The sequence below is a fragment of the Colossoma macropomum genome, unplaced genomic scaffold (genome assembly GCF_904425465.1).
Source record: "Colossoma macropomum unplaced genomic scaffold, Colossoma_macropomum, whole genome shotgun sequence".
In the NCBI taxonomy this organism is placed as follows: Eukaryota; Metazoa; Chordata; class Actinopteri; order Characiformes; family Serrasalmidae; genus Colossoma; species Colossoma macropomum.
In genome coordinates, this window is record NW_023494789.1 from 50,836,912 (window position 1) to 50,965,683 (window position 128,772).

The window sequence follows — 128,772 nt, forward strand, 5'->3', positions numbered from 1 at the left end:
AATAACATCACGGCTGTGATTTTCACAGCCGGCAAGCTTTTCAGTCGGCAGCTGTGACAGAAATAAACCAATACCATTCGCCAAACGTGTAGTCTGATCTTCAGAGTCTGACCAAATCAGACTGAGCCATAAAACTGCCGCAATATCAAGTTTAGCTCAGTGTTGTCAGTTTTTGCCAGATCAGTATTAATGTTGTTTTGTTCCAGCCAGTCTGTAAAGCATCTTATAGCCCATTTAGTTTGGCGAATGGTGTTGGGTTCATTTCTGGCTGATTCCAGGTTGTTCAGCTGTTCTTCTGTCACAGCTGCCGACTGAAAAGCTGCTCAGTGGTGATGACAGTTTGGGAATTTAGTGTCGTCTCATCTTCAGAGTCTGACCAAATCGGCTGTCGGTCAAACGTGATCTTAAAAGTGTCCGTTTTCTGTTTGTGGCAAAGTAAGAAGTAAAAACGTTCAAATGTCTTGAGCGTCTCCTACAGCTGTCAAAGTCGTTGCTTAGCAACAGCTTGTCAGCGGAGTGATACAGTGTTTGTGAAAAACTGTGATGTTATGGTGAAATAAAAGCACAGTTAGAATGCTGCTCAACCAATCAGCTCGCATGGCCGGAACTAACTGTTGTATCAGGATACATAAGGCGCTGTCAGAACACTTTATTTGTGCAGATGGTCTCCGGAGACCTGCGTGCCACTGATGCTGAGATGAAGAAGCCTTTTTCTCTTTCCACAAACTCAGCGTCTGAAGACTCTTAAGAACTTAGACTTAAAATGGTTATTAGTGTTTAGTCAGAATTGCAAGATTTCTTTTGAATAATATTATGTTGGAGGCCTGGGGTTGAAGGGGATAACCTTTGGTCCCAACACTAGGACTTTATCTGTAAAACCACATTTGAAATATTGTTCACAATATTCACAATCCATTCGATAGGCTACCTCCTCTGGCTTTATGTGATTAAAATGATCGAACATTTAAATTCATGATTTTGACTTAGTGTTTCATAAATATAATTTACTTTCTTTTAATTATGACTTAGTATCTCATAATTCTAAATTATTGTTTCATAATTAAGATTTAGCTTTTCATAATTATGACTTAGTATCTTATAATCATGACTTACTTTCTTATGATTATGACTTAATAACTCAATTATTACTTAGTATCTTATATTTATAACTTATTTTTTTCATAATGATTTAGAGTTTCATAATAATGACATGATATCTCATAATTACAACTTAGTATCTCATTATTACGACTTAATGTCTCATAATTATAACATAATGTCTCAAGTATAACTTAATGTCTTATGATTATGACTTAATAACTCATTGTAACTTGTTTTATGATTTAGAGTTTCATAATTATGACTCGATATCTCATAATTACAACTTAGTGTCTCATTGTTATGACTTAATGTCTCATAATTATAACTTAATATCTTATGATTATGACTTAAATAACTCATGATTATGACTTAATATCTCATAATTGTAACTTATTTTTATGATTTAGAGTTTCATAATTATGACGTGATATCTCATAATTACAACTTAGTATCTCATTATTATGACTTATTGTCTCATAATTAGAACTTATTTACTTATGATTATGACTTAATAACTCAATTATGACTTGATATGTCATGATTACAACTTAGTATCTCATTATTACGACTTAATGTCTCAATCATAACTTACTTTGTTACATAATAAGAAAGTTACAATTATGAGATCATTAATATAAGTTACTTAGTATGTCATCTCATAAGAACATTTTATTATTATGAGGTGTTAGGTAATAATTATGAGCTGTTCAGTAATAATGATAAGAAACGGCCTTATTGTTATTGTTATTGTTATTATTTATGTCGTTTCCCTATCGGATGTCTCTGAGGACTGTGATTTACAGTCAGGCGTCGTGAGGACAGCCGCGCGGTCCTGACTGTGGGCTAGATGTACGCAGTCGGAGGAGCGAGGTGGGCTAGCGGAGTCGGTGTCGCCGTGTTTGTGAGAGAGAAGCGGGTCTGAATCTGGAGAATGACAGGTCTGCTGTTCCTCTCTGACTCTACCGTGTGGGTGGTTTTGTCCTGCCGGGCTTTTAGACCAGCTGTCTGCCTTATTAGCTGCTCCCGTCGCAGCAGTTTAACGTTAGCTAGGTTAGCTGTGAGCTAAGCTAAGTTAGCCGTGTGGCTAACCGAGTGTTTTTCCGATGACTGTCCAGAACTGCAGCGACCAGCTGAGGCCAGCGCCGATCTCATCTGACGAGCACGGTCAGAGTTTAATCTCGAAGCCCTGTCTGGATTCTTCAGCTCTGGGATCTGTTAAGGCTGCTAACATCAGCTCGTCTTTTCCGAATTGTCCGATCCACCTTAAATGGCGCGCTGGTGCTATACTGACTCCGGAGGCGCCGTCTCAGCGCTGCGCTGTTTAAGGTGGAACGGAAATTCGACAGTGAAGCTAACTTCACCTGACGAAACTGGCGAAGTCGGGCCTTTGAGTCGTGTTTGCTCGGATCTGTGTTGGTATTTCGAGATGTGTTTGGTCGATTATACGTTTTTCGACCAAAACCAAGCTCAGTTTCTCAGTCAGCTGATTAAAAAAACGAGGTTACGCGTTTGTTTAGTTAGCCTTACTGCGAGGCCAAGGGCTAAAAATAACTTGACACTCTGCACAAACTTAAAATACGCAGTGTGTCTGCTGCTGTACAGCTGCTCCGGCTGTCAGATCATCACCAGGGAAATAAATAACTACACTTGCACGTACACCATAACATTAACACCACCTCCTTGTATCTGCACTCCTTATCCATTTTATCAGCTCCACTTACTATATAGGTGCACTTTGTAGTTCTACAGTTACAGACTGTAGTCCATCTGTTTCTCTGATACTTTGTTACCCTGTTCTTCAGTGGTCAGGACCCCCATGGACCCTCACAGAGCAGGTACTATTTGGGTGGTGGATCATTCTCAGCACTGCAGTAACACTGACATGGTTGGGGTGTGTTAGTGTGTGTTGCACTGGTACGAGTGGATCAGACACAGCAGTGCTGCTGGAGTTTTTAAACACCTCAGTGTCCACTCTATTAGACACTCCTACCTTTTCAGTCCACCAAGTCAGAGACGATAGCACATCTGCTGCTGCACAGTTTGTGTTGGTCATCCTCTAGTCCTTCATTGGTGGTCACAGGACGCTGTCGGCTGGATATTTTTGGTTGGTGGACTGTTCTCAGTCCAGCAGCGACACTGAGGTGTTTAAAAACTCCAGCAGCACTGCTGTGTCTGATCCACTCAGACCAGCACAACACACACTAACACACCACCACCACGTCAGTGTTACTGCAGTGCTGAGAATGATCCACCACCCAAATAGTACCTGCTCTGTGAGGGTCCATGGGGGTCCTGACCACTGAAGAACAGGGTAAAAGGGGGCTAACAAAGTATCAGAGAAACAGATGGACTACAGTCTGTAACTGTAGAACTACAAAGTGCACCTATATAGTAAGTGGAGCTGATAAAATGGACAATGAGTGTAGAAACAGACACAGCAGTGCTGCTGGAGTTTTTAAACACTGTGTCCACTCACTGTCCACTCTATTAGACACTCCTACCTTGTTAGTCCACCAAGTCAGAGATGATAGCTCAACTGCTGCTGCACAGTTTGTGTTGGTCATTCTCTAGTCCTTCATCAGTGGTCACTAGGGCTGAACGATTTAAGAAAAATATCTAATTGTGATTTTTTTTTTTCTGATCAAATTTTGACTGATTTAAATTGTGATTATTTTCTGTAAACTGAAGTCCAGTCCTGTTTTTTTGGCCAAGAAACCACAACATCCACTTTTTCTGGTTTAGGCTAAAACACTGAATATGCCAGACTGCCAGTTAGTTGTGGTTGTGATGTCACAGCATATGGGTGTTTGGTTGCTTCTGATTGGTCTAACTCATCTACATGCAGTTCAAAAGCGCTGATGTAAAGTTAATGTTCGTAACTAAGGCAGTGCTGTTGATAATGTAGGTTATAATTAAAATTGCAGCTCTTGTGATTTGAAAATTGAACTCTTTCAAATTGCGATTTTCATATAAAAATGATTGTAAAAGTGATTTATCTTTCAGCCCTAGTGGTCACAGGATGCTGATGGCTGGTTGTTTTTGGTTCGCAGTCCTGCAGCGACACTGAGGTGTTTAAAAACTCCAGCAGCACTGCTGTGTCTGATCCACTCGCACCAGCACAACACACCCTGTCAGTGTCACTGCAGTGCTCCACCACTTGACTTTAAAATTTAGTATGTCCAAACAAATCATACAAAGCTATTTGGTCCGAAATCTCAAAGCGTTACTAAACGAGTGTTATCTAATAGCCAACAAAAAGTTCTTCTCTCCTTTCTTCTCCCACTCTAACATGTCTTCTCTCCTTCTCTTCAAGGTCTGACTTGATATTTGGACGCCCTGTCTGATCCCACAGAGCTCCACCAGCGCTTGGTGTCTCACCATCCCGTCGTTTTGGATATCTGATCCGATACCTGGCAACCTCCATCCCCTGCAGAGACAATGTACTGCCTCCAGTGGTTACTTCCGGTCCTCCTGATCCCCAAACCGTTGAACCCAGCCCTGTGGTTCAACCACTCGATGTTCATGGGCTTCTACTTGCTCAGCTTCCTTCTGGAGAGGAAGCCGTGTACCATTTGTGCCTTAGTGTTCCTGGCGGCGCTGTTTCTCATCTGCTACAGCTGCTGGGGGAACTGCTTTCTGTACCACTGCCATGATTCTCCACTGCCAGACTCAGCACACGACCCCAACATTGTGGGCACCTAGACTCAGTTGCCAGATCCTCCAAAAAAAAAAAAACCCTACCTGATGATTCTCACGCATACCCTGGACAATCTCTGTCTAGACTGTGAATAAGCAAAAATCCCACCAGAAATGGTGGGAAAACGTACCCAGCTGCAGTCCTGCTATAATTTATCACAAATTGCCCTTTCACTCTGACCTTATTCTCCATTCTGCGGGTCAAAGGTGTCCTCACTTCGGGTTATGGGATCTGAAACTTGCATGGGTTGCTTCTAGGGTTGCTCTCTGTTGTGTTCATCCTGCACAACCTTAATTTTAATTTTCTGGATGCTGAAAGATTCCAAAGGGTAGATGATAATGTGTGAGCGTCTGTACGAGTTTGTATCGATGGAACTCCTGTTTCTGTTCATGTGTTGACGATCAGTATGATTCTAGAGCTCTGAGGTGTTTTCGTTGATGGTGAATGTCCACATTGAGCGCACTGGAGGTCGAGTGGGTGTGAGTTACCTGGCTCAATTTGTTCCAATGCTGTTGCAACTTTTAATTCAATAAAGTTCACACTGAGCAAAATCACGTTACACAGTAAAATCAAGTTCTGACTCAGCCTGACTCAATAGCCCCAGTGTTGACGCAAGGAGTGGCTACTTCTACTGAAATCTACGTCTGTTTCTACAGTAGTTGTGTCAGTGCTAATAGCACGAGATGACCAGATCTTTTTTTAAACCACCTCAATGATTTTGAATATGGTTGCCAGATTGGATGTTTTACGTGATCTCCATTTTTACATGTATTCACTGAAATTTTGGGTTAAAATCAAAGGTGAATTCCACTGATTTTTCATATATAAACAGTCATTCAGAGTGGTTTGGTGTGAAATACTCGCTTCACAGAAAGTTATTACATGAAATGGTTATGAATGACGTCGGAGAAATTGTTTTATGATAGTTTTGAGGTTATTTTGGCCTAAAACATATGTTTAAAATCCATTCATGGTGGAGGGATACATGCAAGATGTGAGGCAAAATAGTCCCCAAAGAAAACCTTTCAGATTTTCACTAGTCATTAACATTGCATATAAACTCAGAAGACGTGTGTAGGTTCATTGGTGGTTTTGGATAGTAAATAAAATGCCCATATGTGTTTTAAAAACTTGAAAAAGATGATTCTTCAAGGGTTCTATAGTTAAGAAAAAGGTTCAGTATAGAACCGTGAACTCTCAGAAAACCCTTTGCATGATTAAATGATTCTTGGCATCATTGAAGCATTCAGATCGATGGACAAATGTGCTGTAGATGGTTCTTTAGGGAAATGGTTCTATATAGCACCCCAAAGGGTTCTACTGTTGTTACGGTGTCAAGCTCGTAACAATAGAAGAACACTTTTAAAAAAGGTTTCATATAGAACCGTCTATATCATGCACATTCTCCGTCAATCCGAAGAACTTTTATGATGCAAAGGGTTCTTTGAGTGTTCATTTTCTTTACTAAAAATCCTTGAAGAATCATCTTTTTAAAGAGTGTACTCAGGGCAACCCCTGGTTCCTATCACCACCACTGTAAAGAAATCTGAGCCATTTCACACCAAACCACTCTGAATGACTCTGTTTACATCTCACACACTGAATTGTACACAAATTTGAGAAATGAGTGGAGTTCCCCTTTGGGTGATCTGAACAGACCATGTAAAATTCTTTCACTGCACCTTATACTGATCCATATGTTGCTTTGCTTCTGCTTTTTAAAGAAACAGATTTGAAAATCAATGAATGTATGTTTTTTGTGTGTAACTTCTTGTTTTTGCTGTCTAAAGAAATTAGACGGGTTTCGTGTAGCGTTGACCTCTTATGGGTTTTTTTTCTGTTTTCAATTAAACACGTCATCTGTGGGCCACATTTAAATGCCTGTAAGCTTTAGGGTGCTTTTCAAGGCAAATCCAGACACTTAGGCAACGTCTTAATCTTGATAAAGCATTTAAACTTGCGCAATAATTCCAGACTGTGCTATTATTTAAAAGGGTAATTCCACTGATCTTCTCAAAATTTAGTTAGGATGGAAAAACAGTCGTTCAGAGTGGTTTGGTGTGAAACGCTCCAAACTTACCGAGTCAGAACTGTTCACAGTGGTGGTGATAGGAACCAGACGTCCACCTCTGAAAGCTCCCTCACAGAAAGTTCCTACATGAAATGGTTATGAATTCACTGCCTGATCATATTGTTTTACGATAGTTTTTCAGAAGATTTTGGTCTTAGGTTTATTTTTGAAATCCATTTATAATTAAGGGACATATGCAAGGTATTGTGAGGCCAAATAGTCCCCAAAACAACTAATTTTTCAAAATTTATCACTATTTTACCATCATCAACATTCCATATAAACTCAGAAGACTCGTGTAGGTTCACTGGTGGTTCTGGATAGTAAATAAAATGTCTATATTTGTGTTGTAGTCATGGCGACCCCTGGTTTCTATCACCACCACTGTAAAGACATCTGAACCATTTCACACCAAACCACTCTGAATCTCTGTTTACATATCAGCGATTGAGTTATGCAGAAATTGTGAAAGATTAGTGGAATTTCCCTTTAATATGCAACCCTTGTGATAAGTGTAGCCCTGTGGGTAGCACTCACATAAACACAGGTTAAAGGTTGTGTTTACTATAGTATAAGCTTTCAGTCTTCACACGTTCATCACATGTTCTTGTGCTTGCTCCAGCCCTCTCAACTCGGGACAGAACAAATATGTTGCGCTGTCACAACACTGTTATACACTATCTATGCAAAAATATCCAGACGGTACTTCTATTGAGTGAATTCAGCTACTTTAAGGTCTTAAAGCAGCTTGTCTAATCTCATAGAAAAGCACTGACCAGTAGAATGGTCCTAAGGTCACCATGTCCAATGCCAAGCGTGGGCTAGAGGGGTATAAAGCCCCCCAGCATTGGGCTGTGGAGAAGTGGAACTGTGTTCTCTGGAGTGATGGAGCTCCATCCAATACCTTTGGGATGATTATTGATCCAGAACTGACCATCCAACATCAGTACCTGACCTCACTAATGCTCAATCAAATCCTCACAGCAATGTTCAACACCTAGAAGCCTTTCCAGAAGAGTAGAGGCTGTTACTGCAGCAGTCTCTATTAATTAGTCCTGAGTCTGGGAAACTGGCCCAGTGTCTGTGTGAATAACTCCTCTCACATGAATACAGGTTAAAGGCCGTGTTTGCCACAATATCAGTTTTCAGCCTTTCACACATTCCTCTCCATGTTAGACTCTCCACACTGCAAAAAATAGTGTCTTGTGAAGTAAAATGATCTTAAATCTGGGCAACAAATCTAATATTTCCCCTGTTGAGATTGTTGTAAGCTTATTTTAAGATTATTTACCTTATTTCTGAACATTATTTACTTGTTTTAAGTGAGTTTATTAAATTTATCTCACCATACTGGTAGATAATTTTGCTTGTTTTAAGAAATGTGCTTAAAACCAGCAAGATTATCTACCAATATAGTGAGATAAATTGATAAAATGACCTAAAACAAGTAAAAATGTCTAGAAATAATATAGATCATCTAATAATAAGTGCACAACCATCTCAAAATGAGAAGTATTAGATATATTGACTAAATTTAGGATCATTTCACCTGACAAGATTTTTTACAGTGCAGTTGTTCATGATGGTCGGCTCCAGAACCCTTAAGTGGCCCATAAAGTACCTTTTTTTTGCATTTTTATTTTTCCTGCGTTGAGGTCCACTTATAACGTTTGTGTGGTTTTATGTACCAAAAACATTTTTACATGCCCATTTTCCAGCCTCACTTCATCCCACGCTTTTTTGTTACTGTGCCTTTAAGTCTGACATATGTAAATGAGCTCTCTTCTGATTGGCAGCCCTGCATTGTGCCTCTTTCAAAAAGCAGTCCAGGCTCAAACATCCTCAGTCAGCTTGAGTGGGTGGGGCTAAACTGCTGTAGCCTGAATAGGTGGATATACACCGATCGGGCATAACATTCTGACCAGCTCCTTGTTTCTACGCTCATTGTCCATTTTATCAGCTCCACTTACTATATAGGTGCACTTTGTAGTTCTACAGTTACAGACTGTAGTCCATCTGTTTCTCTGATACTTTGTTAGCCCCCTTTTACCCTGTTCTTCAGTGGTCAGGACCCCCATGGACCCTCACAGAGCAGGTACTATTTGGGTGGTGGATCATTCTCAGCACTGCAGTAACACTGACGTGGTGGTGGTGTGTTAGTGTGTGTTGCGCTGGTCTGAGTGGATCAGACACAGCAGTGCTGCTGGAGTTTTTAAACACCTCAGTGTCACTGCTGGACTGAGAATAGTCCACCAACCAAAAATATCAAGCCAACAGCGTCCTGTGGGCAGCGTCCTGTGACCACTGATGAAGGACTAGAGGATGACCAACACAAACTGTGCAGCAGCAGATGAGCTATCGTCTCTGACTTTACATCTACAAGGTGGACTGACAAGGTAGGAGTGTCTAATAGAGTGGACAGTGAGTGGACACAGTGTTTAAAAACTCCAGCAGCACTGCTGTGTCTGATCCACTCGTACCAGCACAACGCACACTAACACACCACCACCACTTCAGTGTTACTGCAGTGCTGAGAATGACCCACCACCCAAATAGTACCTGCTCTGTGAGGGTCCATGGGGGTCCTGACCACTGAAGAACAGGGTAAAAGGGGGCTAACAAAGTATCAGAGAAACAGATGGACTACAGTCTGTAACTGTAGAACTACAAAGTGCACCTATATAGTAAGTGGAGCTGATAAAATGGACAATGAGTGTAGAAACAAGGAGGTGGTCAGAATGTTGTGCCTGATCGGTGTGTGTTTATCTCCAATTGTATTAGGAAAAATAACCTATCATTGTCATAGAAGGCCCTTTACTGCAAAGCAACTTTTAACACATTGCACACAGGGATTCTCCTTTTTTTGGCACATTATTTACATTTATTGGCAATATATTCCATGTTTACACTTTGTTTTTTTTTGTATAGATGAAATATAGAATACAATTTTTATAAATATTACACTCCAAAAGGGTTTTATACAAAAACATTGAGTTTCATACTGCATAGGATGTGACCAGACTGCCACAAGCACTGTCCTCCTGTATGACCTCTGATAAGCATCATAGGCTGTTCTGCGCAACTGAACTGTTGAAATTTCTGCATCTAAGTGAAATCTTTAGTGGAGCTTTATGCCTCTTCCATTCTTCTCATTAGAAATTCATGACTGGCCCAGGCCTATCTTCTGATTAGGGGTTAAAAACCTAGCTGAGGTCTCTAGAAGATGGTGATTTCTGTGTCCAGGTTCTTGTAAATCTCCTCCTGTAACTCACTGCAGATCCGGTCCATTCGCTGGAAGGCTGCGTGTCCTTTTTTACCTGTGGGAAAGGAGACAGTACAGACGCGGTTAAAAGCCACAACTCAGACTACGACACCGAGATGTTCACAAGCCGATTCATGCGAGTCCAAGTCGAGTCTCGGAGCTTCAGCAGGCCTGGATCAAATTGGTTTTATAGGCGTGCACCCAGGTGACCGAGCCACTGGTCTAGCTGCCAGTGTGGGTTGCCAGGTGTTAAGTTTTGAACCCTTGGGTCTAACTATAACATACTCAATAGCACATCAAATTAGTACTGTTACTACTCTGAACATGCCGTTTAGTACAGTAGCATTAGTGGATTGAGAAAGTTTTGGCATGTTTTGGGATAAAACCAAAATAAAACCATTATTTCTTAATCACAGCTACTTTCAAATAGTAATTAAATATGTAAAATTATGTTTTAAGGAACAGTTGGCCTACTGAAGGCTACCACAGTGTCTCGGTCTCCTCTGTCCCTGACTTCCCGTGTGACTCAATTCAGGGGCTGCGTCCTTCGGAGGCTGCATTTGGAGGTCGATTGAGTCACAGCGGCGGGACTAGACTGTCTCATTTCGAAGCCTCCTTCATACGCGGCCGAGAAATGTGTCCTCCTTTTCCATGGCAATGAAGGATCCAATGGGTGGATCCTTCGCCAGCTAACATACCCCAAGGTTCATCGTGTGTCGGCGAGGATTCGAGAACGTGGGCATCAATAGAGGAGTGAACGGTGGCTGAAGAGTTCACTCTTAAATATAAGTTAAATATAAGTATTGGGTTTAAACTGAGGCGAATGGCTAACGATACAAATGAAAAACAAAAAACAAACAAACAAACAAACTCATCAGTAGCTGACTGTAAAGCATCTCCAGCTCTAATAAATGAAAAAAAAAAACAAAAAAAACTAAAATTAAAGTTTTTTTCCATCTTTAAAGAACTTTAAAAGAACTGGACAGGAACAGCGTTTCGTGGCGCAGCGGTGAGGGCGGGAACAGTGGTGAGGGCGGGAACAGCGGTGAGGGCGGGAACAGCGGTGCTGTGACGCAAACAGAAAATCCACCGTAGGACAGACTGTCTCGGTTCAGCCTTCGTGGATCTAAGCAGCCTTCGAAGGACACGCCTTCATAGACCACGCCTTTCAAAGGACGCAGCCCCTGAATTGGGACACACTGTTCATCTGTTTTCTTGCCCTGTGCTGTAGCCTATGCTCTGTAGCCATGTGCTAAAGATGGTTCATGTGCTCCGCCCTTTCCCTGCCTTCCCTATTAGTATCCTCACCTGTCTGTAGTCTGTGTGTAGTGAGCAAGGAGGCTGGATGTACTTGCGAGCACACTTTAATGAACGAAACAGACTCGTAGACACATAAAACACAAAATAACAAACTACTACGCTTAACAAAGAAACACTGAGCAAACCAAACATCAGGCAGTCACACAGCAACCACACATAACAAAGTGATGAATAGACCAGACCAACACTGACTGAAACAAAGGGCTTCATAAAGGCTAGAACAAACGGGGAACACCTGGGAGAGGGAGGAGTCAGACTACAGACAGGTGAGGATACTAATAGGGAAGGCGGAGGAAAGGGCGGAGCACAAGGCTAAAAGAGCACATGGCTACAACACAGGGCAAGAAACAGATGAAGGCAGGGACAGAGGAGACTGTGGCACACAGGTTGTTGTGCTTTTCGCTGTTGTCGGAACAAAACCTCGTATCTCCAAAATGGCAACTTTACAGGAGAAGGAAAAAACCTACTTTACTTTTAATGTAAGTCAATGGAACCAGACATCTTTCCAAGTCATTTTGAGCCATTTCTTTTGGTCCATTCATCATGAAATTTACACACAATGTAAAGAGCAACAGGCATTTTCAGAATATGTAAAAAATTAAAAAACGGAGAATACAAGGTTTTCTTCCGACAACAGTGTTTTGTTTGTTTTACATGATACCAGAACAAACAGTGGACTGGAAAATGTATTTGAATTATACAGTTCATTATAGAAAAACTAATCATAAACTATGAACAACAGTGTAAAACAAACCAAACAATTACTGAACAGTTTAAATAGAGGACACTTTGTATGCCTTGCTTGACTTCACCGCAATAAACTCAATAAACGCAGCACATTTAAGGTGGAATGGCAAAATTTGAATAAGGAGCCAATGTCAGCCTGTGCTGTCTGAAGTATTTTGGGTGCATATCGTCACTGTCTAATGAAAAACATCTCCATTTTTTCGCGATTTTTGCTTTTCTGCATAATTTGAGCTCAACAGCCGTCCGTTACATTGTGTGATGATTGGACCAACAGAAATGCCCCAAAATTGCTTAGAATAAAATCGTATTTTCTTTAACTTACATTGACAGTAAAGAGCGTTTTTGCCCTCTCCTGTAAAGTTACTATTTTGGAGATGCTTGTTTTTCTTAGGACAGCGACGACATGTGGCACCAGGTTCAAAGGTTGACTGAAAGGTGTCCATGGTTACCAAATGAAAGCACGGTCTCTCTGGCAGCGTTCCTCAAATCTTCGTCCGCGGAGCGCCACAGCTCAGCAACCTGCTCCACGCTCTCCGTCGCCTAGGAGACAGATTACACCCCTTAATCTCAGCTCATCCACCCCGTATCAGCCCTAATCTGGGGTAATCTATAGATAATCCAGATGTGAAGAGACTGAGCCATCTGGTGCTCATTCCTTGTAGATGATTCATCTATATTACACAGAATAAGTTAACCACACACTAGAAGTCTTGGTTAAAGGCTAAATCTGTAGCATCAACTTGATCCTCACATGACATATACAATCACTCTGTAGTTCTACAGTTACAGACTGTAGTCCATCTGTTTCTCTGATACTTTGTTAGCCCCCTTTTACCCTGTTCTTCAGTGGTCAGGACCCCCATGGACCCTCACAGAGCAGAGATTTGGGTGGTGGGTCATTCTCAGCACTGCAGTAACACTGATGTGGTTGTGGTGTGTTAGTGTGTGTTGCGCTGGTGCGAGTGGATCAGTTTTTAAACACTGTGTCCACTCACTGTCCACTCTATTAGACACTCCTACCTTGTCAGTCCAACTTCTAGATGTAAGGTCAGAGACGATACCTCAACTGCTGCTGCACAGTTTGTGTTGGTCATCCTCTAGTCCTTCATCAGTGGTCACAGGACGCTGCCCACAGGACGCCGTTGGCTGGATATTTTTGGTTGGTGGACGATTCTCAGTCCAGCAGTGACACTGAGATGTTTAAAAACTCCAGCAGCACTGCTGTGTCTGATCCACTCGTACCAGCACAACACACACTAACACACCACCACCATGTCAGCTTTGTAAGTTACCTTATAACTGGGATTACTTTGATGGCCAGAAGCAGAAAATGATCAACCAGCTTCTAAGACTGAACTTTGGAGGTGTGTCTGCAGATTCTTTGAGAAACTGAAAGTGAGTCTCCTGAAAAGAATGGAAGCTGGAATAAAGGGAGAGAGTGACTCACTGAACACTCAGACAGCTGAGATTAGGTTTAGCTGTTGAGGCCTCTGTGTGTTTTCATGACACTGAAAAATAAATAATGGTGGATCTACCTGGAAATGAAATAAATGAAAGCGTGGTGTGACTTCGGCACAGTACTGTAGATCATTATACGGCAATATCTCCACAGGGAGTCACTAGCTGATGAAAAGGCGTCACAACTTTGTGAAAGCTGCTGAAGGGGGTGAGAGATTATGGACAAAGTTGCAATATTCGTTTTCTGTTATTAACACATTGTGACACCAAGCAACAGGAAACTATTTCCAACTGTAAATTATTCATAGCAAATCAACACTGGCTATAAATAAAATACCACACACAGACAGGACTGTGTTTGCTTGGAATACATGGAGATATAACAGGAAAAGTTACATCTGGAAAGGTTTCCAGTTTAATTATGTTGCACAATCTGTTGCAAAACCCATATAATACTAGTCTTAGGATAGCGACGACATGTGGCACCAGGTTCAAAGGTTGACTGAAAGGTGTCCATGGTTACCAAATGAAAGCACGGTCTCTCTGGCAGAGTTCCTCTAAAAGACGTCACTAATGTGCTTACATTGCTGTTCAAAAGTTTGGAATCACTGTTTATATTAACATAAAACTATTTTTTTTTTTAGATAAATATAAAATGATTGTAATTTGATTGTAATGATTGTAACAGGTTTCAGAAACTCAGTAGGACAGTAAATAAAAATGAAGAGATGTCAGATAAGTCCAGAATGATGAACAGAGCTGTAGAAGATTGTATAAGGACTGAAAAAGCTGAAGCTGAACATCAAAAATGAAGTTCTAATAAAATTAACATCCAGATTTCAAAGAAGAGAACTAACCTTGAGGCAGAAAACAAACAAAAGTAAGTAAATAATTACAGTATATTTTTGTTATTTAATAACTTCATGTTCACAGAATTTGAATACTGGATAAATCATCTAAAAATTGTCTGTAATGTTTAAATCTGCATCATATATGTTATTATTGTACATAAAATAATGAAAATTGTTGATATGGCAGGTGATTCAATTCATCATATCATCTACAAGGCTAAACTCTAGTTTTCCTGTAACCTTCCATCTGATTTTTGATGTCACCGTGCATCCAGTGGGCGGGGCAAAATATTAACCGATAATAACATTTCACCACCCCCCATCCCCCCACCTGTCTTTGCTCAGCTAGCTCAGAGATCCCCCTGATGAGTTTCATTCACAAATACGTCACGATACAGAAAGAAATGCTGCATAGTTTTCATTTATTATTAGCAATGTTAATATGAGGGATTAGGGAGAGTCATGAAAGTTTACAACACTCAATAGTAAATTCGGATTTTTGGTTATTTTTAAGAAAGTTATTTTCTCTCTAACGTTATATGTTATCATATTCAAGAACAATAATTATGTCTGTACTCCACCAGAGGGCAGTGTAGAGCCTGTGTCTTACGGTTTGGTCAGAGATTCTAATACGCTTACTCCAAAAAAGGAAACATAGAAAGACTACTGCAGCCGACTGAAGGCTACAAGAGCTGGTTTATGAGGAGTTTGACCACTTCCTATTTCCCCCATTATATCAAAAACAAGACTGCTAAACAGCAGAGGGCGCCCATGAGGGAGTCCTCAATGAATGGGAGTAAAGGAGCTAAACAGCTAAAAACTAAAAGTTGAAATAGTTTCTAATCACTCGCCACTTTCCTTTAATTTTAGAAAGTATAAGGATGTATTTCACTAAAAAAACGAAGAAAACTTACTTGTATATTTACGTTTTTCTACAGCAAACAGGTTTTGGGCAGCAGGACGCTAACATTAATGCTACTGAGTGCTGATTGGTTGGCGAGCGGAGCAGCTCATTGGCTGTTCGCGCTCACAGACGTCATGAACGTACATGAGGCGCCGTTTTAAACTCCTATAACTCGAGTTTAAAAGCTCTTAAAAATATAACAGCAGTGTTGAAATGTTTTATGCTGTTCTGGGTTGGAAATGAGATTTATCAACTATGATCTGCTCAAATGCTCCATATCAACCTGTTCATTTTGGACTCACTCGGGAGCGCCCTCTAGCGTCTGAGAAACCCGGAAGACGTTGCAGAGTGTAAAGTTCTCTGAGGCTCCCACACTTTTAACCATATTAGAACCTCTGACCAAAACATAAGCTGCAGACTCTACACTGCCCCCGGTGGAGCATAGAATTCAGGCATATTCACAGCTTTTACAGAGCTCAATAGAAATAAAATGTTCTACATCATGTAGTACATTTATCACATTTTGTATCAGCTAATTAACTCTTTACCAACTTGCTGTTTTCCAGTGAAAAGGTACTCAGTGAAATATGATATGAATTACAGGTAACAGATGATTAGCATGTGTCACTTTATCTTAAAGACTTTTCATTCATTTCATTTTCATATCTTAAATCTAGTCAATATACCTAATATTCCTCTTTTTGAGGTTGTTGTAAAGACTATTTAACTAATTTCAACACATTTTTTACTTAAATTTAAAGTGATTTTAGTCAGTTGAGTTATCTCACCTTGAATTATTTGGATTGTTTCAAGCATATTTCCTAAGCTATCTTGCAATATAATGAGATAATCTGACTTACTGAAGTCACCTAAAATAAGTAAAAACATCTACACATAAGTGAAAATCTTATATTAAGCTTTCAACAATCTTAACATGATGAATATTAGATATTTCAATTAGATTTAAGATTATTTGCCAAGATGCCGTTTTTTGTACGGTGGCCCCACTTTTTGGATGCTGCATGTCTTCCGCCTGAGGCATCCAGTAGCCTGTAGCATTAAAAGTCTGTTTTAAATGTATGTTTTGGGTGTGGGTGCTTTTCAAATGCCCATGACTAATTATGATATACATATTAGCAATTTTAAAAAGTTACCTTTAGACATTTCAGTGCCAAACACGCCTGCTGCTGCCGTTGGGTGTCGTTGTCTCTCAACAGCCATGTGTAGTGTACCAAAGCCTGTAAAGGTCAATACACCAGTGGTCAGTGTACTAAAGCCTGCAGAGGTCGAATTCAATGTCTGTTCATAGTGCAAATTCAAAATGCCAGTTAGACTATGCCAGGGGCCGGCTACATGGGGCTACATACTGCCCTCTTGCGTCTCCACAGCTGAATTAGATTAGTAGGTAAAAATAAAATAATCCTCCTTTACAGTAAAATAAAGCTCTGCTGATCGTTCAACACAGTTTAATAATAAATGGTCTTAAACTCTGGAGTTAATGTAGAACTGCTAATTCACCCTTTAACCCTGAAGATCAGCGAAGACTGCTGGTCACCATAGCAACACAGACAACAATCTCACCTAGCTAGTAGCTAACGAAACGGCAAAGAGAGAGATTTAAGACGGAACATCTATGATTTGCAGAAGAATGGACTTATCTGCATTTATAATCACTCCAGCTGGTTTCCTGATACGTTTAATCTGCAGCGAAAAACTGTCAAACACTAAAAAGTCTCGAAGCTGATTTCAACTTCTCATTCTCCAGCTTCTTGTTTGAATTTTCCCGTTCCACCTTAAATGGTGCCTGAGGTGCCAGAATGTGGCTGCTGCACCATTTAAGGTGGAACGGGAAAATTCGAACAAGAAGCTGGCGAATGAGAAGCGACTTCAGCCTCGTAAAACAGTCGAACGTTGAGAGACATTTTACAAAAAACTGTTCGACTTTTGCAGAAAGGTTTCCTGCTGGAGATGCGAGAAAAGAGGCTACAGCTGAGCTAAAGCTTAAAGCAGAGCAATGTAAGTCTGTGTTTTTGTTTATATTATATTTTTAGCCTAAACTAGTACATCAGCACATACTGAGACATATTTACAGCCAAGACGGTAGAATGGATATAAAATGTTGTGGCCCCCAAGGTTGTCTGATTTTTGTTGAAAGGACAAAATGGCTCTTCTTAACATTCGGGTTGCGACCCCTGGACTAGACTTCTATTTTGCAGCGAAATGATTAGGCTTCTTCTCTGAGCTGTGAGAAGTTGTGGTGGGCTGTTTATCCACTACCTTAGACCTGAAGGACCTGAAGCCTGAGGCTCGGCAGAGACAGGAGGTGGCGGTCGCTGCAACCTTGTGATTGGCGTCTGTCAGTAGCTTGGCCAGGAGCTGCAGGGTTCTCCCCATTGGCTGCAGCTCTGAGATCCTCCTCCCTTTCAGCTTCTTCAGAGCCCGCCTCCTCTTAGGGCTCTCCAGACAGGACACTAAGTAGACTGCAAGAGAAGCACACGTCAAAGAAAGGTGTTCTGACTTTAATTTCAGAAGTATTTTTAAGGGATATCTCTAACTGAAACCACTGCCTCTCGGCTTTAGTTGTAAATGTGTTATTTGACTCAATAGACTTTCAGTTCCTTTTTAAAGTGCAATGTATCAACATTATTATCTGTGGTAATAGATTTCACTATATGGATGCAGTACAGACTGTTTTTGATACATAAACCCAAACAATCATATGTGGACGAACATCTGCTGCAAAAAAATTATATCTTAGCAAGTAAGCACATCTTTAAGGTAGTCAGTATATCAGTGTATAAGATTGTTGTTAGGGTATTATATGATAATTTAACTCATTTTTAGACATTTTTACTTGTTTCTAAGTAATTTTATCTTATGAAAGTGTCTTTTTCCGTTGGCAGATCATTTCACTTTTTTTAAGCATCATTTCTTGAAATAAGCCAAATAATCTTAATCATTTCTAAAAGATGAAATGATCTGTCAAAGGAATAAGACACTTTCACTAGATAAAATTACTTAAAACAAGGCCCATTATTTACTTATTACAAGAAGTAGGCCTTAATTATAAGAAATAATTTATTACATCATTTTTTTTCCTAAGCCGCTTATCCTTCTGGGTCACGGGGGGAGCTGGAGCCTATCTGAGCAGTCGTTGGGCAGAAGGTATTATATGATGTTGTGTAATATTATTTATCATTATTTACAGTAATGATGAATAATAATATTGTTATCGTGAAATAACATCACGGCTGTGATTTGGTCTCTAACACACAACCTCTGTTGTTCTATTGCTTTAATACAACAGTTAAATAAATAAAGTAATAAATTAATAAACTGGGCCGTGAACGCGGCGTTTAATATGTTTTAATGTTCGCAGTTCCTTCACCAAATTATAGTTCCTTAACGAGCAGCTTGTTGCTACGTCAGAGTAACGAGCTCCGCCCACTCGCTGCACAGTCTGCTGTAAGCCTCGCCTTTTGAAGTACAGACTGAGCCATAAAACTGCCGCAATATCAAGTTCAGCTCAGTTTTGTCAGTTTTTGCCAGATCAGTATTAATGTTGTTTTGTTCCAGCCAGTCTGTAAAGCATCTTACAGCCCGTTTAGTTTGGTGAACGGCGTTGGGTTCATTTCTGGCTGATTCCAGGTTGTTTAGCTGTTCTTCTGTCTCAGCTGCCGACTGAAAAGCTGCTCAGTGGTGATGACAGTTTGGGAATTTAGCGTCGTCTCATCTTCAGAGTCTGACCAAATCGGCTGTCGGTCAAATGTGATCTTAAAAGTGTCCATTTTCTGTTTGTGGCAAAGTAAGAAGTAAAAACATTCAAATGTCTTGAGCGTCTCCTACAGCTGTCAAAGTCGTTGCTTAGCAACGGTGTCTCAGCGGAGTGATACAGTGTTTGTGAAAAAACCGTGATGTTATGGTGAAATAACAGCACAGTTAGAACGGTTCTCAACCAATCAGCTTGTGTGGGCAGAACTAACTGTTGTATAATATCTTAAATTACGTTTTCAAAAATCTCTATACTGTTTTCAGCCTTATATTAAGGGCTCTTCTGTGTTTTTCTGAAAAAGAGAACAGGCATATATTAAAAAAAAATCTACAGAAAATGAATTTTTACCTCCAGCACACGTTAATTTGAATGAGGAGCTGGTAACACTTATACTTATGGCTCCATAAGTGTATGTTTTTATGTCCACTGACGACACGCACTACTCACTGTAACCTCTATTTTGTTCATAAAAACAAAACTGCTTATAAAAAAAATTCCACTTATGCTGTTTTTGGTCTCCTGTTGTTCTGCTGTAATAATACTCAGAGTAATTCTCATCCCTGGACAACAAACTTTAGAGTGTCAGCTTTCAAAAGAGACCAAGACTACAGTTGTAGTTCAAAGTGTTCAAGAAAAACAACAACTTTAATAAACTGTGTCATTTCAGGGTTTGTTATTTTGTGTTTAATAAGAAACAGAGGTGCTGGACAAGAGTTAAACAAGCCACTGCCTAACACAGCTTGTATGATGCCTTTTCAAAAGCCTTCGAAAGTCAGCAAATGATTTGAGCCAGGAGTAACTCACTCGCAAAGCATTTAAGTTCAAATGTGCTATAAGCAGTGACAGGCGCTTGGAAGAGGCTGTATTTGTGCCACTTTAAATGATCGTGTTCTTCCGTAACGCCACAGTGAGGCACTGTGTAGACTTACCTTCTCTGGAGAGGTGAGAGATGTGCTCTCCGAAGTCCGTGAGCTTCCAGCGGCTGAGGTAGACCTGCAGCTGAAACATGCTCACTCGGTCTGTCAGACACAGCGCTAAAGGCACCATCCTGCAGCTGGACTGGACCTGCTGTAACAGCTGACCGAAGACTGTAGGAGGAAACAGAGACGTACTGTATTAGACTCAAAGAAACACCTCGAGAAAGAGAGAACACTGAAGAATTTCACATCAAAAGACCACTTATAAAAGTGCATTAACTAAACTGGTAACACTTTACTGTAGGGTACAGTTCACAGGGCTACATAATACCTACATAAGCTTGTCAAGACAACTGACATAGACCTACATAAATGTTTATAAATGCTTATTCCAGTAGGCGTCGTTCGCTATAAAAGTTACATTTGCCAATTTTGATCAGTTAGTTAAAGTAGCCTGTATGACAGATGACACCTATTGGAATAAGCATTTCTAAACAATTATGTAGGGTTATGTAAGTTGTCATGACAACTTTATATGGGTTTCATGTAGCCTTATGAACTGTATCCTACAGTAAAGTGTTACCACTAAAATTAGGACAAGACATAAATATACATGAGTTTAATTCCAAAACACTGTATATCTGTTTGTAACCATTTTGAACACAGTGAGTTTTTAAAAGAGTGACAATTAATGTTAATGGAAAAACACACCAGCCACTTCATTAAGTCCACCTCCGTGTTTCTACACTCACTGTCCATTTTATCAGCTCCACTGACCGTATAGGTGCACTTTGTAGTTCTACAGTTACAGACTGTAGTCCATCTGTTTCTCTGATACTTTGTTACCCTGTTCTTCAGTGCTCAGGACCCCCATGGACCCTCACAGAGCAGGTACTATTTGGGTGGTGGATCATTCTCAGCACTGCAGTAACACTGACGTGGTGGTGGTGTGTTAGTGTGTGTTGCGCTGGTGCGAGTGGATCAGACACAGCAGTGCTGCTGGAGTTTTTAAGCACCTGTTGGGGTCCTGACCATTGAAGAACAGGCTAACAAAGTATGCAGATGGACTACAGTCTGTAACTGTAACGAAGTGCTCCTATATGGTCAGTGGAGCTGATAAAATGGACAATGCGTGTAAAAACAAGGAGGTGAACTTAATAAAGTGGCTGGTTGGTGTATATCTCAAAAAAACAAATGGTCTATAATGCTTTATAATCCAGTAAATGAACTGGAGTTTTCACATTACACATCATCAGTGGTGACTGTTCTGTGAGTGTGAGGAAGTCCAGTATTCACAGTTACCACCTAATACCTAGTTTATTTAGGTTATTTAATCAGTCCTTCATTATATTAAATCAGGTGCTGCCGAAGGAATCAAAGAAATTCATGCGATGACTGGAAAACAGCGTGAGGTCAGGAACCAAACTGTGCTCTTCTAACTGGATTTATATGAGCAGTAAGTGTGTTTTAGAATAAACAAACGTAAAACTTAACAAGAATGAAAAAGGAGTGAGTTGGGTGCTTCACAGGCTTACAGAACAGAATAGAACAGAGCAGAACAGACCTGTATCAGCCTGGCCTGGCAGCTTCGCTTTCACTTTGTGGATGAAGCGCTTGCGCAGGGTCCTGAGAAACGAGTCAGCCGAGCAGCAGAAAGACGAGTCACTCTCGCAGCACTCCTCCCAAAACATCTGAACGTTCTTCAGCTTCGGCACTTCACACAGCACTGCGAGAAAATCAGGTCACAACATGATGAGCCTGGGGTACCTACACTTTATCAGCTCAGACAGACATGAATTCTCATCTCTGGGAAAAATGAACACTAGATATTCTATCATAACACACACACACACACACACACACACACACATCTTCTAAGCCGCTTATCCTTCTGGGTCACAGTGGGAGCTGGAGCCCATCCCAGCAGTCATTGGGAAGAAGGCAGGACACACCCTGGACAGGTTACCAGTCCATTGTAGGGCAGACAGACAGACAAATTCACACACACACACACACCTAGGGGTAATCTATCTATCAATCAATCTATCTATCAATCAACTGGCCTGACTGCGTGACTTTGGACTGTGGGAGGAAACCGGAGTACCCAGAAGAAACCCGTGCAGACATGGAGAGAACATGCAAACTCCACAGAAAAGGGACCCTGGTCCCCCGGCTGGGGAATCGAACCCAGGCCCTCCTTGCTGTGGGGTGACAGTGCTACCCACTGCATCACCATGCCACTCTTATAATCATGAAGGTCATGACCTTCAATCATCTGGAAGGTAGTAGAAGGTCATAACAGATCCTCACAAACAGCCATGATCATTATCTAATAGTTTGTTAATGACTTTAAATTATAATCTAATAAATGTGCTTTAATTAATGGTACCAGTTGAGTTATCAGCCATTTATGTAGAGACATAAAGATTTAATGAATATTTTGAATTGTCAAACATACTATTTGATAATAATTTGTTAGTTATGATTTAGTGACTCATAATAACTCATAATATTAAGCATTTGCTTGGTTTGTTGTAACTGCTCTGACTACCTTTGCTGTCTTGCAACTTTGAGAAGCATAAATGTTTCCAATCGTTGTTAAGTGGTTAAAATATAATTCTTAACCTTAATAATCATTAATCAGACCCCTGTCATAAGATTGTGAAATTATAATGTGTTTTAAATGATCTCATATTATGGACAACAGTTAAATATAATATGTACTGCAAAAAAAATACATCTATAACAAGATAAATCATCTTAAATTGAGAGAAAATATCTATTATTTCTCATTTTTAGATGGTTGTATGAATATTTTAAGATTATAAAACATTTCTTGATGTTTTTACTTGAGTTACTTTGAGTTCTCACTGTACTGGCAGATCATTTTGCTGGTTTCAAGCACATTTCTCAAAATAAGCAATATTATCTGCCACTGTAGTGAGATAACTTGAAAAAATCACTTAAAACAAGTAAAAATGTCTAGAAATGAATTAAATCTTATAAGCTTACAACAATCTTAAAATGAGGAATATTAGATATATCGACTTGTTTCATAACAATTTTACTTGCAATAAACATTAACTTGTATTAGCAAACTATTAGAGAACCTGTTATCACAGTAAGTTATACTGGGTAAATTGCATTTCCATCCAGACTGATCTCCATATGATTCCTCCTTCCTCTGTGGAGTCATCAGTTACAGAACCCAGAATAGTCTCCCAAACTGATACTCCACACCAGGTGAAATATAATAGCTCATCTGAGATTTTCTGACAGCTTTATGTTTCCCTGTTTATTCACATTAAGTCTATTTTTAACCGTATTCCCTCAACATGACTGTAGATACTGTGGACTTTCAGCCAGCGGCTCTGAGCAAAGTGCAAAAAATAGTATCTCATCAAGTGAAATGAGCTTAAATCTAGTCGAGTTATCGAATATTTCCCATTTTGAGATGGTTGTGCACTCATTATATGATTTTATAGCTTATTTCAAGACATTTTTACTTGTTTTAAGTAATTTTATCAAGTAAAAAAAACTCCATCAGCACTGCTGTGTCTGATCCACTCAGACCAGCACAACACACACTAACACACCACCACCACGTCAGTGTTACTGCAGTGCTGAGAATGATCCACCACCCAAATAGTACCTGCTCTGTGAGGGTCCATGGGGGTCCTGACCACTGAAGAACAGGGTAAAAGGGGGCTAACAAAGTATCAGAGAAACAGATGGACTACAGTCTGTAACTGTAGAACTACAAAGTGCACCTATATAGTAAGTGGAGCTGATAAAATGGACAATGAGTGTAGAAACAAGGAGGTGGTCAGAATGTTGTTCCTGATTGGTGTATTTGTTTCATACATTTTTCTTAAAAAACAAAACAAAACAGTCAATACAGTGATGGAAATTTACTTAAAACAAGTAAAAACGTTTGGAAATAAGTTAAATAATCTTAAATTAAGCTCACAACAATCTCAACAGAAGAAATATTAGATTTAGAAGACTGTGCAGTGTTGTGACTATTTTGAGCACCTTATGATGAACAGATTAAGCAGGTTTGTTTGGGGTTTGTTCAGCCAGCTGTCGTGTATTTCTGCACAGTCTGCTGCAGTTGTTGCCCTGGGAGATGGGGGTAGGGGGCGAGGGGGGTGGCGGGGGATGAAGTGAAGGCTTTAACCTGTGTGTCTTGGTTTACCTCATATGGGTGATTCTACTGAACTGGGTCAAAGTCAGAGCTGAAAGCACATTTGGGACTTTTAACTGATCTTGAACTTTAGACTAAAATCCTTTTGCTCTGAGTGACTCTAAACCTTAATTATGTTTATTTTATACAACAGTTAGTTCCGGCCACACCAGCTAAATGGTTAAGAAGCGTTCTAGCACAAACACCGTATCACTCCGCTGAGATGCCGTTGCTAAGCAACAACTTAGACAGCTTTAGGAGACGCTCAAGACATTTGAACGTTTTTACTTCTTACTTTGCCACAAACAGAAAATGGACACTTTTAAGATCACATTTGACCAACAGACAATTTGGTCAGACTCTGAAGATGAGACGACGCTAAATTCCCAAATGGCATTAGCCAGAATTAGCCAGAAATGAACCCAACACCATTCGCCAAACTAAACGGGCTGTAAGATGCTTTACAGACTGGCTGGAACAAAACAACATTAATACTGATCTGGCAAAAACTGACAAAACTGAGCTAAACTTGATATTGCGGCAGTTTTATGGCTCAGTCTGATTTGGTCAGACTCTGAAGATCAGACTACATGTTTGGCGAATGGTATTCAGTTATATAAAGCTTATATAACAATCTCAACGAGTGTAATATTAGATTTATTGACTTGATTTAAGATCATTTTACTTGACAAGACATTATTTTTTAGAAGTAAAACGTATTTAGAAAGAAGTCGATCACATCATACGCTTACAACCGTCTCAACATGAGGAATACTAGATGTATTGATTAGATTTAAGATAATTTCACTTGCCAAGATGCCATTTTTTGCAGTGCACTGTGAGAGATGTGCTGCTACTTCAGGCTGTGTGAAAAAGAATAAATGGCAGAGACGACAATTCTGTCAAATTCAGATGCGTCAGTCACTCACGCTCTGCTGCTGAGACGTCGTCGGTCTTCTTATGTGTCAAAGCGTCGATTTTTTCAAGCACCTCAGTTTGACGTGACAGCTCTTCCAGAATGTCCTGCCGGACGTGATCTGCATCAGACAGCCTCAGCGCCTGAACAGTGATACAACAAGACGGATATCATGTAACAGAGACTCAACAACAAACTCACTACAGCAGGTTTCATCTCCTCTGACCCTCCACACGGACACTAGCGCTCGAGAGTTTGGGGTCACTGATTTCAATAAATGCAAAACCAATTTTTTTGAAGATTAAACGATTCTACAATGAAACTAATTTCTTACGAGATTCAATCAGTTTGTAGGAAGCTGAAAAAATGAAGATGTTTGGACGATAAATGGAGCTGTACGTGATTTTATGATAATTAATAAATCTGTACAGCATTGAGAATGAACTGATAAAGAAACTGACACCCACAGTGCCTCATATTTGAAAATCATAACCAAATCTCACTAATTAAACAGCTGTTCATAGTGTGTTTGTGATATTAAACATAAATTATCGCTCATTTTTTTAATATGTCCAAATTTTATGTTGTTCCCAAAATACTGTAAACTGTGAATAAATATTTAAGTTTACAGCATTTCAATCTAAACTGCATTACTGAATAACAATTACTGTTATTATGACAAGTGACCCCAAACTTTTGAGCATTTGTGTAAAAAGATGATATGAAGAAACGTCCCACAGAAACCTGCACACTTAAAAAGGATGGTTCTTCAAGGCTTCTTTAGTAAATGGTTCTATATAGAACCAAAAACATTCAAAGAACACTTTTCATGATTAAAGGGTTCTTTGCATGGTGAAATGGTTCTTCAGATTGATGGAGAATGTGCTGCAGGTGGTTCTATACCACCTTGCTGCGTGAGGTCATTTCATGACTTTTTTAAACTTTTTGTCATATAACAATGAACATATGATATCACAGCACTGTTTAATGCAAAAATATTCACTTTATAAGAACTTTTGGTCACCAAATTACCATCGCGAGTCTTATTTAGCACCAATCCAGCACATAGTGCACTACGTAGGAGTTTAAATACTGGATCCTGCAGCCCAACAGAGCCAAATACAGCTAAGAAACAGTCATTTGGGACTCAGACTCATCCACACTCGATACATGATGCACTGTTTGGCTGTAGAGGCTAAAATGTCTGAACTTTCATAGCTAGAACACTATTTAGGGAGTACGGAGCCGTTTGGGATTTAGTCTGGGTTTGATGTGATTTCGACTGAAACAAGAACATTTGAAGTGTGTAAAACATTCAAGTGAGATTTCTTAGACTTTTATACTGCAGTTTTACAGTAAATCATACCGTAGTACTTTAATTCAAGCCTGTGATTTTAATGATGGAGCTGTTTAAGCTTTTTACTCTCTTTTAGCCTGTTGGCTTGCTGACCAGCCCAGTTCTAGTTAAGAAAATAAGTTGTAAGTTAAGCCCCTCAATGTAAACAAAAGTGGGTCCTTATCTCCAAATGGTATCTCGTATCTCCAAAATGGTAACTTTACAGGAGAAGGAAAAAACATACTTTACTTTTAATGTAAGTCAATGGAACCAGACATTTTTCCAAGTATATTTTGGTCATTTCTTTTAGTCCATTCATCATGAAATTTACACACAATATAAAAGGCAACAGGTACTTTCAAATTATGTCAAAAACTGAAAAGCGACAAAAATGGAGATTCGAGGTTTTCTTCCGAGAGCAGAGATATAATAAAAGATATGGTGATGTTTCTCACCCTCAGTAGTGCAGTGCAGATGTTGAGGTGGACCTCCAGGGCTTGGTCCAGAGTATACTCCCCCGTGCTGAGTGGGCTCCTGTCCTCACTCTCCGCTCTTTGTGGGCCCTGTCCGGTTTCCTGGCCCTCTGAGGACAGAGCAGTGTCCTGAGCCAGCACCCCTCGGCTTTTCACAGTGTTCTCCTTCAACGAACCCGTCCTGAAACAACAAACGTTATAATTATTGTGGATGAACATTTGCAGAGACCTTGAAAGTTTGGAGATGGAGTTTAATTTGGGGTATTAATAGGCCGTTTGTCCCCCCTTTACTGCGGTAATATTTAACAGCACTTCCTTTTTGGTCCAGAAGAGGGCGCCTTAGTACTGCACTTCAATGCACAGTGACACAGCAAGTCAAACCCTTTACTGCATGCAGATAGACCAAACAGGAGTGGCCCTGTTTATATCCTATGACTTTCAACAATGAGAAATAACTTTTATTTGCCTTTGGGACGAAGTGATTTTAAACATGAAAGACCTACCCTGCTGAAAAAGAACCATTATAAACCATTACGATTCAAACCTAATGATTTTGTTTTTTAATGGAAATTGGTTTAATGGTTTTCAATAGAGACCTGACTAGATTCCTCTAGAACACCTTTAGATCCCATTCGGAAACAACACTGTCTTAAATCTGGTCTAAATATCTAATATTCCTCATTTTCACATTGTATAATGTATAATGATCTCACTGTATTGGCAGATAATTGTTTATTTTAAGAAACATGCTTGAATCCAGCAAAATGATCTGCCAATATAGCGAGATAATTTCACTTGATAAAATTATTTTAAATAAGTAAACAACATTTAGAAATAAGTTTTATAATTTTATATTCATGCAACCATCTAAAAATGAGATGTTAAATATTTGGACTAGATTTAAGATCATTTCTCCTGTTAAGATATCATTTTTTGCAGTGCATCAAATTCATTTAGAATCAGCCACTGGTCGCCTGTTAAACCATTAAGATCCTTTACACTATGATATCAACCCATCAAAAAAGCCAAATTACACATTAGAAAACCATCAAGAACCAACAGAAACACTTAATTGTTTCTATGTTTTTTTTTCTTCAGCAGGGTAGAGAAGGTAAAGAGTCCATTTCTGTCCATCACATGAGTAGATGAACTGAAATACACTTCACGGAGACAAAAAGTCTACATGTACACATGTGAACATGCAGACCTCATATTCTAATTCAAATCCTCCCGACGAACTCAAAACAAACTGTTTACCAAAGCAACACACATCGGAGGCGTCACTGGACAGTCACTGGACAGAGGCGTCACTGGATCAGTTTTTAAATATTATTTAGTTCCCCAAAATGAATGGACATAGTAGGATTTCAGCTGCTCATCAGTTCGGGGGCTGATTTGTCATATTTTTCATTCCATAACCCTCCAAATGTTATCAGTGGTGACAGGTCTGGACTGTAGGCAGGTCAGTTTAGCACCTGGAGACTTTTAATACGGAGCAATGCTGTTGTAATACATGCAGAATGTGGTTTGACACTGTCTTGCTGAAATAATCAAGGCCTTCCCTGAAAAAGACGTCGTCTGGATGGCAGCATATGTTGCCAAAACACACACACATATATATATATATATATATATATATATATATATATATATATATATATAGATATATATATATATATATACACACCGATCGGGCATAACATTCTGACCACCTCCTTGTTTCTACGCTCATTGTCCATTTTATCAGCTCCACTTACTATATAGGTGCACTTTGTAGTTCTACAGTTACAGACTGTAGTCCATCTGTTTCTCTGATACTTTGTTAGCCCCCTTTTACCCTGTTCTTCAGTGGTCAGGACCCCCATGGACCCTCACAGAGCAGGTACTATTTGTGGTGGATCATTCTCAGCACTGCAGTAACACTGATGTGGTGGTGGTGTGTTCGTGTGTGTTGCGCTGGTCTGAGTGGATCAGACACAGCAGTGCTGCTGGAGTTTTTAAACACCTCAGTGTCACTGCTGGACTGAGAATAGTCCATCAACCAAAAACATCCAGCCAACAGCGTCCTGTGGGCAGCGTCCTGTGACCACTGATGAAGGACTAGAGGATGACCAACACAAACTGTGCAGCAGCAGATGAGCTATCGTCTCTGACTTTACACCTACAAGGTGGACCGACAAGGTAGGAGCGTCTAATAGAGTGGACAGTGAGATCGACTCGTGGAGAAACAAGGTGGTCATAATGTTATGCCTGATCGGTGTATAATGTCCAGTTGGTGCTCAGTGTACAATAATGTCCCAGCACAGTGACGAGATGTTGTACTTTGTGATCGCTGTTGGTACAAACATTTTGGTGCTATATACACACTTAAAAAAGATGGTTCTTCAAGGGTTCTTTACTAAGAAAAAGGTTTTATATAGAACCATGAACACTCAAAGAACCCTTTGCATGATTAAAGGGTTCTTTGCAACTTGAAAGTGTTCTTGAGATTGACGGTGAACGTGCTGTAGATGGTTCTATATAGAATGTTTTTGAAAAGGGTTCTGTAATTGTTACGATACGAGCTTGTAATGATAGCAGAACCTATTTTGGTGCCATCTAATAACATTTTCCAGTTGCAAAGAACACTATAATCATTCACAGGGTTCTTTGAGAGTTCATGGTTCTATATAGAACAGTTTTCTTTAGTAGAACCCTTGAAGAGCCGTCTTTGTAAGAGTGTCACTAGTATACAAATATTTCACATTTACAGCATTTAGCAGACACTCTTATCCAGAGCGACTTACAATGTGATCATTGTACACAGGTAGGTGAAGGGAGTGTTAGGAGTCTTGCCCAAGGACTCTTATTGGTATAGTGTAGAGTGTTTACCCAGGCAGGGACTGAACCCCAGTCTACAGCGTAGAAGGTAGTGGTGTTACCCACCACACTACACCAACCACTAGTTTCCATTCCTGCCCAAGAAATGAAGTGTACCTCTCTTTTCTCTACAGACCTACTTACACATTTGTAGCTTAGCTTAAATTAGGTAGCAAGATGTGCTGCAGAACCAGTGACCTACAAAACTGGAGGCACTTTGTGAGCACTGAGGTTTCCATTCTGTGTGTCCAAGTTTCTTCTCCAGCTTTAAACTATTAAGCTGAATGGGAAATAGGAAATCTCTGCACTGCTGATGTTCTCCAGGACCAGCCCAGTGTGTTTATTTAGAGCACAAACTGCTTCTAAAGCTGGTGGTCATGCTTTGATGCTGCCTCCCGTGAGACCCCAGAGGCACAAGAGGTTGTGGCTGGGGTGGTCTTAAACCCTTCAGGGTTCTACGGTAAGCTTTTTGCCACCACTGGTGCTCCTGATTTGAAATCAACACAGAAATATCTACGAGTACAAACTTATTCCCTCTTTTTAAGTCAGAATCACAATCAGAGTCACTTTATTTCACCAAATGTGTTACACATACAAGTAATCAGTCTTGGTGAGTCACACATGTATGGCATTAACACACTGAACAGACCAGACAAACAGACTGATAACAAGCATTTAACTAAGAGACAAATCAAATAAAACTACAATAATAGAATAAAGAATAATAAAGAGCTGATGGGAGAGGAGCTAAAGAATTGTGTGAATATCTCTACCTGTGTACACTCTTAAATGGTTCTTCAAGGGTTCTTTAGTAAAGAAAATGGTTCTATATAGAACCATGAACACTCAAAGGACCCTTTGCATAATTAAAGGGTTCTTTGCATCATAAATAGGTTCTTCAGATTGATGGAAATGAGCTATATAAAATTGCTATTATAATAATGTAAATTTATTTTAATCTACTAATTTGGAATGCAAAATACTGTGAATGCTACCTAACGAAGAGCCATTTTGGAGCTGAAAGTGTCAGTTTTTATTGGTGAGCTGACTCAGTGAAAAGAGTTGGAACGTCCATCACTAGTCGTGCACGAGTTCAGCTGCTTTGCTTTTATTTTAATGTAAAACAGGCCCTGCCTACCGGCTATACCAAACACATTTCCCCTCAGTTCTAACTTCTCAATTAAATTAAATGCTCTATTTGGGAGTTTTTTCTGTTTATATGAAAGGACCATTTAGCTGCTGGATGTTTTGCCTACCATTAGATTTAGTAGCCTGTTTAAGCGCCAGGGCTTTGGTTTAAATGATGACAGAGCCGAATTGGTTAATAATGCTGGGCAGCGCATTGGAAACATGTCGCTGAGCCTGATATTGGCTGTTTCTGTGAAGCCACTGAGCAGCGAAACAAACTTTTTACCCACTGAGATTTACATTCACTGCGATAAGACCACAGCAAAGGCAGTAACCCACAGTTCTTAACTGAACCAGGAACTTAACAGCTATGCAGGTCAGTTATTTAGCAGGTTGGTTAGGCGTCTACTGACATGCATGATGAGCCACTGGGCTAATTTTCTCATTGTGCCCTGTAAATATTATTTTATTCATGCTTAAGTATCTCAGGTCTTGTTGGTGAGTGATGGGAAGCGGGATGGTGAGGTCGGCCGCAGGCTGGGACAGGCGGCAGCAGTAATGCGGTCACTGTACTGGACTGTAGTGGTGAAGATGGGAGCTGAGCCATGAGGCAGAGCTCTGTGTTTACCAGTCAGTCCACATCCCCGACCCTCACCTGTGGTCATGAGCTTTGAGTAATGAGCGAAAGAATGAGATCGAGGATACAAGCAGTAGAAATGAGCTTTCTTCACAGGGTGGTGGGCTACACTCTACTTGATAGGGTGAGGAGCTCGGTCATCCAGGAGGAGCTCGGAGTAGAGCCGCTAGTCCTCCACACTGAGAGGAGCCAGTTGAGGTGGTTCAGGCATCTGATCAAGATGCCCCCTGGACGCCTCCCGTTGTTCCAGGCATGGCTTACTGGGACGAGACCCCGGGGTCTTCCTGGGACCTGCTGGAGGGATTATATCTCCAAGTTGGCCTGGGGAGCGGCTTGGGGTCCCCTGGAATGAGCTGGAGGAAGTTGCGGGGGACAGAGCTGTCTGGGATTCTCTGCTCTCCCAACTGCTACCTGTTACGGGACGGCAGGGAGGCGGACCCAAGTGCAGAGAAGAAAACCCGTGAGAACAGGTATTAAATTAATGTATTGAGGTGATGGAGTGTGACCTTGGTGATTGTGCACGTTGGAGTTGAATGCACTGAGTGGCAGTCCGAGGAGTTACTGCTGTGCCACCAGGAAGCACGGGTGAAAACGGGAAAAACATCTCAACGAATGGAAAATAAAAAGGCGGGAAAAAGGCAAACAAAGGGGACGCTGAAAGCAGCGCTCAAACAAAGACTGAGATAGAAAAGTGAAATAAAAGATAATCAGAAAACAAAAAGCACTTCCTCTGTGATTCTGAGAGGAAGGTTCACTTTGTTTCACCTGTTTGCCTTTTGCAGAGTAAACACCTTTTGTATGGCTTGGAGTCATTTCTTGCTCAAGCCTTCTTTTGGTTTTTACGTAGTTTTGGAGCAATTTCCCTCTTTTGTTTTTCAAGCCCTCTTTTCTTTTTTTTCTTTTTCCTTTCCTTTTTGTTTAAATACCCACCTGGGCTAAGTACCGTACCGGTCACCCCTCTACAAAGGTGTGACAAAGGGCTGCTGTTTGCCACAGCCTTAAGTAGAGGAGTCCACAGGTGTGCCAGGTTGTGCCTAATCAGCCCGAGGGCTTCTGGGAATTGGAGTTTCCTGAACATATGTCAACTTAGGGTGCAGGCTGGGCCCTTACACTACCACAACCTATCTAACCTAAGCGGTTAAAGATGATGAATGAATGAATGAATGAATGAATGAATGAATGCTTAATGAAACGCATAATGAAGTGAGTCAAAATCCGTTCTCACACCGGCGCTCCTAAATCAAACTTTTAGTTGCATTAAAAAGAGAAGGAGCAAATGTGAGAACTAAACCCTGCTACTATAAAAACAAATCATCATCTCAGCACCAGACAAGTCATCTGATCAAAAATGCAAGAAATATTTTGATTTTTTTGTGTTGCCATCCCAACCATTTATACAGTCTTCTGCTGAACATCTCTACTGGACGAGCTACGGAAAGCAACCCCACAACACTCAAACTAAAGTACTTTTCCATTTCAACTTCACAGGCCAACCATGTGGCTCTGTTTATTTTCTTCTAGTGCTGAGAGATCTAGCATTAGCATACACAAGCTAATTTCTCCCTGAGTTTAGTGCACAAGCAGCCTGGATCTTTAGCGCTCCTGGCACTCACTGAAATGCAGCTAAATGAAAACAGATCCGATAATCTTTAGTTTGGGAGTTGCTTTATTAACCTGTGAGGGTCAAGCACTCTGAAAAACAGTGAAGAAATCACAGCAATAATGTCACGTTTAGCTTTAGCAAATGCGCTACACAAAACAAGACATCCTGAGAGGATGGTCTTCTTGACTGGACTCACAAACCAGTGAACCTGTACGTGTCTTCTGTGTTTTATATGGAATGACGATGATGGTAAAATAGTGATAATTAAGAAGAAATTAAACGTTTTCTTTGGGGACTATTTTGCCTCACAATGCAAAGCATGCATCACTCCACCATGAATGGGTTTCATCAATAATGTTTTGGACAAAATAAATGCATTTTCATAAACATTTCATGTAATAACTTTTAGTTAGGCTTTTATAGGTGGACGTCTGGTTCCTATCACCACCACTGTGAACAATTCTGACTCTTTATGTTTCTCTAGAACAAAGCGTTTCACACCAAACCACTCTGAGTGACTTTTGAAGAATTCTTGAGAATGTTTAAGAAAAGTGTGAGAAATGAGGAACAGTCACTCTTTACACCAAACTCTTGATAAACAGGGCAAGTTTTCTAGGAATCCAGGCGTAAGTAAAGACAAATACCAAGCTAACGGTGGTGTACATTACCTTTCCCACATTGGGTAAAACACTGATGGCAGCTCTAGTTTAAACTCTGACATTTGAAGCCTGTAATGTGCTTTACTGTGAATGTTTTAGTGTTTCAGTAAATCCTTCAGTAAATTCTTCAAGTTGAAGCCTCACTCTGAACACTGGGGGAGGCTTTAGTACAGTACGCTTCACTTTACTTAGAGCGGACAAATACGACTTATGAGCTCTTATAATTTGTTATGATCAGTACTTATAATGTATTATGTTAACAATTCATAATGCACAATAAACATGGCTATAACGTATAATGCATTTTTATTAATATTTATAGCTATGTTTATAATGTCTTATGAATGCATTATAACATGTTATTAATGTGTTTATAGATGCTTACAAAGGTGACATTCATAGAAAGTGTTACCCAATCATCTTCACTGAATCTGGATTTGAGTGTCTATTTTTTTCCTGACGGAAAGCATAACTTCACACTAAGTTTATTTTCAAGGACCCTCCAGAACAAGAGGTACAAGAGGTTAGTACAAGAGGTTAGTTAGGGGGTTCCAGACTTCTCAGGACCCCCTGTATTTCACCCCTTTGTTTCTAAGTGTGTATTTCTACGTTAAGATCTGTCCTGAAAAACCCTTCAGTCAGTAGATATTGTGGTTATAGTTGTAATTTCTCCACTGTGATCTGTGATTAATGAAAGAAAGACAAACTCTTGGTGTAGTAAATGACCCCTGACCTACCCAGTGTCCCTGAGCCTGACGCTTCCCATGCAGTCAATGTCGTCTGTGCTGAAGTCGGTGGACAGGAAGTCGAAACTGCCCAGCACTTCTTCTTCCTCTACAGCTAGAGTCTCGCTGGAGGAGGTCTGGAGAGGGAAGATGTCCCTCTGAGACCGAGGGTATAAAAATTAGAAACAAATAAGAGATCAATAATTTAACAGAGCAAAAACGAATGTTCTTATATGGACCATTCTCCCGAATTAGCTCAACAGTCTAAAAACTATTTAAAACAATGAAGTATTCAGACCTTGGATATTTATAAGGATTATGTTCTGATCTATTTAAACCCAATACATTAACAGAGACAGCAATAATCTAAATATATGCAAAATCATCATTTATAGGGTACTTTCTATTGGGAGATGTCTGTTCCAAACCTCTTAATCCATTCCTAAGTTTTAGTTGGAAATAAAAGGGTGAAAATCTTGAATTGGAAAATGATCCAATCAGGATTGTTCTTTCTGTGGTATCTAGGTAGATACAGCCAGGTGAGCACTCCCATTGGTTAGGACTTCAGGAGCTGGACTGAAGGCCTTACACGTTAGATTACCAACATGCCAATCACTTTTTGATTTACAGTGGGACCAATTTCATCAGAAAAAGTCACTCTAGTCCTTCTGAAAGTTCTAGATACATCACTGACTGTGAGTCGAGTCTAAGCAGGTTCCGGGTAGTTGTTAGGAATGTTAAACAGCAGCAGCAGCTCTATGACAGAACTCTTTACTGAAAGAGCCACTGTAACACTGAAACACACAAACTCAGATATATGATAATGTATATTACAAAGCTAACATACTATTAGAAACCCCATAGGGTGCTCGCAGAAATACACTTTAACATAGAGGTGTTTATTCATTCATTTGGCTTAGTTTTGACAGTTATGGCCCAAACTGAAGGCCTACACTCTTAAAAAGAAGGTGCTTCAAGGGTTCTTTAGTAAAGAAAATGGTTCTACATGGAACCATGAACACTCAAAGAACCCTTTGCATGATTAAAGGGTTCTTTACATCATGAAATGTTCTTCGGATTGATGGAAAATGTGCATGGATGTGCTATAGACGGTTCTATATAGAACCCTTTTGAAAAGGGTTCTATATAGCACCCAGAAGGGTTCTTCTGTTGTTACAAGCTTGACATCATATCAATAGAAGAACCCTTTTGGATGCCTTATAGAATCATTTTCAAATTGTTTTTATATAGAACCATCTACAGAACATTCTCCATCAATCTGAAGAACCATTTCGTGAAGCAGATAACCCTTTATAGAACCATTTTCTTTACTAAAGAACCCTTGAAGCACCTTTTTTAGAAGTGTGGCTCTAATAGCCACAGTTCACCACTGAATTTACTTGACTAAATGTGTGCATTATTTCCACATAAAAAAATATATCATAATATATCAAATATATTAAGATTTGGCAATAATTTTGTTGGAAAATGTGCACATTACTCAGTGGCTCACTCTTCAGAGGCTGCTGATGATCTCACCTTCAGGTCCTGATAGAACTGCCGCGTTTGTAGATCCAGTCGTTTTAACTCTTCCTCAGTGCAGCTCATTTCCTGCAGCGTAGCATCCAGCTCTGCTAGCGCCAAGCTAACTTTCACAGCCACTGCTTTCCTTTGGGAATTCCCAACAACTCCTGCCCGAACCTTGGGCTTCTCCTTCACCTCCTGCTCTGCTGAGGCCTCCTCCACCCTGACCTCTTCTGCTGCTGTACTTTGCTCTGCTTCCACCTCCTGATTGGTGGCCACCTCCCCATTTTGCCGGAGGATATCAGGAGTACTGTAGCGCTGGAAGAGGAATATAGAGTCTCGCTTGCTGCCTCGTGGGCTCGGAGAGCTGGTCTCAGGCTCTGAAGGCCATTCTCCACTCTCGTCCCCCTGGAAGGAATATAAAGTTATTCTGGCTGACTTAGCAATACAGTTAGTTACAATAAAGCAGGTGATAGGAACCAGGGGTCGCCATGACTACACACAACACAAATATAGACATTTTATTTACTATCCAGAACCACCAGTGAACCTACACGAGTCTTCTGAGTTTATATGGAATGTTGATGATGGAAAATAGTGATACATTTTCTTTGGGTCTATTTTGCCTCACAACACCCTGCATGTATCCCTTCACCATGAGATATGACTTAGACCAAAATTTCCTCAAAACTATGGTAAAACAGTGTCTCAGACATCAGGCAGTGAATTCATAACCATTTCATGTAGTAACTTTCTGTGAGGGAGCTTTTAGAGGTGGACGTCTGGTTCCTATCACCACCACTGTGAACAGTTCTGACTCTGTAAGTTTCTCTAGAACAGAGCGTTTCACACCAAACCACTCTGAATGACTCTGATTACATCTTAACCATTTAAATGTGCAAAAAATGTGAAAAAAAATTACCCTTTAAATATGTCAATGTTTTCTGCAAAGTCCTGCACAATTTCTATTTATTTGCTGAGTTTAACATATTAGAAAAAAAATACAATATGTGCTGTTACTTTTGCACACGCCACATGTTATGTTTTATTTTCTTTCCCCAACATGTTCAATTTAACAAATAAACAATAATTGCATATTTAAATGTGCAGAAGTGCGTCTCTGTAGAGGATGTGTTCACTTATTTTTACTCAGAAAATCAACAAAACATAAAAAATTTGACCAGGGGTGCCCAAACTTTTGCATACAACTGTAGATAGATTTATTTTATTTGTTAAAACAATTAGAATGAGTGCAAATAAACAAATGAACAACCCATTGTGATTTGTGAGTTTTCTTAACCATTTCCAAATTTCTCCTGGAGGAAGTTCAGTATTTACAGTGATCATCCAGCACCTGCTTCATCTAATCAATACTTCATCAAACTAAATCAGGTGATGGAATTGAAAAAGTCCATGTGATGGCTGGAGCGCAGCGAGAAGTCACGAACCAACCCTGCATATTCACAACTTTACCGAAAACAACACTTTTTACTTTTTCACTGTATTTATGTTTATTTGTATTAATTCTAAAGTTATGTAGTGTTTTTACTGGCAAAATCACACTTACTAACTGACGGCTTCTACATCCGTTTCTACATTTCTATCATCATTATGTACATTTTTGTAAATGGGTCATTCTCCACTTGGAGTGGGAAACCATGTCAGAAAGATTTCAGGGCTTAGAAAGATGCTTAAAATATCAGGCTCAGCTCCAAAAGTTGGTATGTATTATTATATTACACACTTGACCTAAGATTGAATAACACTTTCCCCTTATGATTCTCTGACTTTCTTTTTCATAGTCGCTCAGCACCTGTAAAACTGCTCATCACAAACCCAATTTTCAACAATTTTTAATAAAAGACAATATTTTTAAGAGGTTTAACTTAGAAATTTATTTAAACAGATTCATGTTTACGTTTTATATCATTAACTTTATACTACATTTAAAAAATATGTATTTTATTTAAACAATTCATTTGTGACAGAGATTGTGGTCACTGGTGTTATCAGGACTCTTATTCTACATTTGAACAGTATTTTCAGCTCTATTAAACTGCTTCTTTGGGTCGAGGCTCATCAGAGAGGAAACGTTCCCAAGGCCTGAGAAGGCGAGTCACACTCGCTCACTATATTTAATTCATTTATTAATAATTTTTGTTTAGCAGGCAGCTCAGAACTTCTATGTGTCAGATGTATTGTGTGCTTTAATGACTGGGTAATTAAAATTTTGTCAAAATAATGACAAATTATCATTTTTATTATTGATTTTAAATAGTTGCAGAAGGTCACCTGACCACCAATGAGTCGGCCAGTTTACAAAATCCTCAGAATGTCACTGGAGTCACCGTCACTGGTGCTACACCACATTCATACAACACCAATGACTGTAGAATATGTCTGGAATTAAGCTCTCCTTTCTGCATTTATGATAACAGGAGATGTTAATTGACACATTAAGATTATTTAGTTTTGGGTTGAAAGAAATGTATCCATCTGAATTCCCACTCCAAATGGAGAATGACCCAAATTCTGTAGTTGTACTAATCCCACCTCTCCCAGGGGGGTCTTTAGAAGATCATCATCCACCGACTGAGTGTCCGCTGATGGCTCAGGGGTGACCGGAAGACGACCGGCTCTCTCATAGGCCGGCGGAGTGAGCGCCTGGGCGGAGTCAGACAGGTAGCTGAGCAGAGACACGCCCCGGGATTCGCGGGAGCCAATAGAGAACGAGCCATCTGGATCTTGGAGCTGACGCATCATAGACTGCAGCACAGAGGAGACGGAGGAGATGAGGTTGGTGTGAGAAAGCTTGGAGAACATGTTCCTTCCAAACTGCTGCTGTCGGAACAAAACCTTGCATCTCCGCTTTTTGTTTTTTTCATTTTTGATATCATTTGAAAATGCCTGTTGCTCTTTACATTGTGTTTATAATGAATGGAAGCAAAACAAATGGATCAAAATTACTTGGAAAAAAGTCTGGTTCCATTGACTTACATTTAAAGTAAAGCAGGTTTTTTCCTTCTCCTGTAAAGTTACGAGGTTTTGTTCCAACAGCAGCGATTTGTTCTGAAATCAAGATTCAACCATTTCTACATCTGTTGTAAACAGAGCTAAAGTTACTGCTACAAAGCTGAATATCTCAGCCGTATATCTGTAGTAACTGTGATCAAATCATCATTACAGTTGAGAGAATTGATCACTCAAACCACAGAAATTACTCACCAGATGAGACAGACAACAAGCTAAAAGCTAAAGTTAGCAAACCAGCTATCTAGATTTCTCTGAGTGAAAGGGTAAAAACTTGTCTCTAGCAAACACTTGCTGCTGAATAAATGGGTCATTCTACAGAAACGTCCACTTTCCTATCTCTCCATAGGAGTCACTGGTGTTACTGATCCTCATTGGTGTTACACATAATAAAGGAACACCAGAGACATTTTAATGAAAAATGCATTTTACAAAATAACTGCTACAGAGCATCAAACCACATGTTGTCAATCATGGAATATCCACTAAAATATGAAATTTAATCCATTTGTGTTCTATTTTTTCATAGTTACCTCAGAATAAAGTCGGTCACACCAGTGACTTCAGCTAAAAGCTTCATATGAAATCATGAGCTAAATGAGAAAATCTCTGATAACTGAAAGACACAGTGGACTCACCATGTGCTTTTCTTCATAGATCCTCAGAAAACAGGTAAAAGGAAGTCGAGTGATGTCATCAGTGTGACTTTTATTTCAAAATAAGAGATTTTTTTGTTACACAGTAACACCAGTGACACGACTCCTGGGGAACTTTCATTATATATTTTATAATATTTATTTGGCTTTTGTTTTCTTTATGTCATCATATATTTCATAGTCATGTATAGATTATTGTAGTTAAAATTGCAGAAAAATGTGTTTTTTTTTCTTCAAAATATGGCCTCAGCCTTCACACATGACTGTGGGGACGAGCTCTTCTGTGGTGCTTGGAATTCTAGATAATTGATTTAAAAACCAATATTGCTAAATTTATGGCTGATGAAGGTATAATTGTTAAAATAATGTATTGTTTTATTTTAAAAATATTAATTAATTGTAAACATAAAAATAAATATAAACGTTTTTTAAGTGTTATATATCTGTAAACGCTAAGGACACAAAAATGGCCGTTTCTGTAGAATGACCCAAATGTAGAATTGCTGTTTTCTTTATGCTCTTGTTTGATGACTGGGGTAAAAATTACATTAATGCCAGTTTGATTGTATTTATTAGCCTATAGATCAGTGGCTGGCAGTCCTTATTGTGTGTGTGATGTATTTGGGTAATGCATGCTGGGAATACCGATGAAAGAAAACAGGGAAATAGTATAAAATTGTGAATTCTGTCAGACTGATAAAACGTGTCAGCAGTGGGTTCTGCTTAAAGTAGCTTAATGGGCCTTTTTTGCATTTCCGAGCACCAGAACGTAACTGCAGCACCACCTAAAATGGAACAGAATATTTATTAACTTCATAGGAAGTTTACAGTCGTAAAGCAGTTTACTGATACTGCAGAAGCAGCCTGACCTAACAGAGCACTGCAGCCACAGATTTGAGCTCATTAGTTGGTCAATGCTGGTAGCTCGCATCGTTGATTAGCTGACTCTCTCTGCGCTGCTAGCTTAACTGGGTCAAACATTACTTTGTGATGGTTGTCATTTCTCCTCAGTGTCTGTGTTTACATGCAAAGATTTTTGCCAATCCGATTAAATACATTCCGATTACAGATTAAGACTGATATGTTTATATTCTCACTCTACCCAACAATCTGATGGAAAATCTCAGTTTACATGCTCACTACAAGTAATCGATCCAAAATTACCACTTAAAAGAACCACTTAGTGTAGACTGTTACCATGACAACGAGCATCACGGGAGTCCAGTCAGAGTGAGACGAGCAGCAGTGAGCAGTGTTTGTGTTTTTAATCACTTTAAAATGATATCAGTCTCAGGAAAACGTCCTTCACATGTCCTTATTAAAGAAGGCCGAGAGGAAGACGTCGTGTTCTGAGACACATAAGCTGGACGTCCGTCCCACCGCCGTCTTTTAAAGATCAGAGCATAAACTTCGTCTCCTCTGCAGACCAGTTTCTGCTCCGCCATGTTGAACGGTATAAACTCTCACTATGCAGAACATACTTAAACTTTCCGATAGGGAATGTAATCAGATACAGGCGTTTACACAGATATTATTCTTCTATTTAACGGATTATTTACAGGATTACCCACCTCGTTTAATCAGACAGAAATATTATTCCGAATGGCCTCAATCAGTCTAGTCTATTATTCTATTCCTATTGAGCTATTAGCCAGATTATTAACAGATTATTAGGCTGCATGTAAACGTGGCTAGTGATCTGTACGATCTGACCCTCACTATCACCTCCTCATTCACAATATTTGAAATTGCATGTACACATAAAAACATTAACAATTTAAATATATGTAAATATGAAAACCAGCCAAAAATTTGCAGTCATGTTAACTAAGTTGGCTGACTGTGTTAAAGTAACTTGAAACTGCCTGTATCCTTTATTCTTGGTGTGTGTTGTCTGTGTGTGTCATCTTTTATAAATCGGTCCACATCACTGCCTGAGATATGAAGAAGGTCCTCAAGACAACTTGCTAAGTGTCCTACTGCCGTTTTTTTATATGACCGGCAGGCTAATCGGATGTGTTGCTACGTGCTTTGTCGCTACATCCTCTTAACAGCACTGGAGTGTGAAAAGGGCCTAGTCACTATTAGAAGGGCTGTCTGGCTACTTTTGGACAGATAGTGTATGTGTCTCACTAACACTCACTAAAAAGTACTTCTCGGTGAAGCTGGGGGTGTTTGGAGGCGTCCAGCTGTACATGGATCCCTTCCTGCTGTGGACAGACTGTCGGCTGGCAGACGACACGATGGGCTTCACCTCGCCGCTGTCAAAAGGACTACAGAAAAAGAAACAGAGAGAGAGAAAGAGATGGAGTGGTCAGTAGAGCTGGTCAATATGACGATAAGGTATGTTGATTAGACAGCACCATCTGATTGTTTGAGAAGCGTTCTACCCATGTTGTTATTTGTGATAACAGAATGTATGAAAGCTCACAATAACTGTCTCGTTCCGCTGAGAACCAGCTGCTAATTAACACACCATTAAGGATTGCAATGACAGAACGGACACATGTATTGCTAAATTGACACAATTTGATTGGCAGGACACATCGTTAGAAGCTCAACAGGTGCTTTTGGAGTGTGAGTTCCTTAACATTCAGCTACATGGCAAACTACAAAACAGCCACCTGCGCAGATCAATAACTACTCCATCCTAAACTACAAGCCTGTAAACATGCTGTTTTGATGACTTTTCTCACCCGTAGTGTTGTTTGTGAAATGCATGAAGCAGTAATGGCTACTGTCACAACAAACCTGCATCACCATATGGAACATTTCTGGAATTAAACATATATTTATTTGGTTATGATCACTACAGTGCAAAAAAATAAAATAAATACCTTATAGTGGATACTGAATAATTCATAGTTGACACTAAATAACTCACAGTACATACTGAATAACTCACAGTACATACTGAATAACTCACAGTAGATACTGAATAATTCATAGTAGATACTGAATAACTCACAGTACATACTGAATAACTCACAGTAGATACTGAATAATTCATAGTAGATACTGAATAACTCACAGCAGATACTGAATAACTCACAGTAGATACTGAATAATTCATAGTAGATACTGAATAATTCATAGTAGATACTGAATAATTCATAGTAGATACTGAATAACTCACAGTAGATACTGAATAATTCATAGTAGATACTGAATAACTCACAGTACATACTGAATAACTCACACTAGATACTGAATAATTCATAGTAGATACTGAATAACTCACAGTAGATACTGAATAATTCATAGTAGATACTGAATAACTCACAGTACATACTGAATAACTCACACTAGATACTGAATAATTCATAGTAGATACTGAATAATTCATAGTAGATACTGAATAACTCACAGTAGATACTGAATAACTCACAGTAGATACTGAATAATTCATAGTAGATACTGAATAACTCACAGTACATACTGAATAACTCACAGTACATACTGAATAACTCACACTAGATACTGAATAATTCATAGTAGATACTGAATAACTCACAGTAGATACTGAATAATTCATAGTAGATACTGAATAACTCACAGTACATACTGAATAACTCACAGTAGATACTGAATAATTCATAGTAGATACTGAATAACTCAGTACATACTGAATAATTCACAGTAGATACTGAATAATTCATAGTAGATACTGAATAATTCATAGTAGATACTGAATAATTCACAGTAGATACTGAATAATTCATAGTAGATACTGAATAATTCATAGTAGATACTGAATAACTCATAGTAGATACTGAATAATTCATAGTAGACACTGAATAATTCATAGTAGATACTGAATAATTCATAGTAGATACTGAATAATTCACAGTAGATACTGAATAAATCATAGTGAATACTGAATAACTCATAGTAGATACTGAATAATTCACAGTAGATACTGAATAATTCATAGTAGATACTGAATAATTCATAGTAGATACTGAATAACTCATAGTAGATACTGAATAATTCACAGTAGATACTGAATAAATCATAGTAGATACTGAATAACTCATAGTAGATACTGAATAACTCACAGTAGATACTGAATAATTCATAGTAGATACTGAATAACTCATAGTAGATACTGAATAATTCATAGTAGACACTGAATAATTCATTGTAGATACTGAATAATTCATAGTAGATACTGAATAATTCATAGTAGATACTGAATAACTCATAGTAGATACTGAATAATTCATAGTAGACACTGAATAATTCATTGTAGATACTGAATAACTCAGTGGATACAGATTAATTCACAGTAATAAAATTTTGTCATATGTTATATTGTTGCTGTATCACCCACCCGTATTGGTTAATGTAAGATTCAGGAGCACCTAAACTCAGAGTCAGCACTCTAATGAACCTGAGGTGGATCAAAACCAGACTGAGCTTAATAACAGCAGCTTCAGGCTGCATTCTTAGGTAAACCACTCTCAAGATTCAAAACAGAACATTAAATGTGTAAAAGCAGAAAACTCATGCTTTGAAATGAGGGTGCATTGCGTGTGTACGAGTGGTTGAGGTTAAACTGGGAGAACTGCTGTGGTCTGGAACTTTTTAATTTGTGAAAGTCACTGTAGCTACACAAATGTCAAGGTTAATCTGGACCTGGATTGTTTTCAGGCTTGTTTTTCTTTCAGTGTACAAGCACACTGAGGTACAGTGAGAAAACAATGGACAGATCCTGGGTCACTTGACACAGAGCTGTCTGTTGGAGCGCCAACACTCAAACTACACTCTTTAACTTAAACACTGGTTTAGTAGCTACTGAATAAATCATAGAGGACACTGAATAATTTATAGCAGATACTAAATAATTCATAGTGGATACTGAATATTTCATAGCAGATACTGAATAATTCATAGCAGATACTGAATAATTCATAGTGGATACTGAATAATTCATAGCAGATACTGAATAATTCATAGTGGATACTGAATAATTCATAGCAGATACTGAATAATTCATAGCAGATACTGAATAATTCATAGTGGACACTGAACAATTCATAGTGGATACTGAATAATTCATAGTGGATACTAAATAATTCATAATACATACTGAGTAATTCATAGTGGATAATAAATAATTCATAGTGGATACTGAATAATTAATAGTAGATACTGAATAATTCATGAATGAACAGTTTTTAAAATATTTAATCAATGTAATTAATTCCCACTTGCTTTTTGCACACATTATTATTGCTGGCTCCACCCCTGATTGTTTATTTGGAAAATATTGTGAATTTTAATTTTGCAATAGCGTCCAGTACTGTGTCTTAAGATTAATAAGCGTGTAGTTTATGAGAATATATAGTTTACAGTTATAGTTTATATAGTGGTCATTGTCTAAGTTAAAGTCTGACTGATATCTGATCCTGAAGAAAAGCGTCTGCATGACAGATATTAAATAAACTGTTATATAAATATTTATACACAGTGAAGGGCAGAGACTTTACAGGCTGTAAGATGTGTTTAATTTAGTGAAGCTGTAAAAAAGGGGCCATGAAAAGCCCCTCAACCTGACCTGAGGACAAAAACAGTGAAAACTGATATGAGTGAGAGAGAGAGAGAGAGAGAGAGAGAGAGAGAGAGAGAGAGAGCAAGATAAACAAACACATATAGAGAAGATACAGAGACAGAAAGCATAGAAAGAAAAAGAAAGGGGGAGAGAGAGAGAAGATGGGGTAGAATAGAAAAAGAGAGAGAGAGAGAGAGAGAGAGAGAGAGAGCAAGATAAAGACAGAGAAAAAGTAAGTAGTGAGTGGAACGTAGAGAAAAAGAAAGGGGAAAAAAGAAGATAGAGAGAGCAGAGATGAATAGAGAAAGAGAGGAGAGAGAGCAGAGTAAGAGCAAGAGAGAGAGACAGAAGAGGGAGTAGAGAGAGAGAAAGTGAGATAGACAGAAGGGAGAGTAGAAATAGAGAGAGAGCAGAGTGAGAGTGAGAGATAGACAGAAGGGAGAACAGAAAGAGAGAAGGGAGAGTAAAGAAAGAAATAGAAAGGAGAGAGAAAGAGAAAGAGAGAAGATAGAAAGTAGAGACAGAGCAGAAAGAACAGAGAAAGAGAGAGGAATGGAGAGCAAGAGAGAGAGAGAGAAGAGGGAGTAGAGAGAGAAAGAGACTTGACTTGACTTTTGATGGTCCTTTATTGAACCAGCATTTTTTTTAAAACAGTCATCCGTCACAAAGTGTCATCTTAGGCTATATTGAAATAAATTAATTGATTAAATAAAAATAAGACAAACACTTTATAAATAGATAAAAACAGGAAAACAAATAAAACCCAGTCCGGCTCATCTGAGCTCAGGAGCGAAGCAGAGCTCATCCTCGCATACTGAGCACACGGCCCCACCACAGCACCACATCGCCTCAAAGGCCTCCACATCACACATGCTTTTATAATAATTAAAATCAATTAAAATCCTTGATCTGACCAGCCTAGAGAGAATCCTTGTGGCCTCACAGTCAGTACCATGCGCCACCTTGTTCTTACGACTGATATATATCGCCATTTTCGCCGTCCCAAGAATGAAGTTGATCAGTTGGCATTTGGATTTCTCTCTTCTGACGTACTTAAAACCAAGGATAAAAGTCTGGAGTGTAAAAGTCACATTAAGAGACCTAAAAACATTCTTTAAAACTTCAAACAAAGAGCAAAGCCTAAAACAGTGCATAAAAGCATGAAACACAGTTTCTCTCTGGGGACAAAAAGGACACTGTGGTAAAATCTCAGGATTTAAAACAGAAATAAAAGCGTTGACTGAGACAATACCATGTAAAATCCTCCACTGCAGGTCAGCTACTTTTTTAGTCAATGGTGGTTTATACAGTGCTCTCCACTCCGGCTTCACATCATCACTCAGATTAAAAACATCACGCCATGGTGTGTCGGTTCTACTGTGCAGTCTTTTCTTATTCAGTACCTTCACACAGGCTCTGTACAGCAGCTTACCAGACACTGTCCCCAAGTTCATTCTGGACTCCCCCTCACACTCCAGAAGGGGGCCTTCACAGTCCTGTAGGTCCGGCGTGATAGTGATGTCCGGGAATGGGTCATGCTCCGTAGGACTGACCACCCCTGCACTGTAGGCCCTCACCTGCTCGCGTTCCTCAGGAGAGAGAGCTGTCCTCCAGCCCTCGAGCAGCTGAGCCACAACTCGCAGAGATCTCATCCCCAGCCTCGCAGCCACGTCCTCCACCCGAGTGAGATCTGGTCCGGCGACGTCCACCAGCCGGCGTAGGGTTGTGACTCCTGATGACAACAAGACTCTAGTCAGTGCAGGGGTGATCGTGCCCGCCAAGTCCAGTCGTGTGCCGTTGAAAAGAGGCTCCTCCAACAGCCAGTGCAAAGCGGAGCCAGCCTGTTTATTCACATTAAAAAAGTTCCAGATTTTAAAAAGTCCTCGATAAAAAACAGGCAACCCAGCAATGTCCAGTGTTTTGGTGCTCATTAAAAACAATGCTCTGTCCAACCCCAGACCACCTACTGTGTGTAATATTTTGCATGATACCGCCCTCCAAACCAGCTCACTGGGACCAGCAAGAAGTCTCTGGATGAACTGGAGTCGGAAGGCAGCGGCCCTGCTAGCCAAGTGGACGAGTCCTTGCCCCCCTTCCTCTTTTGGCAGATGTAGAAGTCCCTGCGGAATCCAGTGCAGTCGATCCCAGAAGAAGTCCACTAGCACGGCTTGCAGGTTCGCCAGCAGATTCGGTGGGGGGTCCACGCAGGCCAGTTTATGCCAGAGCGATGATGCAGCGAGGTTGTTGATAACAAGCACCCTTCCCCGATAGGACATCTGGGGGACTAACCATTTCCACTTACTGAGGCGTCCTTTAATCTTTTCAACCATGCCATCCCAGTTCTGTGCACTACAGATACTGTCCCCCAGATACACCCCCAGATATTTAAAACCACCCCTTCTCCACATCAACCCATCTGGAAGCGCGGGTTCCCCACCATCCCAGTCACCAACTAAAACTGCTTCACTCTTGGTCCAGTTTACTTTTGCAGACGATAAAACCCTAAAATCATTTAAAATTCTATCTAAAACATCCACATCAGTCTGGGTACTTGCTATCACAACAAGGTCGTCTGCATACGCTGAGACACACAGTGGAGTAGAACAGCCAGGTATAAACAAACCGGAGATGCAGTCTCTCAGTTTGCACAACAGAGGTTCAATAGCTAGAGAGTACAACATGCCAGACAGAGCACAGCCCTGCCTAATACCTCTGTGCACTTTAAAAGGAGCACATAAACCACCATTAACTTTGAGTACACTCTCAATGTCACTGTACAAAACCTTGATCATGGCTATAAATCCCGGGTTGAAACCAAAGTTCTCCAGAACTTTCCACAGATAGCCATGTTCAACCCGGTCAAATGCCTTTTCCTGATCCAAAAAAATAAGACCAGTCTTTAAGCCCAATAGTCTGGAGACTTCCAAAACATCACGAATTAGATATACATTGTCAAAAATTGACCTTCCAGGCACACAGTACGTCTGGTCAAGGTGAACCACCTGCTCCATCACCTTCCCCAGTCTCGAGGCTAACGTTTTTGAGAGCAGCTTGCAGTCAGTGCACAATAGAGAGACAGGGCGCCAGTTCTTCAGTTCAGCTAGGTCCCCCTTCTTGGGTAGCAGGGTTAGAACGGCCCTCCGACAGCTCAGCGGAAGCTTCCCTTCCCTTATGCTGTTCTGGAGGACATCCAGCACATCCTGCCCCAACACTGACCAAAACGCTTTGTAAAATTCAACAGGGAGACCATCAATACCTGGCGCCCGACCATTCTCCATGCCTTGAAGAGCCTCATACAGCTCCCCCAGAGAGATATCAGCATCCAGCACTGCAGCAGACTCTCGCGTGAGCTGGCTGAGGTCACAGAAGAATCCCTCCTCCACCTCTCGTGCCTCTGCCCACTCGCTCTCGTACAGCTTTGAGAAAAAGCTGATTGTCTGCTGCCGAATTTCAGAAGGCTCAGATAAGAGATCCCCTGATTCTGTACGCACAGCATGCATAAACCTTTTCTGTCCATTTCTGCGCTCGAGACCGAAGAAGAACTTTGAAGGAGCATCCATTTCCGACACGCGCTGGAAACGTGAGCGGACCAGCGCCCCCTGTGCTGTTATGCCTAAAAGGTCAGCCAATGCAGTCTTTTTTGTTTTCAGAGCTTCAATATGCCCCCGATTTCCTGTGGCCTCTGCTAAACCCTGGAGCGCCACTATTTCAGTCTCCAGAGCTTTGAGAGATCTGGCTATGTCCCTTGTGACATTGAGAGTGTACTGCTGACAGAATACTTTAATTTGTATTTTAGCTATGTCCCACCACTGCAGCAGAGAGCTAAAAGATGTTTTCATTGAGCTAAAAACATCCCAAAAAAAAGTAAAAGACTCTCTAAAATTGGCATCCTCTAAAAGCGCAGTGTTAAAATGCCAGTATGCACTCTGTGGCTTAACGTTACGTTTCCTTATTGTGCACTGGACCATACAATGGTCTGAAAAACCAACTGGGGAGATAAGACAGCGTGTAAAAGCAGAAAGTTGATACCTAAAACCATAAAATCGATCCAGCCTTGCCAATGAGAGTGTGTTATCTCTTGAATGTGCCCAGGTATACTGTCTCTGCCCTCCATGGAAGTTCCTCCAGACATCACACAAGTCATGGGCCTCCAGCATCTCACACAATCTCTTACGGGACGCAGCATGCGGTTCCATGTGGTTCCTGTCCATGCTGTCTGCTGTACAGTTAAAATCCCCACCCAGTATTAAAAACTCATCAGAACCACAACCTGCAATTACGGTGTCCAGAGTGTCCAAAAAGGACATCCTGTCCATCCCCCCAGTTGGGGCATAAACACAAATAAAAACAAAAACAGTGTTCTCAAAACACGCTGTCACTTTTAAAAGTCTGCCATTTAAAATTTCATCCACTGAATAAGAACAAGGAGTAAAACTCTGTGATAAAAGAACAGCCACCCCACCACTGGAAGAAGAGTTATGACTTAAAAAGGCAAGCCCCTCCCACTCTTTAGCCCAGTCTGCCACGTTACTGACATCACTATGCGTTTCCTGTACAAATATTACATCAAGTCTCTTCTGCTTCACCAACTCATATAGCTTTGCTCTTTTTCCACAGTCTCTCGCCCCATTAATGTTCAGACTCGCCACTCTGACATCACCCATTAAAAAATAAAATAGATAAAAAACACTAAAAACAGAGGCCATTCTGAACCAGGGAGGGCAGGAAGTGTCAGATCTCATCCTCAGTGCTCACTTTATTAAGTCTGGTCAGGATCTTCTTCAGCCTGTAGACTTCTAAAGCGGTGAAGGACCCTTCCCTCCTAAAATGCCTGACGTCATGGATAAACTGTGAACTATTTGGGAAGTGCTCTTCAACACGGACGCCCTTTTGGCCTTTAGTGACCCGCAAGAACTTTCTTATATCGTCAACTTTATAGAGCACAGCCATGTTCTCTTCCTGCGAGCACACCGACCAGCCCGAGTCAGACAGAGAGCCTTCGCTCTCAGACTCCACTTCATTCACCGCACTGCTGTCTGTTTTGGCCTGTTTAGTGCCCTTCCCTCGGTTCCGCTTCTTTCTTTTATTAGGAACTTTAAAAACAGTCTCCACTTCCATTTCCACCTCCACTGCTGTACCAGCTAGACTGATCTCAGTACCGCTGTCCCTTACCTGGTTATCTTGCTCCCCCGGGTCAGGAATCCCCCGCTCCTGCTCCTCACCACCAGGCTCGTCCACAGCGGGCTCCTCCGCGGTTAGCGCCGCCGGGAAAGGCTCGTCCGCGGCCGGCGCAACCCCAGCAGACATTTCCGAGGCCGGCACGGCCGCAGCCGGCTCTTCCCCCGCAGGCGCCGCAGCCGCCGGGTCCCGCGCAGCCGGCCGAGCAGCAGCCGCAGGGGGGACGGCCACCGCGGGCTCAGCCGCGGCAGGCCCCGGCCGCTCCGCGCTCCCGGCATCATTAGCGTTAGCGCTGAGCTTTTCAGGGCAGGCTCGGACGAGATGTCCGGTCAGGCCGCACCTGAAGCACTTCATGTTGGTGTCAGACGACACAAACACCGTGTACTCAAACCCCTCGACTCTGAACTTCAGCACCAGGTCCAGCTCGTCCTCACCATCTCTCAGCACCATGAACACCAACCTCCTGAACGACACCAGGTGCTTCACCAGGGGCGATTTACAGCCGAGGGGGATCTTTTTAATGGGGGAGACAAGTTTTCCAAACCGGGACAGCTCCTGAGCGATCAGCTCGTCAGAGATAAACGGGGGGACGTTTGACAGAATAATCTTTTTGGACGGAGTACTGAGGGGCAGAACAGACACGAACTGATCATTAATCATGAGTCCACTCTGCACCAGTTCATTAGCTTTGTCCACAGTGGACAGGAACATCACCACAGCGCTGTTCATGCGCGAAGCAGACACAACATTATTGTACCCGACGACGCTCCCCGCCGCCAAACAGCACTCCTCCACACTCGCGCGGCACTCCACCTTTACACCATGCCGGCGAGACAGGCTTTCATACAGCCTAGGGCTTTGGGACGCCATGCTCCCAGCAAAACGCCGGTAACTGACGCCCCGCACACACCCCACCACACCTCACTCACACACACACACACACTCACACACAAACTCACTCAAACAAACTACAGATACAGACTGACAACGACGTAACAACAGAGAAAAAAAGTTTGGCAAAACGCCAACCACTCGCACTCACGCTCACCGCGCTCCGCTCACTCTACCGCTCACACCCGCGCATGCGCAGAGAGAGAGAGAGAGAGAGAGGGGGGGATGGAGAGAGAGACAGAAGAGGGAGTAGAGAGAGAGAGTGAGAGAGCGAGAGAGAGAGATAGAGAGAGAGAGAGAGAGAGAGTGAGAGAGAGGAATGGAGAGAGAGAGACAGAAGAGGGAGCAGAGAGAGAGAGAGAGAGAGAGTGAGAGAGAGGAATGGAGAGAGAGAGAGACAGAAGAGGGAGTAGAGAGAGAGAGAGAGCAAGAGAGAGAGAGAGTGAGAGAGGGGAATGGAGAGAGCGAGAGAGAGAGAGAGTGAGAGAGGGGAATGGAGAGAGCGAGAGAGAGAGAGACAGAGGGGATGAAGAGAGTTTGGGTGTGTCCTGTTCTCTGTGATCAGCTGCTCCTCCACAGCTGGCCTGCGTTAGTGCTGAAGTGCTTCACTGAGGGGTTTGTGTGATGCTGGGAATTTTCTCTGCATGTTTCTGCTCAATTACAGAATAACGGCTCTGAAATCTGCCTCCGACAGCATTCCTCAGCGCGATGATGGCCTTCCCCAGCTGCAAGACGTTCCTGCACATTCCATACTCTAGCACAGCACCGAGAACATCAAACGTTCTCAAGAAATCGAGTCTCATGAGCTCAAATTAAATCTTGAAATGCATAAATCACACATTCAGAAACTCCTGTTACTGAAATGCTATAGAACAAAAATAAGCAGTTTTCTCTCTTCTTTCATCTTAAAAACACTGTTCACAATTTACAGAGGTTTAAACTGTACTACGCTCTTAAAAGACTGTCCTTCAGTGGTTCTTCAGTAAAGACAGTGGTTCTACATAGAACCATGAACACTCAAAAAACCATGTGCATGATTAAATGATTCTTTGCATGGCAAAACAGATTGATGGAGAACGTGTTGTATATGGTTCTACATAGAACCTTTTTGAAAATGGTTCTTTATAGCACCAAAAAGGGTTCTTCTGTTGTTACCAGCTTGACATCATCCCATTGTTTTGAAGTAAATGAGTCCCAAAGTCTGAAAATCAGTGTGGAACATTAAGAATCGTCATATTTTCTGCAGTTCAGCACTTTTTAGTGGTTTAATGTAAAATATGACGATTTTCTGTGTGAACAGCTGTTCAAAGCTGTGTTTGCTGATCATGTTCTGGTGATTTTTTGAGTTCTGCGTAAAGTTTGGGTCAAGGGTCGGCAACATGCGGCTCATACTGCCCTGTTGAGGCTCCACAGCAGAATTAGATTTGTAGGTAAAAATAAAATAATCCTCCTTTACAGTAAAATAAAGCTCTGCTGATCGTTCAACACAGTTTAACAATAAATGGTCTTAAACTCTGGAGTTAATGTAGAACTGCTAATTCACCCTTTAACCCTGAAGATCAGCGCAGACTGCTGGTCACCATAGCAACACAGACAATCTCGCCTAGCTAGTAGCTAACGAAACGCCAAAGAGAGAGATTTAAGACGAACATCAATAATTTGGAGATAAATGGACTCATTTGCGTTTATAATCACTCCAGCTGGTTTCCTGATACGTTTAATCTGCAGTGAGAAACTCAAACACTGAAAAGTCATGAGGCTGAAGTCGCTTCTCATTCGGCAGCTTCTTGCTCGAATTTTCCCATTCCACCTTAAATGCTGCAGCAGTTACATTCTGGCGTCTCAGGCACCATTTAAGGTGGAACGGGAAAATTCGAACAAGAAGCTGTCGAATGAGAAGCGACTTCAGCCTCATAAAAAGTCAAACGTTGAGAGACATTTTACAAGAAATTAGTCTATTTTTGCAGAAAAGTTTCCTGCTGGAGATGCGAGAAAAGTGGCTGTAGCTGAGCTAAAGCTTAAAGCAGAGCACAGTAAGTCTGAGTTTTCATTTTTATTATATTTTTAGTCTATACTAGTACATCAGCGCATACTGAGACATATTTACAGCCAAGATGTTAAAACGGACATAAAATGTTGTGGCTCCTGAGGTGGTTTGTTTTTTTTATTTTTGAAAAGACAAAATGGCTCTTGTTAACGTTTGGGTTGCCGACCTCTAGACTGGGTAGTGTTATGATTGTTTTGGTAATGACAAAATGAAATTTAGTCTAAAGTCCAGATCAGTTAAAAGTGTTGTACTGTGTTAATTGAATTGGTCAACAATGCAACACTCTCACCTTTTTCATTACAGGGTTTATAATGTGCCGAACTGCACTGTGTAGGCTGTGACTTTTAAATAACTGTAGAATATTCCTGTATGTATCTGTAAAGTGTGTAATTTCTCTTATTGAAGCTGTTTAGGCCATTTCAACTGTGAGATATTGTCACAGAATAAATAACAGTATCTAAACGAACACTGATTTATTAGCCTGAGTGGTCCAAGCTGAAGAAACGTCTCGTGCCTTTCTTGTAAACACATCTTATATGTGTGGCAGATGAGTTATATCATGCAGGTATGCGGCCCCACTTACTTCCAGACCACCTCCAGCTGTAGTTTGATGGTTCCCAGTTCCGTAATGTCAACAACCATCAGCTGTGGACGAGCCATGAAGAAGTCTGCGCTCTTACACGTTACCATGCCGACCAGGATGGAGCTCAAGCCCTTCACTTCCGTTACCTACAAGAGGTCACAAGATGTTTTCATTTGCAAATGTGTGACCAAACAGTAAATGAAACTCACGTGTCCGAATTCTGCGCAAGGAACGTTTGATCTAAATGGGAACCACTGCTAACTAATGATAACTGCTGTGTCAAATGTGGGGATGATAATCAGACACAAGTATAAATTCAGCCCTGATACACTTTCCCAAAGCAGAGGAAACCATGCGTTCACCCAACATTTCACCCCATAGCACACCAGGACACTCTATTAACATCTAGATAAATATAAGAAAGGAAAATGCTGTTGACTAACCCACAACTAGAAACATAAGTCTTGAATCAAATGGCAGAACTTGCACAAAATTCAAAATTCAGTTTTCATTGTTCAAACTGGGCCTTGGGCAGCAATGTAATCCATCTGTTATACAAGACTGTTGACACAACCAGGTTTCACCATGACATCCAGGTCAGTCAGACACTAGAGGGCGCTCCTGAAAGAGTCCAAGCTGGATCTGGATTTCTTTATACAGAAAAATCTGCTCATTTTCTCAACACAGGACAGCATAAAATACTTAAACACTGCTGTTTTAACGCTTTTCAATCAGCACTCAGCAGCAGCAGTGCCAACCAATCAGGACTCAGTAGCAATAATGCTAACCAATCAGCGCTCAGTAACAGTAATGCTAACCAATCAGCTCTCAGTAGCAGTAATGCTAACCAGTCAGCGCTCAGTAGCAGTAATGCTAACCAATCAGCGCTCAGTAGCAGTAATGCTAACCAGTCAGCACTCAGTAGCAGTAATGCTAACCAATCAGCACTCAGTAACAGTAATGCTAACCAATCAGCTCTCAGTAGCAGTAATGCTAACCAATCAGCGCTCAGTAGCAGTAATGCTAACCAATCAGCGCTCAGTAGCAGTAATGCTAACCAATCAGCACTCAGTAACAGTAATGCTAAACAATCAGCTCTCAGTAGCAGTAATGCTAACCAATCAGCACTCAGTAACAGTAATGCTAAACAATCAGCTCTCAGTAGCAGTAATGCTAACCAATCAGCGCTCAGTAGCAGTAATGCTAATCAATCAGCACTCAGTAGCAGTAATGCTAACCGATCAGCACTCAGTAGCAGTAATGCTAACCGATCAGCACTCAGTAGCAGTACTGGTTAGTTTTTTCTCATCGTAGGTTTTTCTCGTTACTTTCTCTCTCTTTGTTGGGCTTTCTTTTTCCTCTTCTTTTTTTCTTTCTTTCTTTTTTTTCTTTCTTTCTTTCTTTCTTTTTTTACTACTTTCTTACTTTCTTTTCTTTAACTACTTTTCTCTTTTTCTTTCTCTCGTCTCTTTTCATTCTTTCCTTTCTCCTATTCTTTCATTCATCCCTAAACTCCTGCACTGTTATGGTCAGCCACAGTGAGCTGCAGGAATGCTTTGGTCAGTAATGCTGTGAGCAGCAGCAGCAGTGAATGTAAATGAATGACTGTAGTTCACAGTAACTGCTGCCTTTAATTCACTTTTAGTCTGAGTAGCATTTTTGAGTGAAACACTCCATTAAAACCTCCTTCAAACACTGTGTTTATTTCTGTTTCTGCTCTGATTTGTAGACTGATATCTTTTGGCTTCACTTTTGGGATTTGCTTCGTCCGGCTTCTCCAAAAGCAATTCATTGTTAAGAACAGCTTAAAGGGTTCTTTTAATTTCTTCAACCTGAGATCCACTTTAGCTGAGAAACCATGTTTGTATGTTTTTATGTAGAAAAAACATTCTTTTTTACATGATCACCTTCCAACCTCCACCTTCGCAGTGACGTTATAAGGAGTGTTTCAGTCCACATTGCTGATAAAATGAGGCACAAGCTAATCAGAACAGAGCTCATTTACATACATCAGTCTTAAAGGCATAGTAACACAAATTATTAAGGCATACAGAGACAACAGAAAATGGTCCCGTGTCAGATATATGCTCTTTAAGGCTAATATATGTAAATGAGCTTTATCGTGATTGGCTGCCCTCTACTGTGTCACATAAAGCAGTCTGGGCTGAAACACTCTTAATAACTTCACTGTGAGTGGGCGGGGCTAAACTGCTGTTGGCCAAATAAGTGGATATATGGGTGTTGGTTTTTGTGACATCACAAAAACAATGACAGGCTGTTGTGCAGCTTAGTTTCCTCCGGTCTGTATAGACTGGAGAGCAAACGGTACATTTAGAAACTCTCTTTTTTTCACAATATGAGCCCTTTAACCCTCTGGGGTCCACAAACTCACCTGCACATCAAATTCTGCATCTCTATATCTGTGTTTGTATCTTTGTGATGATCCAGCTCAGAAATCCAGTTCAAACACTTCCTGAATCTGTAGAGTCGCCCTTTCCATTCCATCTTATCACGAGATCATACGAGACTCACATCCGGAGTTATGAGCCTATGAAGAGGGGCTGAGATACACATCATCTGCCTCTCACCGTGTGGAACTGGTGGATTCGTGTGTCCGTCTACATTCTGTGTGAAACTGACCAACGGACACTCAGGAAATCACTAAGGACTGACCATCACGCCGGAAACCCTTCATTCTTCATTCAGTCCACATCGGAGACTCGTGTGAAACGGCGTGCAGAGAGTTTACAGCTGCTGAAGCTGCTGCAGCGGTTTTGGAAAGTAGTGACGAAGATAACGGAGCATTTAGATATGAAACATATGAGGATCATGTTATATGAAGAGCCTTTAAAGGAGAGTTTAAGAAGAGATGAACAAATCAAAGAAATGATCTCAGACCACAGAGGGTTAACTGTTCAGACTGATATGTGGTTTACTGCTTTCAGGATAAAGAACTATAACCAGCCACCCAAAATAGAAGCTGAGGCCCATGCGTCCTACGAAGGACACTCCGAATGTTTTAATAAGTGTGTTGCCAAACTCTATAAAAACGAAGCAGACTGTAACTGTTCCCCAGAGCATGATGGCAGACAATCGCACATATTCATGATTTAGAATCATGTATGACTGCAAAAAAATTGCTGACTCATGTTTCATTACAGAGCCAGAAAAAGAGGAGATAAATGTATAATGTTCACTTTCCATCTGCAGTTCCAGGAATGGAATCTATACTAAACAGGAAATCCCTTCATAATGTGTCGCAGCATTTGCCAGAGAGGGTTGCCAGATCTCTCACTCAGGACTCGTATGAAACCTGACGCTGCCATGAACAAAAGGGACCTTTCTGTCATCGTGTCCCCACAGACGGCCTTCAGAGGCCGCGCTGTTTGAACAGGTGTCTGTGTGAATGTGTCGCTCACCTTGATCTCAAAGTTCTCGTGGATATGAGGGAGGAAGACCATCTCCTCTTCGTCCCACAGCTGTCTGTCGTCGGTCTGGATCCGCCCCCTGATTCTCCACCGCTGGCGGCCCAACCGGATCAACACCTACACAGAGGTCCAGCTCGGTTTGAGTGCGCATGTGTACTGTATGCACAGTAAGGTCTCACACTGTTTGCACTTAAAGCGTTTCAGTTTATGCTGCTGCTACAATGAGGCACAAGCCAATCAGAACAGAGCTCATTTACATATATGTCTTAAAGGCACAGTAACAAAAATTATAAGGAACAACGAGACAAGAGAGTTCCTTGTAGGATATACACATGATATATATAAATATATGTAGGACTGATATATGTAAATGAGCTTTGTTGTGATTGGGTGCCCTCTACTGTGTCTCAAAAATCAGTCTGGGATAAACCAGAGCTGGTTTATGAGAAGTCTGGCCACATCCTATTTCCAGCGTTATATCAAAAACATGACGGCAAAACGCCAGAGGGCGCCTGCGAGTGAGTCCTCTATGAATGGGAGTGAATGGAGCCCAAAAAGTTAAAATAGTTTCTAATCACTCGCCCAGAACTCACCTTTAATTTTAGAAAGTAGAAGGATGGATTTCACTAAAAAAGTTTTTCTGCAGCAAACGGGTTTTGGGCAGCAGGACGCTCACAATACTGCTACTGAGTGCTGATTGGCTGGCGAGCGGAGCTCACAAACATCATGAACATACATTAGGCGCTGCTTTAAACTCCTATAACTCAAGTTTAAAAGCTCTTAAAAATATAACAGCAGTGTTAAAATGTGTTATGCTGCTCTGTCTTCAGGAAATGAATTAATTATTTTACATTAAAGATGTTTAAACATTTATAAACTATGATTTTGCTCAAATTCTCCATCTTAACCCATTCATTTTGGACTTGCTCGGGAGCGCCCTCTAGCGTTTGAGAAAACCGGGCAGACATTACAGAGTGGATATTCTCCTCTCTACAAGTCCTCTGATAAATCACCCCTTATAGCTTCAGTGTGAGTGGGCGGGTCTAAATAGTTGTTGGCTGAATAGGCGGATATATGAAACTGTGTTAGTTTTTGTTTTTGTTAAGTTTCTTTAGAACGAAGCGTTTCACACCAAATCACTCTGAACGACTCTGTTTACATCTTAACCACTTCATTATCTAGGATTTGTGAAAATTCAGTGGAGGAAACTGAACTGTATGTCGTCTACGCTGACTGGCTGACTGGCTGACTGGTCCTGCAACCTCATTCCACTTTACAGGGGACGGTGAGGTCACTGGAAACCTGGCCTACAGCATATAATCCAAATAGTTCATGAAATAGGGAGTTTCTATGATTCGTCTTGGCATCAGAGAGTCCCAACTGCATTCTCCTCCTCATTTACCTGAAGCTCAGAGCTGCAGCGCTGCTGCAGATTAAGATTTCCATCAGTCTGAGTTTTAGAAAACTGAGGACTAAAAACTAAAAGTGACCCAGAAACAGAACTCCTACACAAAACTGCTGAGAGCATTCACTGACCTCATACTGATCCCCCGGGCACAGACGAGCGAAGCCTATCAGCCCTGCCAGAGAGAGAGAGAGAGAGAGAGAGAGAGAGAGAAAGAGAGAGGGAAGGAGAGAGAGAGAGAAAGAGAGTAGAGAGCAAGAGAGAGAGAAATAGAGAAGGAGAGAGAGTAGAGAGAAAGACAGAGAGAGAGAGACATAGAGAGAGGAGGAGAGAGAGGAGAAACAGTTTTGTGTATTAAACAGGAAAAGCTCAGAAATGCAGTCTGTAGGAGAGAAAGTGATCTGTACCTTTCATTTTGATCTGCAGTTCACCCAGAAGGATCTCCAGCTCTCCCTCCATCGCACACATATCCTGCAAACACAAACACTGCTGAGCTTCGACCACCTGGCGGCACATAGCAGCACCATATTCACAGCCAGTAATTCAAATTACACAACTGGTATCATTGTTATTTATTATCAGGAACTCACAATAATTAACAGTAATTTTTCAGTCCAAAATGCTGTATTCATTATTTTATTGTGAAATCAATTTACTTAATTACATCTTCTGTAATAACACAGTAATTTACTGTAAACATAAATTTACAATAAATTACTGGTTGCTGAGTTGCTTTACTTTTACAGTCGTGTAAAAATGCATCCAGTCCAGCTGAAAGTGGAGTCACAGTCTGCAGTTTTCTGTGGTTATTTACTGTAATGGAACTACAGTAATTTACTGTAATTTTACAGTGATTTTTTTTACAATAGCCTATTTTAGTCCATATTTAATTACATCCTATTTTCTTACAGTAACTCAAGGTCAATATAAATATATATGAAATGAAAAAAAATGTCTGTATCTGTATTCAGTCCAGGTTTTTACATTTTTAGGAGCTTTTAGAGTACTTACACCCTAAGATAAAAAAACACACATAATCTTTAAAAGGAACACAGTAGATGATTCATTATTTACAATTTTTAAAATCGGCGCACAACGTGTAGCAAACATGCTTATTAGACAAGCTCTAAAGTGGACCTCAATTAACAGCTTCTTTACAAACCCCGAAGTTCCTACTAAAGCCTGAGTAGACTGATAAATCAATATGATCAGTTATTAATCTCAGTGTTACTGAGCTCTGCTAAAGCCTGAGTAGACTGATAAATCAATGTGATCGGTTATTAATCTCAGTGTTACTGAGCTCTGCTAAAGCCTGAGTAGACTGATAAATCAACGTGATTGGTTATTAATCTCAGCGTTACTGAGCTCTGCTAAAGCCTGAGTAGACTGATAAATCAATGTGATCAGTTATTAATCTCAGCGTTACTGAGCTCTGCTGAAAGCCTGAGTAGACTAATAAATCAACGTGATCAGTTATTAATCTCAGCGTTACTGAGCTCTGCTAAAGGACCCTGTATTCAGTATTCAGCCATCTCCATTTTGCCCAACCCTTCATATCTATAATAGTGTTCTTCTCTGTTATGAAATACATCTCAGACAGTTTAGACTGGAGTTTCTCCACACAGGTAACTCTACCAGGTCACTGAGGCTGATGCTCAACCTGGCTAACACGTGTCTGACTGTGTATACAAGCCGCTGTGTGTTTTTCTTTTCATGAGTGTTTAAATGAATGACTTTGCCCTCAAATGACCTGAATCCTAAACGGCAGCTCCAGCAGTGCTGCGTAACCTCTGCCTCCACAATGTGTCTGATGTGTTAACTTTAAACATCATTTGCAGAAACAGACTCTGAAACTTTTTACGGCAACACTTTATTTGGATGGTCCACTGTAGATGCTTTGTAAATGCTCAGTCTGTCTTTAAGTAACATTCAACTACATATCTGTTAAATAAACAACTGAACTTCAAGTTAGTATGAAAGATTTTATTAAATCTAACCCTAAGCTTAACCTTAACCTCAAGGCAAAACCTACACCTACTCCTAACCCTGACCATAACCACAATGTTGTTGATAATTAACTGAACATCACCAGAAAGTTCGTTAGTGATTTAGGTATCTGTAGAGCATCTATAGGGGACCATCCGAATAAAGTGTGCCCCTTTATACCTCCTTTTGATACTAGCCTAGCTCTGTAGAGTGATCTTCATTCATAGTGAACTGGGAAAATCTGCCTTTAGTTCCAGAGCACCAGCAACCTGGAACTCACAGGAAACACTACAGCTCAGCTCACTGGGTCACTCAGTCAGTTTAAACTATGACTCTCTAACCACCTCCACTCTGCCTGCTTTTACTTGATTGTCACTATTAACATCTTATTATTTTAGTTATTTTATTTATTTTTTATTTATTTACTTGTGTATTTATTATTATTATTTGTATTCTTATTCTTGTTTTAACTATTTTATTATTATTTCAGTCATTTTAATTAATTTTAGTTTCCTTTTTTGATCTTATCCTCCTTTTGTTTTATTTATCTTCTTTTGATTTTATTAACTTTCACCTTTTAGTTACATTTTAATTAATGTTTTATATTTTCTACTGTTTTTATGTATTTTTATTTTTAATGTTACATTTTTTTATACTTACCTGATTTGAGTCATTTTTATTACTACATTACTACTTTTATTATTTGATGTGTTCTTACACATCATCAATCCTCTTTTCCTGTATCAACTCGGCATCATTGTAAATGAGGGTCACCCTCAATGTTCTCTGAGGTTTAAAGGTTTATTTATGTAGCGCTTTTTATAACAGGCATTGTCACAAAGCAGCTTCACTGGAAAATCCGAGTCTGAGTCCCCATGAGCTAAAAGCCTTCTTCTACAGTCCAGTAGGAAATGGTACAGCATTAGAGATGGGACAGTTACCAGTTTTAATTCTATATCACTATATAAAACTCCAATTGTTTCTAATTTTAAAGGGCCCATATCCTCCAATTTTCTCTTTTAGGTAAGTATTTTAAGTCCACTTATGATGTTATGTGTATTTTTTGTACCAAAAACAGTCACATGACCATTTTGCATCCTCTCTTTATCCCTGGGAATTAAAGATGCTGATTTTGTTACTGTGCTAATATATGTAAATGGCTCTCTTCTGATTGGCTGTCTTGTGTCATGCAAGTAGATCAGGCTGAAACACTCCCTATTATATGAGTGGGTGAGTCTAAACTGCTGTCGGCTGTTTAGTATACATAAATGTGTTTTTTGTGTATAAAACATTGCCTGTCTACAAATATGAATTTTGATGAAATAGTTTATTAAAACTAAAATGTGTTGTGCTTTACTCCCCCTATAATACCTGTGGTGAAATGTTTACTAGTGCTTCTTAAACATTTTGGAATAATCTAAGAAAGCTGTGATTCTGAAAAACATTATAATCTTAGTTTCTGATATTATGGTAGAAAGTTTAATAACGTTCCATTGCTGTAGAGCATATCTGACCCTCTCGTATCGGCAGGGATTTGGTTTCATATGGCAGAGAAAATAAACTGCTAGATAGGTTTCATTGTTCCTTTAAACATGCTATATTATATGTATGTGCTGTATGTATGTGTGTATGTGTACCTCCAGGCTGTGTCTGTGGTTGCGGCTGAGCTCCAGCAGACTCTCTCTGGACGCTCGTGAGGACGGAGAGAGGGAGAACGCTCGCTTCATGTTCACTGCTCCCTGACACAGTCGCCATTGGATACAATACGTCTCATACAGCTCTTCCACCTGTATCCAGCCACAACAAACATATACATTTCCATTCCGTATGATCATGTCCAAGGATACAATATATCTGGGAACATATGTTTGAATCTCTTTCAAAGGGTTATGTAATAAACAGTGAGTCAGATCCTCATATAGGCATTCTGGGAGCAACAAAGTACTTCAGTGATAAATATTAAATGCACATAATATTGCTTTGAATGAGCTACAATGTATATATTGTATAGATTTCTTTTGATGTGAAGCTGAAAGATTTAGATTTAACATGAGTTTAATTTTTAAATAAAAAAACATTGTTCAAAAATTTTCAGTTTCATGTCACTAAATGACACAAAACACAGAGTTTTAGTCATATAATCGTGAGAATCATCATATTTTCTGCAGTTCAGCACTTTTTAGTGTTTTAATCATAAATATGATGATTTTCTGTGTGAACAGCTGTTCAAAGCTGTGTTTGCTGGTCATGTACTGGCTGAGTTTCTGAGCTAAAGGTGTCACTGAAACAGTCACTACTGAAACATTTGGTAAAGTTTGGTAGAGTTATGATTGTTTTGGTAGCAACAAAATGGAAAGTTCAATCATAAGTTTTAATAAAATAGGTTTAGAGTCACTCAGGGCAAAAGGACTAAAGTCCAAGATCAGTTAAAAGTCCCAAATGTTACTGCCTTTGAGCCAGTTGGGTAGAATCATCCACACAGAACATTGTCCAACAACCAATCAGATTTTAGAACCTGAATCGTGTGTATAATTTAACAACTAGCTATAATTAATGACTGTAATCAAAGCCCAAATGCTGAATAGGAGTTCAAATTAGACAGCATTACCTTACTAATTTGGAACTCCAGCCGGCGTATGTATCTTTCCAGGGCTCTGATCTCCTGTTGTCAGAAAAACAGAAATGTATTTATTCATTGGATTTGACACCCAGCTTTGCCAAACTGGGGGACAAAACTTTGAGAGATCTCTAACATGTGTGCGTTACAGAACCAAAGTCAGTCTCACCTTCTCCAAGTCATAGAAAAAAGCCTAGAAGACAAAGAAGAAAATATATTACTTTACATGTTTAAAATAGTGGAAATTGATTATTCTACAGGGGGCAGTAGAGAGCGCCCTGACCAGTTGTCTCACTGTCTGGCACGGAAACTGCAGTGTCTCCAAACCTACGACCCTATAGGATGGCTGAGAAGACCATTGAGGTGTCTTTACACACCATCTATGCCTCCTACCACAAGCGCTGCATCCGCAAGGCTGCCAGCATTGTGGACGACCCCTCTCTGATGGGCTCTTCACTCTCCTGACATCTGGCAGAGCATCCATTTCACCAACACCAGACTGCTTCTTTACTGAGATGGTCAGATTACTGAATGCACTGTACTGACATACACCTGGACTAATCTAGACCCTCTCCAACATCCAGCTGAACTGAATGAGTGCCTCTCCAACATCTGCCTGGACTAATCTAGACCCTCTCCAATGTCCACCTGGACTAATCTAGACCCTCTCCAACATCCACCTGGACAAATCTAGACTGTCTCCAACATCCACCTAAACTGATCTAGACTGTCTCCAACATCCACCTAAACTGATCTAGACCCTCTCCAACATCCACCTGGACTGATCTAGACCCTCTCCAATATCCACCTAAACTGATCTAGACCTTTCCAACATCCACCTAAACTGATCTAGACCCTCTCCAATATCCACCTAAACTGATCTAGACCTTTCCAACATCCACCTAAACTGATCTAAATCCTCTCCAACATCCACCTGGACTGATTTAGTCCCTCTTCAACATCCACCTAAACTGATCTAGACTCTCTCCAACACCATCTGGACTGATTTAGTCCCTCTCCAACATCCACCTAAACTGATCTAGACCTTTCCAACATCCACCTAAACTGATCTAAATCCTCTCCAACATCCACCTGGACTGATTTAGTCCCTCTTCAACATCCACCTAAACTGATCTAGACTCTCTCCAACACCATCTGGACTGATTTAGTCCCTCTCCAACATCCACCTAAACTGATCTAGACTCTCTCCAACATCCACCTAAACTGATCTAGATCCTCTCCAACATCCGCCTGGACTGATTTAGTCCCTCTTCAACATCCACCTAAACTGATCTAGACTCTCTCCAACATTCACCTAAACTGATCTAGATCCTCTCCAACATCCGCCTGGACTGATTTAGTCCCTCTCCAACATCCACCTAAACTGATCTAGACTCTCTCCAACATCCACTGGGACTAATCTAGACCCTCTACAGCATCCACCTAAACTGATCTAGACTCTCTCCAACATCCACCTAAACTGATCTAGATCCTCTCCAACATCCGCCTGGACTGATTTAGTCCCTCTTCAACATCCACCTAAACTGATCTAGACTCTCTCCAACATCCACCTAAACTGATCTAGACTCTCTACAACATCCACTGGGACTAATCTAGACCCTCTACAGCATCCACCTAAACTGATCTAGGCCTTCTCCAACATCCACCTGGACTGATCTAGACCCTCTCCAACATCCAGCTAGACTAATCTAGACCCTCTCCAACACCACCTGGACTGATTTAGACCCTCTCCAACATCCAGCTAGACTAATCTAGATTCTCTCCAACATCTGCCTGGACTGATCTAGACCCTCTCCATATATATGCATGTGTGTATGTACATATATGTGACGCCGAGCTGCAAATACTGTTTTGTTGTCCTGTCTAGTATTTATTGTCCTGTGTATTTATTGTCCTGTGTATTTATTGTCCTGTGTATTTATTGTCCTGTGTGTTCACTGTCTGGTATATTTATTGTCCTGTGTATTTATCGTCCTGTGTATTTATTGTCCTGTGTGTTCACTGTCTGGTGTATTCATTGTATATTCTGCACTCCTCTGCACTCTGTAGTTCTGTGTAATGTGCTGCTGCTGTGTGTTTGTGTATATGTTTCCTTCCAATGTATACGAGTTACATTGAGGAGTGACAAACAGTGTCTGGACTGTACAGATGACCGTGATCTGATGATGCTAACCTGCCACAATCAAAGACTAAAAAGAGCATGTGCCTAGAGAGAGATGACGGTTCTAATGTGAGAGCTGTAACTCCTAATACTGCTGATAGATTAATAAAGCTCACAAAAAGAACAGAGGATAAAAATTAGTCAGGACAATTTGCTGGAGCACTCAAATAAAGTCTGCCTCACCAGTCTGGAGTTCCTTTTAGTGTCTCTCTGCTGGGATGAGAGGAAGTCCAGCTCCATCTGATGTCCTTCCAGATACTCCCTAAGAGCAAACAGTTAATATAATCTGTTAATGTCATCTAATACACCTGCAAATAGAACTCAACACAGCCTCTACCTTCGGAGAAGCACAGACTGATGAATTAAACATCCCACATCTGCTTGTTGTCCCTACTTACAGCTCTGTCTGTGGACCATTTTTAGACTTTACAGTTTGGTTAAGAGTTTTCACTGCACAGGTTCAAGATCTTATTAACCCCTTTATGCAGAAAGAAGAAAATAATTTATTCTGCTTTTGATTTTACTCTTCTTATTAAGTAATACAATCTCTAAATGCTGTTATCACTCCCATACATCTGTATACAAACAAACACACCTTGGTAAATTACATGTTTTGCTGATTTTCTGAGTGAAGATAAATAAACACATTGGCTACAGAGAAACACAGTTAAATATGGCATTTCTCTGAAAATATTTACTCACAATTTCTATTTTTCTTGCTGAGTTTAACATATTGAAAAAAAAACATAAAATAAAAAATATAAAATGTGCTATAACTTTTGCACATCCCACATTTTATACTTCGTTTTTCACCCAGTATATCAAATTCAGCTAATAAACAGTAATTGTGTATTAAATTATGTATGGAAAATTAACAAAACTTGGAGTTTGATCAGTGGTGCCCAAATTTTGTATACAGCTGTATCTACATTAAAATAAAATGATCTAACAGAGCCAAAATTTCATTGTCTATGACCATTTAGAGCAACAAAACATAGGAATACACCCCAGAATTCTTCTACTGATACTCTGACTGAACACATGTTTACAATATCAAAAATAGACTATTATTGATTTGAATTTTGGTCTGAATGTATGTTTGTATGTTACGCCAGAGCTGGTTTATGAGGAGGCTGGCCACATCCTTTTTCCCCCATTATATCAAAAACAGGACGGCAAAACAGCAGAGGGCGCCGTGAGGGAGTCCTAAATGACTAGGGGTGAATGGAGCGAAACGGCTAAAAACAAAAAGTTAAAATAGTTTCTAATCACTCGCCCAAAACTTTCCTTTAATCTTAGAAAGCAGAAGGATTTATTTTACTAAAAAAGCAAAGAAATATCACCTGTATGTTTCCTTTATTCTACAGGGTTTTGGGTAGCAGGACGCTAAGATTAATGCTACTGAGTGCTGATTGGTTGGCGAGCGGAGCAGCTCATTGGCTGTTTGCACTCACTGACATCGTGAACATACATGAGGGGCTGTTTTAAACTCCTATAACTCGAGTTTAAAAGCTCTTAAAAATATAAGAGCGGTGTTAAAATGTTTTATGCTGCTCTGTGTTCAGGAAATTATTGCATTCTTTTACATTAAAAATGTTTAATCATTTATAAACTATGATTTTACACAAATGCTCCATCTTAACCCATTCATTTTGGACTCGCTCGGGAGCGCCCTCTAGTGTTTGAGAAACCCTGAAGACATAGCAGAGTGGAAATTCTCCTCTCTACAAGTTCCCTGATCATGCATCTCTCAAGCTCCGACTCACCCAAAGACTCCATTTCCCAGGATCCTCTGTGAGATCATGTGACTGTAGAACCTCCGCAATCCACCCATCACCGTTCACAATCACCTGAATTTTGATCTGTTCCACCTGCTTTGTGTGTCATGTGACTAGCCTTAGTTTAGTTTATAAGCCTGGGCTTTAGACTAGATTCTTTGCGAAGTATTGCTTCTACTACACTCTCAGAAAAAAGGTCCTAAACTGTCTCTGGGGCAGTCCCCCTCTTGTCACTGGGGTGGGACCCTCAAGGCTCCATCTCAGTACCTTTAGTCAGGGAACATAACTGAACCATAATCCACTGAAATGATATGTTCTAAGCTGTACTGACTCCACACACCCCGTCTCGTCTCCAGGCTTTTATTTTACTGTTCTGTTTAAAACATTCGGTTATGAAAAGATACAAATACGAACTTTTCACCTGGAAAAACTTATTTAAGGTTCACAATCAGACCTTAAAACCACTGTTGTACCTTTGAGGGAACGTCTACACTGTTTGTACCTTGCTGAACGAGAAATGTACCTGAACAGAACCTTTATTTCTAACAGTGTAGTGAAGCTACTAAGCATTTCCTGCGTGCTATTTCGTTCTATTGTGTTCTGCCTGTGCTTCTGGATTTTCTGATTTTTTGCCTTATTTGCCTTTGCCCTTTTTTTGGATCCGGTCGCCTGATCACTTCCTTGAAATGTTTGTTCTTTTCTGTCTTTGGTCTTTTTTGGATTTGACCTACACCTGTTCACCGACTACACTTCTTGTCAAACCCTTTACAAGTAAAGCCTCGTTCCTCGTTTTTTACTGCGAACGTCTGGCTGGTTCTGTCATGTTAGATTGTACAGAATTGCTGCTCTGCTTCTAATAACTATATCAGTATTATCTCTGCTTCTTCCAGAGACCATGTGTGAACAGGATACAAACTAACTCTACTTTGCCTTTTACTGTACTGCATTAACACTTCATACATGTTTTTCCTTTCAGTCTCATCAGTTTCTTAATGAGTTTAACTAGAACCAAAACACAGAGGAAATAAAAGGGACCATATTTAAATCTAAGGCATCAAAAGAGATAGTATTAAGCCAAAAATGTACAAAGTCATCATTTATAGAGTCCTTTTTTATTGGGATTTCCATTCGTTTTTTACATTCTTATTTAAGTGGTCTTTTTGATTTCTTTTAAAGTTGAAAGATTTAGATTTATCAGGACTTTAATTTTTGAATACAAAAATGCTGCCCCACATTTTCATGTCGCTACCAAAACACAGAGGGTTTTAGTCTGTGGGCGGAGCCTTATTTTAGCCACACCCCTGTATTTTAGAGCAGGAAGTGAGGCTGCATCCCTGTCCCTCATGGCCACATGGTGAGCAGTTAGATCCCATTGTTTTGAAGTAAATGTGTCCCAAACTCTGAAAATCGGTGTGGAACATTAAGAATTGTCAGTACTGAAACACATATTTTGTGCTATTAAGTAAACTTTTTAGTGTTTTAATTAAAAATATGATGACTTTATGTGTGAACAGCTGTTCAATGCTTTTTTTTTTTCATCTCAAAATGAGCTAAAATTGTCGCTGAAACAGTCACAGCTGACACATTTGGTACAGTTTGGTAGAGTTATGATTGTTTTGGCAGTGACAAAATGGAACATTCATTAATTTTATTAAAATAATCATAATTAGGGTGTAGGGTCACTCAGTCCAGTAAATGTGACTTTGAACCAGTTTGTAAAAATAATCCGTTTATTTGAAGATAATGATTGGTACATACTTGAGCCCCTTCCGTAAGGCCTGGAAGATTCTGTCCACCTGCTCAGGCTGCTGACCCCAAATACCGCCAACCATCCGAGCAGAAGAGGGGATTCTGGGAGATTTCCCTGCCTGAGCTTTGGTTCGTAGAGAACCACGGGTTGAAGACAGCCTTTAAACAGAGAAGAGAAGAGAAGAGAAGAGAAGAGAAGAGAAGAGAAGAGAAGAGAAGAAAGGGAAAGAGAAGAGAAGAGAAGAGAGGGAAAGAGAAGAGAAGAGAGGGAAAGAGAAGAGAAGAAAGGGGAAGAGAAGAGAAGAGAAGAGAGGGAAAGAGAAGAGAAGAGAAGAGAAGAAAGGAGAAGAGAAGAAAGGGAAAGAGAAGAGAAGAGAAGAAAGGAGAAGAGAAGAGAAGAGAAGAAAGGAGAACAGAAGAGAAGAGAGGGAAAGAGAAGAAGAGAGAAGAGAAGAGAAGAGAAGAGAAGAGAAGAGAAGAGAAGAGAAGAGAAGAGAAGACAGAAGAGAAGAGAAGAGAGGGAAAGAGAAGAGAAGAGAAGAAAGGAGAGGAAAAGAGAAGAGAAGAAGAGAGAAGAGAAGAGAAGAGAAGAAGAGAGAAGAGAAGAGAAGAGAAGAAAAAGAAAGAGAAGAGAAGAGAAGAAAGGAGAGGAGAAGAGAAAAAAGAAGAGAGAAGAGAAGAGAAGAAAGGAGAGGAAAAGAGAAGAGAAGAAGAGGGAAGAGAAGAGAAGAAGAGAAAAGAGAAGAGAAGAAAGGAGAGGAGAAGAGAAAAAAAGAAGAGAGAAGAGAGAGAGAGAAGAGAAGAGAAGAGAAGAGAATTGTATGTTATAACATCAGAATATGTTTGTGTGTCAGGAATTAAAGCTCCATCTGCAGCGAAATCCCCAAACTCCTCTAAATCTCTCTGGACTAGCGTGGCCTGTCAGAAGATGCGAGCGCTGAGTGAAGAACTCAGTGACTCCACAGCATAAATAAACTCCTCTCTGCAGGAAATGCATTCCTGCGCGCGGCTCAGGGGGTCAGTAGATGACACCAGCTCTTGCATTCAGAGCAGGATTTACATTCCGCCTCTCAGTGATGTAGATGTTATTGATGTGCTGTAACGCAGGGCCCCCTCAGTGAAACACGACAGACACGCAAAAACTTCCAAAACATGTTCGGATATCATGCAGGTCACATGGGAAAATATGAAAACATTCTTTGCAGATGCTTCTGTTATCTTGCATAATTAGAACGGCACATATAAAAACACTGCAACTGCAACAATCCAAACATTTTAGCACTTAAACGGTTTCTTTAGGTGGAGATGGGGACACGAGTCAGTGACTCAGACTCTAATCACTTTAACTGACTTGTGATGCAACCTTAAATGACTTGCAGCCCAGATTAAAGACTTGAATTTCAACCTGAGAAAAATACACAAATAAAACTGATTAAAAGACACACTTAAAAAAGAAGGTTCTTTAAGAGTTCTTTAGTAAAGGCAATGGTTCTTCTTAGAACCATGAGTTCTATATAAAACCGTTTCATGCTTAAATGGTTCTTTGCATGGTGAAATGGTTCTTCAGATTGCTGGACAATGTGTTGTATACGGTTCTACATAGAACCTTTTTGAAAATGCGTCGACACTCTTAAGAATGATAGTTCTTCAAGGACTCTGTAGTAAAGAAAATGGTTCTATACAGAACCACGAACACTCTAACAACCCTTTGCATGATTAAAGGGTTCTTTGCACCATTTAACGGTTCTTCTGATTGATGGAGACTGTGTTGTATATGGTTCTATATAGGTGTCAAGCCTGTAACAATAGAAGAACCATTTTTGATGCTTTATAAAACCATATAAAACACATTCTCCATCAATCTGAAGAACGCTTTCATGATGCAGAGAACACTTTAATCATGCAAAGGGTTCTCTAAGTGTTCATGGTTCTACATAGCATCATTTTCTTTACTAAAGAACCCATAAAGAAGCTTTTTTAATTTGTGTTTATTGGCAGCCAAAATAGGTTCTTGTATTGTTAAAAACATGACATCATAACAATCGTAGAACCCTCTTTGGTGCCTTATGGAACCGTTTTGAGCAGCACACTTCTTTTCATAGTTTTCTATATAGAAACACACAGTGCAGTTGTAAAGCACTGCTCTCGCCTGGTGCTCTGCCATTTTTTAACCAATGAGGTTTAAGATAAAAAAAAAATCAACAACTTTTTTGTTAAGCACTCACAAAAGTGTGCCGTATGTCCTCCACAGCTGACCAATCAATATCTAGGATGCTTTCTCTCTAGGCACTTATTCAACATGGAGTAGGGGAGTGTGGGGAGCAACCTAACACAAGGCACAGTTTAACCAACTTTTAATGTTGTTATAGAGGGTCAAGCAGCATGAGCTTCTGACCACATTACCACATTTCCCAGCCGCAGTCTCCCACCAAAATTCAGAGCGATTGGTCAGCGTTGTAAAGAAATCTGAGCCAAAGAGTGTTTTGAGGGCATGTAAGTCATTTTTTGGTTACTGAGCTGTTTGTGTGAATCACAAAATCCAGCCTCATATCACTTTAATCTCCACCTTGTTTCCTACAGCGCAGCACCGTTTAGAAGCAGCTGACGAGCTCACAGCAAGTGCAGCTGGGCTTCAGTCCAGCCTCCGCACTGTGGGGTTAGTTCTTACACAGCCTTACAGCTCAGACACCTTCAGTACACAAAGACCAATAAAGGACATTCAGTCTTTTTGTTTAATAAGTATATGAATGAAATTGACATAATGAGCTGGTAAAGCTGTAGTTATTCAGAAACAATGTTCATATTTTACTGATATTTGATGTTTTTATTTACTGGACAAAAATAAATCTGTCATTGTTTGACACACAGTCTCATGTCAGTGTTCATATATAACGACTGATCCGTCTGTCTGTCTTATAGATGATAATATGTAGTGCAGTACGGCTGGAAAATATATTTGTTTCTTACAACATAGAATTCTATTGAATTAACTCTGTTTGCACTGATTGATCAGACTTTTCTAGCAGACTTTTCTAGACTTTTCTGACCCTCTGTCTGTTACAGTGAACCCACCCATGGGCTAAACTGGAACACTGCACCTCCCATCATTTTGGGTGGAATTGTACATGAACGTTAGGAGCTGGAAACAAAGTTTCAGTGTTTTTTTGTAGCAGAGATGTATGAAGACATGATCATTCCAACTAAAACTGAAGTTTTTTAACGTATTGTGCCAAAAAACGAAATATGTTAGGTTGTGCCCCTCTCCCCCCCTAAAACTAGTCTGGGCTTTTTTCTAACACCTCGACAGCTGACAAAACACGGCCACACTCTGAACATGAAAAGAGCTTTCCAGTTATTGTTCTAGCCATTATTTTTGTGATGTCACAAAAACCAACACATTTACATATATCCACTTACTCAGCCTACAGCAGTTTAGCCCCGCCCACTCACACTGAAGTTATAAGGAGTGTTTCACTTCAGACTGCTCTTTAAACAATGCACAGTACAGGGCATCCAATCAGAATAAAGCTCATTTACATATAGCAATCTTATAGGCACAGGAACAAAAGCAACCCGTTTCACCCTGAGGGACAAAGAGAAGCTGGAAGAGACTGTTTTTCACACAAATGGACCAATAGCAGAGGAAATTAGGCTATGTTTTTTTTTTAAATGTGCTGTAGTCACTGGATAATATGTACCAAAACAATAATTCCTGGTTGGAGGGGTTAATTGCATACTAATATGAAAGCATGGAGAGACACTTTGAGAGAGTTTCAATATCATAACACACAAACTCACAGGAGCAGCTGCATGTTATGTAAGCGGTCAGTGGTCAGTGCAGACCCGAAGGAGTTCAACCTCAACATCATCTCGAGACTCTCTTCTACAAATAACTGTGCTCATTGTGTAACAACACTGACATTTCTGTCCTTGAAAGGAATACATTTCTTATTAGAATACAACCACAAACCGAGCTAAGTGACCGCTCCACGCTACGTCCACAAACAAGTTCTATCATAACTACTGTTGTGAGGATGGACAAGCTTTACAGGACACTGGTAAAAATCCCATTAAACCTAATGAATCTAGATTAAAGGTTAGGTTTGCTAAATATTGTTGAGTTTCCAGTTTAAATGATCCACCACCAATTGCAATTTTGTTGCGATTTGAAATTTGTTTAAACTTTAGCCTAATTTGGGGTTTATAGGTCTCTCTAAAGCAGCGGAGCTTAGTATGTACGAGTGGAAGTAACCACCTTAAGGAGTTGCTAAAATAGACGTCAAATTGCCAGAACTTCCTATAAAGATTAGATTGAATATGATTTTTACCAGCGTTCTGTAAAGCATGTCTAACCTCACACACAGCAGCTACAAAGGTACTCCTGTACTAATTATTCATTTCTGTACTTTTCAGACTTTTTTCTCAAAGAATCTGCAGACACACCTCCAAAGTTCAGTCTTAGAAGCTGGTTGATCATTTTCTGAAGTAATCAAACACATTCAGTGGTGTTGAGGTCTGGACTCTGGGGTGGTCAGTCCATCGTTCAGCTTTTGTTTGATGTGTCCGTCTCCTTTTCTCAGTGAGGTTCTTCTTGACAGCTACACATCCTTTCAGACCCACAGCGCTGAGTCGTCTTCTCACAGTGGAAGGATGGACAGAAACACCTGTGGATGTTTTCAGATCTGAAGCAGCTTGATTTTCTCCTCTCTCTCAGAGATGAAAGCTTTAAGTGCTGTTTATCTGATGGGGGCAGTTTTGGTGTCTACCAGGTCTTCCAGGTGGTTGTTAGGATAGGAGACACATTTTCTCTGTAGCTTCTAATCAGTTTTGGAAACCTCTGTTTTTCACTTTTTTACTTTGTCTTTCTCCTTTATTATGCAAGTGGATTATCTTATATCTAATCTCACAGATATCTCCTGTAAAAATGAAGAACTGGTGCTGGACTGGCTTTGACTTTCACACTGGACTGTAGATGAATTGTGAAGTGTGTTAGCATGATGATATTTCTGTGAACAGTTGTGGGGGATGGGTATTATTTTCCGTATTCCAGTGACCACGCATGCACATATGCTGTACAGAGGAAGACGGGCTGATGTCAAACCCAGCTGCGGTCTCTCAGCGCATCTTCATTTACCAACACACACACACACACACACTGACCTGCGCCGGCCACTGAGCGTATTGACTCCAGTGAAGGAGCGACTCCTCTGCACCATCCCACCTTCAGCTGGACAATCGAATCGCAGCTTCACCGACATCCCCTCTCCACCTGAAACACAAACACAGGGCAAACAGTCACAAACTGACCTTGTCTGGTCATCACCGGCTCTGATACTTCAGGGAAAACTGAGGCAGTTTGGCTTTTTGTTCTCTGCTGTAGTTGTTTGTGCAGTCAAGCAGACACAGCAGGGGTGCAGCTACAGGAAGTGTCACTTGAAAGAACATTTAAAAAGCTTAATTTAAGATTGTTTAACTTATTTCCAAATATTTTTTACTTATTTTGAGTATTTTTATTTATTAAAATTATTTCACTATATTTTCAGATAATTTTGCTTGTTTTAAAAATAAAATTTACTTGATAAAATTACCCAAAACAAGTAAACAACGTCTAAAAATGAGCTAGAAAATCCTGTAATAAGTGCACAAAATGGGAAATATTAGATATATCGACTAGATTTCAGATCACTTCACTTGTCAAGATACCATATTTTGCAGTGCATGGCTGGATCTACCATCAGGGTGAATAGGGTGAGCCCCCTGTGTGCTGAAAGACTTTTGGTATAAACAAGAAAAAAACAATTCATTCATTAATCATTAATTCGTTCGTTTATTCTATCTAAGCCGCTTATCCTCCAGGGGTTGTTTCAGATCTGAAGCAGCTTGATTTTCTCCTCTCTCTCAGAGATGAAAGCTTTAAGTGCTGTTTATCTGATGGGGCAGTTTTGGTGTCGACCAGGTCTTCCAAGTGATTGTTAGGGGGGTGCTGGAGCCTCTCACAGTGCTTATTGGGCAGAAGGCAGGAAACACCCTGGACAGCTCGCTCGTCCATCACAGGGCACATACCAACTCAGTTCTATTGAAAAACTTACTAAATCGAATACCCCCCCACACCCCCCTCACTGACGTGGTGGTGGTGTGTTAGTGTGTGCTGTGCTGGTCTGAGTGGATCAGACACAGCAGTGCTGCTGGAGTTTTTAAACATCTCAGTGTCACTGCTGGACTGAGAACAGTCCACCAACCAAAAACATCCAGCCAACAGCAACCTGTGGGCAGCGTCCTGTGACCACTGATGAAGGACTAGAGGATGACCAACACAAACTGTGCGGCAGCAGATGGCGGACTACAAGGCGGACTGACAAGGTAGGAGTGCCTAATAGAGTGGACAGTGAGTGGACACAGTGTTTAAAAATGCCAGCAGCACTGCTGTGTCTGATCCACTCAGACCAGCACAACGCACACTAACACACCACCACCACGTCAGTGTTACTGCAGTGCTGAGAATGATCCACCACCCAAATAGTACCTGCTCTGTGAGGGTCCATGGGGGTCCTGACCACTGAAGAACAGGGTAAAAGGGGGCTAACAAAGTATCAGAGAAACAGATGGACTACAGTCTGTAACTGTAGAACTACAAAGTGCACCTATATAGTAAGTGGAGCTGATAAAATGGAGCGTAGGAACAAGGAGGTGGTCATAATGCTATGCCTGATCAGTGTTGGTCAGTATAGTGTGGTGGGTAACACCTCTGCCTTCTACACTGTAGACTGGGGTTCAGTCCCCTGCCTGGGTAAACACTCTACACTATACCAATAAGAGTCCTTGGGCAAGACTCCTAACACTCCCTTCACCTACCTGTGTAAAATCATCAAATTGTAAGTCGCTCTGGATTAGACCGTCTGCCAAAAAGCTGCAAACATAAATGTTATTTAATTCTGAAAAGGCACAGCAGAGATGCTCAGACGTTCCACCTCTTTTCTCTCAAGGCAGGTCTGGATCCAATCTTTAACCTCCTACACACAGTCATTCTTTGTCATGTGTGCACACATGACTCACACACACACAAACACATGCACACATTCCTGAGGGTCATCATGTCCACTTCCCCCGATCTTTAACAGTGGTCGCGTAATGCCAGCCTCAACTATAATTCCTCTCTCTTTTGTCTTCCTACCTCCATTTCAGAACATCTCATTGCGTCTCCTGCTCCACTCATAATCTTTCTTTAAAGCAGTTCTTTGATGAAGAAATTTACTCCCCTCCCTTAGCTGCAAAGTTAGCATGGTGCTAACTCATCAGTATCATCATCATTCAGTAATCTCTAACACTGACACTGTATGACCACTGGTGACTCACTGTTTCTTCTCAGACTGATTAAAATTTATCGCTGTTGTTGGTAGAAAACCTCCAACATGGTAACTTTACAGGGGAAGGAAAAAACCTACTTTACTTTTAATGTAAGTCAATGGAACCAGAATTCTTTCTGAGTCATTTTGTGCCGTTTCTTTTGGTCCGTTCATCATGAAATTTACACACAATGTACAGAGCAACAGGGATTTTCAAATTATGTAAAAAACTGAAAAACATCAAAAAATGTAGATATAAGGTTTTCTTCCGACAACAGCGTTATAATGATGTAAGCACATTTGAATATTCGTAATCGGCGTCTACATCGGTACCGTCAGATGTACACGGAAAACATCAGATATCGGCATCGGCCTGGAATCCCTGTATCGGTGCATCTTTAGCTGCTACTACTGTTTTTTGTTATGTGACATATTTATGTGTCAATTTTTTATCGATAACGTATTGTGTCGTCAGCGTAGAAGGCTAGAAGAGGCCGTTATTTCTGCTGCGAAAAGTGTTTTTTTATTTACACCAGCAAAAAAAAAAGTGCACCTTAAAAATGGTCGAGCTCCTAGCCATAGAACTTTCCCACTCAACCCAGTTTAACTAAACCCACAGCCTGACACAGTAAAGCGCACTCAACTAAAATAATGAACAACAACAACAGCAACTATAACAACAACTGCCATTTTCAGTAAAGGGTGGGGGGTGCAGTGCAGCTTTGCATACCACACCCCTAAAGCCCCTTCTGAAACGCCGCAATATGATATAGTGTCAGAAAGTCCAATTGCCTCATGGCTCCAATCCAAACCTCAGACACCAAACATGTCTCGGAGGATTGATTCCATTTAGGGTGAAGTGATGACTGTAAATTTGATTTTTGGTCCTTCTATCACTTTAACACTCATCACACAGGTCACTGAACAACCAAGCACCCAGTCAAATCACATTTTCTAACTGTAAAGGTTTAGCTTTCCAGTGGTTTCACTTTTCCAGTGTTTTATTATCCTGTGATGGTACAACTTCAATGCTACATAAATGAAGACTATTTTTATCATTGTTATTAGTAGTAATATTATTGTTGTCGTTGTCATTATAAGAGCCTGTGCATTGCACAGATGTTATGCACAGGCCCTGAATATGTCTTTAACACTTGCTGGAGCCTGTGGAGGCACACAGGATAGAGAGAGAGAGGCAGAGAGGGACAGAGGAAGAGGAAAACAGGACGGATGAGAGGAGGAGAGGGAGAGAGAATGGGCATACAGGTTTTAATGGAGAACGCAGAAGCGTCTCTCTCTCTCTCTCCAGAGCAATAACTCAACTTCTGTTTCCTACAGGAGGAAGAACAGCAACGTGCGGGGTGCTCTGAGTTCTTCAGCAGGGGGACAGTGTTGGGGGACAGTGTCGGGGCGATAGTGTCGGGGGGGGGAGTTTTGGGGAGGACAGTCATATGACAACAGCTATCAGCACTCAGAGTAAAACCACCAGCATTAAACGACTCCTAGAGTTGATCTGGGCCCGGCCTGCATCCAAACAGGGACGCACTGAGTCACTTTCAGCTGCAAATTTGAGCATTTTGCTCACGTGTTCTGTACTAAACTGGCGTGCAAGCCCAAGCTCACAGTTTATGAGCAGTGTGCATGGAAAAACACAACATGCGCTTCTCTCTCATGCAAAATGTTGGAGAACTGCAAAAAATAGTACAGCGAGATTCACTCGAAAGAGGCCCAGAATATTCTGTAATAACTCTTGCTAGGACAAAGCAATCTGAACGTGCAGTGTGCTCCTCAGTATACGGAGTCAAGTCAAGTCAAAGTTTATGTATATAGCGCTTTCTACAACAGGTGTTGTCACAAAGCAGCTTTACATAAAAATCTGGGTTCGAGCCCCCATGAGCGTCGCCAATGGAGACAGCAGCAAGGAAAAACTCCCGAAGAGTAAGAGGAAGAAACACTGAGAGGAACCAAGACTCAAAAGGGGAACCCATCCTCCTCTGTCGACACCGGATAGCAAACAGCATTAATATAAAATATTAGAATACAAAACGGGGAAAAACAGGCGGAGCAATGGTTAATTAGATTAGTTTTAGATTATGCAGCAGCAGCAGGAGGGTCAGTTCATGAACTGATCCATAATCAAAAAATCGGTGTATGCTGTGCCGTGTCTCAGTTGCGCATCATAGGGCCCATTTTCTTTGACACCAGGACATTTTAACAGTACGTGAATCAACTGGATGATCATGAGTTAACGTAAGGTTAGTTGTACCAAGAAGGAGCAACGTGTCACACATCGGCAAGGAGCATGGAAGAAATTGAGTCCTTCTTCGGCAACAGGGTCATTTGAAAGGGCTTTGGCCACCACGGTCGCCGGACCTGACACTACCATACTTCTTCCTTTGGGGTACGCTATGATCAGAACAAACCTCGCACTGTGGAAGATTTGAAGGAAAACATCCAACATGAAATTGCTGCCCCCCCTGATATGCTTGCCGATAGTTCAGGAATGTGGAGCACCGCATTGAAATGTGTCTGGCAGAAAATGGAGATCACTTCCAGCATTGCATGCAATGTAATCGATTACACATACGTCGAGGTATGTAGCGGATTTTTTTGATACATGTTGCTTCATCCTAATGGGAGTTACAACAGAATATTCAGGGCCTCTTTCGAGTGAATCTCCCTGTTTCTTGTCAAGTAAAATTATCTTAAATCTAGTCGATATATCCAAGATTTCTCCTGTTGAGAATGTTGTAAGCTTATTTTAAGATAGTTTACCTTATTTTTATTAAGTAAACTTTACCTTACCTTGATTTTATTAAGTCAAATTATCTCACTATACTGGCAGATAATTTTACTTGTTGTAAGAAATGAGCAAAGTTAAAATTTTACTTAATAAAATTATGTAAAACAAGTAAAAATGTCTAGAAATAATCTAGAAAATCCTATAATAAGTGCATATCCAACTAAAATAAAGAAACATTAGATATATTGACTAGAATTAAGATAATTTCACTTGACAAGATACTGTTTTTCGCAGTAAGGTCATGCAGAGAGAGGGTGGAGATATTACACGTGCAGCTGATTACATATTCCACTCAGTTTGCTGAAGTTTCAGGCACACGTTTAAAACCACAACTTTTAAAACCAGGCATAAATTTCATGTGACGTCCTTTAAACAAACGCAGCGGCTAGACAAAGACACTCAAACCTGAGCTGAGAGAATATTTAACATCAGAATAACACTGTTCAAACCAGCAGCATCCAGCCCTGATCCTGGAGAGCTACCTTCCAGCAGATGCTATAGTTCCAACCACAATTTGCCACATCTTCTCCAGCTAACCAAGTCCCTGATTGGCTAGATCAGATGCATTAGAGTTCAGTGAGGGTAGGGGCAGCTTATTGGAAATAGGTGGGAACTAAACTTTTCAGGAAGGCAGCTCTCCAGGACCAGGGTTGGAGACCTCTGGTTTAAACTCTCTGGATCAGATGTTCATGTGTGAGAAGATGAGGAGATGTGGCCCAGGGCTGCATGATTAATCGTATTTGTATTGTTATTGTGATATAAGTTGCAATGAACACATCATTAAGGGCTCTAATAGCAGAATTTATCAAATTACCTCACACAGGCAGCGCAAAAGTGGCATGATTGGTGGGAATGTAGCGTTAGAAGCCTAACAAGCACTTCCCTGCACTAAGCTTAAATGCTGCTCTCCAATATCAAGAGTAACTCAAACATTTGGTTAAATTACAGAATACAAAAATCACACATTCCCAGCTCAAACTCTACCCTGTCCTGAACCTCTAGTCCGTAAAAAAGCTTAAAACATGAGGACTGCTCTCACTCCCAGTGCTGTGTGTAAAATGCATAGACTGTATGGTAAAATGTATGAAGCAGTAAAGGCAGCTGTCACAACAAACGTGCATCATCATAAGAGCTTTTTAATGTCTTAAATGGCCAGGGCCCACCTGCAGGCCCAAAGTTTTATTACACACTTCTATAACCTAAGAATAGCTCAGTCAGTTTGTGCTGACGTCTCTGTAGTTACTGAATAATAAGACAGTGTGTAATAAGCCTGAGATTTTAAGGGGTTAAGGAACTAAACATATATTTAGTCATACACATATAAATATATATGTATATATATATATATATATATATATATATACGTATTACGATTCAAGGCCTATATTGAAAATAAAACCAAGTATAACCAAGCATTTTTAAAAATTTACTGAAGGTCACCAAGAGAGGGCAGTCTTTTTGCACTGGGCTCTGTAGTTAAATCACTGGTCTCCATATAAAAGCACTGACCAATAGAACAGAACACTAGAGCAGCTACACATGAGCCTAAGGTCTCCATGTCCAATGCCCAGCGTGGGCTAGAGGGGTATAAAGCCCCCCAGCATTGGGCTGTGGAGCAGTGGAACTGTGTTCTCTGGAGTGATGGAGCTCCATCCAAAACCTTTGGGATGATTATTGATCCAGAACTGACCATCCAATATCAGCACCTGACCCCACTAATGCTCAGTCAAATCCTCACGGCAATGTTCCAACATCTAGTGTAAAGCCTTCCCAGAAAGGGGGGCAAACTCACTATTAATTCCCCTAATTTCAGAAGAAATGCTGCTGTTTACAAACTTTTGGTAATATCCCACTTTCTGACATTTTACTCTGATGATGTCATGAGCACTGCTGGACACGATCACACTCAACGCTGAGGAGACAATGTTTGTACGTTGTACCACACAGAGACAAAAACGCAGACTGGTATCTGACTCTCGTTAGTCTGAAATGTAAGGGTTTACCTCAAATCACTCAAAAGATCTGAGAGAATGAAGCCACATGCAAACCAAACGTTCACACAAGACACGGCCCGAGTCTCCACTCCAGCCACGGCATTATGATTTACTGTAGATCGACTCAGAGCAGCTATTACGTCTAACCAGCTGTGTTTAAGGAGGTCTGGAAAGTCCTCCCATATTTAGCTGCACTAAAACAAAGCCCACATTACTAAAGCAACAAGCTGAGTGCTAATGTCAGTAATTCATTGCGGGCCTGGAGATGTAAACACAAAGATCATAACACGGCCTGCGTGTCGGGGCAGAAGAACGAGCTACATGTTTTATTTAACCTACTTACGAAGTAATATGAGCTCGAGAGGACATTACAGCAGCTTTACACTTCTGATATAATGTTAGTAAGTTCCTTACGGAGCCCCGCTGGTGACATCCTCTATAAATAAAAATTATGCGTGGCCACGACTGAGTAAGGTGTGGGAATTAGATCATGGCTTACTAAGTCGTGGCCACGCATTATTTTTATTTATACAGGATGTCACCAGCAGCGCTCTGTAATTCCTTACCCAAGTACTCTGATAGAAGTTGAAGAATGGTTTACATTTCTTTACTTAAGTTAAAGTATAAAAAATACACAAAATGTAAAAGTATTCTATTTCTAATTCAATGTGTTCAATATATGTACGCAATTATGACATTAAGTGTATATAATCCTTTATGCCAGACCTGCACAAGATAATGTTTCGTTTTTGAACCTATCAGGTCAGGAATACTTGCAAGTCAGGACATGGATGGGAATTTTTCCCAGGATATAAGCACTTTCCAGAAAATGCACTGTATTTGTTTCACTATATTTCCAGAACATTTGGCTAAATTGAGGAAATATGCTTGAAACAAGCAATATTATCTGCAAAGGAGTTAACTTGGATAAGTTCACTTACTAAAATTTCTTAAAGCAAGTAAAAACATCTAGAAAAAAGTTAACCCCTCTGTGGTCTGAGGGCATTTTCCTGATTTGTGTATATCTTCTTAAACTCTCCTTTAAAGGCTCTTCATCTAACATGATGCTCATATGTTTCATATCTAAATGCTCCGTTATCTTCATCACTACTTTCCAAAACCGCTGCAGCAGCTTCAGCAGCTGTAAACTCTCTGCACGCCATTTCACATGAGTCTCCGATGTGGACTGAATGAAGAATGAAGGGTTTCTGGCGTGATGGTCAGTCCTTAGTGATTTCCTGAGTATCCATTGGTCAGTTTCACGCAGAATGTAGACAGACACACGAATCCACCAGTTCCACATGGTGAGAGGCAGATGCCGTGTATCTCAGCCCCTCTTCATAGGCTCATAACTCCGGATGTGAGTCTCATATGATCTCGTGATAAGATGGAGTGGAAAGGGCGACTCTACAGATTCAGGAAGTGTTTGAACTGGATTTCTGAGCTGGATCATCACAAAGATACAGACACAGATTTCAGTCCACACTGTTCTTTTTGGTGCTATGTAGAACCATATACAACCCATTCTCCATCAATCTGAAAAAAAAAAACATTTCACCATACAAACAACCATTTAAGCATGAAATAGTGCTTGTAGAACACCTGGTTTTAAATAGAACCGTTACCTTCATTAAACTCTTCATTGAACTCTTGCAGAACCATCTTTTTACAGATTGCACTGTGGATATACATCAAGCTAGCATACACAGCGCTACATATGGGGGACATTTTCAGACAACAACATCAGGAACCCCTTAAGTGTCCAATCTGTGATCAAAACCTTGCATATTAAATTCACTAAACATGAGAGGAGTGGAAGGAGAAAGAGATGCCTGTACAGAACACAAGTAAACAGACTTAAATTACATCTTTCTGCTGTGGCTGTTGACACGGAAAAGGCCGTGCACATGGCGTGCATGGCTAGCAATTTAGACCTGCATCGCACACATTGTCTTAATAAACATATCCTCGTGTTTCTTCACTCACTCTATCTCGAGGACCTCGTCACAGGCCTTAGCGCGTGTGTATTTGGACTTGGCTGCTGTACATGTGTGCATATTGTGTGAAAGACGCTATGTAAACAACATCTGATGGACTAAAGATAACCTAAATCTGGATGTGATGCTAGCGTCCACTCCAGGAGCGTAACCCTCTCCACGGGATGCGGCAATAAGACTTAAGAGGGGCAGCCAACCGAAATATTAGCACAGGGATCATGTCCAGCATGAGAGGCCGCTGTAAAAAAATGTTTTTCCCCCCATGTTTTCTGGCAGGGAGCAGAAAAACAGAAGAGGGGAGGATTTCACTGATTTGTTAGCTGTGATTTTGAGCCATGTGTTTGCTATGAAATGCAGCAAAGGAGGGGAAGCTGGCACATTCCTCGCATTTCAACCTCGTGGCATAATCAGATGTGGTGTGAGTGTTGACAATTACTGATAACATGACCGTTAAAAAGGCCGAATATTCCTGGGAAGAACAAGGCTGCCATTAATCATTTTCACAGGGGGCTAATGGGAAAGATCCCACAGGGTACGGACCACCGGGCCAGAAGAGACAAAACTCTGGATGAGGAAAAATGCTCAGTAATGTTGACGCTGCAAAAGGGTTCATACTGACCGTGAGTGTGTGTTGGAATCAAACTGATTTCCTGTGTTGAATTAAAGCAATGGCTCAGCAACACCTTAGCAACCACCTGGGATTCCATAGCAATGGCCTAGCAACCCCTTAGCAAACACTTGGGATTGCATAGCAATGACCCAGCAACACCTTAGTAACCACTTGGGATTCCATAGCAATAACCTAGCAACACCTTCGCAAACACTTGGGATTCCATAGCAATAACCTAGCAACACCTTCGCAAACACTTGGGATTCCATAGCAATGACCCTAGCAACACCTTAGTAACCACTTGGGAATTCCATAGCAATGACCCAGCAACACCTTAGTAACCACTTGGAATTCCATAGCAATGACCTAGCAACACCTTCGCAAACACTTGGGATTCCATAGCAATGACCTAGCAAAACCTTAGTAACCACTTGGGATTCCATAGTGATAGACTAGCAACACCTTAGTAACCATTTGGGATTCCATAGCAATGACCTAGTAACACCTTAGGAACCATGTGGAATTCCATAGCAATGGCCCAGCAACACCTTATTAACCACTTGGGATATCATAGCAACAGCCTGGCAACACCTTAACAACCACTTGGGATTCCATAGCAATGACCTAGCAACTCCTTAGCAACCACTTGGGATTCCATAGCAATGACCTAGTAACACCTTAGGAACCATGTGGAATTCCATAGCAATGGCCTAGCAACACCTTATTAACCACTTGGGATATCATAGCAACAGCCTGGCAACACCTTAACAACCACTTGGGATTCCATAGCAATGACCTAGCAACACCTTAGCAACCACTTGGGATTCCATAGCAATGACCTAGTAACACCTTAGGAACCATGTGGAATTCTGTAGCAATGGCCTAGCAACACCTTAGCAACCACTTGGGATATAATAGCAACAGCCTAGCAACAACTTAACAACCACTTGGGATTCCATAGCAATGGCCTAGCAACATCTTAGGAACCACCTGGGATTCCATAGCAATGGCTAAGCAACACCTTAGCAACTACCTAGGAAACCATAGCAACAGCATAGCAATGCTTTAGCAATCACCTATGATACTATAGCAACCAAGCCAACTTTAAGTTTCCTCATGAACGTTCAGTACTTTTTTTATTTTTCAGTTATTTCTACAGATTAACTCACACTACACTACCAGAGCCGTTCCACATACCTAAAGAAGTTGTCTGTGTGATACAGCACTACTCTTACAGCTAACAGGCTGTCTAAGTGCACAAATTCCAAGTGCAAAAATTCAAACTTGGCGATCATTTGATGGAAATTTAACTCTGCAAATGACTGAATATAAATTGTACTGCAAAATGACAACAGTAATTCAAGACCAGGATTAAATACTTTACTGCACTAAACTTTCTGACTACTTAGCTCGCCCTGTTCAGTCCCTGAGCTTTTCAACCACAAGTATTTCTGTGTTTGAAAGTAATTATTTAAGGCCAGATGTGTTACGAGCTCCATAACAGACTCTCTTTCTCATCTCCTCATGATTGATAATGTTCTCCTTGGTTTACTGCTCACTAGAGGAATGGCAGTCTGAGCCGGGAGAGGGTGTAGCGGAGAGTTAGTCATGAATGAGCTCTGCCTTCCTTAAAGTCCATCTCTGAGGACATATCTCTCGCCCTCTCACTCTCTCCCTCTTTCTCCCACTCTCACATTAAAGGAGAATTCCACTGGAATTTAAAAAAAATTCTACACAGATAAATGGTTTGGTGTGAAACGCTCCATTCCACACTCTTTAAAAAGATGGGTCTTCAGACTTCAAGAGTTCTTTAGTAAAGACAATGACTTTCTATAGAACCATGAACGCTCAAAGAATGGTTCTTCAGGTTGATGGAGAATGTGTTGTATATGGTTCTGTGTAGTGCTGAAAAGGGCTCCTGGCTCTGGTGGAACCACTAGGGATTCCATAGCAACAGCCTAGCAACACCTTAGCAACCACATGGGATACCACAGCAATGGCCTACAAACACCTTAGCAACCACCTGGGATTCCATAACAAAAACCTAGCAACACCTTAGCAACCCCCTGGGATTCCATAGCAATAGCCTAGCAACACCTTCGCGACCACTTGGAATGCCATTGCAATGGCCTAGCAACACCTTAACCGCCACTTGGGATTCCATAGGAACAGCCTAGCAATACTTTAGCAACCACTTAGGATACCATAGCAACAACCTAGCAACACTTTAGCAACCACCTGGGATTCCACAGCAATGGCCTTTTCACCATGCAAAGAACCTTTTAAGCAGGCAAATAGTTATATGGAACCGTTGTCTTTACTAAAGAACTCTTGAAGAACCATCTTTGAAACACTGTAGAGAAACACATAGTCAGAACTGTTCACAGTGGTGGTCATAGGAACCAGACGGCTCCTATGGCTGTATTTGTGTTGTAGTCGTGGTGACCCCTGGTTCCTATCACCACCACTGTAAAGACATCTGAGTCTCTACAATAACCCAATGTGTACATCTCAACGGCGGAGTTATGTGCAAATTTTGGAATGTTGGAGTTCCCCTTTCACTCACATCAATGCACACGGAGGTTAATGTGGTGATGTAATATTAGCCAGTACGAATCATTAGAGCTCCAGAACGGGGCACGCAGTCAATCTGGTGGAACTGGCTGAGATCGTTTGTGTGGCATTAGCACACGGGAGGGTGATAGAAACGGGTTATGTTGTTTATCTTTGACTGCGTTTATGTGCTGCTGCAGTCGTAATGGGACGGTAGCAAGTGCTGAAGAAACGCACAGCCTCTGCGAGTTTAGAGGGCTTTAAAAAGAGATTAAGAGAGGAGTCGGGAGGGAGGAGAGTACGCATTAATCTTGCGCGTGTGCAAACTGCACTTGGCTGGCCTGCGCTGGCCAGGCTAGATGACAGAAACGTTTTTCAAAGCAAAGCACTGGAAAGGCCTGTAGTAGTGAGTGAGTCAGTGAGAGAGAGAGAGAGAGAGAGAGAGAGAGGTAGAAGTTTACCTTGGGGGAAAAAGGAATTTGACAAGGTGAGAAGCTCTAATGAGCCAAAATCAGATGTTTTTTTTTTAAACAACCATCAGGGACTAAACCATCACATGAAGCTGATGGTGATATCTTTCCCATATTTTCTCTCTCTATACCATTAAAAGGGAAAGTCCACCAATTTTTTCAAAAAATGCAAATAATGTTATCTCCGCAGGTGAAATGGTCTCAAATCTACCCAATGTATGTAATATTTTCTTCAATATAAGAATATTTATCTCGTATTCCGACGTGTTTACTTATTTGAAGTAATTTTAGTAAATTGATCGCACTATATTTGCACAGAGTTTTGCTTGTTGTCAGAAATATGCTTGAATAAAGCAAAATTATCTGCCATTGTGGTAAGACAGTTTTACTTGATAAATTTACTTAAAATAAGTAAAAAAATGTCTTGTAAGGAGAAAATCCAATGATAAGCTTACAATAATCTGAACTTGAGAAATATTACATATTTCAGCTCATTTCACAAAGATAACACTAAGACACTATTTTAACAGTGGTGGTGATAGGAGCCAGGGGTCACCATGTAAACATCACAAATATAACATATATATACAAATATAATTTTATTTACTATCTAAAAGTGAAAAACCACAGTGAACCTACATGTTTCTGAGTTTTTATTTGGAATGTTGATTCTGTCTATATATGGGTCATTATACAGAAATGTCCACTTTTTTAATGAAAAATGCATTTTACCAAACGGCTGCTGTAGAGCATCAAACCACATGTTGTCAATCATGGAATATCCACTAAAATATGTAATTTAATCCATTTGTATTATATTTTTTCACAGTTACCTCAGAATAAATTCGGTCACACCAGTGACTTCAGCTAAAAGCTTCATATGAAATCATGAGCTGAATGAGAAAATCTCTGATAACTGAAAGACACAGTGGACTCACCATGAGCATTTCTTCATAGATCCTCAGAAAACAGGTAAAAGGAAGTCAAGTGATGTCATCAGTGTGACTTTTATTTCAAAATAATTTGTTACACGGTAACACCAGTGACACGACTCCTGGGGAACTTTCATTATATGTTTTATAATATTTATTTGGCATTTGTTTTCTTTATGTCATCATATATTTCATCGTCATGTATAGATTATTGTAGTTAAAATTGCAGAAAAACATGTTTTTTACCTCAAAACGAGCTCTTCTGTGGTGCTTGGAATTCTAGATAATTGATTTCAAAACCAATATTGCTAAATTGAGGCTCAAGAAGGTGTAATTGTTAAAATAACTTACTGTTTTATTTTAAAATATAAATAAATTGTAACCCTAACATGGTTTGTTATGTGTAATGTGTCTGTAAACGCTAAGGACGCCAAAATGAACATTTCTGTAGAATGACCCATACAGCCCTCTAACTTGTATGAATGGATTTTAAAAATATGTTTTAGTGACAAAAGCTAACAGAGCTGGCGGTTAGTGTTCTCCTCCAAGCGCGTTCAGCTGTGCAATGATGTTGATTTGATGGCAGTTCGAAAAGATGCAGTGACACTTCACATGAGGAAGCTTGTCTTTGCCTTCACCCTTCTAGCGTTGGTGGTATCGAGTGAGGAGAATCCTAACTAGTGGATGACTAAATTAGGAATTTGAATGTATTATTATAATAATGTTACAGTAGCCATACGACCACTGTTTCACAGGGCAAAGCAACCTGCACATTTCTAGTGTGACTTAAGAGAACAAAGCCTGGACTGAGCGATGTGAAAAAGTAATAGTCTCCCTCTTGTTCCTGTGCAGAGAAAGCCACTGATGTTAAATACAGTGGAGGGTCTATAGCAGCGTGAGCAGCCGTCTCCTGGGAGTCTTTATGCGATGATTGCCCTGCGAGGTCGTATAATAGCCAGAGGAATATGAGGCCATTTTATGCACCAGGTGCACCCAACAGTGCAAGACGTGTTACCTCATGGTGTTCCCAAACTTCTACATGGTAATGACCTGTACTCTAGATGGTGTGTGGTGGATTTATGATCACAGGGGATTTTTAAGAAGTGCTTTACAACCTTAAGAAAAAATAATAAAATCTTAACTAGAGAAATCATCTTAAATATAGTTTAAATATCTAATATTTCTCATTTTGAGATTGTTTTAAGCTTATTATAAGATTAATTACTTTAAGATGCTTTTTAACTTGCTTAGCATGTTATTTTATTAAATAAAGTGATTTCACTATATTGGCAGATATTTTTGCTAATTTTGAGGAAAATGCTTGAAATAAGCACAGTTACCAAATCATTTTACTTCAAAATATTTTCAATAATCTTGTAATATTTCTGCAAGCACTGTAAGAACCAGGTTCTCATGTAGGGTATGTTAAATGCAGTTCCAAGCTGTTTAGATTATACACACACTGATGCCTGGTTCCACCTATTAGTACATCTCACCAGTTCCAGCTCTACCTAATAAGCAACATAAGCAGCTACATGGGGCCCAACGGCCACCAGGGAGCCCTCTAGCACATTCTGGGTTTTTACTGTACCGTCATGCTGTCTAAGATGCTTGAGTGAGGGAGGGGAAAGCAACTGGTTAATCAAGTCTCCAAAAAGGACGTACACATCTAGAGTTTAAAGCATATTGTAGCTTCTTCAAAGAGGAAGATGTGGAACACAGTGCTTTGAACAAATGCTCTTTAATTAGACACGGCAGCAGTGGAGAAACGCCGCCCAGCGCTGGCTGAAACAGCCGAGATTAATCCAGGTTTAAATACTTGAGTTGTGATTAATCCAAGTTTAGAAACTCAGACTGTGATAAATCCACGTTTAGCTACTCAGACTTGAATTAATCCAGGTTTAAATACTTAGGCTGCAATTAATCCAGGTTTAGATACTGAGCCTGTGATTAATCCTGGTTTAAATACTCATGTTGTGATTATTACAGGTTTAGATACTCAGGCTGTGATTAATCCAGGTTTAGATATGCAAACTGTGATTAACCCAGGTTTACATACTCGTGCTGCTATTAATCCAGGTTTCAATACACAGTCTGTGATTAATCCAGGTTTAGAAACTCAGTCTGTGATTAATCCAGACTTACATACCTGTGCTGCTATTAAACCAGGTTTAGATACTCAGACTGTAATTAATCAAGGTTTAGATACTCAGGTCCAGGTTTAAATACTCAGGTTGTGATTAATCCAGGTTTAGATACTTAGACTGTGATTAATCCAGGTTTAGATACTTAGACTGTGATTAATCCAGGTTTAAATACTCATAATGCGATTAATCCAGGTTTAAATACTCAGACTGTAATTAATCAAGGTTTAGATACTCAGGCTGTGATTAATCCAGGTTTAGATACTGAGCCTGTGATTAATCTAGGTTTAGATACTCAAGATGTGATTAATCCTGGTTTAAATACTCAGACTGTGAATAATCCAGGTTTAGAAACTCAGTCTGTGATTAATCCAGATTTACATACCTGTGCTGCAATTAATCCAGGTTTAAATACTCAGGCTGTGATTAATCCAGGTTTAGATACTTAGACTGTGATTAATCCAGGTTTAAATACTCAGACTGTGGTTAATCCAGGTTTAAATTCTCATAATGCGATTAATCCAGGTTTAGATACTCAGACTGTAATTAATCAAGGTTTAGATACTCAGGCTGTGATTAATCCAGGTTTAGATACTGAGCCTGTGACTAATCTAGGTTTAGATACTCAAGCTGTGATTAATCCTGGTTTAAATACTCAGACTGTGGTTAATCCAGGTTTAAATACTCATAATGCGATTAATCCTGGTTTAGATACTCAGACTATAATTAATCAAGGTTTAGATACTCAAGCTGTGATTAATCCAGGTTTAAATACTGAGCCTGTGATTAATCCAGGTTTCAATACTCAGGCTGTGAGTACTCGGGCTCTGCCCCCTTCCCTGAGTGGATGAATTTGACAATTGAAGGAGAATTCAAAGAGAACTCAGTCTAAACTTGGTGAAGGAGCGTCTTCTGAGGATGTGAGCAAATTATCTACTATTGTCATCATATTTGAGATCATTTGAGCCGGACCTTATTTTTGAGTCTGTGTGTGACATTAATATGTAAAGACGCACGACGTGGTGTGAAAAACTCGACGCCTCTGACTTTTAAATGATATTGCAGGCTTTACAGGGCGACTTCACAGCAGCGCACACTCAGCATATTCTAGCCTGTTTTCACATCCATCATCTAAACCGCTTATCTGGGTCGCGGTGGGTGCTGGAGCCTATCCCAGCTGTCATTGGGCGGAAGGCAGGATACACCCTGGACAGGTCGCCAGTCCATCGCAAGGACATACACATTCACACACACCTAGGGGCAATTTAGCGTGTCCAATTAGCTTAACTGCATGTCTTTGGACTGTGGGAGGAAACCCACGCAGAGAACAGGCAAACTCCACACAGAAATGACCCTGGTCACCCAGCCGGGAATCGAACCCAGGCCTGTGAGGCGACAGCGCTACCCTCTGGGCCACCATGCCGCCTTAGCCTGTTTTCACTCTCTTCATTACTAAGACTTCATTCAGTTTTAACTAAGAAAAAACTCAATAATGCAGCTCTATAATGTTTCTGTATTCAGTGAAGTCGGCTGTGAAAGCATTACCAACCTCTGCTACTGTAAATGGAGGACTGTATATGTTTTTTTTTCCTCCTTCTTTACGAGAGGGAATCATTCTGAAGACTATAAACATGCCATGAGTGCGGTGGTGTAGGACTCCGCTGGGGACCATCGTGAAGGAGGGGGAAGGGATGGTTTTAACAATTACTCCTGACCTTAAGGTGATTTATGTGGCTTTTCTGACTCTCTCTCTCTCTCTCTGTCTCCCTCTCTCTCTCTGTCTCCCTCTCTCCCTCTGTCTCTCCTCTCTCTCACTCTAATATGTATCATACCCAGTATTGTACAGATTACCAGACAGCAGGAGGGCCAAAGGTCTCTTGGCTAATACTTACAAAGCCACGTGTGCTGAACACAAGGAAATGATTTGGAGACATTTTCCTTTCCTTGTGTTCATTTGCTTAATGCCTTCATGATGTGGTTAAGTTTGTCTAAAATAATCTGCATACAGTCACCAGATCTGTTCAGTCTGTGTGCAGAACAGATAATGAGAGAAGCAGAAGTGAAGGAAGACGATGGAGGATTCAGAATTAGTGGAAGAGCTATCAAAAACCTCTGATATGCAGATGATACAGCACTCACAGCGGAAAACCTGGAAGACCTGAAGGTCCTTACAAAGAAGGTTAAAGAACAGAGTGAAAAGATGGAACTCCAGCTCAATATGAAGATAAATAAGGTTATGACAACAAGAAAGACCACTAACTTGACCACTGATGGTGTAGATGTGGAGATGGTGGGCAGCTTTTGCCGACTCAGATCAATTATTAACAAAAGAGGATCCAGAAATACGACACAGATCAGCACTCAGCAGAACAAGGATGAAGGAGCTTCAAATGTGATGATTTGTCTCTACAAGCAAAGATCAGAACTGTCCAGGCTGTGGTCTTCTCTGAGGTGCTTTATGGATGTGAAAGCTGGACAAATAACAAACGAGACAAGAAAAATATAGATGCTTTTGAACTTTGTAGTATTAAGGTAACATTTTATATGGAGTGGTTCTTTATAGATGATTAATAAACTCTTAACAGGATATCAGTAACACATCAACAACATATCAGTGAAGTAGCAGTAGTGAAGCATCTGAATACACTGAAGTAAATATGTTGTGGATGTTCTGTTGATACATTACTTACATTAAGTAGATGTAACGTTAATATGTTTCTTCATTATGCAAAACCTAACCTTACCAACCTTACCCAAAACCTAACCCTCACCCCGGCCCTAATCCTAACCCTTACCTTAACCTCAACCCAAAACCTAATCCTGACCCTCACCCTGGCCCTAATTCTAATCCAACCCTTATGTTTTTGACATGTTACTGAGAGTCTGCTGAGTGTTTGTTTAATCTAAAAAGGACTCAAAGTGTCACCTTATTATTATTATTATTATTATTATTATTATTATTATTATTATTACACCCTGTCATCTAGAGATCATGAATTCACAGCAAAAAATAAAAAAATTATATATATATATATATATATATATATATATATATATATATATATATACATATACATATTGACAAGTGACATTATCTAAAATCTAGTCTGTATTTCTAATATTACAGAACAATACAACCAAAACTCTGGAATGAAGCTCAGTAGCTCTACAAGAGAAGCAACATTGGTGGTCCTTGCATTGGTGGTTCAGTGGCGAATTCTCGCCAGGGAGACCAGGGTCCGATTCCCGGTCCCCAATGCGACCGCACAGTGGTTTGGGGGCAGTCGTGGGCTGGAGGTAAGGGAACCAACCTCATGACTGGAAGGTTGCTGGTTTGATCCCCTGAGCCGACAGTACGTGACTGAAGTGCCCTTGAGCAAGACACCTAACCCCCAACTGCTCTCCGGGTTCCATAGATAGGGCGGCTCACCGCTCCAGGCAAGTGTGCTCCTAGTGTGAGTGTTCACTAGTGTGTGCATTGGTGGTTCAGTGGCAGAATTCTCCCCTGCCATGCGGGAGACCAGGGTCCGATTCCCGATTCCCACATACTAGTGTGTATGTGGTGTTTCACTGCATGGCTGGGTCAAAATGCAGAGCTGAATTTTCCCCGTTGTGGGATTAATAAGGGTCTCTTAATCTTAACACCTCACACTGATCCAAGCTAAAGCCCTGGCTTTTATACTAACTAACACAGGTCACATGATACAGGAAACAGGTGAGGGAAATCAGTAGTCAGGTGAGGTGGATGGCTCTGACGTTATTGTCATGTTAAGTCTTCCAGAGGGTTCTGGGAATTGGAGACCACCAGAGAGTCAGGGCTGGAGGGATGCGTGTCAACACCAATCTCAAAATGAGAAATATTTCATATATTGATTAGATTATTGGTGATATTTTCACTGATATTGGTAAAAACATTAGATGCCAATATTGGCTGATAATATTGGCCAAGCAATATATCGGTTTTGCCCTACTTTAGAGCTTTATCCTCACTAATAGTGTCTTTAAAATGTTCTTTTTCTGTGCAGCCTTAAGAGTAGAATTCAAACTATGTGGGTTAGTCAAATATAACAAACAACACCTACACATCATTTTTTGATGGATATAAAGCCTGAAACCTGCAAAATGCACTAAATAAAGTCCTGATCCATGCAGGATTGTGTTGCCTGTTCATTCTCGCTACACTGAATTCGGTAAACGAAGGATCCGCGATGACAGATTTCTCTTTACCCAAGTCATCACAAGTCACGGTTGTAAACCACAAGGCATAAACAGACCAAATATAGTCTTTATTTTCATCCTTTCTGCTGTCTAATGTAACCGACCAGCACACAAATCATTTTGGTTTTCTTTTATTTACTCTGACATTTTTCTGTGAACATGTTTTTCCCCAAAAAAGTCTCAGAAATGCATCTAACAAAAATCCAAACAACAGAACAGTGAGCTTGGGGCAGTGAATGAACCTGGTACAATGTAAATAGGATCTTAAGGTTCCCCAATATGAAAATGGCTTGAATAATAAGTGAATGGTGGTGAGTTAGTGTGTGTTGCGCTGGTGCGAGTGGATCAGACACAGCGGTGCTGCTGGAGTTTTTAAACACCTCAATGTTGCTGCTGGACTGAGAACCAAAAACATCCAGCCGACAGCGTCCTGTGGCCTCTGATGAAGGACTAGAGGATGACCAACACAAACTGTGCAGCACCAGATGAGCTATCGTCTCTGACTCTACATCTACAAGGTGGACCGACAAGGTAGGAGTGTCTAATAGAGTGGACAGTGAGTGGACACAGTGTTTAAAGCCTATAAAGTGTGCAGCAAAACAGATGGACCACAGTCTGTAACTGTAGAACTACAAAGTGAAACTATATGGTCAGTGGAACTGATAAAATGGACAGTGAGGGGAGAAACAAGGAGGTGGACTTAATGAAGTGGCCAGTCAGTGTATATCTGCATATTTCTACAGGTCACCAGTGATTGGCTGCTTCCACAGCTACCAAGAAGAACACTTTTCTATCACACATAAGTAATGGAATCCTAAAAGGTGATAGCCAGTGCATTTTCTGGAAGGTCCTAATACGCTGGAAAATAATTCCCATCCATGTCCCGACTTACAAGAACTATCTGACCTGTTTGGCTCAAGAAACAAAAAAAATATATTAACAGATATTTAAATTGTCGTTTTCGAAGATGATCATGCCGTGATAATGTCATAGTTACGCACGTCTATTTAACACTCAGTAAAGAACAGTTTTACTGCTTTTTGAACAAATACTTTTACTTTTTTACTTCAAGTACATCTAGGAATGTGTACTTTTATACTTTAACTTAAGTAACTTCTGATCCACTCGCACCAGTGCAACACACACTAACACACCAAAACCACGTCAGTGTTACTGCAGTGCTGAGAATGACCCACCACCCAAATAGTACCTGCTCTGTGGGGGTCCATGGGGGTCCTGACCACTGAAGAACAGGGTAACAAAGTACCAGAGAAACAGATGGACTACAGTCTGTAACTGTAGAACTACAAAGTGAAACTATGTAAACAAGGAGGTGGTTTTAATGTTATGGCTTCTGGGTGTATATATTCCATGCTCACATGCAACTGTGATCCCATGTGACATGTAAAATTAGACTGTTTTCCTCACTCCAGTGGAATGAATTTATAAAACCCAACCATTCTTGTAGAAACACTCATCAGACACCGTCATCAAACACAGGAAAACAACTTGGCGTGATTTGAGCTTCATTCCTTGTGTGTAAACAAAACGAGAGCAGGGCTGCTTCTAAGTGAGGGCTTTTCATCTCTGTGGTGAACCCACGGTCTTAAATATGCCAGAGGGGCTTCAGCACCCAGAGGAAAGGTCCATGAAACGTCCAATTAAGGATTATTTAAAGTTATTTTTGCTATAGTTGTGGCTTTTTTCTGCTGCATTCTGCTTGTTTGATTTAATGGGTTCCAGATCTTTGGGAGGCCACTGTCCCACTCAGATCTTTATTAGATATGATGTGACGTTTCTGTAGCAATGTTTTCATTTCTGTCACGAGGAACACAACAAATGAAACACATGTGAATGTTTGTAACTGAGAGGATAATTTGACACAAGGTCTCCCATATTTCCAAAAGAAAAAGTTCCAGTTGGGATGGTATTTAAAATGCTGATAAAAACATAAAGCAGTGATTAATAAATTCTGTTTGCCCTGCTTTAAATTGCAAAAACAAAATATTAGATGATTTACATTATGAACTTCATACGCTCATTTCAAATTTGATGCCTGCAACACATTCCTAAAAGTTTGGACGGGAGCATATTTACCACCGTGTCACATCACCTTTTCTTTTAGCAGCACTTACAAATCATACGGGGAATGAAAACATCAGTTGATCCAGGTTGGAAATTTATACAGATCTTCAACAGGGCAACTGTATATTTTGCACTTCATAATGAGCCACAGTTCAATTGAACATTCCACCGTTAAAGGTGCGGTGTGTAAGATTTAGTGACATCTAGTGGTGAGGTTACGGATTGCAATCAACTGAACCCCCTCCCTCACGCTTCCCTTTCCAAGCATGTAGTAGAACCTACGGTGGCCGTCAGTCCCGATTTTGTTTTGCTTCTTCATGTTTTCTCTTCTTCGACGATGAAGATTCACCCTCATTCACTTTTTCTTGTGCTAAATAATAGTCTGATCCTCCATTTGTCATAATTTGGGTTCTCAAACTTCTCACAGCACTAAATGGTCAGTCAGCACCGGCAGCAACCACTGATTCTTCTTCTTTCTACGTCTTCCAACCGGAACTACAGCGCCACCAAATTCAAGCTGCCGCTTCAGTGTATAAATGTAAAAGGCGCCCTCTAGAGGCAGTGTTTGGTTTGTCCACTCTGGGCTACTGTAGAAACATGGCGGTGAAACATAGCGGCCTCTGTTGGAAGAGGATCCGCTTGCTATGTAGATTTGAAGGGCTCATTCTAAACTAGTGAAAAATATTTGTAGTTACAGGTGATTATACACTCATGAAAACATGGTTTTGCTTACTGATAATAGCCCCCCCCAAATCTTACACACTGCACCTTTAAGGTGGAACTGAAAATTCGAATATGAAGCCAACTTTAGCCTCGCTAGAAAGTGTTCACGCGAATCGCTGTTTGCTTAGCGCTATCAAACAACCAGAAACACATAAGGATGCTAGCAGAAGTTAGCATTATCGTTGAGATGGTTTTTTCACTATGTTTTGAGTGAGTTTTGACATTTTTGGCCCAAATTGAAGGCCTAGCTCTGATAGTCACGGTTCACCAATGGATTTCAGCATTCGAATCCTGACACCTGGAATGGTTACCCAAGTACCCGAGTACCCGAGCTGCACATCTCTAACAAAAACATGTCCTTTCCTGACAGTGAACGACAGCGAGCTCTCCCAGACATGCAAAGCCAACAGTTTACTTACTTGCCTTTGCAACAGCTGTGACTTATTTGGTAGAACTCTTGCAGCGATCGTTGCTGCCTGCATTAACTCTTCAGCAGAGCTGAGTCAGCCTAGAACCACAATTTGAGCACCGACTAAACTGTTAAAGTGGCTGCTATTCAAAACCGCTCCTTTCAGGCTGTAGTTCCTGTTTAATTAGTAGGAATATTAATAGAAATGTTCTGTTTCGAATCAGTGTTTGTTTTCAGAAAGGGCTATCTTCCTCTCCTCTATCTTCTGGCCTGCGTCCACCTTCCTTCCAGCGCGATTGTTCTTTTGGCTCCATGTTTGATGTGCAAATCCCTCCTTTCTTCCACACTTCCTGCACTTCTCTCCTTTGTTTTGTTTGCGTAAATGAATAAAGCGGGGCAGTGGTGGAGGGGGAGGGGGGTGTGAGTTCACTGGGGATGAGAGTATATTGGATATGTGGGTATCTCAGCAGGGTGACCACCACTGAAGTCACCGAGTAGATGTTACACAAACACCCCCTCGCTTCTCTTCCTCTCTTTCCGTCGTCCAGAAATTCATGCCATACCTTTCAGAGTAATACCATCTCTGACCCGCGTCCACCTTCTCCGAACATAAATAATGTAAAAACAAAGTGGAAACTGGACCTCAGATCTGATTCAAACGCAGGAAGAGGAAGAACACTTTGCTCCGCAATGATTAGCTCTCACATTTTGGTGCTCATCCTGTTGATAGAGTGATGACCCTCAGGGCTGGACGATCAATACTCGACGATTTTTTTCTACATTTATTACAGACAGTATTTAATTTAGTATTAATAAAGTTAATAAGTTGGCATTATTAAAGTTAATGAATTCATGGTTTCATAAAGTTTATGAGTTGGCATTTTTAAACTTAATACCTTAACATTAATAAAGTTAATGTAAGTATTAATAAAGTTAAAACATTAGCATTAAAGTTAATAGTTAATATTAACTTCATTTAACATTAATATTAACAAAGTTAATAGTATTAATACAGTTTACAAGTTGGCATTATTAAAGTTAATGAATCCATGGTTTCATAAAGTTTATAAGTAGGCATTTTAAACTTAAAGTATTGATAAAGTATGAAGTATTAATGTAAGTATTGATAAAGTTAAAACATTAGCATTAATAAAGTTTATACGTTATCATTAATAATAACGTTAATAGCAATAATAAAGTTAATAAAGCCATGCTTTGAAAAAGTTACAAAGTTAGCATTAGTAAAATTGATATGTGAGCAATTAAGTTAATCTTACTATTTATAATAGTTTAATAAAACTAATAGCATTAAAAAATTATAATATTTACATGAGTAATGTTAATGAACCCATGCTTAAAAATAAAGTTAAGGAACTTTTCCTTTCAAGAAGTTAGTAAGTAAGCATTAAGTAAATTAGCATTAATAAAGTTAATACTTTAGCATTAAAGTTAATATTTAATACATTTAACAAAGTTGATATTATTATTCAAGTTTACAAATTAGCCCTAACAAAGTTAATGTTAGCATTAATTCTTTCAGTGTTGGCTTTAATGAAGTGAATTTAGTGTGAATAAGTTTAATAAACTCATGCATTAATAAAGCATTAATAAAGTGAATTATGTATCATGAATAAGATTAATGAGCAGTTAATTAATGAGCAGTTTTGCTCTGTTTTCTCCTCTTAAAATGACACCAAAGAGAATCGTTTACAGTTTTGTACTGTAAATAAACGGAAAACACATTTACAGAAAGCAAACTTACTGTTTGGTTACTTTTATGGATTTGAAAGTTTGGAATCTTTTGTCATATTAGTAATTGTTATTCAGTAATAACTTATACAGAGTAGATTTCAAAGTTATAGACTGGAGACCAACATGTAAACCGGCTACTTATTCACAATTTTAGAAATTTGGGGAACAATAGTGATTAAAATAATTAACAGCATAAATAAACTGTAATTACCTGTTTATAGCAAATGTCAGCGGTGTGGACTCAAGTCATATGACTTGGACTCGAGTCCGACTCGAGTCACGAATTTGATGACTCGACTTGAGAAAATCAAGAAGGATTCGGGACTTGACCTTGATTTCAACACCAGTGACTCGGACTCTGACTCGGACTTACGCGTCATGACTGGGAAACACTCATGTTGTTTTTTTGGAATTTATTGTTCTACCTTAAATGGTGCAGCAGTGAGGCACCGGAACATAACTGTTGCACCATTTAAAGTGGAACGGAAAATTCACATATAAGAAGCTGAGCTGGGATTTTGCTCTCTTTTCTGTAAACTTTGTTCAGTTCAGTTGTTTTGTTTTCTGTTGTCATCTAAATTCAATTCAAACTAGCGATTGGTTTTAGTTGGCTGAACTAGGTTTAGTGCTGAGTTTGTTTTTATGTTTATCCTGTGCACCCAGTGTTCCCAAAAATCATCAAAACTTACCTTCAAATATATCTTATCTTATTTTTAAATTAAGTTCAGAAGTACTTTTTTTTATTCTTTTCATGTGTAAATTTCATGTTTTACATGTAGTTGCACTACTCTGTGTATACAGTTTGCCTGGCATGGTTATCTGTATAACATTGATTTTGTATTTTAGTTGGAAGGGAAAAAAATATCAATAATAAAAAATAATAAACAGCCAAACACTGCTAACGTGCTGTCTTTTAAAGGCTGTAGTACTTTACCATTATTCAGCGTTGCGGCCTTAAATTAGCTGAAGAATGCAGACTGACTTGTTTAGGACTCAAAGATTAGGACTATTGACTTGGGACTCAACCTGAGACTCACCTGTACTGACTCGGGACTTTAAACACGACTTGACTATCTCGGGACTTGAGTGTGAAGACTTAAGACTTACTTGTTACTTGCAACTTAGTGACCTGTCCCCACCTCTGTCTTTTATTGCGTGTTATGAAAAGCTATTTAACAAGTAAGATTTGCTCATCGCTTCTCAAATATGAGGCAATCTGGATATTAATTTTATTATAAGTTAATGTTGCTGTGCTGTACAGCTGTCTCAGTTGTTTTAGAATCATCTACAGTAGTGCAGTGCAGGGGTTCCCAGCTTTTTGCAACATGGAACTGACCACAACTGATCACAAACATTTCTGCGGCCCACAAGAAGATTTAACCAGTCCGAACATTTCAAATGCCAGCAAACATAACATAATAATCAGAGTAGCATATAAAATTTCACCAGACTGTATAATCTCTCAACATCAAAGAAGTCCAATATGTTTCTGTTTGGGGAATTTTGTCTACGATGTATGAATTCGGTCAAAAAGAGAAACGTTTCACATTGGTTTGATCTGAAAATATAAACTTTTTGACTCACCAATCACTACTGGGCTCGACTTTAGCTACTTTTTGATGTTTCATATTTGCAAATAATTATAGCAACACTAACATTTGTTATATTTGTCGTATTTGTCAAACTTAAAATGACCGGTTTTGGTTAAATGTCTTTATATTGTAATGATGAAAATAAATTAATAAATAAATAATTTTTAAAAAAAGACCACCAACAGCCCCCTAGCTCCACCACTCCGGCCCACAGGTGGAAAACACTGATGTCGTGTATGTTGGGCGCTAAAAATGAAAGCAGTGCTAGAGTCTGGCAACATCACACTATACTGGTACAGACGGTGCATCGCCCAGTACTACTGACCCCACTGCCACACTGACACCCCCCAATCCCATAAATGAACCCTACTTTCTCTCCTTTGACGCGACTACAAAGGGCCATATGCTGCTGGATCTCACAAAAGCGTGACCATATTTTGGAATTCCATGACCGTGACCATTTTTCTTCTCTCTGGCTGTAAACTCTGACAGCACATGTCTGACCTGCTGACTCCAGACTGCAGAAGGAATGCCTTCAGCCAATCCGCTTCTCAACGTCTTTCCTAAAGAGTATCTGAGCTTTAGGCCTGGAGAAATGACAGACAGCCAAGGTCTGCTTTATCAGATCAACAAGCTCCTTTAATCTCTTGTGATCCATTCATTAACACTTTTACATTTACAGCATTTGGCAGACACTCTTACCCAGAGCGACTTACAATGTGATCATTTTACACAGGTAGGTGAAGGGAGTGTTAGGAGTCTTGCCCAAGGACTCTTATTGGTATAGTGTAGAGTGTTTACCCAGGCAGGGGACTGAACCCCAGTCTACAGTGTAGAAGGCTGAGGTGTTACCCACTACACTACACCACAAACACCAACATTAATAGTAGCTGGTGAGAGTGAGTAAATCTGTTCTGCTGTTCAGCCCACGTTTACTCTTCAGTTCAGTTTTACACATTTTTTGATTGGTTACCTCATTAAAAATGACACATGACGAGCGGAGCTTTTTATTTGAAGTTGAACAAACTTAATCGAGTGGAAACTCAGGAAAATTATTGGTGAATTTAGGAACACAGTAATGATTTCAGGCAGCATCAGCCATTATTACAGCGTGACCAGAAACCATTTAACGCTACTATTTCGCTGCTGTTGGACAAAAACCTTGTATCTCCATTTTTGTTGTTTTTCAGTTTTTGACATATTCTGAAAATGCCTGTTGTCCTTTACATTGTAAGTAAATTTCATGAAGAATGGAGCAAAAGAAATGACCCAAAATGACTTCGAAAAAAGTCTGGTTCCATTGACTTACATTAAAAGTAAAGTAGGTTTTTTCCTTCTCCTGTAAAGTTACCATTTTTGAGATACAAGGCTTCCTTCCGACAACAACCATTTACTCTTCCACATTAACGAACATGGAAGTGTGAAAATGGTCTATTGCCAGGAGGCTGTGACTTGGATCCCTAGTGATGCCACAGTCATCCGTGAGTCCAAGACATTGTAATGGTCCTCTCTCTTGCTGGGTGAGCAAGATAGCCCTCCTTCTACCCCATTTCTCAGCACAAGACAAGCCAGTGTGGGCGTCTGTTAGCTGACACAACAGAATTAGCAGTTAGTGTTCTCCTCCAAGCGTGTTGAGCTCCAATGATGTTGCATTAGCAGCAGTTTAAAAAGATGCGCTGAAGCTTCATGTCTCTCGGAGGCCCTTGGAAGCTCTTGCTGCCGTCTTATTATTAAGCCAATTGGTTTTTTTGCTCGTTTGTATGAAAAGGTGACATTGCAGAGTGGCACAACAATCTAAGTGTTGGCCGTGTCAGCAGGAGATCGCGAGTTCAATCCCTGGTGATGCTACAGCCGTCCGTGGCCAAGTCCAAGAGAGCACTATTGTCCTCGCTCTCTGGGTGGGTAGGATGGCCCCCCTTCTCCCCCCATCACTCAGCATGATACTAGTCAGTGTAGGCTTCTGTTAGCTGACGTAACAGAACTGGCGGTTAGCATCTCCTCCGAGCGCGTTCAGCTGTCCGATGACGTTGCGTTAGCAGCAGTTTGAAAAGATTCGGTGGTGCTTTGCAGGTCTCGGAGGAAGCCTGTGCTAGCCTTCGCCCTTCTAGTGCTGGTGGTATCGTGTGATTGGGGGAGTCTTAACTAGTGGAATTGGACACGACTAAATTGGGCAGAAAATTGGGGAAAAATAAAAAAAAAGTGCAAGTCACCACTAACCCACTATGGACCATGGGCTTCGCAGCTCACCCAGTGGTTGAGAAATCCTGAGATAGAGGGAGACCTACATCATCAAAGGAATTGGACTTATTGGGGATAAAAAATGGGGAAATGTGCCCCCCCCCCAGAGAAGCCGCCCCCCCGCGCCAAATTTGCACGAGAGCTTGAGTACCTCAAAGTTGCAAAAGCCCTACAGAGCCTGGCATGAACCTCTTTTAAGTCTCAAAAACAGAAGCTTCATGCAGCCTTTATTGATGGATGCACTGCAGTAATTTCTGAGCAAGGCTGCACAAACATTCAGAATGCAAATCACGTTGCTATGGAAATGACTATTATTGATTCTTTAGTCAGAATAACAGTAAAAGCAGTGTGAAATATATTCTTATTGAAGGGTAGTTTGCAGAAAATAAATACAAATCTGTATAAAAGTAGCTTTACTACATCATGTTCTTTAAATATGAAGTTAAATGCGACGTCGTTACGAAATTGCAATATTAAAGGAGAAAAGAAGATCAAACAGCAGAAATAGACGCTTGTTTGTGTTGATCTTTAAGTGCTAACTGGTTAAAAGGGTGTGTGTGTTCTAATTGGTGTGTTTGTGCTGGGCTGTGCTATCAGTTTCACAGCACAAGCTCAGTGTGGAGGGTTTGACTGAGTGTGCAGGAGGTAGATAACGTCTCTCTCTCTCTCTCTCTCTCTGGATATCAGTGTGTCTGAGACTCTAACTGAGTTGGAAGGTGAAAATTTACCTCAAGGCCTCACTCTGTGATCTATCAGGGGTATCGACTATTACTTTGTAGTTTGTTGTCAACACTAAAATTAGTCTTTCAAAAAACCCATATGAGTTTAAATGTGATTAAATACTTAAAATGTTAATAGTCTTTTTAAGATGCGCTCCAGTGGCACATATTTGAATGATGTTATTCTACAAACACGGCAAAAATGATATCTTAGCGAATAAGAGCATCTTAAATGTAGTTCATATATCTAATATTTCTCATTATGAGACTGTTGTAAGAATGTTGTAAGATTATTCCACCTGTTTTTATATATTTTTACTTGTTTTAAGTCATTTTATCTCACAAAAGTGTCTTATTTCAGTGTACTTGTTTCGGGAAATAATAAAGATCATTTTGCTTATTTCAAGAAATAATACTTAAAACAAATAAAATGATCTGCCAATGGAACAAGACTTTTTAGATAAAATAGATAAATAAGTTAAATAATTTTGCAATATTCTTACAACAATCTCATAATGAGAATTATTAGAAATGTTAAATACATTTAAGAAGTTTAGACATGCTAAGATATTATTCAAAGAGGGTTTATTGAGAAGGGTTCCATACAGACCCAACAGAGGAACAGTCCATACAGTCCAAATATGGGAACAAAGCTGGAAAAACAGCCTGTTTCAATTTTAACTGTTTTTTGATGTCACAATGTGCGTTTACACATATTCAGCCTACAGCAGTTTAGCCCCGCCCACTCGTGCTGAAGTTAGAAGGAGTGTTTCAGTTCAAACTACTTTATGAATCAAGCACAGTACAGGGCAGCCAATCAGAACAGAGCTAATTTGCATATATCAGTCTTAAAAGCACAGTAACAAAAACAGCCTGTCATATTCTAAGGGATAAAGACAGGTTTACTCTGAAATTTGATGCCTGCAAGGCATTTAAAAAAACTGGACTATAAACATTGTGAAATGTTCAAAAAACAACAGGTGATGTAATCATGTTTGGATGTAAAAGGAGCATCTCTTTAAGAGCGAGGATGGTTTATAAGCGAGGGTGGGTTTTTGAGCGAGGGTGGGTTTTTGAGCGAGGGTGGTTTATGAGCGAGGGTGGGTTTTTGAGCGAGGGTGGTCGAGACTCACCACTTTGCAAATATGCATCAGCAAAAAATCCAACAGTTAAAAAATAACATTCCTCCATCAGGATTTTAAGTATTTTATCCTCTACAGTGCATAATATCATCAAAAGATTCAGGAAATCTGGAGAATCTCTGTGCGTGAAGTAAAAGACCAAAAACCACAACAGAATAGCCTTTAACCTCTCAGACTACACTGCAATAAAAACCAGCAACACTGATAAACTCACAAAAATCCACAATTGTAAGTTCAGACTGTACTCTGCACACTAGAACAACAACATCCACCTTTGTTGGCATGCAATAAATTCCACTTTCAAAACTGCATCAATCACCATCTTCAGCCCCCAGAGCACAATCAGTGTGCTCTGATTGGTCAGCTCGCCCATTCTATTCTGACTGGTCAACCACCACAGCAGTTCCGCCCTACGCGTTCTGCCCCTGTCCTGCAGTCTGCAGACAGACCCTGTCTGACAACTGTTTGAGGATATTATCAAAGTGCATAACAAGATAGTCATCAAAAAAGAAGATATCTATGTAAATTCACAGTTATTACATACAGTCGTATGCAAATTCTTGGTCAAATTGCATGTTTTGTTGATTTTCTAGGTGAAAATAAGTTGGCACAGCCTCTACACTCTCAGAAATACAGGTAGTAAACTGTCCCTCAAGGGTCCATCTCAGTACCTTTAGTCAGGGAACATAACTGAACCATAATCTACTGAAATGATATGTTCTAAGCTGTACTGACTCCACACACCCCGTCTCGTCTCCAGGCTTTTATTTTACTGTTCTGTTTTAAAACATTCGGTTATGAAAAGGTACAAATGCGAACTTTTCACCTGGAAACACTTATTTAAGGTTCACAATCAGACCTTAAAACCACTGTTGGAGCTTTGAGGGAACATTTACACTGTTGTACCTCGATGAACGAGAAACGCACCTGAACAGAACCTTTATTACTAACAGTACAGACAACACACTTATACTTATACTTAACGTGAAGGCTCTATAGCAATGTAAGGGCTCTTATAATGGTTGTTATTTGAAAGCAACAATCCTAAAACTGGCTTTTGTGTTGCACTGAGCTCTGATTAGGCCTTTATAAACAAAAATCACATCCTGATTTCCATGCTTTGATTAGGAGGACATGTGAGAATGTATTTGTATGTGTGTCTCCCAGGTAATGCGCGGACTTATCGCTGATTTATTGCTGATTTATCATGAGGAAAGTCCCACCAGCTCACCCACATTCTTAGCAATCAGTTATGCAGAGTATGAATCCCAGCAGGATTGTGTTTTAAACACTCCCAGACACAACCAATCAATTGGAGCAAATTAGATTACAGCTGAAATGTAGGCTGTTCTCAGGCAAAAATGAAGAATGAGTCACCCATCCAACATTCTTCTAAAGCATATGCTGGTCAGTATGGATATGCAAAGGTCAAATTTCCATATAAGGTAATCTTTAACCTAGTTTATGTTCCTCTGTTTTGGCTTAAAAGCCGTTGTCTTCTATTTTAGAAGTGGATATAAATGCAAGAGTGCAGGTATACACTGTAGAACCAGTAGGAAACTATTAAGATTAACATGTCGCTGCTGTTGGAACAAAACCTCGTGTCTCCAAAATGGTAACTTTACAGGAGAAGGAAAAAACATACTTTACTTTTAATGTAAGTCAATGAAACCAGACTTTTTTCCCAAGTAATTTTGGGTCGTTTCTTTTGGTCCAATTGTCAAATTTACACACAATATAAACAACAACAAGTTCTTTCAAATGATGTCAAAAACTGAAAAACGACAAAAGTGGAGATACAGTGTCGGTTTTGTTCCGACAGCAGCGACATACACTATAAATATCCAGGTTTCTTTGCATGATGAAACGGTTCCTCAGATTGATGGAGAATGTGCTATAGATGGTTCTATATACAACCTTTTTGAGAAGGGTTCCATGTAGCCCCAACAGGGGTTCTTTATTGGTTTGATGTCAAATATAACAAGAGAAGAACCCTTGTAACAACAGAAGAACACTTCTTGGTGCTAGAACCATTTTCTTTACTAAAGAACCCTTGAAGAATCAACTTTAAAGGGCCCATATCATGGAAAACTGCAATTACCCTCAAGTGTTTGAAATAAAAGAGTTTGCTGTAAAGTATAAACTGTTAAAGTTTCAAAACTTACAGTCCATACAGTCCAAATATGGGAACAAAGCTGGAAAAACAGCCTGTTTCGATATTAACTGTTTTTGTGGTGTCATAAAAACCAGTGTGTTTACACATATTTAGCCTACAGCAGTTTAGCCCCGCCCACTTGTGCTGGAGTTATAAGGAGTGTTTCAGTTCAAACTGCTTTTTGAATCAAGCACAATACAGGGTGGCCAATCAGAACAGAGCTCATTAGCATGAATATCAGTCTTAAAATCACAATAACAAAAACAGCCTGTTTAATTCTAAGGGATAAATACAGGTTGGAAAATGGTCACGTAGGAATAAATGATGCCTGTTTTCAGCACATAAAGCCACACAGATGTTATAAGTGGAACTCAAGGGGAAAAGTAAAATGTAGGATATATGCAAGGTGAGAAATACAGGGCATCCTGGGGGCCCCTGGACCCCCTAAATGACCTCTTTGACCCCATATATGCCTCAAAATCAAAATTCTGGGGGTCCCTGAAAATAAACTTACTATGACGTTATGTCGTCTGTATCGGAGTTTAAATAGACACTGAAATCCAGATTCAGTGAAGCTCATTGTTTATCTGCTTCAGCCACAATCAGCTTCTGTCTTTGGTGTTCTGAACTAACTAGAGCTGCAGCACTGCTCTGCCTCAAGGTGGCGCTGTAGCAGACTGGTTCACCCAGTTGGTCCTTCATAGCCTAGAAACTGTAACTCTGCCCGGATTCCTCTGAAAAACTTTACAATGAGCTGCAGCAGATCTGTAAATCTGAAAACTCGCCCAGTTTCCCAAGAGTTTGGAGTGAAGAGTGACTGTTCCTCATTTCTCACACTGAAGACAGAAGAGGAGACGAGGAAGATCTCAGTTACTGTGAGGAAGAGCGCAGAACCGCACTAGAACAGAGACTCTACAGAAGAGGAGACGAGGAAGATCTCAGTTACTGTGAGGAAGAGCGCAGAACCGCACTAGAACAGAGACTCTACAGAAGAGGAGACGAGGAAGATCTCAGTTACTGTGAGGAAGAGCGCAGAACCGACAAAACGCACTAGAAACAGAGACTCTACAGAAGAGGAGACTGAGGAAGATCTCAGTTACTGTGAGGAAGAGCGCAGAACCGCACTAGAACAGAGACTCTACAGAAGAGGAGATGAGGAAGATCTCAGTTACTGTGAGGAAGAGCGCAGAACCGCACTAGAACAGAGACTCTACAGAAGAGGAGATGAGGAAGATCTCAGTTACTGTGAGGAAGAGCGCAGAACCGCACTAGAACAGAGACTCTACAGAAGAGGAGACGAGGAAGATCTCAGTTACTGTGAGGAAGAGCGCAGAACCGCACTAGAACAGAGACTCTACAGAAGAGGAGACGAGGAAGATCTCAGTTACTGTGAGGAAGAGCGCAGAACCGCACTAGAACAGAGACTCTACAGAAGAGGAGACGAGGAAGATCTCAGTTACTGTGAGGAAGAGCGCAGAACCGCACTAGAACAGAGACTCTACAGAGGAACAGCTGATAAAACAAACATTTTACTGACATTGAAGCATCAACGCCGCTATGGCGAGTTCTGTGAATCTTCACAGAAGAACACTGACCAATAGAATGAGACGCTCTGGAGCAGCTGCACATGAGCCTAAGTTCACCAAATATACCATTGGGCTGTGGAGCAGTGGAACTGCGTTCTCTGGAGTGATGGAGCTCCATCCAGTACCTTTGGGATGATTATTGATCCAGAACTGACCATCCAACATCAGTACCTGACCTCACTAATGCTCAATCAAATCCTCACAGCAATGTTCCAACATCTAGAAGCCATTCCAGAAGAGTAGAGGCTGTTACTGCAGCAAAGGCCCCATTAAGACCCTTCATTTCAGAAGAAACGCTAGAGGACTCATTCCTTCCATCCCCTCAACACTCCACCCCCAACCCACACCCACCCATATGCCCCTCTGTGGGAATCTGAAACCGAATTCCACAATACAGAACTCTTTTGAGAAACGTGAAGCTTGAAAAAGCGAATTATTTAGAAAAAGCCGGAATGCTGTTGTGCAGTGTGAGAACTTTTACTCTCTCTCTCTCTCTCTCTCTCTCTCTCTCTCTCTCTCTCTCTCTCTCTCTCTCTCTCTTGTTCTCTGGTCTCCCAACTGAATCAAGAGAAACACCCTGTAAAACAATCTGCGGCCTCAAATGCAAACATCAGCGTCCTCAGGAGAAAACAGGCTGGAGGAAACCAGCCGATAACTCAAATGTTTTAGACTTCTCATCCTGCATCAAGATACTCGTGAAAGACTTGGAGGCTGTGGAGCTCGTGTTTATAGCTTGATGCAGTGATGTAACTAGCTGGGGGAGCGGCGGAGGGCAATTGCACTAGGGTCTATGGTAGTGGGGGGGCCTGTGACCCCCAAAATTCTATTTTGGGACACTGACCAAACTGGATAATTAGTTCTCTGACTCCAACTCATCCCAAAGGTACTGGATGGAGCTCCATCACTCCAGAGAACACAGTTCCACTGCTCCACAGCCCAATGCTGGGGGGCTTTATATCCCTCTAGCCAGAGGTGGTCTTTTCACTAGGCAAAGGTAGGCAGTGGCTTTAGAGACCCCATCAGCCAAAGACCTCATTAAAATACAAATTAGACATACAGGATGATGTTAAATAACTTATTCCAAAAGACATACAGAGCATCCTACTGAATTAGCCCAAGCTCCAGTACTATAGCAAAAAATATATATTTAAAAACAGTGAAGATCTTTGATATTTACAAGGATTATTTTCTGATCTATTTAAACTCAAGGTGTTAATAGAGATAGTAATAAATTAAATATATACAAAATCATCATTTATAAGGTTCTTTCTACTGGGAGGAGTCTGTCCCAAACCCTAACCCCTAAATATACACTTGTGACAATAATACTTACACTTTTTTGTTATTTTTCATTTTTTAAAACCTTTTTGTTTTCTTTTAAAATGAAATTTATTTAAACTTATCATGAGTTTAATTTTTAAATTAAAAAAAATTCCAATTAAAAAAATGCTGTCCCATATGTTTTCTGGTAGTTTGCTCAAATCGTTTACACAATTGCAAGAAGAATATGAGTTACCTAGGTCAGATTTTTTCAAATATCTTCAGATTCATCACCTGATCACCTCAGCCATTAAGGATGGGAGATTTAGAAAGGAATTAACCGATCTTGAAGTGTTGCTAGCTAAGAAGGACCAGACTAGAGGATTGATTTCACTAATTCATGGCATTTTGCTAAAGAGTGTTAAACCATCGTCAGACACTCTGAGGGGAATTTGGGAAAGGGACTTAGACCAACCTATCTCAGAAGAGGACTGCTGCAATATTTGTAAAGGTCTGTTTCCCAGGTGTACCTCATCTGGTGTTCACGAGCTTAACTTTAAATTCATGAATAGGATATACTTTACACCTGTTCGCCTACAGAAGATGTTTCCAGACAGAACTAATTTGTGTTTTAAATGTAAAACTGAAAAAGGAACGTTTTTTCATGCCTTTTGGCAGTGTAAAAAAATTGGCATTTTCTGGGATAGAGTACACATCACGGTAGAAAATATCCTTCAGACACAATTTCAGAAATCCCCTGCCCTGTATCTTTTGGCAATAGGAGCAGAACATATTTTTGATACTGATGGCAAATTTTTGTTTCTGATGTTTTCATTTCTGGCAAAAAAATGTATCCTAATTCGATGGGCCAGCCCCTCTTCACCATCTATTGAGCAGTGGCTTTCCCAAGCTGCAACTCTGCTTCCCCTGGAAAAACTGACCTACGATCTACGTCACCAGACGGACAAATTCTGGAAACTTTGGGTCCCACTGTGGACTTACATAGAAAATCTTTCTTAAAATCCTATGTATGTTGGCCTGCTGTGTGAGATTTAAATGTATAATTGTTAATACTGAATAGAGTGCAATATGCTGTCCCCCAATTTCATGTCACTAGAGTTTTAGTCTGCAGGCAGCGCCTAATGCTAGCCACGCCCCTGTCTTTTAGAGTGGGAAGTGAGGCTGCATCCCTGCCCCTCAGGGCCACATGGTGAGCAATTAGATCTCATTGTTTTGAAGTAAATGAGTCCCAAAGTCTGAAAACCAGTGTGGAACATTAAGAATCGTCATATTTTCTGCAGTTCAGCACTTTTTAGTGTTTTAATGCAAAATATAATGATTTTCTGTGTGAACAGCTGTTCAAAGCTGTGTTTGCTGGTCATGAACTGCTGAGTTTTTGAGCTCAAAATGAGCTAAAACTGTCACTGAAACAGTCACTACTGACACATTTGGTAGAGTTTGGGTAGAGTTATGATTGTATTGGTAGAGATAAAATGGAAAGTTCAATTATTAGATTTAATAAAATAATCATAATTATGGTTTAGAGACACTCAGAGCAAAAGGAGTTTAGTCTGAAGTCCAAGATTAGTTAAAAGTCCCAAATGTGTTTTTAACCCAGTTCAGTAGAATCATCCATATACATTGTAAAAATAGTTGTTATTTATGAATGTTGCAATTATTTTCAGTAATTTGCTTGCTTCAAGCATTATTTTACAAAATAAGCAAAATGATCTACAAATATAGTGAGATAATTTCACCTATCAAAATCCACCGATTTTTAAAAAAATTGCATACTTAAATGGTTAAGATGTAAACAGAGTCATTCAGAGTGGTTTGGTGTGAAACGCTCCGTTCTAGAGAAACTTACTGAGTCAGAACTGTTCACAGTGGTGGTGATAGGAACCAGACGTCCACCTCTAAAAGCTCCCTCACAGAAAGTTACTACATGAAATGGTTATGAATTCACTGCCTGGTCCCTGTGATGGACTGGTGACCTGTCCAGGATGCATCCAGCCTTCCGCCCAATGACAGCTGGGATAGGCTCCAGCACCCCACCGCGACCCAGAAGGATAAGCGGTTTAGATGTATGTATGTATGTATGTATGCCTGTATGCCTGGTCCCTAAGACATTGTGTTATGGTTTACGTTTTGGCATAAAACACACGTTTTAAAAATCTGCTCATGGCCAGGAGGTACATGCAAGCCGGAGTAAGTCAAAGAAAACTGATTATTTCAGATTTTCCACTATTTTCCATCATCAACATTCCATATAAACTCAGAAGACTCGTGTAGGTTCACTGGTGGTTCTGGATAGTAAATAAAATGTCTATATTTGTGTTGTAGTCATGGTGACCCCTGGTTCCTATCACCACCACTGTAAAGACATCTGAACCATTTCACACCAAACCACTCAGAATCACTCTGATTACATCTCACACACTGAGTTATGTGTGAATAAAATCAGAGGAGTTCTCTTTCAAGTAAAACAAGTTAAAATAAGCTTATAATATTCTTATCACAATCTCAGAATGAGAAACATTAGATATATCGGTCAGATTCGAGATGACTTCACTTGCCATGTGCAACTACCTTGCTGAGCTAATTGGCACTGTGCATGGCTCATGTGCGGCTGCTTCAGAGAACTTGCTCTCAGAAGGTGATGGAGTCTGCCTGTTTTTGCAAGCACTGGTTTGAATTAGAGCATGACCAAGAGCTCCATTAGAGGTCATCTGTCATCTTGCAGAGCGTACATTACTGTACACGTGTACTTCACAACTGGCCTCAATGCTATTATTCTCCGGGGCAGCACAAGTGAAAGTTCCAAGACTCTAAAAAGTCCTTTTTCCATCTGAGCCCTCAAAAGTTGCAGTATATTCCAGACTTTATTCAAATACAAATGCAAATTTGAAAAAGTTAACTCAATTATGTACTTACAAGACCATTAAGGCATCAGAGACTCGAGATTCAGATTCACACCTCAGAGACTCGAGATTCAGATTTACACCTCAGAGACTCGAGATTCAGATTCACACCTCAGAGACTTGAGATCCAGATTTACACCCCAGAGCCTTGAGATTCAGATTCACACCTCAGAGACTCGAGATTCAGATTCACACCCCAGAGACTTGAGATCCAGATTTACACCCCAGAGCCTCGAGAATCAGATTCACAACCCAGAGACTCGAGATTCAAATTCACACCTCAGAGACTCGAGATTCAGATTCACACCTCAGAGACTCGAGATTCAGATTCACACCTCAGAGACTCGAGATTCAGATTTACACCCCAGAGCCTCGAGAATCAGATTCACAACCCAGAGACTCGAGATTCAAATTCACACCTCAGAGACTCGAGATTCAGATTCACACCTCAGAGACTCGAGATTCAGATTCACACCCCAGAGACTCGAGATTCAGATTCACACCTCAGAGACTCGAGATTCAGATTCACAACCCAGAGACTCGAGATCCAGATTTACACCCCAGAGACTCGAGAATCAGATTCACAACCCAGAGACTCGAGATTCAAATTCAGACTCAAGACTTGGAGTCACACCTCAGAGACTCGAGACTTGACTCAGACTTGCCCCTCAGAGACTCGAGATTCAGATTCACACTCCAGAGACTCGAGATTCAGATTCACACCCCAGAGACTTGAGATCCAGATTCACACCCCAGAGACTTGAGATCCAGATTTACACCCCAGAGACTCGAGATCCAGATTCACACCCCAGAGACTCGAGATCCAGATTCACACCCCAGAGACTCGAGATCCAGATTCACACCTCAGAGACTCGAGATTCAGATTCACACCCCAGAGACTCGAGATCCAGATTCACACCTCAGAGACTCGAGATTCAGATTCACACCTCAGAGACTCGAGATTCAGATTCACACCCCAGAGACTTGAGATCCAGATTTACACCCCAGAGACTCGAGATCCAGATTCACACCCCAGAGACTTGAGATCCAGATTCACACCCCAGAGACTTGAGATCCAGATTCACACCCCAGAGACTCGAGATCCAGATTCACACCCCAGAGACTTGAGATCCAGATTTACACCCCAGAGCCTTGAGAATCAGATTCACAACCCAGAGACTCGAGATTCAAATTCAGACTCAAGACTTGGAGTCACACCTCAGAGACTCGAGACTTGACTCAGACTTGCCCCTCAGAGACTCGAATCTGACTTGCACCTCAGAGACTTGAGATTCATCTCAGGCTCATATCTCAGAGACTCAAGACTGAGACTCACACCTCAGAGACTCGAGACATGGATTCACACCTCAGAGACTCGAGACTAAACTCGGACTCAAACCTCAGAGACTCAAGACTCAGAATCACACATCAGAGACTCAAGACTCAGACTCACACCTCTGAGACTCAAGACTCAGACTCACATCTCAGAGACTCAAGACTCAGACTCATATCTCAGAAACTCAAGACTTAGACTTATACCCCAGAGTCTCTAGACTTTGACTCACACCTCAGAGATTCAAGACTCAGATTCACACCTCTAAGACTCAAGTCTCAGACTCACATCTTAGAGTCTCAAGACTCAGACTTACCTCTCAGAGACTCGAGACTCAGACTTGCATGAACTGTACCCCATAACCCACCACTTCCTTTAAGACAGCCAATAAGAGTGGTGGTCATTAGCATACATAATCAACAGCGGTAAAATAACCTTTTCTTTACAGAAGATTAAAAGACTGAAATGAAATTTTTGTTCCAAATCTGCTGAGAAGCCATTTGTAAAACATATCTGCACATTGAATGTTCTAGTGCTGTCTGACCAGCTGTCCCACTGCTGTCGTTCTCTGTCTCCTGAAATATCCTACCTTATGATTTTCCAAGCGCACGTGCCAGTTAGGAGGAAAGAAAATAAACAATAATCCCAGATCTAGGATGGAGGATCCAAGTTTAAAGAGAAGTTTTGCCAATCCCGTACAGTGCTTACAGAATCCCATGGCATTGTGTCCTGACTTTCTGCCACTAAGGGAAAAGCGAAGCCGAAAAGCCTCCGTTTGTGTTTCGTTTGGCAAAGCTGCAGACACGGGGGGCATGGGAAACTCTGACGGGCTTGACACGGGAGTGATCTTTTGAACGCTGACACCACACACACACGCACACGCACACGCACACACACACACACACACACACACACACACACACATACACACACACACACACACACACACACACACATACACACACACACACACACACACACACACACACACAGCAAACAGCAAGCGTCTTAAAGGAAATGCCTCAGGATTAAATGCATGTGCATGTCTGTACTGATCGTTTACTCTCTATAGGCTGTCACTGACACTTTTGCCTAAACCAGAATACGCAATAAAAGAAATCATCTGTCATTTTAAAACCTTGGTCCCCATGTTTTCAGTGTTTTGTGTCTTTCTATCATTTAAAACATGCCCTTTATATGATGTGAACATTTTATGATGAATAGACCAATAAAAATGGCCAGTAATTAGTTACTAGTATTGTAATCAGAGATGGCCTGATACAGTTTTATCCTTTGCTGATTCCAATATTGAAACCTTGACTATCAGTCAATACGCAAGGTTTCAGTACTGAAATTGGTCAATACTCAAGGATTCAATATCCGTATCGGCCGATACTCAAAATGGCAAAATCCATATCAGCTAGTACTCAAGGTTTCAATACTGGTATTGGTCAATACTCAAGGTTTCAGTACTGGTATTGGTCGACATTCAAGGTTTTAGTATTGGTATTGGTTGATATTCAAGGTGGTAGTACTGGTATTAGTCAATACTCAAGGTTCTGATATCTGTATCGACCGATATGGGTATTGGTTGATACTTAAGCTTTCAGTACTTCAGTACTGGTATTGGTTGATACTCAAGTTTTCAGTATCAGTATCAGCTGGTACTCATGATTTCAATACTGGCATTGGTCAATACTTAAGGTTCCAGTATCAGTATCAGCTTGTACTCAACGTTCCAGTACTGGTATTGGTCATTTCTCACAGTTTCCATATCTGTATCAGCCAGTGCTCAAGTTATCAGTAATAGTATTGGTCGGTACTCAAGGTTTCAGTACTGGTATTGGTCGGTACTCAAGGTTTCAGTACTGGTATTGGTTGGTACTCAAGGTTTCAATACTGGTATTGGTTGGTACTCAAGGTTTCAGTACTGGTATTGGTTGGTACTCAAGGTTTCGATACTGGTATTGGTTGGTACTCAAGGTTTCAGTACTGGTATTGGTTGGTACTCAAGGTTTCAGTACTGGTATTGGTCGGTACTCAAGGTTTCAGTACTGGTATTGGTTGGTACTCAAGGTTTCGATATCAGTATTGGGGGAAAAAGTATACTAAACTTATACTTTTTTCCTTTTAAGAGCTATTTTTAATTAAAGCACTTTATGTACGAATCTAAGTGTTTAAAAGAAGCCTATCATGGTCAGACTAATCACACTGCAAAAGTTGTTGGCATGTAAAGTTACTGAATTATAAATTCTACATTTTTAAATTTATATGTAGACTGTTACTTGTTTTAGGTAATTTTCTCTGGAGAAATTGTGATAATCTCAGATCATTTTGCTTATTTCAGAATACAATGCAGATAATAACAAGCAAAATTGTTTACCACTATAATAAGACAATGAATAGAATCTGGACAATTTCTCTACATAAAAAATACTAATGATTTACAATAATATTACAGTAAAAAACACTAGTTATATTGTCTAGATTTATGGTGGTGTTTGGTTCTGACAGCAGTTTTGCAGAACCTTTATGCAGCCATTGTCTCCTGCCGATACCGATGCGGAGAGCATCATATCAGCTCATCCCTGAGTGTGAACTGTTGATAGATTAACGTGTGTTAAAGTTAAGAACGTTTTTCTTCTCCTGTAAAGTCTGTATTTCAGAGCTGTGAGGTTTCGCTCTGAAGTGACTGAACACACACTGACTGTATTCATAGCAGTAGAAGTTTGTCTTACCGGACTCAGCGCTGTCCTGCTCCAGAACGCGGCTACATCTGACAGAGGAGTGGAAACACGCTCGAGCTCATCTCCTCAGCGTGGACGTCTGTTCGCTCCTGATAGTGGAGCTGAGAGACTCCGAGAGGCAGAAGAGACGCCCGATTCCAGGAAGCAGCCTTTACAGCACAAAGAGAGAACCAGACTGAGCACATGCAACTCTACTCACACCAGGATTCCCTCCCTCCCTCCCTCCCTCCCTCCCTCCCTCTCTTTCTCTCTCTTATTCTCTTATTCCCTCCTTCTCTCTCTCTCTCTATTTTCTTATTCCCTCTCTCTCTCTCTCTCTATCTCTTTTTCTTTCTTTCTCTCTTACTCTCTTATTCCCTTTTTCTCACACTCTTCCTCCTCCCCTCTCTCTCTTTCTCTCTAACTCTCTCTGTCTCTCTATCTTTCTCTCCCTCTCTCTTATTCTCCTATTCCCTCTCTCTCTCTCTCTCTCTCTCTCTTTCTCTCTCTCTCATTCTCTTATTCCCGCTCTCTCACTCTCTTCCTTCTCCTCTCCCTCTCTCCTTCTCTCTCTCCCTATCTCTTATTCTCTCTCTCTCTTCTCTCTTATTCTCTATCTATCTCTCTCTTGCTCTCTTACTCCCCCTCTCTCTCTTACTCTCTCTCTTTCTTTTATTCTCTCTCTCTTACTCCACCCCCTTTCCCTCTCTTTCCCTTTTTCTCTCTGTCCCTTTTCTTTTTTCTGTCTCTTTCTTCCTTCTCTTTCTCTCTCTCCTACTATCTCTTTTTCCTTCTTCATCTCTCTCTCTCTCTCTCTCTCTCTCTCTCTCTCTCTCTCTCTCTCTCTCTCTCGCTCTCTCTCTCGTCATTTGTCATGCTGAGCCAGAAACATTTCAGACCTGTAAATTAAAAATCTCTCTGAAGCTCCTTTTGGCTGCTCTGACTCCTATTTTTGGCCGGACGCACCGAAATGAAGAAGTTGGACGCGTCCGTCCCCCAAACTGTACAACTCACTTAAATACGCTGTAAATACACAAAAGAGAATCTGGGCCAAACTGCCCCCCCCCTCCTCTCACAGAGATCTGTATTAAAGGTGAACTATTATGCTGATTTTCAGTGTTTATAATTTTATTTTTGTGGTGTAGAACAGATTCACATGCTTAATGTTCCAGAATTCCAGAAACCCATTATTTTCCTTATACTGTTCATCTCTGATTGGTCAGCTCACCCACTCTGTTCTGATCGGTTAGCCTCCAGAATGGTTCCGCCCCTTCACGTTCCGCCCCTGTCCTGCAGTCTGCAGACAGACCCTTCTCTCCTGAGCAGCTGTAAACTCCACTGTGGCTGTTTCTCCAGCTGCGTCGGTTCTGCTGTATCAGTTTGATCCAGAGTGGATCCCGAAAGTCTGGTCAGCATCTTCTCCACACACTACAGCACTGAACACACTCTTCCTCCTGCAGTAGCCACTGTGCGCTGTGTGAGGGGGTGGAGCTCGCTGGTAGGCAGGCAGTAAGGACTGTGTTACGTGATGACATCATCCTGTAACAAAGGAAAAGGGCTGGAATTCCATCGGGGCATTTCAGGCAGCTGAGAAAAGCTTTGTGACTTTGCAGACGCTTTACCTGCTCAAAAACCTACCTGGAGCAGTTTAGCCCCGCCCATTCATGCTTCATGCTGAAGCTATAAGCAGTGTTGTGCAGTGATTGGCCTGTATTGTATGATGTTCATACAGTACCATCCAGGCCAATCAGAACAGAGCTTATTGACATATATCAGTTTTAAACGCACAGTCAAAAACAGCCTGTTTAATTCTAACAGATGAAAGAATCAGTGACTGGTTTTGGGATATATAACCTATAACAGCCAAAGCGGAGGCAGAAGTGTATGACGGAAGTGTGCTGGTACAGTGATCTAGAAAATATTTCACAATGGTCAAATTTAAACATTTATATGTGCAAATATCACAAATCAGCAGGAAGGATTAATTACGTATATTATTGTGAAAATCAGTGTAAAAAAACAATTAATCTGTTAACCTATATAGCATTTTTTTACATAAATTTGTTTTTTTTGACAAATATTGGTTTAATATGTTAATTTTAGTCCAACACAATCCACCTCAATACTCATTAAGACATTAATTAGAAAACATTAGTTAGAAAAAACTTAAATATATCTGTTTTGCAATTTCACTTCAGTTTATTTGTATCTGACCTAAAACTTTGAGTTCATTGAACATCAAAAAGTAATTTAACAAAACAACATCGATGTTCAGTAAACTAACACTCTTGAGTCAGCCATGTTTCTTTCTTTTTACAGTTAAAACAACAAATCTTTTTCACAGTGTAGTAATTATTTCAGGTCAGAAGTTTAAGCAGTATCAGAGGCTGCCCCATTATCAAGAGATCATGTGTTCAAACCCTGGTGATGCTCAGAGCCGTCCTGACCTGAACTGCATTGTTTAGCTAACTTAGAACTGGAGTTTGAGTTGGATGATCTAGTGTCCACAGAATGAGTGAGCTCAAAGAACACAGTGTAGTAAGTTGACATCTAATTTGGGCCCACAGTCTAACTTTGACTCACAGTGGGAGTTTTACTAGCAACTCCACAAAAAAATGAACTAATTTTTAACTTTGTCTGTTTCACGATCCTGAATCTCCACATCGTTTGTAAATGTCTGCTTTGTTTTCTTTTTCAATCACTGCTTAGCAACTATTACACTATCTGTCATTACTTAGTCAAGCTTTTATCATCATCATCATCATCATCATCATCATCATCATTATCATCAGCGCCTTTCCCACGCTCAAGGACACTTTACAATCAGACACAAAAGTAACAAAATACGTAATCAACAATGAATAAAACAGCACACACATGCAGAGTTCCCAAGGCAGACTCAGGGGATAAAATCACTTAGCCAGCCCAAAAAGCATCCCTAGCTCCGGAGGAAGGTCTCAGTTAGCCTGGGGGGGCTTACAAACTATGGTGTAGCGGGCGGTCACATAGTTGCAAGGTCCAGGCAGTCCCACAGCTGCAGTGCGGCCTCATCAAAGCAGCCGGTCCAGGCAGACACGTACCTGCAATATAGGGTCAAACAGCCGAACGGTCCAGACGGCCTCATAGCCGCAATACAGAGTCAGTCAAGGGCCCAGTCCAGCCTGCATTAGAGATGTGATGTAGCAACGGCCAGACCAATAAGCCTCAGAGCCATGGGTAGAAAATGGTAGTGAACCATTTCTACCCATGGGTAGAAGCCATGGGTAGTGGCACTCCCGGCCACTATCTCAGTGGATGCGAAGGCAAAACCCTCAACCAGCGGGGAAACAACAAAACATACAAACAACACAAAACAAAACAAAACATAAAGTGATGTAAAGCGACAGCCACACTGTGCCAAACGTTTGTGCCCAACTACAACTGTTATTAGGTTATTACGTTTGGTAATAAATGTGTTAATGTAATTCGTTGCATTCATGTGGAACCCTTGTCTTAAAAAAGTGAGGCAGGTAAGAGGCAGGTGGAGGGCATACACGCTGTATTTGGGTGCTGCTACACCTGTACCTGTCGTAGTACAATCATATTTATAAAACAGATCGTTCCGGTCCTGAAATCTGATTGGCTGAGCCGCGTTCGAAGCTGTTGTAAAATCCACGATATACCACGGCTCTGACCGCCTCACAGCAACTGAACTCTGTATCACTGCGCTACGGCACAAAAAACCCTTCTGCTGTTAATGGATTAATCTTTGACTCTAATGCTGATCACACGGAGCACCGAGTGCACTGATGAAGTAAGAACCTGTTAGTTTAAACTGAGGGGCTGATAACTTATTTTCTTAACTAGAACTGGGCTGGTCAGCTAGCCAACAGGCTAAAAGAGAGCAAACAGGCTAACCAGCTCCATCATTATTAATATCACAGGCTTGAATTAAAGTACTTATGATATGATTTACTGAAAAACAGCACTATAAAAGTCTAAAGAACGTCACCTGAATGTCCGTGTTCCAGTCAGAAGTCGCATCAAACCCAGGTCCCCAAACGGCTCCGTACTCCTTGGCTAAATCCTGAGCTGTTTAACATTAAGTTTAAAAATTCTAGCTTCTGCTGTTTAATAGTGACTGCCTGTCGAGTCTGAATGTGGATGAATCCCAAATGACCATTTTTAGTGATATTTTGCTCTGTTGGGCTGCAGGAGTCAGTATTTAAACTCCTACGTAGTGCACTATGTAGGGTGCAGGGAGCCGTTTGAGATTCAGCCCCAGCCTGAGAAAAGTGGCGTCGTCAGACTGGCAGACGACTCGGGGTGGTGATTTAGTGACCAAAAAGTTCTTATAAACTGAAAGTATTTTGCATTAAACAGTGCTGTTATCATATGTTCACTGTTACATGAGTTACATGCAGTTTACAGTGATTGGTGACCGAACGTTTTGTTCCTCATTCAGCGGTCAGTGGTTGCTTAGCAACAATACCATACTCTAAAGGAACTACGTTTCTTGGCGGAATACTTGTTTATGTCGGTTATTATTAATAATAACATTGTGCTATTTTATGTTGGCCGCCGTTTTATTAAAGCAATAAGCCGCTCGAGGCAGTAGGTGCTACGATTTTATCATGCGGAAGGGAGTTTTACTCCACTTCACGTCGTGCCAAAGAACAGCCTTCCCTGTGGTAAAATCACAGTAACCCACGGCCTCTCGTGGCTTATTGCTCTAATGTCTCATTGAGCTTCATCCATGATTCATTTTATTTAAATAGGCAAAAGTCAGAAAAATTACTTCATTAAAAAGCAGCAATGATGTTTATATATGGCAAATGGGAAATAGTAGAAATGTGCTTTTCATGTGTTCATTTATCCCACATAGTTTGAGCTTCAGGTACTTTTTTAATGCACATAAAAATTGACCAAAGAATCAGTTTATTAAGAAATCAGAATATAAACGTTTATGATCGGCGCACCTCCAAATTCAAAACGCTTTTTTTTTATCCAGGGAGTTTTGGCACTGAACCATTCAAAATCTGCTGGCTGAGTGCTTTTCCAGCTCATGAGAGCATCTCCTTATCACCTCATAAAGCAAACTCCGCAAACTTGCAGCACATTTTTACCAGCTGTTACTCATGAGCTCTTCCAGTAAAACTGCTAATACGATGTTTAACAAAACTCACCACCATAGAACGCCCAATGAAGGCTGTGCTGTGGTAGCTACAGCTATACATGAGACTGTAATACATACAAACACAAAAGACACTGTAAATGACCAAAAGTATCCACACTGTCCTTCTCATGAGTGAACTCAGACACTTTAAGGTCACCCATGGCTGACACAGCTTGTATAATCTCCATAGAAAAGCACTGACCAATAGAATGGGGCACTCTGGAGCAGCTGCACATCAGCCTGAGGTCACCATGCCCAATGCCAAGTGTGGGCTAGAGGGGTATAAAGCCCCCCCCCCAGCACTGGGCTGTGGAGCAGTGGAACTGTGTTCTCTGGAGTGATGGAGCTCCATCCAATACCTTTGGGATGATTACTGATCCAGAACTGACCATCCAACATCAGTACCTGACCTCACTAATGCTCAATCAAATCCTCACAGCAATGTTCCAACATCTAGAAGCCTTTCCAGAAGAGTAGAGGCTGTTACTGCAGCACAAACTCACAATCAATACCCTTCATTTCATAAGAAGCGCTGGCGTCTACAGACTTTTGGACACACAGTACTGTGTCAATAGCTGCTGCAATGAAAGCAGAATGCTGCCCTCTACTGGGAATACTGTGCAGTTACACATGAAATCAGCAGCTGGCTGTGTTTATCAGCATGTGATCTGTTCTATTGATGTGCTATGTTGGCGGATTAGGTCTGATAAAGGCAATGTGTAGTCGAGAAAGAGAGAGATAGAGAGACAGAGAGAGAGAGAGAGAGAGAGAGAGAGAGAGAGAGAGGGAGAGAGAGAGAGAGAGAGGGAGACAGGCAGTGTTACCGAACGCTGTCTATGGCTCTGAAAGACGAAGAGCAGGAGAGTTTATGGTTTGAATATTCCTGAAAAAAAAAAAAGAAAATTAACTTCTACAACACATGCCAGAGTCTCTCCGGGCAGGAGGCCAAGAACAAGCACAGGAAAAGAGAGAGGGAGAGGAGGAGAGGAGGGGAAGAGAGAGAAGGGGAGGGAGGGGAGTGTAGCTTTGGGGGTTTGTTAGAACTCTGAAACAGATGCACAGATCATTTAACTATTGCATCACTGAACCTGCAGTCCATCATCAAAGCTCTAGAACATGAAGAACCCGCAGAGGAGCCATCTCAGTCACTTCTGTTTACGGTGGACGTTGTGCAGATTCACGGCCTAAAGAGACTTTAACCCGTGTGTGGTGTTCAGGTCTGCGGGACCCATTTTCAATGTTTACCAAAATAAAAAATGAGGATTTATTATTATTTCAGCCTCAGATTCTTGGTCTTTGCTCATTTTTGTGAAGAACATATAAAATAACCCATTTTCAGTGTCTTCACTCTGTTCACCCCCCACACATTTATACTACACATGTGGTGTTGGGTGAACCTGCAGGGAGTAAAAGTGTGGAAGTGCTGTGTCCTTCACTCTGTTCTCCTCCTACATGGCCTGCCGTTAGTGTGTGTAGTGTGTGTGTGTTTGAGGGTGGACAACATGGACAGGCTGCTGACTGGCTACAGCTGCTAAAGGAAGTTTTTTATTATAAATATTTAGTTTTTTTGCTAAATCAAAGTGCTTTATACGGGAATATGAGTAAAACATTGGAAAATACAACTTTACACACTCTAATAAGATGACATGACAAACCTCCTCACTGTACATACTGGAACATAATGCTTATTTACACATCTGTACAGATGTTCATATCATCCTGTCATACACTGTATACAGTAGTTATCATATATTATTATATATACTCTCAGACCAGCATTTATACAGACATTCATATCTACTCTCTTAAGAAACGTGGTTCTTCAAGGGTTCTTTAGTAAAGAAAATGGTTCTATATAGAGCCATGAACACAAAGAACCCTTTGCATGATTAAAGGTTCTTTGCATCATGAAAGCGTTCTTCAGACTGATGAAACATGAATGTGCTTTGGGTGGTTCTACATAAAACCTTTTTTAAAATGGTTCTATATAGCACCCAAAAGGATTCTTCTTTTGTTACAAGCTTGACATCATAACAATAGAAGAACCCTTTTGGGTGCTGTATAGAAACATTTTCAAAAAGGTTCTACAAAGAACCATCTACACAGATCATTTAACTATGGCATCACCGAACCTGCACTCCATCATCAGAGATCTAAAACATGAAGAACCCAGAGAGGAGCCTATATAGAACCATTTTTTTTTATTAAGGAACCGTTAAAGGTTATTTAAACAATAAATTAATTTGGATTTAAAAACACACTTTGAGCTTGCACTCCTACTATCATTCCTACTGTTCTTTGGAATGTTGGAATGTTATTCCAGAAGTAAGAAACAGTGAGTTGTTTCTTGGTAAGCTGTGTGCTATAATAATAATAATAATAATAATAATAATAATAATAATTACAGCTGATAACTCTGCACCCAGTTTTACTTGTGCATGTACTGACAGGTGTAAAGCATAGTGGTTAAGACCACAACGCCACACATAGAAGAAGGTTCACCAGTCCGGGCAGGGACACTACAGCTACACCCAGTGGTCAAGTTCTTAAAAAAAGGGAAAAAAGAAGGGAAAAAAGTACTCATGTGTATATATATACATATATACACAGAGAGGTAAAGGAAGGCTGTGGTGTGGTGGTCACTCATTGTCCAGGAGTGTGTGACACTCGTACACATTTCTGTCTGAAGTGGACGCTGATGGACCCTCTACTAATATAATCAATAATTTACCCTTATCTCCCAGCATCCTGAAGCTGTTTATCTGTTTTCCAAATTGATTAAAATATTTATTTCTGATTTATATTTTAGGCAGTTTATTTGGGAGTGCACTTCTGTCTCCACCTCACCTGTCCTGCAGTGACCACACACTCTCTCCTTCTTCACTTGTCCACTTTCAGGCTCTGAGCTGTTATGTGGTTTCTGGTAAAATGCACAGCTACGCATCTCGTTTGGAAGCCAGGCCCTCTAGATTTCTGACCATAACAGACAAAAACGTTCTCAGACACCAATACAACTATAACGATGTGTAAAGCTGTGATGTGCAGAGATGCTGTGTTTTGCTTTCTTGTGGCTTAAATAAGTGAAAGAGACAGATGAAGCTCTCCTGAGATCAGGGGTGTCAAACTCTACCACTAAAGGAGCCGTATTAAAAGATCTCAACAAATCCGCCGGCCAGCTGTGTTTCACTTTATTTTTACTCAACATTTTGCCGGGCTATTGTTTATTCAAAATATGCCAAAAAAATAGGCGCTGAATACTTGAACGATTCACAAGTAATTTTAATTAAAAACGAGTTGTTTTGTATGAAACCATAGGCTACATTAGCTGCAGATCACTGTTAAACCTCTTTAGATGCCCCCAGTGTACAGTAGCGTTTTTAAAACTGCCCATTCGCTTAAACCAGACACTTTTTTATTCATTTTTTTTTTGTGGTGCTGTCCCATAGATTGGGCGGAAGGCAGGATACACCCTGGACGGGTCGCCAGTCCATCGCAGGGCAGACAGACAGACATATACATTCACACACACATTCACACCTAGGGGCAATTCAGCACGTCCAATCAGCCTGACTGCATGTCTTTGGACTGTGGGAGGAAACCGGAGTACCCGGAGGACGACCTAGACCCAGAAGGATAAGCGGTTTAGATAATGAGTGTGTGTGTGTGTGTCCCGTAGATCGTTGTTGGGGAGGGGGTGAGAGCACACGTTACATTGCAGTGCATGCTGGGAACTGTAGTGCAGCTCATGGTGAAATGGGCTAAAATGAATAGAAAATTAAAATAATACTGTGGGCTGAATCGGATTCACGGGCCTTGTGTTTGAAATTTGGGCCTTAGATCGTCACAGATCTTCTTTATGAGGCTGCGTGCTGCTGTCAGTCACACAAAAAGGGCATAGAAATTTTTTTTTTTCTAAACTGACCGGTAAACACAGCCATAGCGCGCTCCGCTGTTTCTGCTGCACTGCAGAAAATGGAGTCTTTCTTTCTACTGTTATTTTGTGTTTTAAATTGTGCTACTGTGTTATTTTCCATTTTTTATGTGTTTTGTTTTCTCTTAGTTTCTTTATATTTTTCTTTTATTTTTTACTCACGTTTTTAGGGCAACATGGTGGCCCAGTGGGTAGCCGGGCGACCAGGGTCCTTTCTGTGTGCATGTTGTCCCCGTGTCTGTGTGGGTTTCCTCCGGGTTCTCCGGTTTCCTCGCACAGTCCAAAGACATGCGGTCAGGCCAATTGGACACACTAAATTGCCCTAGATGTGATTGTGAGTGTAAATGTATATGCCTGTCTGTCTGCCCTACGATGGACTGGCAGCCTGTCCAGGGTGTATCTTGCCTTCGGCCTAATGACCGCTGGGATAGGCTCCAGCACCCCTGTGACCCAGAAGGATAAGCAGCTTAGAAGGTGTGTGTCTGTGTGTGTGTTTTGTATGACTTGCTTTGTTGATTGTTATTGCACTAGTTTGTACTGTATGTACCCTCAGGAAGAATAGCGGCTATCGTGAGAGCAGCTAATGGGGGTCCTAAAAAAGAAAAAAAATCTCGTTAGGAGTGATTATCTTAAATTAAGCTTAAATTAAGTGAATATGTGTAATTTGTACTGTAAAATGCATTTCTCATTTGCTGTAAGCTTAGAAGATTATTTATTTCTAAATGTTTTGACTCGTTTTAAGTGATTTTAAATGATCTCACTACAGGAGGTGATTTTGCACATTTCAAGCACATTTCTTAAAATAAGCGAAATAATCTGAGATTGTTTCACTTTAAACGTGTAAAAGCATCCAGAAATAAGTTAAATAATCTCATAATAAGATTACAGTAATCTGAAAATGAGACTGTTCCCAGTCCTTCTAATAAACTGTCAGATATGCCAATGCCAGCCAGATCAGCTAACGTTAGCACTATGCGAACTATGACAGCAGTAAAATATGCTAATGAGGGTCCTGGAGGAGGAGCTGGGGGTTCAAAAGTGGCACTCTAATGTGTACAATTATGCATCTTCATAAATATTCAAATTCTAAATGAGTGTAAATGTTTAGAGATGCATATGTGTCATGTTTAGTAGTTTCTTGTGCATAAACATAATACATAAAAACACCTAACAATTTATGGTCATAATTATCACTTCAAGGGTGCATTAATAACTGAATAATAAGCTGTTATTAATGTTAAGATATCTGCCCAGTTAAACAGTTAAATCGATCATTTTGTAGTAAGCTCTGCAGAAAACCTTGAAAAAAGTTTTTTTTATTGTTTTCTTGGTTGATTTATGATTTTTATTGTCATTATTACTATTATTGTTGCTGTCAATTATTTGATATTTGATTTTTATTACATTACTATTTCATTATTACTGTTACTTTCTTAGTACTGTTTTCCATGTTATCTTCTTACCCTACTTAGTTGTTTTATTTTTTATTATTACTCATCTGCTTATGTTTTGATTTGTTAATCTTTTTTATTTTAAAGTTTATTTTATTTTTATTTGTACTGCTTTAATAATCATTTCTTTGTTATATTTCTACTATCATAAATTTATATTTACTCTTTTCATTGCCTTGTTTTTTTTTGTATGATGCTCAGCTACATTGTAAACAAGGCTCACCCTCAATGTACTGGAGTAGAAATAAAGGCTGATTGATTGATTAATTGATCGATTGACTGATTGATTGATTGATTGATTGATTGATCTAAAACCAGCAGAGAAGACTGATCTTCAGCTCCCAGCATTAGTTCTGCTTCAGCACCAGCAAAACTGATTCCATGACTGTAAACTGCTTGTTTAGTGTTCATTGTTTTTGTGGTGTCATCAAAACAAGCACATTTACATATATCCGCCTGTTCAGCCTACAGCCCTTTAGCCCCGCCCACTCACACTGAAGTTATAAGGAGTGTTTCAGCCTGGACTGTGTATTAATCGTCTGAAATGTCCAGGGCCCACCAGCAGGCCCAAAGCTTTATTACACACTTCTATAACCTAGGAATAGCTCAGCCAGTTTACATTGAAGTCCTTGTAGTTACTGAATAATAAGCCTTAGTATGTAATAAGAGATTTTAAGGGGTTAAACAAGCCGCAGTAGAGAACAGCCAATCACAACAGAGCTCATTTACATATACGAGTCTTAAAGGCACAGCCTGTTTAACTGTAAGGGATAAAGCGAGGTCTGGAAAAAGGTTATTTAAACACGAATTATGACTGTTTTTTGTACATAAACCAACAAAATGTTAAAAAGTTGATCACAGGGGAAAAATACTAGAAAAAGTGTGAGGTAGGGAACAATCTCAAAACTAGAAAAACTTATAGCCCAAGACTGGAGTTGGTAACTCCATGCTGTCAGACAGGCAAACTGGCTTAGTACCAATTTCTAAAAAAACAATGTGTAATTAAACCTTTACGATGTAGCTTCACTCCACTCTGTACGTTTTCTTTGGGCACTATTTTGCCTTATAGCTTCCTGCAGGTACCCCTCCGCCTAGAAATGTCTTCAAGCGTCACCAGGCAGCGCATTCATAACAATTTCACATAGGAACGGTTCTGTAAAGGTGTTTTCTGTTTAGAGGTGGATGTCTGGTTCCTATCACCACACTGTGAGCAGTTCTGACTCGGTAAGTTTCTCTAGAACAGAGCGTTTCACACCAAACCACCCTGAATGAGTCGGCTTGCATCTTTACCATTTAATTA

The 128,772-nt window shown here is 40.4% G+C and overlaps 2 protein-coding genes across 2 annotated transcripts; one reads left to right on the forward strand and one right to left on the reverse strand.

Annotated features, from left to right (window-relative positions):
- The first annotated feature begins 4,415 nt into the window (after nucleotides 1-4,415).
- LOC118808706 (bladder cancer associated protein) lies at nucleotides 4,416-5,371 on the forward strand. Its single transcript, XM_036571585.1, has one exon. It carries the CDS (start codon nucleotides 4,540-4,542, stop codon nucleotides 4,801-4,803), a length of 264 nt encoding a protein of 87 aa, XP_036427478.1. The 5' UTR covers nucleotides 4,416-4,539; the 3' UTR covers nucleotides 4,804-5,371.
- Nucleotides 5,372-9,709: 4,338 nt separating this feature from the next.
- On the reverse strand, nucleotides 9,710-117,165 carry ripor3 (RIPOR family member 3). Its single transcript, XM_036571586.1, has 23 exons — nucleotides 116,948-117,165; nucleotides 74,391-74,499; nucleotides 69,240-69,389; nucleotides 65,887-65,965; nucleotides 63,691-63,714; nucleotides 63,513-63,566; nucleotides 62,542-62,691; nucleotides 59,326-59,389; nucleotides 59,050-59,093; nucleotides 57,505-57,630; nucleotides 54,086-54,231; nucleotides 41,976-42,105; nucleotides 38,700-38,912; nucleotides 36,162-36,554; nucleotides 34,635-34,780; nucleotides 26,994-27,192; nucleotides 25,216-25,345; nucleotides 21,665-21,826; nucleotides 20,113-20,271; nucleotides 17,689-17,891; nucleotides 16,566-16,649; nucleotides 12,648-12,738; nucleotides 9,710-10,186 (listed from the first exon to the last, which is right to left on the reverse strand). Exons 2-23 carry the CDS (start codon nucleotides 74,486-74,488, stop codon nucleotides 10,086-10,088), a joined length of 2,946 nt encoding a protein of 981 aa, XP_036427479.1. The 5' UTR covers nucleotides 74,489-74,499; nucleotides 116,948-117,165; the 3' UTR covers nucleotides 9,710-10,085.
- Nucleotides 117,166-128,772: the final 11,607 nt, after the last annotated feature.

Coding starts and splice junctions, on each gene's coding strand:
- ripor3 (XM_036571586.1), bottom strand. CDS start 74,488: ATGTCGGTGAAGCTGCGATTCGATTGTCCAGCTGAAGGTGGGATGGTG. Junction 69,390..74,390: donor ACGCTCAGTGGCCGGCGCAG/GTCAGTGTGTGT, acceptor CTCTGTTTAAAG/GCTGTCTTCAACCCGTGGTT. Junction 59,390..62,541: donor ACCACAGACACAGCCTGGAG/GTACACATACAC, acceptor TTGTGTTTGCAG/GATATGTGTGCGATGGAGGG.
- LOC118808706 (XM_036571585.1), top strand. CDS start 4,540: ATGTACTGCCTCCAGTGGTTACTTCCGGTCCTCCTGATCCCCAAACCG.